Genomic DNA, 137,865 nt, shown 5'->3' on the forward strand with positions numbered 1-137,865 from the left:
GCATTTTCAAGTACTTTAGCCTAAATTCCAACACTTTTCAAACCTGAAACACAAAGCAACATTAAAATTTGTCAGGTAAATGTTCATTCCCCTGTTTTTGAGGGGTGTTTCTTTATACTACCACATATCGTTTCGGACAACTCTGCAAAGAATGTGATGCGAAAAGTATAAACAAGGCTTTATCGCATTCTGGAGATTCCAGAACTACCCGCAATAACCGAAAATCCGCGAAGTAGAAACAGTATATTTATTTAAGTATTTATACACTATATTAAAGCTTTATAAACCCTCCCCACACCTTTACATAAACCTTTCCCATTCCCTTAATAACCATTTTCACATTGTTCTGTGCATGTGTGCTTGTCCAGCGAGCAACCAGTCGTGTTGTTTACATTCTCATGTAGGAGAGTAGCGTCTCAGGCAAGCGATGCTGGTTCTCGTGTCCAAGAGTAAATATGCACTATTTATTGTAATTCGTACTATTTTATCATTTATAACATTCCTTTATTGTTAGAATGAATACTTTTATTTTTATACATTTTGGAGCGAAGATCCGCAAATTATTTTCTCAATTAATATCTTATAAAAAACCGTGAAAGAGTGAATTCGCAAAAGCTGAAGCACGAAGTGGTGCGGGATCTCTGTAACATAATACAAAAAATAAGTATGAACTAACCAACAACTGATTGCAAAATAAATATTTAATTAAGAGCAAAATTAAGATAAAAACTGTACATTCAGAAGAAAATATCAACTTAAATGTACAATCAAAAAGAAACGTGAATCACGTCCTTAGCAGCAGTTCTCTGGGTGGCAGCACGAATGAGAATGAGTGACAGTACATTCAGTGACAGTACATTCAGTGAACGAATCAGAGAGTGAACGAGAGCCCTCAGTTCAATGAACGAATCAGAGAATGAACGAGAGCCCTCAGTTCAGTGAACGAATCAGAGAGTGAACAAGAGCCCTCGGTTCAGTGAACAAATCACTGAGCAAGCACAGTTCAATGCTGCTGAGCTCAACTACTGAACTGAAAAAGGAACAAATCAGATGAGGAAGTGATTTGATTCAGTTAGTTCATTCAAATTATTCGTTCATTTGAAAACTATGGGACGTGATTCACGTTTGCGCTGCCACTCACTCACATTTTCTTTTTGATTGCACATTTAAGTTGATATTTTCTTCTGAATGTAGTTTTATTATAATTTTGCTCTTAATTTAATATTTATTTTGCACTAAAAGTTGTAGGTTAGTTCATACTTTTTTTTGTATTATGTTACAGTGCTCCCGCGCCACTTCGCGCTTCAGCAAATTCACTCTTTCCTTTGTTGTTTACAATCTCATATAGGCAAGTAGCGTTTCAGAAGTGATGCTGGTTCTCGTTTTTGTTAGATATTAATGTGGAAATGGTTATTAAGGGAATGGGAAAGGTTTATGTAACGTAAAGGTGTGGGAAGGGTTTATAAAGCCTTAATATACTGTATGAATATTTAAATAAATATACCGTTTTACTTCGCGAATTTTAGGTTATTGCGGGTGGTTCTGGAATCTCCAGAATGCGATAAACAAGGGAATGCTGTATTTGTAATGTAATTTATATTTCCTATAATAAACCCAACATTTAGTTGCATATTTTTTATTTATAATTTTTTTACAACACTCTCGCCTCCTGGTCCCTGAGACCGTGAACTAAGCTGACACACGAACCGTTCAGCCGTGTATCAGTTAGGTGGGTCGGAGTCCTGCCAAGCACTGAACGATTTGGTGAACAAATCTTTTGAACAAATTTTTTTAGCCAACTGATTCTAATGATTCAGTTCATCTAAACGAACAGCTGTGCCCATCACTACTAACTACCACAGAACAGCTGGGGAGACAACTATTAGGGGCGTGGCTACGAAACACATGAGGAAAACGTAGGCATGACGAAACAGGCAGGGATGGGGCCAAGTATAACAAACTTAATACTGGACACTGAATGCTTCAAATATAAACACAGTTTAGCTGACAGTTAACTGTGGAATATTTAGGAGCGAGGAAATTTTACCACTGGATTTGTTGCACAAATGGCATCCTATCACATTTCCACGCTGGAATTCACTGAGCTCCTAAGAGCCATTCTTTCACAAATGTTTGTAAAAACAGTCTGCATGAATAGGAGCTTAATTTCATACACCTGTGGCCATATAAGTGATTGGAACACCTGATTCCAATCATTTAGCTGGGTGAGTGAATACCTTTTACAATCTAGGCTGTGTTTGAAATAGCCTACTACATACTACTTGCATATTGCTTGGACCCCAAATCAGTATCCAGTATTCCATATGTGAATAAAACAAATTTTTCCAGTACGCAAAACATGACATACTACTTCCGCAAAATATTCCAGTATGCGATCAGAGCTTTCTGGAAACTGTACTGCATACTACTACAGGGACCAATATGCAGTATCCAGTATATACTGAGTGCAGTATGCAGTATCCAGTATGTAGTAGGCTATTTTGAACACAGCCCTTGTCATTTGTAACCCCGCTCCTCGTTTCTCATGTGTTCCTAGTTCAGTTCCTTGTCTATCTATGTGTATAAACCCTGTGTTTTGTTTCCCTAGTCATTGTTTATACTGCCTGTTGCTCTTGCCCAGTAAATGGTCCAAGTATTGAATTTTTAGCCATTTGTTTTGTCACTATTGCTGTCCTGTTTTATAATTCCTTGTTTCTTTTAGTTCTCTTGTTAATTTCAGGTGTTTGCTTTGCTAGTACAAAGATATATTAGCCAGCCACTTTGAATTTTAAATATATTTACTGTTCATCGTAAGTGTCTGAAAGTTGCCTGAAAAGTGGATTCAAATATAAACCAAGTTTAAACAAGCGAGAGTAAGATGTTGATGATGTCAGTAAATACTCCAGCAAACATATGTCCACATACTTTAAGCATGCATCCTGGAAGGTCACCTGGAACAGCTGCTTTCCAGGTGTTTATTCGCTTAAAGTATCTGTTAAACAGACACCATTCCACACATAGACGTTGAGATACTTTTCATCAGTGACAACATCTCACAGTTGTACTTGATCAAAATAGTAATGGAGTAGGGAGACAGAGTAGTCCAAGCTCACTGAGCAGGACTGACATGAGCTGAAGCATGTAGCCAGGGCCGGAGTGGGACACTTTTTCAGCCCGGGAGTTTCATGCCCAAATCCGGCCCAAAATTATTTTCCCCTCCCAATTGGCCCAAACTAGAGATTGACATGAGCCGGCCCATCGGGAATCCTCCCGAATCTACCGATTAGCCACTCCGGCTCTGCATGTAGCACACAAACTCACCTGTCCCCTGTTAGCACCACTCACCACGGAGTTTCAAAGTGTCCCTAGAAGTGATGTTACCACAGCAACTGTGGAGCAGGAGCTTCATGAAAGGGGTTTGCATGGCGAACAGCTGCATTTGATCACTCTGAGCAGTGCAAGGCATCCTGCATTGGATTGGTGTGAATCACGCCACGACCCGGACTCTGGAGAAATGCCAGCATTCTCTGGAATGATGATTCAGTAGGGTTCATAGTTCCCGGGGTTAGGTCAAGTGGATAAGGTTTCATAATTAGGGTTTAGATTAATTCCAGGGAAGGTTATTGTAGTTGTACAGTATACAAAGCTATTTTAGGCATTTGTTTGGAAGGTTAGGGAAGGCCCTTTCCTGTTACTGCATGACTGTGTTTCTGTCCACAAGGTGAGGTCACTAAAGACATGGTTTGACATGGTCGGTGTGGAGGACCTCCATAAGCCTCCTCAGATCAGTGACCTCATACCCACTGAATTTCTTTGAGATGAACTGTAATGTCAATTGCAAGCTAGGCGCTCTCACTTACCATCATGCTTGGCATCAAAAGGAATATATACTGTATGTTAATGAAAAAAACATACAGAGAAATGATACCTTATTTTGATCACAGAACACTTTACCAGCAGAATTTTTCAGACTACTCCAGAAAACACACATCTTTTTTTAATCAGTGCATCAAAGATCAGATTACATGTTCAGTGAGTACATGAATGAGTAAGCTGTCTTTCAGATGTTGCAGATACATTAGGAAATGATAAATATATCAGAAAAGATGCTTCAATATACTAAAATGCTGATGGTGTGAAACATGGTGAAACAGCCAAGACTAATGACTCCTCCAATGAAACTGACATCTTTACTGATATAATTAATGCAGATATCAAGATATTGCAGAATCATAATACTTTGAGACAGAAGCATCTCATCCATCTATTCACAAACAAGATTTCCTATTTATTGTGAGTGTAACAGTTATCTGAAGGGTGGATTACTGCAAGTTGAAACAATGTACTTTTGTTAGAGATTACTGAAGAAAATATGTATATAAGCATATTTAAGTGCATGGGGTCTCAAAATAGCAGTCAAGTACATTTACTTGTATTTAACCCTAATGTCTAGTGATCTACATCTTTATTAGCACTAACAATACATAATTTGCATATTTAATACATAATCAGTACATTGAAATGTGACACCAAGTACACTTTAACTGTGTATACTTTAGTGTTTATTCTTTCTGCCTGATCTTCTGTCAATGTGGAGAATTGAAGAGTTCTTTATATTCTTATTTTCTTATATTCTATTTTTTTTAGTTCTTCAAGCATGATTTTGGAAACAGGGATCATTTTGTCCAAACACTACACACAGTTTAAACAGACACACACAACACTAACAGGACACCTCATATCTTTAGCAAAATGTATCTGCTTCTCTAATGATGTATTCTGGGTAAACAAACAAATAACCCAACACCACACAAGACCAGTACTGTACACTGATACATTTTTATTCCTCTCTACACAACATTAAACATCTATGCATTTTTGCACACTGAATTTCAGAAAAGAACAAATTCTACATAAATTGAATATGGAGAATGTGTTCACATTTAAATCAAGTTCAAAGAAAGAAAGTATTTTACAGAGGGTGTCTCTGCTTTCACTAAAGAACAGAATCAGTATCATTTTTCCAGGATGGTAAGCATTCAACCCAAACATTCACAGGAACCATGGTTCATGGTTCATGGTTCTGTTTTCATATTTTTCATATGAAGCTTATTTCTTTGTCCTTGTCCCTATTGGCTAAGGATGATGATGGTTGTGTAAAATATTTATGGGGTTGAAAGGAATCTCAGAAAACAAGTGATTCAAGAGAGAGCTTACTGCTTAATGATTTGTGGATAGGAACATGATTTAGACCAATGAAATAAAAAGCTTTCTACAGAAATATTCATCACAGCAAAGGTAAACTTATATAGTACAGATAAACCTACATTTTCATCTTAAAATGAAAAGTTACATTTATGCTAAACTGTAAATGTCTATTCATCATCAGGTATAAGAATATTTTTATGGTAGATAAACATGTTTTGTCAGTAAATGTGCAAAAATTTAAATTCAGTAAATTGAAAAATAGTGCACAGCAATAGAAAGAGCAGTAAGACTGTATGTGTGTGTGTGCACATGAGTGTGTCTGTGTGGTGAACATTTTTCAGTGTAACATGACTTTTGATTCACCAGCATTTCTGGAAATTATACATTTGTGGCAGCAGATTTTGTGTTAATGATTAAGTGATCTCATAAAACATTTGGATTGTTGAAGTGTATGCTGGAATTTAGAATGTATTGTTTGATTTAAACACAATGTTATCTTTTCAAAAAGAAAAACTCCTGCCCTTAATTCAGATTTTTTTACATCATCATTTTCTTTAACATTTATTATTCAACTGAATTAACAACGTTTTCAATTATTTTGGTTGAAAATGATGGATATAGGTCGATAATTAAATTGTGGGTCCAAAATTTCTGTTCATTAGAAGTGGTTTAACCATTGCAGTTTTAAGAATACTTAGGAATTCCCTTAGGAATAATGACCTCAGAACCTGCTTCAAAAAGTATGTCGGTAAAGGGTCACCAAATCAATCACATGAAATCACATCAAGATGTGTTAATTAGGGTTGACAGTCCAGTACTTCTTGTTGCTATGTTCTGCCTTATAATTACCTTGTCTCTAAAAAATTTTACAAACTAATCACATTTTTCATCTGAAAGTAATTCAGATAAGACACAGGAAGTGGGGTTTTTAGCTGGTCTATACTCATTGCCAGTTTCTGTTAGCCAAGGGAAGGACTGTATCAAGTCTGTGAATGCCACGACAGCACCAGCACTGAGATAACAAGTGGTTATGGTGTTATTGGCAACAACCACAATCTGACAACTTGGTGAAAATAAATGGCACATTAAGACTGATTAATAACTAATAATTAAAATAAATAAAACTAACTACTAAGACACAAACAGCATCAACAACGAGGATTGGTATATTTACAGTGAAGACTAAACATCTAAACATTTAAATATCTAGCTAGAGTGTGAGAATGTGTAGAAAAGGGAGTGAAGAGAAAATGTGTAAGTGGATGTGCTCACGCATGTGTATGTGTATGCTTGAAGAGGTGGTATTTGTTATCTCGGTTCTCCTGTAGAGAGCAACACAACTAAATTGGCACAGACTTTTAAACAGTAGGGCAAGGTGGCTGTATGTTAATGAGCTAAGCTGGTTTGTTCTAACTTGATGGTAGAAGAAAGGGTAATGACACTGGTTTAATAACAAAAACTAAAGTAGTGTGTCTGAGCCTGGGGAAGATGAGATGACCACGATGCCTGTTGTGTTAATAAGGAAATGTGGAGATTGAATGCAAAGAGAAGAGAACTTGCAAAGAGAAGAGAACTTTGTATGAACAAATCTTGATGAAGATAAAACAAAACAGAACATGCACAAATACATTTAGAATGGTTTAACTAAATTCTTAGTTAACTCTACAGTTAAAATAACTATGCCCAGCAGTTAGACTCTCATGTGTTGAGGGTTTGGGATGGTTTTGTTGTCCCCTCTGAATTCTTCTGTAATTTGGAGGGAATTTCCACCATTGATAAAATACGTTTCCTTGTTGATAAAATACGTTGTCTTCCAGCTGTGCTGGAATTTTTTTTATCTCTCAAGAAAGAATGTTTCTCATTAACTCTCAATAAGAAAGACACAGAGCACATGCCAGTGCACATGGTAACATGGGGTAGTACGTTAAGAGGTGACCAAATATGAAACACATTTAATATTCAGAGTAGGATATGAAACAGTCTAGACATGAACGTGAAATCTGTTACTAGGCTAGCTGAATTAGAACAAGTGCCTTGCAACAGGTCTTATGTTCAGGAATTTCCTCATAGGAAATTCTAACAGAGCGTAAGGTACGACATTTTTACTGAAGTTCCGTGACTGTCTGGAATAGTTTGAAACACTCGGAGCAAGTGGACAATGTGGCAGTGGCAGCCGTAATCATAGCAATTCCAAAATGATGAAATCTAGTCAGGTGGAGATGGTAAAGGAGAAGGTCCTGAATCTTGCAAGCAAGTGATAGTGACCACTAAGCAAGGTGCATATGTATTAAATATATTTGTGTAGATCATCATTTCCAAATACTGCATTTATAAATCTACTTGATGTCAAATTGGTTATTACAGTTAAAGACCCATGTGTCTCTTCAGGGGACAGGAGCTTCCAGCCTGGAATGTTGAAGAGTGAAAAAAAGTCCCCTGGAAGGACAAACCTAGATTATTTTTGCATTATGATAGCAGGATTAGAATTAGCCTTAAACAACATGAGTGCATGGAGCCATCGTGTTTGATGTACATGCCAGAATTTGTTAACAAAGTATTATGTTCTTCATTATCACAAATATTCTTCCATTACTGCTCTGTTTCTGCACTGAGTGGATCCACAGTCAGGGTTCTGTATCCCGGAAACACTGGATGTTTTTGTTATTTTTATTTTTTTTGCCAAAGCAGGTGTTTGCTCTTCAGCTCTGGTTCTCTGTAGGCTGGATGCATGGGCATGGTAGTGGGGGGAAAAGTGGACCTGACTTCCCGGGGCCTGACTAGGGAGAGGGGCCCATTTTGCTCATGTGCCTTGTTTACTAGTATTTATAGGGGCCCACTGACATTGAGAGTGTACAGGGCCCAGAATTTGCTGCAACGATCCTGGCTGGATGTCAGTGCTGATAATCTTTGTTCAGCAGACACAAAGGCCTTACTTACAAGCCATGTGTTGTTTTTCTTCTGTAGCCTGCCACATCTTTTTATTGTTATGAACTCTTTCTGGAGTTCCACCATTTTGCTTACATCCATCCATGTTGTCTTTATCCTGTTTTGAAGCCTTTGTTTCCAAGGGGTGGTCTTTGTAGCCTAGGAACTCAGATGCAGATTGCAGATGTCTATACCAGTTTGTCGATTTCAGTTATACTTGTGGTCAGATGTTTCTTCATTCTAGTATGCTAGTGTATCTGCTAGTGTAGCCAGAGTCTTTCCCTTGTGTTTTAAGTGGGTCACACATACCGCTGAGGTGCATGTTGCTCGATACTAAAGTAAATGCAGAGTCGGTCCTGACGTTTCATTCATGTTTATTGTGGTGTTCTGCATTGTAAAAGACACATACGAGTTAAAGTCTAAGGGAAATCACCCCAGGGACAATAATGAATGAATGAAAAAAAAATTCTTAAAATATCTATAAATTCACTGGATTAGGTTTAGCATAAACTCCATTTTAGCACAAGCTAACTGCATCACAGTAATCAATTAACCATGTAGTCTAACTACTCGACAGAACTCATTTATACAACATTAAGGGCAAAAAAATCCAAAACACTAACCATGGGGTAATGTCACACAAGCGTTTTGTTTTCACAATGTCCATTGACTTGACCTGTTTGTACATTGAGTAATTTCAAGTTGAACCCCAGTGATGTGCTGAGCTGTCCACACCTCCCTCTGTAGGGCTGTCGGCTCCAAAGCAGTGAAGCCACACCAGGTGGTCATGCAGCTGGTCAGAACACTTTCCACAGTACATGTATATAATGTCCTGAGGATGCAGGTGCTCTGGCCGAACCTCTTCAGCCATCTGAGGTGAAAGAGGCACTGTTTCTTCACCACCTGTGCAGTGTGTTCTGTCCATGTTAGATCCTCTGTAATGTGGACTCTGAGGAACTTGGAGATGCTGACCCTCTCCACCATGGTCCCATTGATGATAATAAAGGTTTGCACACTCCTGCTTCCTGAAGTCTTCTACCAGCTCCTTGGTCTGGTTGACGTTTAAAGAGAGGTTGTTTTCCTGGCACAAGTGTGTCAAGTGGTTGATCTCCTCTATGTAGGAGATGTCTTTTTGTTGGGAATAAAGCCTATGACTCTTGTGCCATCTGCAAATGTAATGATGTAATCATTCAACTGTAATCTACAAACAGCATTCTCATATATATGTTCTTCCTGTCCAGGTGGGATAGGGCAGTGTGTAGTGTTGGGCTATTGCATCATCCGTGGATTATTATATGAGTATCCATGAGGATTATATTTTATATATTAAATTTAATGACAACACAGTAACATTGGTTATTCCACCTGTTGTAATGGTGATGCCAAGATGAGATCACACATTAAATGAGGCTTTATTTGTCACACAAATAACAGCGGTTCTGGTGTTAGCACAAACATTGAGTTAAAAAATGTACACACAGGAAGGACTCAAAACAAAGACGAGCAACAATCACAACATTTACACACATTAAATAGCTAGACGTAAACAAGACCTAAGTACAGCATATCACGATAGTGAAATGGGTGCAACGAATGAACACACACGAATGTAACCACACACAAAGGAAATACAAATATGAACCTAAAAAGACGCAGACTACACACACACGCCCGAAGGGAGGGGTCAGAGGCTGCATCGTGACAACTGCACACATATGTCATTAAGTGTTAATGAGAAGGCCTTGCCACTTACAGTTTCACATACGTGTCCACATACAACAGGTGTTACGGTCAATTCCGTTCACCCCCAATATTACGCATTACTCTGCTGCTGTGTTTTCACAAGTTATAACAGTTGGGTTTTGTTTCTCTAGCTAAATTTAACTTTCTGTATAAAATTGCTTGTGATTAACTGTACTGTAAAGCTTAGAAGGTATTTTAGCACAGGATTTAATGTAACACGAAAAATGTATATAATTTGAGCAGGTGGCATTTTTTTTACTGATATTATTTCGCAGGGCAAGTTTTATCCATGCACAGTGCTTTTACACTGAGAATACAGAGGGAACGGGTTTAAACAGCCCCCCCTCCGTCCCCCTTGAAAATGACAGCAAGTACAGTTAATCGCACGCAGTTTTACATGCAAAGTTAAATGTAGCTAGAGAAACAAAACCAAAATGTTATAACTTGCATATGTCGAGCAAAGGTGATAACACAGCAGCAGATTAATGCGTAATGATTTCGCGTGTGTGTAGTATTGGGGGAACAGGGGGGACTGAATTGACCGTAACACCGGAATACCGACAGATGTCATCGGCACTATAATTTCACCATCAAATCCTGAGTATTTGTAGGCTACTAGGCTTTGATTGGTGCTTTGTCCCGATGCAGAGATTTTTTGTCCCGAGAGAACATTTCTCCTAGCAACATTTCAATGTCCATGAACAACTGTCTCTTTCATTTGGATGCATTTTCCCTTAATTCCACAGCCATGTTATACAATGTTTAGCCATTTAGTTGACTGAATTGTTCTGACGTAAAAGTGATGTCAGTACATTCCCTCTACAGCCTACTTAGGTTTACTTTTTGGCATAAGTAATCCACATGTATAAAGCTATCATAGATGCCAAAAAATCTAAAATATAAATGTTAAAATCTAAAAACTAAATTTTTCCCTGTGTAATTCTGTTTCATATTCGATCGTTCAGATTTAGTTTGAATGTTATTGTTGTTTTTATTTATTTTTTAATAGATGTTGTATTCTTATATTTTATAGATGTTGCTTATACCTGATGTTTTTTCAGGAAGGTGGAGGTGGTGTATTGTCGAGTTTTAAAGTGTCAATAAAGCATCGTAATCAAATTGTGACATTAAAATCCTTTTTGGGGTACAATATAATATACGCAGTTACTTTTTTTTATTAAATTTTTAATGTGTGACCACCCCCCCACATCCACACATTTTTTAGATTAGTCAGTTCGTGTCTTCAAAGTCACAGCCGTTTCACAGTGCCACTCATTGCGGTTTGTCGCTTCACACTGCGAAAAGTAGCGTCGTGGGCGTAAAGGAAGTAATTCGGTACTCATTCAGAGTAACGTGGTGAGTCACTTAAAAACTGGCACTAGTGTCTCCGCTCTCGGAAGCCACTCATTCATCACGATTAAAGGAAACATTCACTTGCCCCTCTTCACCTTCTTCTGTGTTGAAAGGCGTTTTTATTTCTTCGTTTGAATCTGTCTATTCCCATCGCACTTCAGAGAAAATCCGACGTGGCAAAGATTTGTTTTTGCTGATGGTACACTTATATTTATGTCTGAACGTGTAGTCACCAGCACGCGCAGATGGCAGTACCTTAACGAAAGTAGAAATACTTAAACCTCTGCCATGAAGACTTAGTGGTAGCTTCCCCAAAAAGTACATTTATTCTTAGATAAACAGTGTTAAATTTAAACATGCTAATTTGTCAAATTGCATAATTTGCCTGCTTAACTGTCCCTCCTCAACTTCCTGTTAACATCCTACAGTTAAAGAAGTAATGTGTGCATGGGCATCTAAATGCATGGAAAACCAACCAGTGACACCAGTTCTATGACTGAGCTTGTATATTGAATCTTAGTTGATTTTATGACACTACTCAACATTTAATAAAATCATCATTATAACATTTAATAAAACTACAGAATTGTTCTGTAGTATTATTAGATTGGTGGGTAGCACATTTGCCTCTCAGCACTGGGGTCTTTGGTTCACTCAAAACAGTTGTTTGGATGTCTGTGCATGAATGTGTGTGTGTGTGTGTGTTTGTATGCCCAATGGTGGATGGTGCTCTGTCACTAGGGTCTGTCCTCTCTCCCCTTCCTGCACCCCATTCAGTCCTCCAGGGGCTGTTGATTCTGTTAGAGAGTACGCTGTGCGCAATTGGCTGCTGCTTCTTGCCGGTGTATGTGATTGACCATGTAAGACCAATTGTACCAATGTTAAAATTGTAAAGTGCCCTTTGGTATCTTGAAAGGTGCTATATAAATCAAACATTTATTCATTTAAAAATATCTGTCCTTTATGTTGTGGGAACTAATGACTAGTGGCTCAAGAAATATTATTCAAAATGACCTGGAATGAAATTTTGTAGGTGAAATGGAAGATGTGAGACAAATAATGTTTTTTCTACAACAAAGTTTAGATTGTGGAGATATGAGCCATTCTTACAACAGTGACCATGTGCTTTAGAACAACTGTGAAACAAAGTCATAGAATTTATATCCAGCTTTGTGTTGTTAGTCACATCGATTTACTTACTACTTCTAATTTTAAATGTAATTGAAAGGATGCTTAAGAATGACATGCTAAGGATGTAATTCTGAGGATGATTACGTTTTTCATAAGCTAAATGACTTACAACTTTGTGCATCAACAGTCTAGAAAAAAACAACACCTAATGACACATTGCACACAAGCTGTGGGGTTACACAGCAGCTGTTGATGTTGGATCAAGGGATCCGTGAACCGTTTATCAGAAGGCTACATCAGTCTAAGTCTTTGTTTATTTGTAATCACTGGTGAAGTGGATGTAAATGCTGTAGTACTTTTCAGACACTAACAGGCCAAGGAAAATACACCACAGGAAAATATACCCAGGTGAAAGTTTGAATGTATTACACCTAACATAAGACATGTCATTGAATTTTAGACAAATAAAACCTAAAAAATAGGACACAGGCCCTGACATTAGCCCTAAACTAAACTATTTAGAACTTTGAACCTGAGTTGGCTGTGGTCTGAAGTGCTGAATCGTTGTTACAGGAAGAAGAGTTCAGTCATACCCATCATTGTGCACATTCATCTTCTTGCACAGCACTCTTTCTGTTGCGCACGCTGTGTGCCGGAAGAGATACGTATAATCAAATGTTCTCTTTAAAAAAAAACGTACCATACCAGGCCATAGAAGACGTCCGCACGGTCGCTATGTAAATTTCCTGCCGTCAGAGGTGTCTGGTGGTGTTGTGCATTTACATAGCAGCCACACTGGGGCATCTGTGTTGCTAGTGGCTTATTTGAGTCATCGCCGTCTCAGTGGTTTCCTACTCAGCCAGGTTGATGATTTAGCAAGACCTCATCAAACTTGCAGTAGGATGGAGATGCCGTAGAATTGAACTGTAGCAGTCAATACCTGTAATGTCTGTAGTAGTGCACAATGCGTTGTAGACGATGTTAGAGACGAAAGCAAGAGCGAAAAAAACGCAGCATGCCTGTGTACTGTAAAAGTGGAGTCAGACGAGTAAATCGATACCCACTGATACACATTTGCATCAATATAATATAATAGTACTGATATGACACGTGAAAATGACACAACATCCCATACAGTTCTGGTCATTTGTGGTTTGACAGAGCTGCCAGAAATGTAATCCTGTGAACTTCCAGGACTGCAGCAGTTCTATTCCAGATGTGAACTGGATTGGTGTATGAACGCTCATATTCTGATCTTGATGAATTAGGGCTTGCTCACAGAGTAGTTATCCATAAACAGATTTGAAATTCAAACTCCATAATGTACAGTTTTGAGGGATTGCTATCAATTAGCTGAGCAGTTGAACTGGGTGTTCAAAAACCTATGAAAGGAAAACTGGAGGGTTCTGGACATTCACTTGTGATGTGAACACTGCTACCGTGCCCAGTGGCTGTGGGCTTTACCCCTACACCAGTGACTATGCTGAACTATACAACAGATAGTTGTGACCATCTTGTGGCCATCTGTGATCTGTTCTTATACTGACCCTAGACCTCAAACATTGAACAAATGGGCTTCGCTATTCTTAGATTTCCTCTTGGACAAAAAAACCTATATTTCAAATGTCAAATATTGACATTCAATATAGGGTACAGTCAGATGAGTGAGTGACTTGACCTGGCCTGACACACACAAGGGACTTTCACTTTTAGGTATGAACCTGTGCTGGATTTGACTTGTCTAGACTGACCTGACACTTCTGACTCAGTGTTTGTGCAGAAATGACCACAAGGCATGCTTTGACAATAGCAATTTGTGTGCATGGTGGTGACATTGTGTTCAGTGATTTAATCCAAATGTTTGTTGACTGGGCTTTGACTGGACTTTGGTTTGACTCAAATGGGAATTTTGTGGGATAGTTGTTGAATGTCACGGTGAGCGGGGGAGGGGAAGCCAAGAGAGTTGAACATTTATTAGCACGCAGGCATACACAGATGACAAAATAAATGACAATTCAAAGAATGACAACAGAAGGCAAATATACAAACTACTGAGGGGAAAATGAGAGAGACAGGTGAAACAGGAGGGAAACCAACAAGGAGACACAACAACGACAACAGCGACAACAACACGACACACAGACACAAACACAGGAATATGGCAGACGGTACCAAGGGAGCGTATATGGGGGTGTTGGTATGTGTTGGTATGCTGCCACACAATGGGCTTGGAACATTATTTGGAACATTGTGGAACATTATTTCCACAATAATTATTTGAGTGGAACATTATCTGACTTGGAGACGTTTTGTTCAATGTGTAAATATATGTTTGGTCTGAGTGTATGTTTGATCTGAGTGTATTTTTGGTCTGACTGTATTTTTGGTCTGACTGTATTTTTGGTCTGAGTATTTTTTTCTCCTTGATATGTCAGCTTGTTATTTATGATAAACTGCTTAAGTCATTAATCATAGGGTTGCTTATTCTGGGAAGCAAAACAATACAAGAACTATGCAAAAAAAAGTAAAGGGAATGCTAGGGAATGATTAATTCATTTGAATGTGACAGGGTGAATGTGGTCTATCATAATGCCAGGTTCCTTCCCGCATTCCCTTTTAAAGGTCCATCCACAGCTCCGCCTCCCACAGCCTTCGGCAGGGGGTCCTGTTTTTGCAAGCAAGTTGATGATAAAGAAGGTCAGACGATGACGTCAAGAACATGTTATCATGAATAATTGGTGCTCGGTTAAGCAAATTGCAGCTGAATATAACAGCAGTGCTCCAATGCACCAATGTCTGAATGCAAAACATCTTGTTCCATAGCCTGGACTGATAACACAAGAGAATTCCACAAGGCAGACAGATTTTACATTTTACTTATCTGGCAGATGCTCTTATCCAGAGTAGCTTATGGTTTTAAGCATGCTACACAGGTAGGCAAATATAATGTTTGCATTCTTACCTAAGGACTCCCTCATATAGAATATTCACTGAAACATTTCAATAGAAAATTTGCTCATCTATGGTCACAAGCTCTGGGTAGTGCGATCGGGAATACAAGCAGCTGATTTTTTTATTTTTTTGCAGGGAGTCCAGGCTCTCCTGTAGAGATGAGGGTGAGGAGTTCGGTCATCTGGGAGAGACTCAGAGTAGAGCCGCTGCTCCTCCATGTAGAGTGGAACCAGTTGAGGTGGGCTGAACATCTGGTTCAGATACCCCCAGGCGCCACTCTGGTGAGGTGTTCCAGGCATTCTGGTCTCTGGGAGGAGACCAGAAGTCAAAACATGACAGTTCTCATGCTGGAGAGATTATATCCTCCTTGCTATCCCCCTAGAAGAGGTGGAAAAGGTGGCCCCGCTTTGAAAGAGTCTGGAATATAGGATCATGAAAGGTTCAGTCAAATATCTTCATTAGAAAGTCTTAATTTACATGTTGTTACAGTTGGACTTCCTCATTGGTTGAAGGCAACAGTAACACACACAGGAACAACACTGACCCCTCAGCATGCATGCATGCATTGCATGCACTCTTTAAGATAATATATACAATAATCTACAGCCTATTTCATGCTAAATAAAATGTAATTCAGTGGTTTTGTCATGGTTTGTGAACAACAACGGGCCAGCAATCTTTGCTCTTTACTTTGTTCAACTTAATGCTGTAGATTGTAAAATAGTGGGGATTGTTTCTGTCCAATTTCAGTCAGTGCTGGAGAGGAAACAGGTGCGTCACACAGAGAGCTGCTCTAGTCTTGGAGATCTGCTGCCCTCCAGAGTTTAGTCCTGGCTCAGTCAGCCCTGACGCTCTCATCAGGAATGTTGGATTTAGTTTGATGCAAAAATATAGAGAGAGCTATAGAGAGTTACATAATGCCTCAGTTGGGGTACTAAGGAGGGGCACTTTAAGGAGGGGTACTTTGAGGGTTAAAATATTACAATATTTGATGGTTGCTGCATGGTTGCTACATTAGGGGGTTGATTGTATTACCTTATGATTGGCAGGAACGGTCCGACAAAGGAGTAAGATGAGAAAGAAACATATTTCCTCTCACAAGCCACTAGTGATGACCAGAGGTATGTACAATGGTACACATTATATTTATGTTTAGGTAGTTCATTCTCGTGTTTTGTATCCTGGTCCCCTCGTTATCATATTCAGGTGTTTCGTGTTTAGTCTGATTTATTTATATCCTATGTTTTGTCGTTGTGGTTCGTTGTGTGCACGTGTTATCTATATTCTGCTCCATTTGCTATTGTTACCTGGTCATATTCTGTGTTGTTATGGTTTTTGCTTTTGTGTTTCATTATGTCTATGCGTGGTGGTTATGTCAGGATTACCCTTTCAGGTTTGATATGTTTGTATGATCTTTATTGCCCTTTAATACATCTCAGTCATCTCAGTATTTGCGTCCGCCTCATCACTCCATGACGTCCCAGGCGTCCCAAACACACCAACGACAAAAGACTATTTAGAGTATTTATTCTGATAGATCCCTTAATGGGATTTTAAATGGAATAAGGGAGTATACAAAAAAATAATAAATAGCACAAATACAAAATAAATAGACTGATATCACAAATACATACAGCTCTAATCAAACTGTAGCTTTTACTAGGATAAATCAAAGAGGAAAAGAAAAGGAACAAAAAATGTCTTGACTACTTCACAAATGACTGTACTCTTAAATCTCCCTATAAGTCTGTGTCCAATCACGACACAGGAATCTCGCACATCGGTGACCAAGACAGTACTATGGTTAGGGTTAGGGTAAGGTTAGGGTTAGACTAATGCAATGAGAAAACAAAATATTATTCAAAACCTGTATATTGTCTGTACCTTACAAAGTTATGGAGGTCTTGTAAAACTCACCTCTACTTATGCTAGCAACAGCAATCATGTCTCAATTCACTGGGTGAGCAGACACCCCACTATAACCACCAACATCATCGTTAAGTACATGGAAATTTCACCTACAATGTCCTACATGGCGGGCTTTTCCATCCAGATTTTACATCACTAATTTAAGCTAAGAACTATACAAAGGGCAACAAACTCAGGAACAGAAAATGACCTATATAACCCGTGTGTCAAATTCCAGCACCCGGATCTGAACTCTGCCCCTCCGAGACATGACCCACAGAATCAAGCCCAAAGTTGAGCAGGAAGACCACAGTCCGCAGAGCCGACCGCACCCCCAACATTGAGCTGTGTCCAACCATTCCACCCAAATGAGCCCCTATATTCATGTCCACACACCCACAAGAGAAAGATCTAGAGAGGACCACCCAAACGCAGACGAGCAACCCAGCTATATGATCAATGAAAAGTTCCAGATGCCAGTGACTGACGTGCTCCAGAAAAAAACCCTTCTTGCTTCGAGCTGAAAACAAAGACGTACAATAATACTTACAGTATATGTAAACAATTGCTTAGTTGATTACAACTAAGATTTTGGGTGAAAAAAACTACACCATGGACAGGTTACCAGTCCACCACACACACCTACTGGCAGTTTTGAGTGACCAATCAAACTAACACGTATGTCTTTGGACTGTGGGAGGAAGCCAGAGAACCCGGAGAAAATTTTACCCATGTCTGTTTTCATTGTATAAAACATAAGAAATATCAACATTTTACACACGTTACACACAATTGTTTTCATTGTTTTGGATTATATTAAGATCACTATCACATGCAACACGAAGACCATAAATATGTGCTTTCGGACCCTGAACAATCACTGATAGTTCACACAACACACGGGAAGGAAAAACGTAATTCCCACAAGAACTTTGATATTTGCCACGCAAAGGGGTTTTTTTCCCGAGACGACAGTGAGACATAACGTTGGGGTGGCCAGTCTTCACGCTTGAACTTAGGTGGTGCTAACATCATTAAAATGGTTCCAGGCCCCGGTACATACACTGTTAGCCATGTTGTCCATGACATGAAATCAGCATTTGAACTTTTCATCACACCCTCAATCAAATAATATGCTTGAGATGACAAAACTAGAGTGGAGCTGTTCGTTGGAAAGACATCAATGTTACCCACCTGCAAGCCTATGTTAGGTTAGGCAGAAGTTCACAAATCAAAAGGTGACGTGACAGCAAGACTTTGGAATGCTGACACCGCAAAGGCGGTATTTCCACTCACTGTATCTCTAAAGAAGTTTCATGTTTTCTCCCGTGTTTTGATGACAAATAAACAAGGCGGGGCCTAGGAGATCGTGAGAAACGTGCACCGACACAGGCTGTGTGGGGGATGTGAGTGTAGCAATTATATTTTCTTCACAATCCAGTGACAGTGTATGAATGTCTGCCTATCATGGGCGCTGTGCCTTCAGATGGCACACCGACCGAAATGGTGTCACAATACGGGCAGCATGTGATGTGCAGTGTAGCTGTGCCTGGAGAATGCAGGTCAGCACTGGTAAATCCCCTGGGGAATCACCTGGCAAAAGGTGATAATTGTTTTCACATCTTATGCCCTGGGTAAGGTACTGTCAGGAAGGAAGGGTACCATGTTGGGAACTTTAAAAAAACAAAGCCAGAACTTCCTTATGAATTCCTTGTAATGAAGAAGAAGAAGGCAACATCTCTTATTGCTACAAGAAAAGTAAAACCATCCTAATGATGAGATGCTGCCCAGAGCACCAGAGAGCACAGAAACCCACAGGTGGTCCTGGACTACAATGGGACAAAATAACATATGCCATGCACCAAAATGATCTTTCTTTTCAATTTCACACAATATAATAGGTGTGTTGGAAGTAATGGTGGTGTGTATGTGTTGTGGCAGGGAAGGAGTTGTATTTATTCTCTTTACCTATCAATTATTGTATTATTTATTTATGAATTATAGTTTTTATTTAAGTAAATAGTTAACAGGAACAACATACATGACACACAAACCTACTTAATAAATTTAATTCTAATTATTTTGAGCAAAACATGAGGGTTAACACCCATGATAAAACTGCTGTAACGCATGGCTTCTTATGGCATTCTGCTTTTGTAAATACTGACTCCCTTTTCTTGCTCAACATTGACCTTTTCTTTAGCTAGAAGCCATAAAATTGCTCAACTCTGCAGGGTCATACAGGAAACAGCATATGCATGTTTTAGTTTTTCATAAGCTAAAAATATTTCTGCTGACACATTCCTTCTGCTTCAACCTTCAACTCGTTTACTTGAAATAATCCAGTCAATGAGGATCCAGAACCTGTATTCTATTTTCAACCAAAATAAAGTCTGACACTTTGTCAAGCATTAATTGATTAATTGAAAAAATATCTATCTATCTATCTATCTATCTATCTATCTATCTATCTATCTATCTATCTATCTATCTATCTATCTATCTATCTATCTATCTATCTATCTATCTATCTATCTATCTATCTATCTATCTATCTATCTATCTATCTATCTATCTATCTATCTATCTAAAAGCATAAAATACATACAAACATGATGGTTTGCCGCAAGAACCTCGCATAGCAATGGGATAAACCGACCATTTGTATTTTGGTTATATCAGTTTGTTTGTGTTTTGGTTATATCAGTGGGTTTGTATTTTCTTTATATCAGTATGTCAGTATTTGTGTTTCCATTGGGTATTGAGAAGTGAGTTCCTAAACTACAGCTGTAATGAGACGTAATGAATGAAAAATTTGATTAAAGTAGTTTTATGACACTATAATGAAAACAAGATAATGAGACTAGAACTGTAATGAAAAACTAGACTGAATTACAGCTGTAATGAGAGTATAGCTGTAATGAAAATAGGCATTGTACTACTGTGTAGTACTGCACAGTATGACAGCAGAATTTGTCAAGTGCACTACGTATTATAGCTAACAGTAGTATGACAGTAGCAATAAATTTATTAATGAGATAGAATGAGCGCATGTATATTGTGTAAAGTGCAGTGGTGTCTGTGTGGTCCAGGGATTAACCAGCCAGAGTGTAAAGTGCAGTGTTGTTCTGTGTGGTCCAGGGATCGACCAGCCACAGTGAAATGTGCAGTGGTGTCTGTGTGTGGTTCAGGGATCAGTCAGCCTCAGTGTAATGTGCAGTGTTGTCTATGTGAGGTCCAGGGATCAGCCAGCCAGAGTGTAAAGTGCAGTGTTGTCTATGTGAGGTCCAGGGATCAGTCAGCCACAGTGTAAAGTGCAGTGGTGTCTGTGTGTGTTTCAGGGATCAGTCAGCCACAGTGTAAAGTGCAGTGGTGTCTCTGTGGAGTCCAGGGATCAGCCAGCCAGAGTGTAAAGTGCAGTGGTGTTCTGTGTGTGGTCCAGGGATCAGTCAGCCACAGTGTAATGTGCAGTGGTGTCTGTGTGTAGTCCAGGGATCAGCCAGCCACAATATAAAGTGCAGTGGTGTCTGTGTGAGGTCCAGAGATCAGCCAGCCAGAGTATAAAGTGCAGTGGTGTCTGTGTGTGGTCCAGGGATGAGTCAGCCACAGTGTAAAGTGTAGTGGTGTCTGTGTGTGGTCCAGGGTTCAACCAGAGTGTTGGAAGAATTCTTGAGAGAAGTGGGAGAATGCAGTGTGGTGATTTAGTCATACACAATCCTGATGACTTGTGGGTAAAAGCTGTTTGTGAGCCTGGTCATCCTAGACTTCACACTCCTGTAACGTCTCCCTGATAGCTGGAGTGTGAATAGTTGGGGGTGTGTATTGTCCCTGATGATGGAGAGTGCCGTCCTGATGGTCCTGATGTGGTAAATGTCCTGTCGTGAGGGGAAGGCTGCTCCTGCAATGGATTGTCCCATTTTGATGATATGCTGGAGGGCCTTCTCAAGCTTTCTCAGTAGCTGTGGGGACTTCTTGATGACCAGGTGAGATCACCTATGTGTCACCTGTGTAGAGCAGTCTGAGCAGACCCTCCCTCATCATTGGGACAACAATCACTTCCTTGGTCTCGCCAGTGTTGAGAGACAGATTGTTGTCCTGACATCAGGCAACAAGACGAGCCACCTCCTTCCTGATCTCCCCCCAATCAAGCACATGTTGGATTTGTGGGGAAAACAAGTGCGGTCCAAGCCTTATAGTGGAGGCCTTATAAATAAAAGGACTTAAAGGATCTTCTGCTAATCTCTTGGTGCCAGACACCTTCAGAGGTTTGATGGAGTCTTTGCTTCGAGAAGTCAGAGATGATTTGGTAGCAGAGTGCCAACCTACACTACTGAGCAGGTTGTTTTAATGTAATGACTATGTCACAACTAATGGATTATTTCAATTTCCTGGAAAGATAATAAAATATTACACTACACAATTTTGTCTAATAATTCTGAGATGCAACAGCACACCCTAGTGGTTGATGCAAATTGGAAGCCTGTAAAAGACCAAATGCCACACATATTTTATGTCTGCTGTCCTAGCTTGTGACAGTGGTGTCCACTCTACAAATACAAAACCTCAGTAACAATAGAAAACCACCATTTCTCACAGACAATATGCTTAGCATATATGAGGATAGCTACTGAGGCTTTGTAACATTTGTTTTAACTGGAACATTTGAATGCACACATTCCTACATCCACAGCAAAACAACTGTGGCAGGTCTGAGAGGTAAAAAGCAGGATAGAACATGTCTTTTTATTTGATTGTCTGTTTGTAGTGGCTGGGCTTAGTTCTGAATGCTTTTGGTGCACTGGGCCTTGACATTTTTCCTACATCAATGTAAAAGAATCTTTTTTGTTCGTTTTTCAACAAAGGCACTGCAGGCAATGATGACCAAAGGCATGGCTATCAAACATACATAGAAAAATAAACATATTATGGTTACAAACATCACATGCTGGCAGTCAGTGGTGGAAAGCAGACACAAAACCAAACGTGGAAGTAGAAGGCTGTTGTGGACTGTCTCACTGGGACCCAGTCACTGTAGTTTATGCTCCTGTACCATCTTGAAGTGCCTGTTCCTCTCTCCCCATTACGAGATCCCTCTCACCTCATATCTTCAGTGAAAGTAATTTCTGTTGTACAACAAGCATTTTCAGCACTGATTATCTATAATAAAAAAGTTATAATTAGTCAATCATTTATTATGCACAACATGATTATGTCTATATTATTACTGAGGTTTCATTTTTAGGTTTCATTTCATTCATTTTTTTTCTTTCAAAAAATGTGTTCATTTAAAAATGTCTCATATAGTGTCCAGTACAGTATCTAAAGTGTCTTTAAAGATCAACCATCTTTAGTTTACAAATCGACCACAAACACCAGAGCAAAGTAATGAAACTGATGGTGGTGTGTAGATACACGTCTGTTTATTACCTTTAATTGTTTTTTAAATATCTCATTTAGAATGTACTGAAGTAAAAGTATTAGAAACAATCCAAAGAAACTATAAAATCAGAAAGTGCTACCTTTCTTCCAATGTCACAACATTAAAATATTATATATTCACAATGCAGGTCATAGTATCTCATGAAATGCAGTGCAAATGGGAACACCAGTGCCAGGTTCGCTAGTGCTGAAGACAACAAGCAAACACTCACACCAAGCAGCTACCGCCTCTGACTATCTAAACACAGGCTATCCAAAATAAAAGACCAAAGACAGCTGCTTTCCCAAATCCCTGACTGTACATATATACAAATACTCACTGCTGACACAAACAGCAACTGGCCCTACCAAACTGAGAATGTGATTGTGAAGCCAAAACCACCAGCACAACAGAAATCCAGAAAAACCAATAAATAGTGAATGGTGAATAGAGAGGTGAGCTCTAGGCTGACGTGAGCTATGCATACAAGATGACACGTCGGCAACAGCCCCTGGATCGGACTCAGTGAGGAACAGGAGTCAAATATGACCGTGATCATGTCAGTGAAGAGAGCTCCTTTCTGTACCTAATCTGTTGTAAGTTTTGCTTCAGGTGCGTCTAAGTGTATCCGTGTTGGAATGCACTGGTCTCCCCCCCCCCCCCCTTCCTTTTCACTCCTGCTTCAATTCTCCACCCACATGCTGAAGCAGGACAATCTGACCTCGCAGTATAACCACTTACATCATACTATGCAACAAACTGTATTTCTTACTCTGAGAAACAGACTGAGATGTGTAAGACGGTCCCAGAGATCAACAGGGTGGGTGTTCAGGATGTGATTACTGGTGGCCAGTACAGGATGCAGTGAGAACAGCAGACGTCTTCTGTTTCTTTCAAACACGCAACGGGACATGATGGTTTTGGTCTTTTAGTTCATGGTTGTTTTTTTCTACCTTGTGATATTTCTGCAATTATTTGATATTAACTGGCTAAAGAAAATTCATCTCTGAGAGTGAATATAGATCCAATGAATAAAGGGCAGGTGGTCACTCCAGTCCAAGAAGCACCATGGGGTTAAAGGAGAGCTGTAGCTTAGAAAAAAATCTGAGGTGGTTAACCAGGAGACACTAAACCAGAAACCACTCGGTATGCATTATGTAATAGAATGGAAATATGAATGAATGTCAGGGAGTGGAACTCCATAATGGGGAATTGATAATGAAGACATTGAAGAACAGTTGCGTCTGATTAGTACTTGAGTGACAAAGATCTGGTTCAGTGAGGAAACTCCTCAGAGGACGGATATGGGTGTGATCTTATCAGCAGGAAAGCCTAAATATGCAACGGGTTCCTAACCTTTCCTCCCTGTATGTTTAAGGTTTTCTTCAGACAGATGTCACCTCCATCTGACCTTTACTATACCCAAGAACTGGTGACTGAGCAGGGGAAAGGTATGCTGGGTAACACATACATATTATAGAGGTATACTGGCTTAAACATACCTATTTTACAGCTAAGCTTGGTCACACAGATGGCCATCAAACACTAGATCAATACTCAGACCTACAGCGAAAGATACAGTGGAAAGTCAACTTCAGTGACTTGTCATGTTGGGTGGTCGGTTGGTCAGGTTCATTGTTGATTTATTAGACTGGTCTAACCGTCTAAGGCATGGGTGTGATTTCACGTTGCTGCTACACACCTCTAGTGTTTGTCCTGTGTGCACATGACTTCAGAACAGAGCTCTATGTCCACTACTCCGACTGTGGAGTGTCATGGTGTTCTCGCCGGTTGTCGTTAGTACACCAATTTACTTACTGCAAATTGTTGGAATTCTGGATCACAAATATTTGTTCTTTAATTTTGTCTACTTGTTGTCATTGTATTATACTGTAATAAAAAGTTTCGGGTGAGACTTTCACTCTCCTGTCAAGCCAATTTAGATTCACACACAACCACATTAGTTTTTGCACTGTGTTAACTTTGCTTCAATAAACTCAATCTTGGGTAAATGCTATCTAAATGCCATCCTGGGTGTTGTCCTCCCTCTCACCCCTACATTTGATTCAGTCTACCTGAAGATCCGATTCTCACCATCACGTGACAGTAGAGGACGTTGGTGATTGGCTGGATCAGGAGCGGATAGGGCAATAGTACTAAAAAGGGTCGGCATGACTGGGACAGAGAATCACAGTGCTGAAGTCCACAGTACTGGGGTCTCTCCATCTCTCTCAAGACACCTTTACTCAGAGATATCACTTTATTCAGATATCATACAAATAATGCACATTTAGGATGATGTCTGAAAGCACATACACAAAGGAGAAAGCACAGAAACTGCATATACGGCTACATTAAGCGTGGTCCATGTTCTGGGGCCCTGTTACACCGTGTCTATTAAATAGAATTAAAGCTTTCTCTTGCGTCCCTATACATCAGGAGTCACACAGGAGCGTTTTCTGCTCCATGCAGTTACTCAAAGCTAACATCTGTAATTAAATTATGTTTACATGTTTGATTTTGCTGTTTATGTGTATTTGAAGTTGCAAGTTCTAAATCAGTTTTTCAAATCCTGTATTAAAATCTTATACATTAAAACATACTGCCCTCTTAAACAAAAAGCAACATTTCAAAAATAATGCACGGTGGGATACATTTAACACTGATTTTTCAAACACTGTGCAGAAATGACACGCACAAAAGTCCGGCTTCCAACTGTCTTACTGCTGAAGACAGCAGCACCCTCATCAGCCAATTGACAGCAGTTACAAGAGCATCACACTCTACTATGCATGTCAAGAACCTGAGTGAAAGTACTGATCTGGGATCAGCGCTTGCACTCTTGTTCTCATTCTCTCTCCATCGACTAGCCTCACACAGCCAAACAAAGACAAATTTTCCTGTATATGTATACAGATCATCATACATGGCTTTATTCAAATGACCCCCACGCCCCTACACCAAAGCATCCCAAATTTTTACAAATATCATCCTAAAGGGATGCGTTTTCTTTTTTGACTGAAAAATATGATCAATGTCATATTGCAGTCGTGTTACAGAAAGTTTAACTTCACTGAGTTTCTAATAGTTTGTAAAACACTAATAGTTTTACAATGCTGAGGTTTTTAGAAGAAACCTAGAACACTAAGGCCATTTTGTGTTTTCAAAAGTTGTCCAGTTGGACTGGTCAATCAGGTTTGAATCAGACCCCGACATCCAATACAGAAGCCGAGAATCATATAGCTGTTGAAAAGCTGGACTCTGGTGAGTGAGGTTAGTCTGCACTAGAACACGAATGGTAAACACTGATCCTGGATCAGCAAAAAGACATAGAAGTTTTAATAAGAACAGGCGTGTTAAGATCTTCCTCACGTGTACCTGCCTCCATCCTCCTCCTTCAGAACCTGCTCCATCAGAGCTCGGTCTCGCCCAGACACTCTCCCCATTAGCCCCTCCATGCAGCCTCCAACTGCCTGCCCCTCCCCCACTTCTACTTTCACCTGACCCCGCCCCTCGCCGAGGTACACGCTGTACTCAAACCCCGCCTCCTCCTGCCCCGCCTCCGCAGCCTTGCCGTCAGCGTGGGGTCCGGGGGTGGCCGCCCTAGAGGCGAGCCGCTGGCACCGCGCCTGGTGTTTGAGGTAGCTGTCCCTCCACACGATCTTCTTCCCGCAGAGGGCGCACTCGTACGGGCGGAGGCCGCCATGCGTCTTCACGTGCTTGGTCAGGTGGTGCTTCATCTTGAAGCTCTTGGCGCAGACGGGACAGGCGAAGGGTCGGAGGTTCAGGTGCTGCATTTTGACGTGGCGGTCGCGCATGCTCTTCATCGTGAAGGCCTTTCCGCAGTGGCAGAAGTGCACTTTGCCAGCGTAGGGCGTTCCCGCCAGGGAGGGCGGTGAGGACGAGGAAGGGATGGGAGAGGAGGAAAGAGGGAGAGAGGAGGCGTGTGACGGGGGAGAGAGGGCCCCCGACGTCCAGGTGAGTTCTGAGGGCCCGAGCACAAACTCCCCGCCACCGCCGCCGCCGGGCGACATGGGCAGCAAAGGCCTCTGGGAAACCTGCCCCGTGCCCTCCTCGATCTCGTCATACGTCTCTCCCTCGAAGCCTGCCTCGGTGAAACGGCTGAAGTCCATTTCATCCTCCGCATCGTCCTCGCCGTCCTTCATTCTGGAATGATCCTCCAGCAACCTGCCGCCTGGCTGGGCGTACGGCCCCGCCGACCAATCGGCTGCCGGCTGCCACTGAGCACGTGTGGAGGGGCCCGGGAGAGGGCAAGGTGCAGTGGCTGGCACTTCCTGCGCATCATCAGTGCGAGACTGAGCTGAGAGAAACCCTTCCTGCTGCTCCCTCTCTCTCTCTGCACTCTCTCCCCCTCCCTCTCTCTCTGACTCCTCTTTGAGAGGTGCACCTGAGCCACAGTCTCCTGAGTAAGAGAGAAGAGAAGATAGTCAAACACAGGCAAAAACACACAGGCACACACAGGGCGGAGAACATGACAATCTGGGATATTCCCTTTAAAGATCAGGAGGGCAGAGCCGCTTCTTTGGGAGAGCGCTCCCCCCGATGGTTGGGAGTTAAACAGCAGTGATGCAGACGCTCCACTCACCGGCCCCACGCTCGTCTAACTCCACCTTCACCCTCTCCTCCTCCAACTCCTCCCCCACTCCTTCATCTGCCTCCATCCACCTCTCCCCTCGCCGCCTCTCATCCTCCTCCTCCTGCTCCTCATCCCCCCTCATCCCTCGTTCCCTGCTCTCCTGTGCCCCTCTGAGGCGAGCCCGGACTCTGTGTCTCTCATTGGCTCTCTCATTGGTCGTCCAGAGCCCCTCGGGGCTGGAGGGTTGTTCTCCCTCCCCAGAGGGGCTGCGGTGAGCCAGGGGAGAATCAGATCTGTGCTGGGGTGGAGGGGCGAGCCTGGATCTGCCCCACCTCCCCTGTTGCTGCAGTTGTTGGGGTCTCCTCCAGGTGGCCAGGGGAGGCAGGGCGCTGTGATCCACAGCAGGAGGCTTCCTGTCTGGGGGAAGGCAGCGCTCGGCTTGACCCCGCTCCTCCGGGTCGGTCAGGCAGCAGTCCGAGCTGCTAGGAGACTGGTGCCTGGAGGAGCTGGGCTCTCCGGGGTTGACTTGAGCCAAAGGTCGTGACCTCTTCAGGATGTCTGTGCACTTGTCCACAATGTGCCACATCTGCAGGAAGCTGGCCACGGTGACGTAGTTGACGATGTCATCACGCACGATGCTTAGCTGACCTGTGTAGGCAGAGTTGAGGACACTCTCGAAAGCCAGAGGGTCCATGACCGAAGGCAGAGACACTGTGGTTACATTCTTCAGCAGAACCTGAGACACACAAAAAAAGGCCTTGAAGGCAACAGACCATTTGGGCCACATCAAAGATCAGGATCACATCCTTACCTTCTGCAGACAATGTAGTGATTTGAATGGCTTTGATTTGATTTTGACGTCTAGGGCATGGCATCACCGGTCTTCCCAAGACACGGGTGAAGGCAAACAGAATGACTAAAAAGATTACCAAGACAACACCAACAAACCGTGTGTTATATAACACACTTGCCTGGTCCCAAACGAGTATTTACATACTTAAGTAATAAACAGATGACTTAGACAAACATGCAGATCTACATTAGGGTGCTGGGCCAAATTCCTACTCCCCAGCAAATCTGGAGTCCCTTCCTAGGAAAGGGCATCACACACTCTCAGTTCCACATATTTTTATTATTATGTACATACACACACAAACAAAGCTGTATAAACAGAACACTGAATGTTAAGACACTTTCCCCACCCATCACAAAAGCAGGAATGTCTGAATCTATGCAATAATGTGGATATGGAGAAGTAAATGTTTCATATTTCATGTGTCTCTGGTGGAGTAACACATCAAGATTTTAAAACAGCACAGCTAGAATAACATTTAACTCCTCTCCTCTGAAATCCCTACTGTTGCTCATAGCCACAGAAAGATGGGGGCTTCTTCTTCCGGCTTTCAAGAGAGGCGGTCGCACTTTATCTCTGCTCCTGCACTCCCTCCCTCCTGCCCTGCAGCTTAGATTCTCTGTCTTGTTTTAGTAACCTGACGCTGCTCTTCGAATTTTAACAAGAAAATGGATTTAATCAGGTGGTCTCTCAACGCAATTGACACTATTTTTTCCCACGAGGAGTCATGGTGCGGGAGAACCCACATGCCCGGACGGTACGTTCTCATCTGGATATGTGCATGACTCGTGGGGGACCTGGCGTTGTTTGTGTCTTGCGCCTCTCTCCCTGGAAGATGTTGAGGACGTGTACTTATTTGTAACTTTGATCGCGATGGCTCTGCTGATCGGATTAGGCGTTGCCCTGGTGTATCGGAAAGTTGATAGAGTGGAGTCAGCTATTGAGCGTCCACGTCAAGTGCCCCATATGATTGATGCGGTGGGTAGAGCTGTTGGAACACAGACTGTGACTGTTGGAAAAAGCTTGGAGACGATCGTGGATGGAATCAATGCTCTACGTGCGAAGTTGGATCAGTTGGGAGACAGCCGACTTTAAGAGGAGTTTGTGTGCTCAAATTCCCAAGGACGAGCTCCTTGCTAAATTCTTCATTCTTCTTATCTGCATTGGCGCCCAAACAAATTCTCCCAGAAGGTCGTCGTCTTGGTTACCTGCTCCTACCCCCACACAGAGACTGTCAGAGATGGCTCTCGCCTTCCAACGCGAACTTTGACACAAAAACTCTGTGCCAGGCCTCTGCCCCCCCCCCCTCCTCCCTCTCTGAATGGATCACGCCTCTCACTGCTTACTGTCTGTGTTATCAATGCTGTATGTGCTATGGGGATTTTTTGCATGCACACAGACTGTTGTCCTGTTCGCGAGAATAATCTGTGGTCATATTTTTTTGTCTCCTCCCAATGTTATCTCTATGTTTTCTCATTCTGCGTAAAGGTGGCGCCCATCGAGGCGACGCTGCTCTGGGTTTTCGGTGCTTTAACACTGGGCCCTGGGCGAAGACGCATTTCACCCTGTGCTTGTACAATGTGCTTGTACAATGTGTGAAGAATAAAGCTTTTGAATCTTTTTGAATCTTTGAATGGGGGTGGTAATGCCCATCATTTGACTACTGAAGAGCTTTGAGGTTCACTGGAGAGGTGCTGGAGGACTCAATAATGACAGCGCCCCCATTTGTACTCGTTATATTAGGAGTACTGGTAGTATATGTTCTACATTTAGTATTCAACACCAAGAACACTATCAGGGTAAAGCCCTGCCTGAACAACCGGCCAAGATATTTTTGGATTATGTAGTCACTTAGGACCACTTTGCAGGCCAACTGTCACCAAGTAGAATTTGTGAGCCATCATGTACTCTTTCATTAATGCTAAGTATCCAACCTCAGGACATCAGGTTAATTGGCTGAATACCTCTGAGTGATAAAACACTGCAACAATGTAACAGTGGCAGACGAAAATGTGTGAAAACAGTGTCGGTACTGCAGTGCCTGACCAACTTCCGAGTCAGTCAGTATTGAACCACGGTGTTAATGTCGCACCGAGAGAAGTTGGCACATCAAACAACAGCAGGTCACCAATAGACCTGTAAGACAGGTCTACTTAATCAAGTTGCCAATTAATGTATGGTGTCTCACAGCCAATGCCCATGTGACTGCAAAATCTCTCTGTAGTGGTGACAATCTACATTGTCTTTACAGCTACTGGCCATTTACTTTTCTGCTAATGTACACGATGCAATTCAATATTTTAGGGCAACTATCTATATCTGAAAATTAGGTCAACCTAGAAATGACACATGTACCTGATCGTGAAAATAAGGCGACGAAGCAGCTAGGACGCAGCGGTGGGCCCTGAACACCTGGCCCTGAACCTGGATGGACAAATCGCATAGCCGGCCTTCCTCTCGCTGCCGATTCAGGTTGTCCAACACCGATGCTCGCAGGTTGGGAAAACACACTTGGACAACCGGGCCGAGGGGCGCACTGCCGCTGCTCAACCCCTTATCCATTCTGCCTGGAGAATAAACGTATAACATTAACGTTAGCTAGCTGACACTTTCAACATCCGACACTTAAAGAACTTAATAAGCTGCTAGAAATTGAATAGTCTTATATATATATATATATATATATATATATATATATATATATATATATATATATATATATATATAGCTGTAGACGTGCTGTGTATTTTGCTATTCTGTAGCTGTACTGCCTAGCTAGCCTGCTATCTTAGCCAGTTAGCATAGCTACCTAGCTTACCACTGCTGACGAGGTGGGTTTTGTGCGCCTGTTAGCTCGTTCGCTAAACAGCGAGCTTGGCTCTGAGAACCTTACACTCGTCTCTCCAACGCCATGGTAACCTGGCTAGTTAGCTAGCTAACTGTTGTCTATAGAGCACTACGGATACAGCTAGCGTATTTAGCTACTTAGCCAGCTCACGGATACTACATTTTCCAAACAATTCACGTAGCTAGACAACTAGCTAATTGTCTAACAACAAATGTAGTCGAGGACCATTAGCTAACTACATGTAATGGCTAACTAGCTAATACCCGACTCGGTTACATCTTACCCGCAAAGACCAAACGGATAAGCGTCTAATAGTGGACGAGGAGCTCGTCAAATATTCGCCTGGCTAATGAATACGGTTACTGCTGGAAATCCACGCAAATTTCGCAAGCGAATGCGCGTTCGGTGATTTTTAACTTGGCTTCAGTGAACAGACTTCGTTTTCCCATCTTTTGCACTAAAAATCTTCTTCTGACTTATCTTGTCGACTCGGAACTATCGGTAAAGTGCAACACCGCCATCTAGCATTGCTTTACGAGGAGTCGGATGACGGCGGTGAAAACAGGCAAATCGAGAAGCAAACCAAGCGTACGTGACTTCGTGTAGGAAAAAGAACAAGGTAATCCTAATAAGAATGCGGAAGAGGAAGAATGAGGAAGGATTAAGAGAGGAAATGTGTAGTTTCTCTCTCTCTCTCTCTCTCTCTCCCGTTAAAAAATTGTCGTTCTCACATCCTTGTGTGAAGTGTTGTACCAAATGAAGGTACATAAAATGAAGCTTACAACTGTTTTTGGGTCTCTTACCAAAATACAATTCGCTAACAATTTTTTATTTGTGTAAGACTTCCCAGTAAAACAGGTGTTGGGTAAAACTCCTGTAACAAAAAAAGTCCTGAAACGACATGTCCAAAATCACGTACTAGGGTAACATCACTAATTTAGTGTACAGGCCAGCCATTCACTTGATTTATGTGAAGGAAAACTCTTGCAAGCTGAGATATATTTTAAACATGCTTTTAAAATGTTGACAGAAAAATCAGACAGATGGTCATTTTAACCATTGTTAGTATGTGTAGGTAGGTATGTGTATGCATTCATCTGTGTCTGTATGTGTAAGTTTGTCTCATCTCCTTGGCGTTATGCGTTGCACATATATTTTGTTTTTAAGTGCATGCTTGCGTCATGTTTCTTGCCTGTTTTGACCAAGGCATGTCACCATGTTCTATGACTTCTGTTCATTTAAATAAACACAAGAAATGAAACATGCTCACCTTGGCATCTTGCCTTCAGCCTTGCTAGCTGTTACATAACAAATGACCCAACAGGACCGGCAGAGCGATGGCCCCAAGAAGGTAACCACCTTGGCAGGAGGTTACAGTCCTAGTGGCCACAGGCAGGGTCGAGGAGATAGACCGGCTAGTAAGTCTACCTCTCTGTCTGCCAGCTCTTCCTGGAGTACCAACAACTCCTGCTTGCTTCCACCCGCAAGAAAAGCAGGGGAGGAAAGGTGAAAGCGTCACCCCGGTCCTGCCAGGGGACCCAGCTCTAGTCCTGGTCCTGTTCACCTACACTCACATATATCCTGTTATGAGTGTTATGAAAGTTATAAACTTTCATAATGCCTTTATTTGCATAAAGTGATGATTGCAAACTTTTTAGTTGACATTGCCATGTACATTTATTTAGGAAAGAAACTGAGCATGTTAGTGACTGCTGTGACCATCACGGAGTACACTGAATATATTGCATCAGCAACGATGCGTGACATGCTTGGCGATATGATGAAGGAGCCATATAATCTGTGGAGAAGGTGGTTGGAGGAGCTGTCCATAGCAGAGGTGTAAAGTGGTGCAAAAGATAAGAACCCAGGAGAATAAACAGGATGTTCTCCCACAAGCCATTCCAAGGTATATTCTTGTTGGGTTGTTGAACTCAAACAAGATCCACTAACCATCATGCTAGCATATGTCTGAAATATAAAGAGCTGGACAGCTCCAGGTCCTGACATGGTCCTACTGACGAAGGCAACACCCTGGAGTGCAAAAGAACCAGCTGCAACTGGATCAACTACAAGAACCTTGGAATCCTACAGACAAATGGGAATAATGAAGAGGCCACAAGACAAATAGTATTCTGCACACAATGTAGTGATTTGATTGGCTTTGATTTGATTTTGACATCTAGGGCATGACATTCCCATTAGTGTGCAGAAGTATTTAAAAAAGTAATATATAGTATTAAAAAAATGAAAAAAAAAATCTGATATAGAGCCTAAAACTAAAGAGGACTCTTCTTGTGGAACTGGAGTTAATTGCACAGTTAGACACTGAGCACTAGATGGTGGCATTGGACTAGGTTCCCGGGCTTTTTCTGTTATAGCAGAACTGTTGTGTACGTGCTTCCATGGATGTTACAGTCAGCCCCCAAAATAATTCTAATATCGAGAATTTCACGCCTGTGGTTTGGAAATGTCGCTGATGTAATGTACGACAAAACTGAAGCTCCCTCTCGCCGGGGTCGGTGTGCACGTTCTTGTCTTTCACAAGGCGACAGCTGCTGCACCGACAGGCTGGAAGGCAGGAACAGACTCCGTCCACTTAACAGGTTTTTCTATTAAAGCACGTGGTTAATACACTGTAAATAAACTCTTAAATATAATAAAGTTTGAAAACAAATATTATCAAACTTGTAAGACAATTTCAAATGTTTTAAATTAAATTAAGAAAGGGGGTTTGGGGGCTAATCTCGAAACCTCCGATGAGTTTTCAAACCTGGCTGGCGAGTTGGTGGAATACGAGACGTACTTGGTTACATCCTTCACAATAAACCGATGTAAAACTAAATGCCAGAATTTGCATTGAACATACGTTACATAACAATACAATTGATGGAATTAAATTTTAACATTATAGCATATTAGTCAATTCGACGCGATATAAACAGCTGTGTTAGTAAAAAAGATTATGTGAATTTTCATTTCACACAGTTAAGCAGGTAGGATATAGCAAACAAAAATATAATCATTATTAATCAAATCATAGTCACTCCAATGACATCACCCTCATATTCCAGAAAGGTCTCACTGAAAAAAGGGTCACTGAAAAAATATTGCACGTCTGTATTTATGGAACAGTCTGAAGCGTCGAGCCGTCTGGTTTACTTGAGCCATGTCGGTAGGACTGTTGGTGCGGGAGGACGTGCGCGTCTGCACGGGACAATACGGCAGGGTTTGGCGTGCGGGGCCCTCCTGAACCAGGGAAAACACTGCACATGTGCTGGGGATCACGAACTCAAACCGACGTTTGACGATCCCTCACAAAAAAAAACAAGAAGAAGCAGAAGCGGACAGTGGTTTTTAACTCAGACCATCGTTGTGTGGAAACCAGGACGGTGGCTGTGTGTACACTGCTGGACACCGAAGGGGGTTTTTATATCAGACAGGAGTGGATGACGGTCCAGGCTCACTGCGAATTAAACGCGTTTGTTTACACATTTATGAATTCGATTTCAACATCTCGAGGTGAGCTACAAATAGCTTACAATTATGATTTTAGAGAAGTTATCAAGAGCAAACATCGTTCTTCGCAGGAGGGTAAGTATCTAGCCTACCAAAACAACTTAACCTAATCTTAGCTAGCATATCCAAGTTAGCTAGCCAGCCAACGTCTTTTGGGAGGGGGAGTGGGTGGATGTTTTAAATATGTATGCTAGCTAACGCTACTGCTAAGTTACATGTGCAACGTTAACTTGTTGACTAACGTCTGCAGTTGCAAATATTGTTAATCCACTTGTTAGTGAGCTTGTTCGGCTATTGATAACCGCCCCATATAAAGTTATATGACTAGCTAGCTTAAATGACACTACCATGGCTGCTGAATCAACTTTAAACGTCCTATATTTCACGAGTTTGTTTTTTAATAAAACTGATGCGCTGGACGAAACCGGGTCGTGATTCTATGCGTAAGATTACTGCGGTCGATTTACTTTTGAAGGTGACCATAAAAAATCACTTTCTTTCCCGGGTAAGGCCTTTGTAAGACAGGCGCACTCCCCCGCCGTGCCACCTCAGCCCGTGCCGCCGCTCGCACAGACTCTACAGCGCTACCTGCGGGCCCTGGAGCCGCTACTGCCGCCCGATGAGCTGGAACACACCCACAAGATGGTCCAGCGCTTCAGCAGCTCCGGCGGGCTGGGAGAACGACTGCAGAACGGCCTGGAGAAGCGGGCCAGAAGCACCCACAACTGGGTAAACATTTAAACCCACGTGTTTAAATGTTGGTTGGTGTTCGTGTTGGTGCTTATTTGTTTAAATCCAGATCAGATACACGTACTCGTAAACTAGAAAGCAAGCTTTTTTGGCACGTTTTAAAACATTCTTAAGGCGTATTCTTAAAATATGTTTTTTAATAGTCTTCCAGTGGGCTAGTGACCCATTTGGGACCGCCGGTGATGTGTAGATTTGCCACATGTCATAATGATGGGCTTTTTGAAATTATGTACTTACTCCATTCTCCCCAATTGTGCAGTAGACAGGGCGCTCCTGCTAATGTGAAAATGTGTAGGAAATCAGTGTAACTTACTATTAAGTATCTCTGTATGAATGTATATTTTTGTTTAATTACTGGGGTGTTTTATGAGGTTAAAATGGCTTCCATTATGAATTTCCCTAAGTTTGGACGTTGGCCTTCTACTGGATTGTGTACTATGACATTAACACCCCCTTCAACCTTCTTGACCCCTGTGGTAGATCACTGACTGGTGGATACAGTGGGCTTACCTTGAGAGCCGGCAGCCTCTCGCGGTTCACTCCAGCCCAGCCATCTCCCTGCCCAGACGGGACTTCTCCGACTGGAGGGGCCAGCTAGTGTGGGTGACAACCTCAGTCCACACAGACGCACGCACATACATTTCTAGACCCTTACACAATCTCCATACATAGTGGTATGGAAATCTTGCGACATGGAATGGCTGATGTGTAATACTGATGCATAATGGGGTCGCTTGGTTAAGATATTATAGTCTGTGTATTACTCCGTCTCTCGAGCTCGCTGTCAGAATTGTCCATCTCGAATGTGCAGCATAAGCCACAGGTCAAGGTCTGCTTCCTTAACAATGCTCTACTGACTGTTCCTGTGGGTCCATTATATCAGACAATACCTTTACTGACACAGTAGTGGGCACATGGTGAACTCGTTAAGCGTCACTGGTGCACTAAGTGAGAAAGGGTTCCTTTACATTCACGGACTGAGGTCAGGATGTTGAGACTAGTCACTGATTGCCTGATTAAGCATGTGCTTTGTTTTGATTGTGCTGGTGTTGCACAGTTTGAATAGGTAAAAACAAATGTTGTTCAAGTTGGCCTATTGTGACTGTTGGCTAATTTGACTGTGATTGTTTACAGTTTGTTGTATCGGTACCACTATTCATCGAAACACTCATACAGCTCAAAACAGGAACATCTGTGATTCGCAGCACCTAATATTTATATTTATAGTGTGTCTATTTTTGAATACTGGATCCATCTGTGATATCACTATATCACTGGCTTGCAAAGGCCAGTATTGTGCTAATGAATGAATGCAGGCTATATTGTGCAGGCCTGGTTTATTACATGAAATATGTAGTGTACTGTTGAATGAAGGCAGAGTTCTCCCTGCACACACTTGTGTCCTGCCTGTCTCCATGTATGTAGTTGAAGCATGTAGTTGTAACTGAGCTTGAAGCGTGCGGTTGGGGATGCGACTGTAAGACGTGATTGTGTCTCCTTCCTTCAGGTTTGCAGCCAAGCTCATTTCTGCTGTGCTGGACTTCAAGGCCAGAGTCGACAGGTTTGTCCCCATTCGTCCTCCACTTTGTCCCGCCACTTTATTTTTAACAGTGTGAACGCAGTGGCTGGTTTGTTCTGTCTGAACTCTGAGAGAGATAAACGGCTACGTTTCCCCGCTAACCTTTTCGTTACAGCCATCTGCTTGTTTGTGTGTGCCAGCACCAAATACTGGGCTCCATGCTGCTTCTAAATATACCAGCGTGTTCCTGTCGGCTAGCGGTGCCTGCTGCCTCTCATTCCTTCTGTCACGCAGCCTGTCCCATACTGCCCACCTCGTTTCCCCTCTTAGCTCGCTCTTATTCTCCCACCTTCTCACCCCTTGACCCCAGTGGCCGTTTGCCGGTGGAGTACATGCGTGGAAGACCCTTGTGCATGGAGCTCTTCCCCCAGCTCTTCTCGTCCTGCCGCGTCCCAGGTCCGAACCACGACCACGTGGTGCACTACGGCCGGCCCCGCCGAGGCCCCACCCACATCACTGTGGTGCGCAACTACCAGGTGAGTCCTGCCGTCCTGCGTGCCAGGGACAGCCATGCTGTATTTAGTGTGGCTGGACTCAAACTCAGAGTCTTCCATTATCTTTCCTTGATGGTTCAGTACAACTGGCAGTTAGGTTTGAACATGGCTGTGACAAAAGGCTGCTGACTGAAACCAGCCTGGCAGGTTTATAGCTTGTTTGTAGTAGTGATGCTTTTCACCCATATCTGATGAAACAGCCCAATGTCAGCAGATGGCTGTTGATGGGTACAAAAATACCTTCAATACAGTCACTCCTGCTCAGAGGTATGTTTTTGGGGGCCACTCCCTCTCAGAGGTGTTGTTCTGGGGGCCACTCCCTCTCAGAGGTGTTGTTCTGGGGGCCACTCCCTCTCAGAGGTGTTGTTCTGGGGGAGCCACTCCCTCTCAGAGGTCTGGCTATGTATCCCAGTCTGATGGGGGGGTAGATACCATTGCGGTGCATGCTGGAATAACCTGGAAGCACACTGTGTTTCTTTGTTGTGGAAGGGTTAGGGTTATGTTACAGAATGTGGTAGCAAAAGAGGATAGATGTAAGTACACTAATTTGGCCTGTGTGTGTGCGCAGTTTTTCCAGCTAGATGTTTACAATAGTGACGGCACTCCGCTCACGCAGAGTCAGATTCATGCTCAGCTCTGCCGAATTCGCTCCCAGTCATGGAAGACAGATAAGGAGCCCATTGGAATCCTGACCAGTGAGCACCGCCACACCTGGGGCCAGGCGTACAACCGGCTGCTGCAAGGTGCCCCGTGATGCACAATACAGCCCCTCTGTATTCAGCATTAATATACACACCACCACAACGGTGCACTAAACCCTTAAACATCTCAAACCCTCAACACTGAAACCAAACATGCATGCACAACACAAGTGTGCTCCATACACCACTATAGCAACATGCTATTAAATACTACCAGCCCCACCCCTTCACTGCTGCCCCTCAATAACGGCATCCCACAAAGCCGCTCCGCTTTCTCTCTCTCTGTCTCTGTCTGTCTCTCTCTGTCTCTCTCTGTGTCTGTGTCTGTCTGTTGTCCTGACCATCATCTGGCTTGTTTGATAAGGTCTTCTTCTCCTGTCCTCTGCTCTCTGTAGATAGGGTTAATAAGGACTCGGTGAGGCTGATTGAGAAAGGGCTCTTCACTCTGTGCCTCGACTCTCCCGTCATGAAGATCTCGGACGAGAAGTACGCATCACTCTCCTCCCTCTCTGCTTTGTTTGTATTTTTTGCTCTGTGGGTGAAAGGGAACAAATATTACTGAAACGGTGATCTTAAGTTTGTAATAAACACTCTTGAGTGTACTCGATTCATTTTCTTTGGAAAATGATTGGCAGGTACGCGAGCCGAATGGCAGCTCAGATCCTGCATGGAGGAGGGACTTATTCAAACAGTGGGAACCGCTGGTTTGATAAAACCTTACAGGTGTGTGGAGCTGCAGTACTTGGTTAAATTTTGTTAATTGTCTCATCTCCCCCCCCAATCCCCTATTAATTAAATCTACCTCCACCTCTCTAGTTTGTAATAGGTGAAGATGGCTCATGGGGACTCTTGTATGAACAGGCCACAGCAGAAGGGCCTCCAGTAGCAACACTGCTACACCACATTCTGCAATACTGGTACACACACACACACACACACACAGCTACACCACATTCTTCAGTACTGGTACACACACAGCTACACAACATTGTGCAGTACTAGTACACACACTACTACACCACATGCTGCCATACTGACAAACATGCATATAGCATAGCATAGTGACATTTTGTTTATTTTTAAATGTTATAATCAGAGCTAGTTTTCTCAGTAAGTGCCTGAACTGAGGCTAATCCTGAACTATAAACCATGCAGTTTAAAGATTGCAAACAGATGAGTGCTTTTGGTATAGATGATTGACCTCAGAGTGCTCTTTCTCCTGCTGTTCTCCCTCTGCCCCCCCCCCCCTTCGCTGTTCTTCTCCCCGTTCTCCAGTAAAAAGCCAGAGATGGTGCGAGCACCTCTCATCCCTCTGCCCATGCCAAGGAAGCTCTACTTCTACATTGACCCCGCCATCAAATGGGACATTGAGATGGCCAAGCAGAATCTTGACATGTGAGTTTGCATTGTGGCTTCACATGTCCCAACCTCCCCCACCTGGTTAATGACCAAAAGACTCTGCTTAATGGTCTGGTCCATGTTTGCACATGGGGGGAGGGGATGTAAAAATGCACTGACTCTTCTAGTAGTTTGACAACCTTTAGTTACTGTTAGGCTGGCAATGAAACACCTGACCAATCAACTTTGTGCGTTTAGCCTCATCAACGACCTGGATGTCACCTGCTTCAACTTCCAGCGCTTTGGCAAGGAGTTTCCCAAGAAGCTCAACATCAGCCCCAACTCCTTCATACAGCTGGCCATCCAGCTGGCCTACTACAGGTCAGCCGGCTCCCATCTTTTGATGTTTTTGTCTTGTTCCTAATAATTACATTAGTATTATTATATTATTTCTGCCATTAAAACCACCCCTCCCTCTACTTCCTGTTTTGGTACTAAAGGTGAGGGTGGTCTGGGCCAGATCTGTGGAAGTTTGTGTTTCCTGTTGGATGTGTGTGTAGCTGGTGTGTTTTGGTTTGTGTCACCAGAGTACACAATGAGGTGTGTGCCACATGTGACATCGCCTCGCTCCGAATGTTTCGTGGAGGACGCACCGACTACATCCGTTCTCCAACCAATCAGATGCTTAGCTTCAGCCAAGCATTCGATGACCCTGCTGTCTCCGTGAGTGATATGAGACATATCCAGTTAGAAAAATGGAAATGCAAATTGGCACCCTGTCACAGTGTGTGTGTGTGTGTGTATGTGTATACACGTGTTTCAGAGAGAGGCCAAGGTGGAACTGCTCCGAGAGGCAGCGGAGACGTACAGTCAGCTCACAGACCAGGTGCTCACCACTCCATTGTAAACAGTACCTCACACCATTTTTGGCAGATTCTCTGGGTCCAGAAATGTGTGATTGCTTGACAAATTTAAGTTAAGAGACTATCTATAGGGCATATGGGCTGATGATGATGTGTGTGAATGTGGTCATTACTGATACTACTTTTCTGGGTGGGTCTTTTTGATCAGGCACTTCAGGGCCAGGGTATAGATCTCCACCTCCTGGGTCTAAAGCTGCAGGCCATCGAGGAGGGACTGAGCATTCCCAGGATGTTCATGGACACAGCCTATGGACTGGCCACACACTTTAAGCTGCGGACGGGACAGGTACCAGTTTGCACTAACAGAATAAAGAAGTGCAACTTGCAGAAAACAAAGTGTGTAGAGACACAATATTACACTACAACCACACTCTGGCACAAACCAGGTAGGTTGGTTTAGCATTTCTGTAATCACATGAGCTGCAGGGCTGGACTGACCTTCAAAATAACTTATAGAATGACTCGGCAGAGTGCAATAGAATTACAGACTAAGACACTTTCATATTCATCAATGTATCATAAACATATGATGCGTGAAGATCAAACCCTTTATGCTAAACATTGTAAAATTCATGATCTTAGCAAAGGTCGGGTGTACTTTTGGAGTGTTCATCTCTGAAACAGAAACCAAAGCAGAAAGGAGCGGAGCCGAGTCCTGTGTCAGCGTTCCTGCGTGGGACGCTGCTGCAGTCACACATGCCAGTCAACAGACGATAACGATCTAAAAGTCTGAAAGCGAATGAGCCATTTGATCCAGCGCAATGCTGAGTCTGAACCCACTCCAGCACTGCGGAGATGCTTACAAACACAGATGCGTCAGAGGCTCTGTTGACCCAGTGCCGCATGTTGAAGAGTGTACCCCGGTTCTGTTTTGCTTTAGCATCAGTGACAATTGTGGGAGGCGGATCCCCAGCTTTGCCCAACTGGTAGAACCAGCATGTGTAGTGAAGTGCTGGCTATGCCAAGCTTCCGGGGTCTCTGGAGTTTACTGTAAACCTAAAATGGTATTACTACAAGATGGTGGAGTAACACATTGAACATTCTCGCTAGCAGTTATGGGAATCTTGAAAGCATCACTTTGGCGTTGGGGGTTTGAGCTTCAACCTTTTCCACTGTCTTTGTGGATGGCGTGTTCTGATCCTTTGTCCGTTTTCACACCCAGGTTCCCACTAATACGGACAGCGTCATGTGCTTTGGGCCTCTGGTTCCAGACGGGTACGCCGTGTGCTACAACCCACAGTCGGACCATGTTCATTTCTCTGTCACCGCCTTCAACTGCTGCGAGGAGACCAATGCAGAGCACCTGGCTCTTACGCTGGAGAGTGCCCTCTGTGACATCCAGGAGTTACTGCAGCCTGCTCCATAGAGCGGTGGTAAAATCTTAGAATAGGAGCAAGGACTGAACCTTTTTACACCTGAACCTTTTATCCTCCGTTCTGTCTGGTCTTCAGGAGGACTTCTCAAGAGTCCAGGCAGGAGGAGTATAAAAACACAGCATTATCCAGCGTTGTTTAAGGCACATTAACTTTAAACAACCCAAAGGCTCAAACATTAAACGTTTTGCCATTGAAACTTGAAGTGTATTTGTATTAGTAATTGTAATAGATGCAAATGCTGGGCTTCTGTGGGTTAGGGAGGCCGTTCTTTTCAGGAGTGGTCGGAGTTGCTTCCTCGTGTACTGTTCGAGCAACAGTAATGACTGTTAATTTGCAAGACACTTTTAAATCTATCTTTATATCTGCAGTCAGGCCTAATTGAATTGTTTGTGCTTTTGAAATGTACCAGTTTTGCTGACTTCTCAGTGGAGAAGCTGCACCATATCTGACTTTTCCATGACATTTGTTCATGGTCATTTATTTACCCTGCCAGTGCTACTGGTCAGACTTCCCTTGATGACACTTGTTTTATAAAACGAGGGAGTGAAATGGAGGTAGAGGTTGCTGTATTAGTGAAATTCCCATAAAGGTAAAATGGATCCCATAACGTAGGTCAAATGGATCCTGCCCATTAGACAGGATGTAGGATTTGTGTCTTCTGTTAGCAGATGACTTGTTTGGGTGAAACAGCTGTGCCTCACTGTAGGTTTGTCATCTACACATGAGCACTAGAGGGCGCTGAAGAGACCGAGCCCAGCTTAAAGCTGAGTTGAGTGACCGCTTCGCATCACAAAGACTGAACAGTGTAGTTGTACTGTCGCGCTTGAGAAATGCTGGACATGCAACCATCCATGGCTTGCTTCATTCATACGACGGTGAGGAAGACGTGTAATTCATCCCACCCTATTAGCTGCTATGATGGCAGACGTCCTGACCGGAGTGCGTCCGTGGAGTGTCCCACATGGAACGCTATTGCAGTTGCAGTGCATTTTGGGAGCTCTGCCTACATCTACAAATATCTACATAAAAATGTGTCCTTGGAATTGTACTTTTTGAGTTTGAAAAGCAGCAGCTTGCCTGTGTTCACTGTGTACATTTGTGTGCTAACCTACATTTAATTGTTCACCTGTTTTCTAATCACTTATGGAAAGGCTTAATAAATAGTATGTCGACCTGAGCTTCTGTTCACATCCTTGTGTAGAATCACCTGGTTTGACACTGGCCAAATCCAGAGACTGTTCAAACTAGATAAAAAATACTACCCCCTCATGACTTTACTCTATACCCAACATGAGCATGCTGCATTACTGTTGTCCATTGGCCTATGGTCAGATTAGTAGGGATATCCTGGATGTGTTTTGGTTGTGTCTGTGAATTGACTAAAATGTAGGCCATTGATTCAGATAAGGTACTGAATCAGTTCCTTAGATACCGAGGTCAGTATCTGTTTTCTACAGGTCACACTTCCTTTTTTTATTTGCACAACACGCCCCAAAATTTCCTAAGCAGCCATGAAAGATTTAATCATCTTATTTTAGTTGCAGATGCATATGTTAAATGTGTCATGTTCAAAGGGCAAAACTGGACTTTTTAATGCTGGGTTATTCTGGTTGCCATATATGTCTGCTTGCGATTCTAATCAGTTAAATTAAATGATTTTAAATTATCTGCTTTGTTGTCTTTCTCCCCCCTTTGTACTTTGTTTACGAACTGAGTGAATCAAATATTGCTCAGGAGGCCAAATACTGTTACATTTATAGGCCACATTAGCTATGACTTAGTTTTGGGTTAGACTGTATGATAAACGCAGTTTACTGGGTATGTTTAATTTAAGACCACGGGATCTATAATTCATTACAGCATATATAATCAACTGTGTCTGGTAGCTATTTGATAAACAAGAAAGGTTTGTGGCGTTGGTTGTACACCGGAAATGACGTATATTGTGCCTGCATATTCGATCTGGAGATTGAGACCGGAACAAACAAAGCTGTAGATATAAAATGTGCATGGAAAGAAAGTGAATTACGTTTGTTAGTGTTGAGTAAAAGGTCTTCAGAATATGACATAACGGGAAAACATGTTAGTGAGATGAAGGTCTCTCTACGACATTAAAGAAACAGAAAGAAGACCGCGGAAGATCATTACCCATAGCTCCCCTAGACGTTTGACAAGCAGGCATAGGAAACAACACTTCAGAATTTGGAACCTGTCTCAGTTACATTTAATGATTCGTTTGATATTTGGTTTTAAGTCCGTTTGTTTATGTTTTTTTCTATTACGTGATTTGGAAATATGAGAAGGCGCTGTTGCGCAAGTAGCCCTTTCCAAAGAACCTGCGGGCAGACCAGACTCTTGTGGACGTTGCTTGGTTCTTGTCTCCTCTCCGCAGTGTTTGCATATAAACCAGTGATTGTTGTCCACGGGCTCTTCGATAGTTCTGCTGATTTCGCAGACTTAAACCGCTTCATCAACCAGGTACCTAGAGAATTGTTCTTTTTTTACTTTGTGACTGCGATCAGCAGTAATTGTTTTTTGTTTGATCAACGATGCATTTAGCATATTGTAGCCATGTCTGTTTTAATATCTTGCTATTCTCATAGTTTGCACTGCGCTGTCGAGAGTTGTTCTGAAGAAGGCAAACCTCGATAAGGAAATGTGTTTGCTCGAATCGTGGCGCAACCCGGAACATTTGCACACGATTGTAGGATGTTTCAACTAATTCAGATTAGATGGGGCTTATCACAAAAACTACATTTCGAGCGGCTATTTCAGAATGTAGTGGACGATAAAAGCGCTGAAGAAGAACTGAACTACTGCATGTTGTTCAGTGCCCTTGACACGTTATTTGGTCTCTCTCGGCCGCAAGTCCACAATAGACTACTCGGACTAGATCGTTAAAAAGAGCTTTCTGTTAAGTCGGATAAGTTGGTATTGAGTGATGTGGTGTAAATTAGCTCCCGTGTGAATTACTCGGTCACGTGGAATGCAATAGTCCTAATACTATGCTTCAAAATTATAAGATGGAGATGATAAACGTAAGTGGGCTTCCAGAATTGTTTGCATGGTCCCGTGACTATAGAGTAGGTCTAAAATGACCTTTTATCAATACAAAATCGTATGAAATATGTTTATGATTCTACTTCGTCATCCAGATGCTGGTGTGCGTAAGTTACTTATTAGCTCCTTCATTATCTGGTAAACATGAACATCTCACCTCAGAAAAGAGCCCCATTCATAATTTATTGACACTGACCTCTACATCCCCCCCCCCCTCCCCTTTTCAGACTCATCCTGGCACAAATGTGTCAGTCATTGACCTGTTTGATCACTCCGCCAGCCTGGAGCCGTTATGGAAACAGGTGGAGGGCTTCAAGGAGGCTATCTATCCCATCATACAAAATGCAGCCGATGGGGTTAACCTGATCTGCTACTCCCAAGGTCTGTGTTCAAGTGCTCACCACACACACATTAACATTCATTCTGTATGTTCACATTGTTCAAGTATTTTATTATTCCAGAAATTAAATTAAGCAAGATTTTGTTCCACTCTTGTGCTTCCACTGTTTTTGACACTAGTGATCTCAACACACACACTCATTCTCGTTCTCTTTACCTCTCTCCTCGTGTCTTCATGTCTCTTCCTCTCACCCGCTGCAGGAGGGCTGATATGTCGAGGCATCCTGTCTATCCTTCCAGATCACAACGTTCACTCCTTCATCTCTCTCTCCTCACCTCAGGCTGGACAGTATGGTGGTCAGTCTCTTTTCCTGTTGAGCATACTTTAGTGGAGACCTGCTCTAGCACGTCTGATTGTTAAACCCGTAATGTGGCTTAAAACACTGTGCCATGGTGTTGAAGGAAGGCTCTCTGCTCCAACACACCACTGTGGACACTGTGGTTTAGTTTGTAACTTTTGGTGCGAGTTTTCAACTCATTTGTGTGCTTACTATCTTTGCCCAACAGACACCGACTACCTGAAGTACCTCTTTCCCACGTTTGTCAAGTCAAATATTTTCCGTGTCTGCTACACGTATCTGGGCCAGAGAATCTCCATCTGCAACTACTGGAATGGTGAGTGGACAAGAGAGGAGTGGTGCCAGACATGCATATATAGAGCGCTTGCGTTGTGTTGGAGAGAGAGACAGGCATCAGACAGACATGTAGAGGATCGGACGTTTCACTCCTGCACCGTGCAGGTCATAGTGTGACAGCGTTTACTGTTTTGCATTGTTTTACTAGCATAATTCATAATTAAGAGCTAATAATGACCTCCTTCATAAATCAGCTGGGAAACCCCTGTCTTGTGAGCTCGTTCCCACACCTTAAGCTTAGCACACACTCTTCTTCCTCAAACCAGTAAAGTGTGATATGACAAGAGTGTTCCCCAAAGCCTGTCACAAGACACTCATGTGGTGGCGTACATGGTTCTACTCCAAAAGTATCCTTAGCTAGGAGAAATAGCTTGAAGTCTAAAAATACATTTAAACTTCACATACGGCCAGAAACAAGAGTCAGTGAAACCTAGATTCAGAGTTGCAGTGCAATATAATACAATGCTATAAAATACAGGACCATTTGAGTGCAGTTACGAGGCTTTTAAGAGAAGCTGTGTGTCAGGAATGTTCTGGAACTGGATTTTGTAAGTGTCCGTGCCCGTGTTCCTAACTGATGCACGTGTTTGTCTGTTGCTAGACCCACACCACAAAGAAATGTATGTGAACAGCAGTGACTACCTGGCACTGTTGAACAATGAGAGGTCACATCCCAACTCTACCGGTAAACATGCACTAATACATCAGCTGTTCCAAAAGTCTCAGCAGGGGGATGTTGTCTCCTCTTGATGAAGGGTTGGCCTTATAAGCCACAATTACACTTTAGTACTCGGTTTTGTTGTTTATTTTAATATAATCTAGCAGATTGTCACTATTGCAGAAGAATAGTGTAATGGGTAACCATGTGGTCTCTCTTGTGGGGAATTGTGGGCAAGTGCTTTGTTATACCAAAATGTCTTTGTGGAAGACATGCTTGAAATTGTATGTTGCTCTGTATAAGAGCATCTGCCGAATGGGGTAAATGTATTTGCAGTTGAATGAAGTCCTAAGTCACATGGTAGTAGGGCTTTTTACACATACATAAATAAGAATTATTTATACAGACAGGAAGTGAATTTCAGGAAATGAGTAAACATAGCCACCTAGCTGTGATGCTGGTGGAATCTGAGCTTGGGTCAGTAATGTAAATGTAAATGTGCCATATTTTGTCAATTGTGATTTTTACACCGCAATCGAAATTTGTCCTCCGCTTTTAACCCATCTATGCAGTTAGAACACACACACACACACACACACACACTAGTGATTACTAGGGGGCTGTGGATCACACGTGCCCAGAGCGGTGGGCAGCCCTAGCCTGGCACCCAGGGAGCAGTTGGGGTTAGGTGCCTTGCTCAAGGGCACCTCAGTCATGGCCTCAGGTCTGGGAATCAAACCCACGGCCCTCCAGTCACAAGACCAGTTCCCTACCAGCAGGCCATTACTGCCCCATTGCAGTAGCACGGTTGCTATGATAGACTCTTTCTCCACTGCCAAGTGTGTAATTTGATCAGACTTTAGTATAATTGATCAAAGAACTTAGAAGCTCCTGAATGTGGAGGTATGAAGTGATTTTAAGGGCCCCATTGTTTTATGAAATCATTAAGGCATTTAACATGGACAGTTTTTCTATAGTAAAGCTGTTTCGTGCACGTTTTAAAGTGTTGGTCAAGCCAGCTCCTTTACACAGCTCTTGAGATAAAGACTTAACGGTCTAAATGTTTACTACTGGGCGAAATCCTGTGTTTAATACTCAGAAATGTGAAGTTTAATATCCTGTTCACATCCACAGTGTGGAAAGAGAATTTCCTGCGCATTAAAAAGCTTGTCCTGATTGGTGGACCAGATGATGGCGTCATCATGCCATGGCAGTCAAGGTTGGTCAACTCTCACTTAACATTTTGATCAGTAGGTCAGCACACAACTGCAGTTAAAGTCAACATCTTACCAGTAAATAACAAGGCCCATTATGAATGGATTGTGCTGTTTTTTTTTTCTTGCAGTCATTTTGGCTTCTATGATGTCAATGAGACAGTTGTGGAAATGAAGTATCAGGATGTAAGTAATTAATTTTTTAAGTGGTAATTAGTCATTTCCACCAGAGGCTACTAATAGTTACTAATGGCATTTCTAAAGCGCATATAATACACACCAAAACATCCAACTCCACTGGTTATTGTTTACATGTTTTTTGTATTGGTGCGTGTTTGTGTTTATCCTGCAGGCATTCCTGAGAGATTCGTTTGGACTAAAAACTCTGTATGCTCGAGGGGATCTGGAGATGTGTACAGTGCCTGGCGTACCACACATCTACTGGCACTCCAACGAAATGGTTTATAAAACCTGTATAGAGAAGTGGCTCAAATGAAAACAAACACACAGTCGCACGCATGCACACACGTGCACGTGTGCACATTCAGAGAGGACTATTTTATTGGTTAAAACTTTTCTATGATTAATACAGTATGGTGAAGTGATAGTAGTGATTCATACAGCCTGTTAGTGAGGCATATTAATAACAACGCTAAAATGCATTTTTGCTCCTTAGTGAGCATCATACAACTTTTGCATCACCTTTAGATAGCTGACATGTCTTTGTTCTTGTTTTAGGTTTTTAACAGATTTTTACGTGTGTGTGTGTGTGTGTGTGTGTGTGTGTGTGTGTGTGTGTGTGCGCGTGTGTATTCACTCACAAGCACACTATAACTAAGCAATGCAAAGCAAATCAGTGCCTGAAGAACGTTTCTGTCCATACATAACCACGCTACCCAAGAATGGATGTGGTTTTATCACGGATTTTTAAAATCACCCCCTATCCCATTTGGTTTTTTTTAAGGAGCAATACATAGCCTTTTATCATTTAAACCCGAAAAACTCAAAATACAACTAATTGAACTTTGTGGTTGTAGATGTGGATTGGTATCAGCAAGCAAAGTGTGTCCTAGTAGTCTGTGTTTGGATTGGTATTTCTTCTAGTGGTCAAGCAGAACCAGTGAGAATCATTGGTTTGTTCTCAAAGTTATGATGAACCATCCAGCCCCCATCTGCAAACAAATCACAAATATTAAATATTGCTCCTGGACGTCCCCACAGCAAGACCGAATAGTTGATATTGTAGATCTTACAATAGTCAAAATTCTTGTGCTGCAATTTTCTTTTTACCTTTGAGATATTTTACTCTCCAACTGTCTGAGAAAATATTGTGAGACTACAGAGAGAGAGAGACACAGAGAGAGCGAGAGAGAAAGAACTAGGGCGTGACAGAAAGCCATAAAGAAGGAAGGAGATAAAATGATATTTGAAGGAAGTGTTGAAGAGCAAGGAGTGGGTGAGGAGAGGACTCTAGCAACGTATTAAAGCTGACTTCACATGAGGTATGCTAGGCACATTTAATCACAACATACTGAAGCCTCAGGTGTATGATGGATAGTAGTATTATAATTTGCTTTTTAAAGAGGGAAGAGGTTTTTTTTTAAGGGAAGTTTATATTATTCTCATAGTCCTCATGTCACAATGGGGTAAATTCACAGCAAATATGAGAACAGGTGGGGTTTTTTATTTGTTTGTTTTTTTTTTAATACTATTTTTGAAATAAACTTTTCCACAGTTAATGAGAAAGATAGAGAGGAATATTGCACAATACATATTGAACTAGATGTAGCGCATCAGGTTTCTCTGCCACACTTTATGGATGAGAGTCCTAATTATGGGGGATGTATAAACACTGACATTGTGGCAGTACTCCCCAGGGTCATTTAAAGAGATTCAGTGAGGAGGAAGAAGTATCAATGTTTTGTGACCTTTTGCAAAAGTTGCAAATGCTATTTTTCGTAAAATATTTAGCTTGTCTACTTGATGGATGAGACCTGTTACCTTGGAATGTAATGCATTGTTATTACAGTTTACTTTGAGTTTACAAAAAAGTGTTGCTACTCAAAAAACAACAGTGACCCCTATTGGCACTTAAGCGCTATATTTGGTGAACAGCAAAAAAAAAAAAAAAGTTTGACATCTGCTTTAAATATTTCCCTTGACTTTTTGTAGCTCGTTTGGCTCACCTGATTATCATGAAAACATAGCTGTAATTATTGTAACTTTAGGAATATTGCAACTACAACTGCTATGTTGCAGTTTGTTCACAGACAAGGGAGCAGGTTTGCAAGGTAATGCAATATCATTGCAACCTAGTGTGTGTTTTGAAGTTTGTTACATTTTTCTGTGTTTAACCTGACGTGAAAGGGAAAGTTTTGACTCATTATGGAATATGTCTTATTTTAAAGACTCTGTGAGGAATGTGCTATTTTAAATATAGTTTTATTGTTCTGTCTGTTTAACCTGTTTAAGCAGGAGTGATTAATAATATTGATCAGTATAATGGGGAATGTTTCAAGGGATCTGTTTAATCAATGTTTAACCAAGCTACTAATTATTAATTCTACTTCATTGCAGCATTCAGTTAAATCTGACTTGGTTGTTTAGTACTCTGCTATTTTGGGCAGGCACAAAAAATAAAGGACATTTGTCATTTTCTCCACTTTTCAAACCAATGTGCTTTTACAGTTTTTCACAAGAAATTGAATTTTTTCATCAGAAAGTCCGTGGATATATTTTGAATACTAAAACATGGCTTATGGAACATTGTCAATGCAATTTTGGTCAAATAAAACCCCAGTTTCAAAAAGATTGCTTTGTTGATTTTGAGCACCATGTGTTTATTGGGATTAATAAGTGCTCTGTGGTATAAAGGTCTCATGAACATGTTTTAATGTGATCTTGATGTTTGTTTTCCCTTTGGTCATCTGCATTTTAGAAAATGTGTTCAAATGTGCATTTAATCCCCCTGTGCCCAGTCCACGCAATGTCAAGATCATGTTGAATGAGGGAAAGAGACATACTGTCATTATCATTATAAAGTGCCTTTGAGACATTGTAATTTCGATAAGAAAAAGGTAGGATTTCCCCTTTCACTTTATAATCTTGTTATTAAGCTGCCCCTTAGGTGTTCAAAATACATATTGGTCAGGCTTAAACACTTTTTATGAATTAAATACAGAATGTCAAAATATGGGCATATTGCAAAATACGTCCACCCTGTCGGGGATAAATGTAAGCTTCAGCTATATGTTTTTTATTAAATATAATAAAACCAGGGTTCCCACACCTTCGTTAACATCAAATTCAAGGACTGCACCTGGCACCATTTACCTACTGTTACCCCTGAATATGTTGTCAAAAAACCATGTTAATTCAATGCAAATTCAAAAGACCGAAAGCCATTTCAAGCCATGCATCCTGAAATGTTCTGTGCATGACATTAAGCGCTGATTAAACAAAAACTTAATTCACACTCAACATGACTGGCAATTTAGCAGTGGAGAAGGTGACATTCATGTAGAGCGGCTACACATACGTTAACTACATACAGGAAACACTAGCTTTCAGTGCTGAACAAACAAAAATTTCTCTACAGTAGAATGTAAAGACCAAACTTTTGCAAAGTAAAAGTCAGCATAGGCCCTGTAGAATCAATATAATTTTAAATGAACTTGTGCTGGCAAAAAAATGATACGTTGACAAATAATAACAATAATACACATATGCATATACACATACAGTGCATACATAAAACAGAGAGCAAAGCCATATAATGAGATTAGAATAGATTTCTAGAGAAATTTGGTGTGAGATGTTTCTAGCATTTTCCAAGTTTTTTAATCTACTTAATGAAGAGTAATGTGAATTTAATTCATTCATAAAGAGAAAAGAAGGCTTTTAACCACTCCACTTACTGTAGTGAATGTGGTATTTTGCTAAAAGTACGACTACATTTATGGCATCAGAGAAATCCGAACTTAAGTTTTCCGCATAAAGTAAAATGGTATCAAAAGAAAGAATGTTAAGTTTGAGATTAATCGAGTTTCTAGTGTCCATGCTAAAACTTTGTGAATGTTGACATGAAAAAACAAATGCTCCTGGAATTCATTTTCTGACTTACAAAAGGTACATGAATCCACATAATGTTTAAATCTTCTTTCAAGAAACATGGCTACAGGATATATCTTATTTATTACCTTATTTATTATTTTGAAATGAGTCTCTTTTACTTTAGAAGATATAGGCCATTTGACAAGCCATTGTGGTTTTATAATTTGTATTAGGATGTTTCTTGAAAGAATCTCTATTACATCTTTTGTCTCATACCATCAGTGATAATCTTGTTATTACACTTGAAGTCAACTAAGTTAGTCATTCACTTTTAACACGGGCATCGAAACAGTCAACTCTGAATATAAAATGACATTTTTGATTAATTGAATTAATGCTAAAGGAATCACTTTGCAGACTCTTAAAATCTTTATAACAACTATCATATCAGATCATATTTTTCAACTGTGACGGGCAGGGTGAGCGAAATAAAATGGAAGCGATCACGCCAAGTCTCAGGGAAAAAGAATGGTTTAATATAGAAAGTGCACAAACCAAAAACCCGTGACATGATCCGAAATAAGGATATAATGACCAGCAGTCAACTGGTACAAAGACAAGACATATATAGACCAACAAACGACCCTCAGGTGAGACGGATCATGGGCTCCGCCCACCTGAGGGACGCACACTACGCAACGATTACAGGACAGCTGCCGCTGTAGACGGGACAACCAGTAGGGAGTGTCCTCTTCTAGTTAATACATTTCAGATAATGGGAAAAGTCTTTGGGAAATACTAAAATTAGAATAAAATTACAGCTCATCTACAGCGATGGCCATAGGTCTTTGTTGTTTTTAAAATAAAATGACAAAAACAAATATAACTAGCAAAACTTTTTAATGGTTTTGTTTGGTCATCATTTGGACATCAGGAAATCACACACAGGGTTACTTTATATTCAATACATATTTAGTTTTTTTCATTAAACTTAAATTTGACAGAGTGGACATCAGCACGATAGGGTGGAAAATTACATGACAGGGTGGACAAATGCAATTCATTAAGTACAGAAAAACATTAAAAAGGATGAGTTAGGTACAAACTACTCAGTTAATTCATACACCAACATCAGAACACATATGCTTCTCAACATAACATCAAAACAGAACATCAAAAAACATCTAGCGTAGGCCTACTCAACAGAACATTAGGACACGTATCTAGGTCTACTGTAATTGGTCCTCCATGTACTTCCAAACAGATGGCTCAACTGAGAAAGCACGCCTGTTAACAAGTTGTGGTTCCGGCATGAGGCAAAGAATCTGCCAATCCCCATACCAGTTGATGTCATCACGAGGACTTGGCCAACAGAATTTGTTGATTCCTTTGTTGTGCATGCATTTAACTTTCACGCTGTGCTCCTCTACATCAAGAATGATACCAGGGTACCCATCATTGTCGTAGTTGACTACACACCATTCACCAATGTGCTTCTCTTCGATGACTTCTGGCCTCCAACTTTTAATTGGTTCATTCACATGTACTTTTGACTGATCAGATGCCAGCAGGGACACTTTTTGAAGGTTGAAACATGAACAATCCAGGGTGCCTTCCTCCCATTTACAGAGACATGAAATGACCAATGGTCAAATTTTCTTGACCTTTTAGTTTCTCATACAATGTCTGTGCATTCGGAATGTCTTCCCCATGGGCAACAATTTTGTCGGCTGTTCTCTTGAGGGCCCCCCCTACCCCATCTGGAGCCCCCTTCCCATGGCTGGCTTCAAAAAAGTGCCAGGAAATTTGCTTGAATCCATACTTGAAGGGTTCAGTAGAGAGGAGGAAAAAAATTCCCCTTTTGATGGTACTGTGTCGTTGGAGCATCACTAAAAAAATGGAGTGTGCAGACATCAGGATGCTGCTCTCTCACTTGTTTCAGAATGGGGTCGAGGTGGGCCCAGATGGCCACTGGGTCATGTCTCCTGGAGGGTGAGATTGTACAAAAGCTCTGTGGTGCTTGATCACCTTCTAACCTGGAGGTCCCTGGCTCGGGCTGAGTTTCAGGAGTGCTGGGTGGTGTCTCTGACAAAACTATGGCCCTGGACTTTGCTCTGGCTGCTTTTTTTGCCTCTCTCCACTTCTTTCTTTTTGCCCTCTTCTCTCGCTCACTCAGCTCATTAATCCCCTTTTTCTTTCTAGTGTCTCTGTCCTTCTTCCACCTGGCCCTCTCTTTTTCAAGATACTGTCTTCTTCTGTCAGGGTCAGCATCACGGCGCTCCCGGTAGCGTTTTGCTATTTCAGCTCCTCTTTGACTCATAACTAAAACAGATGCAGGACACCTTTAAACCAGCAGTCTGACTTCAATTGTTATTGTTAACAAGAGGTGTGTATAATGTTATTTTATTACGTTATTATTGTCATTATTGTCAAAAAAATATCCACCTGTCCCCCCTGTCATGCATCATGTCCACCCTATCAGGGAAGTATTAATGACAGGGTGGACAACGATAGGGTGGACATTTTCAGCTAAAATTAGCAATTGCTAAACACATGGGGGCCCCTCAGCTAGCAGAGTTAAGAGTAGTGAAGGTGACCTCAAAATAAATATGACAATATTAAAAAATTTTGAAAAATAATATTTTTTAATATTTCCCCATGATAGGGTGGACATGTTAAGCTCGACACCATGCAACAAGAAAGACAATATGAAGACAATTGTGAAATTAAGGTGTAAATACTTACTGATAAGGGGTCATATGTGTCAGTCATCACTGAAGATCATCAAAATGGTGGTCGTGATGTCACAGATGACATCAGCTACCGCATTAAAGTACCAGTTACAACATAATGACAGGATGGACACTGATTTGAGAGACATGTATTAAATACTTAATATTTATATTAAATATCTGTTGGACACTACTAGAATTACCCATTTATGAAAGTTCTTGTCAATAATAATAAGACCACAAAAATAATTTTAATTTTGTTTAATTTAATGACTTATTATACTCATAGTTGCTCCCACTATTGTGAGAGAGACATGGTAAAATCACCTACACACACTTAAAGAAAATAGTACAAATTAATAAAAAATAACTCCAAGATGGTAAATATAGTATAGATATATGTGTTAATGATTATACATTTGTAATAAAAACTCAAAACATCATTATTTTACATTAAATTGAAAATAAATGTGTGATTCTGACTGGGACCTTGAAAGGCACTTTATAATGATAATGACCCTTCAGTGTATCTGTTGCTCTCATTTAAACCGTACCCACTAATTATTACACTCTAACAGTATTAAAATTAAACATCTACAGGTCTGTTAAAATAATGTTCAATGCCTTTGTTGAAACTATTAAAAGAGCTAAGGACTATTGAGTCAACACTGATTAATGAGGATCATTTTTATGTCGCGGATTACAGGTTCTGCCAAGCCATTTCATGTGAGCTTGTGCACAGCGGATCACGTAAGTTAATTAGCTATTTCCTACTCTAAGATCCTTGTACCTGATTTGACTCACGGTGGGTCTGATAACTATGTGAATTTAATGCACGGGATCCCTTAAGAAGCCCTGGTTTGGAATATCAGCGGACAAACTACAATCCCATAAAGCATATGTGCACCGGAAGTAAAAGATGGCGTTTCCGCCGAAGGGTATGTAGGCGCGATACACCGTCGACAGTCCCTTTTCTGTCTCTGCGAAGTGCGGTGTGGGTCAGCGCACAAGTGAGTGGGGGAAATAATGCTTGAAATTAGCATGTAAACAGCCTAGAACGAACAATTGTCGTGTGGTACATTTTCTCTAACTCTCTGGCAAGATAAACGGATCCGCAGACCTGACGAATGGAGCTCTGTTTAATAAAATACTATTTCTCTCGAGCCCATGTGTGGTCCGGCCACGCTCGCTAGAGACCTGGCTAACCTAACCAGCAGGGTTACAAACGTCTGGGTGTATTTATGTTTTGTCGAGAGCTGTTCGAGTCTGTGTCCGAATATAATTAATATAATCGTTTCGTCTTTAAAAGTTCGTCTTTTGAGATTTCTAGCAAACAGAGGTTTCCGATCGGGTGTCTGGCGAGGCTGCGTTGTGGCCCGGTGTGTCGTGTTTGGTGGACGCTTAGACACGTTTACAAGGACGTGGATGTGAATGGTTTGCTTTGGTTGGTTCAGCAGGCTGTTGGTTAACTGGCCCACAAAGTGTGGGGTTTTGGCGCACACGGAGTCCCTCGCTTGCGTCCATTACTTCCAGTTTTACTCGAAACGTCTAGTCAGTATTTCATGGTGCACAAAACGAAGCAGTCGAGCTTAACTAGTCCGTTTTCGGCTGATAAATTGGACTTATGGCTGGTTGCCGAATTCGCAGGTTTTTTTCGTGAGGGAGTTAATTCGCTCCCGGTTTGGTTCTGATAATTCAACGAAAATTAACATGCGAAACCAAATGCGTTTTCAGCAACTAATTTTACCCGTGTTCGTAACTGGTACGTTTTTCAACAATATTTCGTCTCCTAGATTTATCAATAGAAGAACAAGGCGGATTTCTTTTTCATTCCATAATGAGGCATGATGAGGGAAAGGTTTGTTTAATTGCTTTAAAAAACTTTTACTCAATCCTTCAATCTGATTTTTAAAACAATTTTAAGTTTGGGTGTTTTCTGTACCAGCTGTGCTCAAGCGAGACTAGAGTCACATCCTCACACACACTGTTGTCCTGGTGTGCTAATGTTCTCGCAGAACAAACCTTCTCTGCTTATTCATTGGCTGCTGCTTCTGTTGCCCAGCCAATCACCAGCTCAGAAACACTTAATACTGTGGTATAAATCGACATTTAAAATACCTTCTGGTACCGGGGGAACTCTAATTCTGAGGGTGCTCTGTCCTCAGGATGGCGGAGTGGGAGACCGCACCAGCGGTGGCTGAGACCCCCGAGATCAAATTGTTTGGGAAGTGGAGCACGGATGATGTCCAGATCAATGACATCTCCCTACAGGTGAGTGAGGCCTCTGAAACGCATTGCAAGTTAAATTGTCTTGCTGTTTTTTCCCTTTGACGCGAGACTAGAGTCACATCCTCACACACTCCATTGTCCTGGTGTGCTAATGTTCTCGCAGATCAAACCATCTCTGCTTATTCTTTGGCTGCTGCTTTCTGTTGCCCAGCCAATCACCAGCTCTGAAACATTCCTAATAACTTTGAAGCAGCTAAGCGCGTTTCAGCAATTGTGACCTTAGAGATTAGCAGAGGTGTCAATTCCAGGTTCAGAGATTAAAAGTCCTCACCAGGATTTTGCTCAGGCTTCCTAGATTGCGTTGATTCCACTAATTTTACCTGGATTGCACTAATTAGAAAATCTAGCAAGCTTGAGCAAAATCCTGGTGAGGACTTACTTTCTGAACCTGGAATTGACACCTCTGGAGATTATGCTCGTCTGTCCAGATAAAGCTTGGGGTTGTAAGAGAGGTGTTCACTCTATAAATATGAAAAGGTAAAAGTGGGTGAGAAGAAAATAGAGCTTAATACATTTTTGAAAAAATGTCCAGACTACATGACTTGACTGTGTGTAATAATCCATTATCATGCCCATAAAGCTGGATTTTTGCCTCCTTTGCTCAGGACTACATTGCCGCTAAGGAGAAGTACGCCAAGTACCTCCCGCACTCTGGGGGGCGCTATGCTGCTAAGCGCTTTCGCAAAGCACAGTGCCCCATTGTGGAGCGCCTGGCCAACTCCATGATGATGCATGGCCGTAACAACGGCAAGAAGCTCCTGACCGTGCGCATCGTCAAACACGCCTTCGAGATCATCCACCTGCTGACTGGCGAGGTCGGAACCCTTCGTGGAGCACATTCCAGACCAAACATGCGTGGTGATGCTAAATGCAGTATATATTTTTATATATTTTTTTAATGATGTTAATTGGGTATTTACACAGGCTTTTGGCTAGAGGACATTCTAAGAGAACCATATTGTTCAAACTGAAGAACACAGGTTTCGTGTGTTATATTTGGCAAATTATTCCTTACTGGACATTTTTTGGAAAGATGTAACACAACCATAAATCTGTTCTCAGTTTAATTACCTCAGATGGGGCCTGTTGCTGTTTCACAAGTTGATGCAAATTATTAACTCACTTTGTTAAAGGACGCTCCCTCATTTGATGCGAGACTAGAGTCACATCCTCACATGCAATCCATTGTCCTGGTGTGCTAATGTTCTCGCAGAACAAACCTTCTCTGCTTATTCATTGGCTGCTGCTTTCCATTGCTTAGCCAATCACCAGCTCCGAAAACAACCTTTTCTCTCTGTGACATAGCAAGTTAAGAATGCTTTATGGTTCGTTACTCCATATATAATATATATTAGTAGAACTTAGTAGTAAGTGACTTTACAAATGCAGCTGTGGCTGTAATTGTGAATTCATCCAATTTTGATGTTTTTCTTTGCTGTGTTGCAGAACCCCTTGCAGGTGCTGGTGAATGCCATCATCAACAGTGGCCCCCGTGAGGACTCCACCCGTATCGGACGTGCTGGTACAGTAAGGAGACAGGCTGTGGATGTGTCCCCACTCCGCAGGGTCAACCAGGTACACACACGCACACTCTTCACTGCCTTTTATTAAATACAGCATCACCAGTGCATGCACACTTAATTAGGCCATATTCAATAGGCTACTCTTTAGCATTCAAACAAATATAAAACTAAGTGTGTAGCTTTATTTAAATAAAATGTGGCTTTTTTTCTTAAGTCAAGTGAAAGTATTATTGTAGAGATTGAATATGCCCCAATTTACTTACTCCATTCAAACAAATATACCCACACCTCTCATTAAAATAGTTGCAAGCCAGTTAGTAAGTGAGGTTAAGTGTAGGAATGCGCAGGGTGGTGAAAGGTTAATGGGTGTTCTCTCTCTCTCTGTGTCTCTCTCTCTCTCTCTCTCAGGCCATCTGGCTGCTGTGTACGGGGGCAAGAGAGGCTGCCTTCAGGAACATTAAAACCATTGCTGAATGTTTGGCTGACGAGCTCATCAACGCTGCAAAGGTAACAGAACACACAGAGCTAACCTGACCATGTGCCAGAGATCCTGAAGAGTTCAGAAGAAAAACACAGCATGGTGAAGTTCAGGGGTGCCCACAAGATTTCAGCTTGCGAGCTACTTATAAGATGACGAAGTCAAAAAGATCTACCTCGCCTCAAGTGTAAATTGTTGATGGGTGTGGCGAACGTAATTTGTAGGGATGCACCGATTCCGATATTAATATCTGTATCGGTCCCGATATTGGAAAAGATCGGATATCGGTGACAATGTGACCGATCCATAAAAACAGATCTATTCAGTCTAATTCTATGCTTGTAACGCTTTTCGGAGTTAGTTCAACCTTAAATATCCACTCTGTCCCGGATAGAAGTGAACTTGGACAGTGAACAGGCGAATGAAACACGAAGCACACAGAGGAGAGGTGAATCACTGACCCATACTCGCGCTGGTGGTATTACACTTAGTCCGTTTATTTGCTGGTTGACCAAAATAAACCTGGGCTCCAGCACTACTTGACTGTTCATACATGAACTGGTGAGTTGTCCAAAGCTCATTGAATGCGTTACTTACAGAAATAAAATAAAAAGCAGTGGTCTGAGTCGGTCTATGGCAGAAAGCTAAAAAAACAACAAAACTGTATTCCATACGCGCACTCAACTCGCTCCCTTAAAGAGACAGTACACATATTTCTGGCTGTTACAGGGGTGGCGAACGTAAATTGTTACCGGGGCGGTGTATATATACAACCGTTAGTGCAGATGGACGATGGCCTGTCATTCATCCACTACTTTGTCATGCGATCTACATGTATGCCCATCGATGTAATGGGCACCCCTGGTGACGTTGATGTCTAATGATCCTGAGGCAAAATACATTTATAGTGCGATGTAGAATTCAGTTTTCTGGTTCAAAACCTCGGACACTGGGATTTTCTTTACAACACCCACATCCATCTTGTTTAGTATTTTGTTGTCTGGATAGAGTAGGTTGAATTCCTAGCAGTCTTAACTGGGATGTGTCCAGAGAGTCGAGCTGCATCTCTCATCATATTGGTGTGCTGCATTCATTGGCTGCTGCTTTATTGCTTAACCAATCAGCAGCTCTGAAAGAGATTCACTCCAGATTTATAATACCCGGAGAATCACTGAGTTGTCTTATCTTCCGAAATGTCTGTGTCCTCAGGGTTCGTCAAACTCTTACGCCATCAAGAAGAAGGATGAACTGGAGAGAGTAGCCAAGTCCAACCGTTAAAATGTCTGTTGCTTTCTACAAAAGAATGAAATAAATTTTAAACAAACTGTATTTGGTTGTTTTGGTCACTTATCTTGGGCCGGATCTGCTCATGTGGACAGTGTGGTTTGAATTGAGGTTCATGATAGAGCCACCATTGCATTGCAAATATCTGGACGTTGGAAAATACTACTGGTGTGCACACAGATTTTAGCGCTATGCCTTACGCCTTCTAGGTGTTCTGAAGTACTTGTATGTTATTCTCTTGAGAGTTAATTCCCAGTAACTTGGTCTGGTATATAATGTTGGCTCACATTTCCAGTGGCCTCTAAAAATGACCTAGCGTAATTCTGAGATATTTATTTATTTATAAATGTGCCGTATTTGTCATTTGTGTTTTTTCTTTTCACTGCAATTGAAATTTGTCCTCTGCTTTTTACCCATCTCTGCAGTGAGAACACACTCACACACTAGTGATTACTAGGGGGCTGTAGGGCACACGTGCCCAGAGTGGTGGGCAGCCCTAGCCCGGGGAGCAGTTGGGGTTAGGTGCCTTGCTCAAGGACACCTCAGTCATGGCCTCAGGCCTGGGAATAGAACCCACTGTGCCTTTTGAAGCCCTCAACATTTGAACTCCCCAGAAGGTGGAAAAACGGGTTACCAGTTTACAGCTTTGGCGAAGGTCATGATTGTGATCAGATTGGCTATGTTGTAAATTTTGGAGCTGTTCATTTAGTGGCTATGTATAATCCTGTGGAATTTAACTTTGAGCACGTTCATACATTGTCTTGGATTCCACTCATCTGGCTATACAACCCAGTAAGAATCTTCTAGACTGGATTGATTACGTTTGTTCCACTTCATTGAAGCATCACCCTGCGTGTGTGCACACCCCTGACCATGCGGTGTCCTGTTTCTGCTGATCTATCGGTGGGTTGACTCATCGGTTGACTCACGGTGGGTCTGATAATTTAATGCACGGGATCCCTTAAGAATCCCTGGTTTGGAATATCAGCGGACAAACTACAATCCCATAAAGCATATGTGCAACGGAAGTAAAAGATGGCGTTTCCGCCGAAGGGCATGTAGGCGCGATACACCGTCGACAATTCCTTTTCTGTCTCTGCGAAGTGCGGTGTGGGTCAGCGCACAAGTGAGTGGGGGAAATAATGCTTGAAATTAGCATGTAAACAGCCTAGAACGAACAATTGTCGTGTGGTACATTTTCTCTAACTCTCTGGCAAGATAAACGGATCCGCAGACCTGACGAATTGAGCTCTGTTTAATAAAATACTATTTCTCTCCCGAGCCCATGTGTGGTCCGGCCACGCTCGCTAGACATATGGCTAACCTAACCAGCAGGGTTACAAACGTCTGGGTGTATTTATGTTTTGTCGAGAGCTGTTCGAGTCTGTGTCCGAATATAATTTAAAGACGAAACGATTATATTAAAGTTCGTCTTTTGAGATTTCTAGCAAACGTAGAGGTTTCCGATCGGGTGTCTGGCGAGGCTGCGTTGTGGCCCGGTGTGTCGTGTTTGGTGGACGCTTAGACACGTTTATAAGGACGTGGATGTGAATGGTTTGCTTTGGTTGGTTCAGCAGGCTGTTGGTTAACTGGCCCACAAAGTGTGGGGTTTTGGCGCACACGGAGTCCCTCGCTTGCGTCCATTACTTCCAGTTTTACTCGAAACGTCTAGTCAGTATTTCATGGTGCACAAAACGAAGCAGTCGAGCTTAACTAGTCCGTTTTCGGCTGATAAATTGGACTTATGACTGGTTGCCGAATTCGCAGATTTTTTTCGTGAGGGAGTTAATTCGCTCCCGGTTTGGTTCTGATAATTCAACGAAAATTAACATGCGAAACCAAATGCGTTTTCAGCAACTAATTTTACCCGTGTTCGTAACTGGTACGTTTTTCAACAATATTTCGTCTCCTAGATTTATCAATAGAAGAACAAGGCGGATTTCTTTTTCATTCCATAATGAGGCATGATGAGGGAAAGGTTTGTTTAATTGCTTTAAAAAAACTTACTCAATCCTTCAATCTGATTTTTAAAACATTTTTAAGTTTGGGTGTTTTCTGTACCAGCTGTGCTCAAGCGAGACTAGAGTCACATCCTCACACACTCTGTTGTCCTGGTGTGCTAATGTTCTCGCAGAACAAACCTTCTCTGCTTATTCATTGGCTGCTGCTTCTGTTGCCCAGCCAATCACCAGCTCAGAAACACTTAATACTGTGGTATAAATCGACATTTAAAATACCTTCTGGTACCGGGGGAACTCTAATTCTGAGGGTGCTCTGTCCTCAGGATGGCGGAGTGGGAGACCGCACCAGCGGTGGCTGAGACCCCCGAGATCAAATTGTTTGGGAAGTGGAGCACGGATGATGTCCAGATCAATGACATCTCCCTACAGGTGAGTGAGGCCTCTGAAACGCATTGCAAGTTAAATTGTCTTGCTGTTTTTTGCCTTTGACGCGAGACTAGAGTCACATCCTCACACACTCTGTTGTCCTGGTGTGCTAATGTTCTCACAGAACAAACCTTCTCTGCTTATTCATTGGCTGCTGCTTCTGTTGCCCAGCCAATCACCAGCTCAGAAACACTTAATACTGTGGTATAAATCGACATTTAAAATACCTTCTGGTACCGGGGGAACTCTAATTCTGAGGGTGCTCTGTCCTCAGGATGGCGGAGTGGGAGACCGCACCAGCGGTGGCTGAGACCCCCGAGATCAAATTGTTTGGGAAGTGGAGCACGGATGATGTCCAGATCAATGACATCTCCCTACAGGTGAGTGAGGCCTCTGAAACGCATTGCAAGTTAAATTGTCTTGCTGTTTTTTGCCTTTGACGCGAGACTAGAGTCACATCCTCACACACTCTGTTGTCCTGGTGTGCTAATGTTCTCACAGAACAAACCTTCTCTGCTTATTCATTGGCTGCTGCTTCTGTTGCCCAGCCAATCACCAGCTCAGAAACACTTAATACTGTGGTATAAATCGACATTTAAAATACCTTCTGGTACCGGGGGAACTCTAATTCTGAGGGTGCTCTGTCCTCAGGATGGCGGAGTGGGAGACCGCACCAGCGGTGGCTGAGACCCCCGAGATCAAATTGTTTGGGAAGTGGAGCACGGATGATGTCCAGATCAATGACATCTCCCTACAGGTGAGTGAGGCCTCTGAAACGCATTGCAAGTTAAATTGTCTTGCTGTTTTTTGCCTTTGACGCGAGACTAGAGTCACATCCTCACACACTCCATTGTCCTGGTGTGCTAATGTTCTCGCAGATCAAACCATCTCTGCTTATTCTTTGGCTGCTGCTTTCTGTTGCCCAGCCAATCACCAGCTCTGAAACATTCCTAATAACTTTGAAGCAGCTAAGCGTGTTTCAGCAATTGTGACCTTAGAGATTAGCAGAGGTGTCAATTCCAGGTTCAGAGATTAAAAGTCCTCACCAGGATTTTGCTCAGGCTTCCTAGATTGCGTTGATTCCACTAATTTTACCTGGATTGCACTAATTAGAAAATCTAGCAAGCTTGAGCAAAATCCTGGTGAGGACTTACTTTCTGAACCTGGAATTGACACCTCTGGAGATTATGCTCGTCTGTCCAGATAAAGCTTGGGGTTGTAAGAGAGGTGTTCACTCTATAAATATGAAAAGGTAAAAGTGGGTGAGAAGAAAATAGAGCTTAATACATTTTTGAAAAAATGTCCAGACTACATGACTTGACTGTGTGTAATAATCCATTATCATGCCCATAAAGCTGGATTTTTGCCTCCTTTGCTCAGGACTACATTGCCGCTAAGGAGAAGTACGCCAAGTACCTCCCGCACTCTGGGGGGCGCTATGCTGCTAAGCGCTTTCGCAAAGCACAGTGCCCCATTGTGGAGCGCCTGGCCAACTCCATGATGATGCATGGCCGTAACAACGGCAAGAAGCTCCTGACCGTGCGCATCGTCAAACACGCCTTCGAGATCATCCACCTGCTGACTGGCGAGGTCGGAACCCTTCGTGGAGCACATTCCAGACCAAAAATGCGTGGTGATGCTAAATGCAGTATATATTTTTATATATTTTTTTAATGATGTTAATTGGGTATTTACACAGGCTTTTGGCTAGAGGACATTCTAAGAGAACCATATTGTTCAAACTGAAGAACACAGGTTTCGTGTGTTATATTTGGCAAATTATTCCTTACTGGACATTTTTTGGAAAGATGTAACACAACCATAAATCTGTTCTCAGTTTAATTACCTCAGATGGGGCCTGTTGCTGTTTCACAAGTTGATGCAAATTATTAACTCACTTTGTTAAAGGACGCTCCCTCATTTGATGCGAGACTAGAGTCACATCCTCACATGCAATCCATTGTCCTGGTGTGCTAATGTTCTCGCAGAACAAACCTTCTCTGCTTATTCATTGGCTGCTGCTTTCCATTGCTTAGCCAATCACCAGCTCCGAAAACAACCTTTTCTCTCTGTGACATAGCAAGTTAAGAATGCTTTATGGTTCGTTACTCCATATATAATATATATTAGTAGAACTTAGTAGTAAGTGACTTTACAAATGCAGCTGTGGCTGTAATTGTGAATTCATCCAATTTTGATGTTTTTCTTTGCTGTGTTGCAGAACCCCTTGCAGGTGCTGGTGAATGCCATCATCAACAGTGGCCCCCGTGAGGACTCCACCCGTATCGGACGTGCTGGTACAGTAAGGAGACAGGCTGTGGATGTGTCCCCACTCCGCAGGGTCAACCAGGTACACACACGCACACTCTTCACTGCCTTTTATTAAATACAGCATCACCAGTGCATGCACACTTAATTAGGCCATATTCAATAGGCTACTCTTTAGCATTCAAACAAATATAAAACTAAGTGTGTAGCTTTATTTAAATAAAATGTGGCTTTTTTTCTTAAGTCAAGTGAAAGTATTATTGTAGAGATTGAATATGCCCCAATTTACTTACTCCATTCAAACAAATATACCCACACCTCTCATTAAAATAGTTGCAAGCCAGTTAGTAAGTGAGGTTAAGTGTAGGAATGCGCAGGGTGGTGAAAGGTTAATGGGTGTTCTCTCTCTCTCTGTGTCTCTCTCTCTCTCTCTCTCTCAGGCCATCTGGCTGCTGTGTACGGGGGCAAGAGAGGCTGCCTTCAGGAACATTAAAACCATTGCTGAATGTTTGGCTGACGAGCTCATCAACGCTGCAAAGGTAACAGAACACACAGAGCTAACCTGACCATGTGCCAGAGATCCTGAAGAGTTCAGAAGAAAAACACAGCATGGTGAAGTTCAGGGGTGCCCACAAGATTTCAGCTTGCGAGCTACTTATAAGATGACGAAGTCAAAAAGATCTACCTCGCCTCAAGTGTAAATTGTTGATGGGTGTGGCGAACGTAATTTGTAGGGATGCACCGATTCCGATATTAATATCTGTATCGGTCCCGATATTGGAAAAGATCGGATATCGGTGACAATGTGACCGATCCATAAAAACAGATCTATTCAGTCTAATTCTATGCTTGTAACGCTTTTCGGAGTTAGTTCAACCTTAAATATCCACTCTGTCCCGGATAGAAGTGAACTTGGACAGTGAACAGGCGAATGAAACACGAAGCACACAGAGGAGAGGTGAATCACTGACCCATACTCGCGCTGGTGGTATTACACTTAGTCCGTTTATTTGCTGGTTGACCAAAATAAACCTGGGCTCCAGCACTACTTGACTGTTCATACATAAACTGGTGAGTTGTCCAAAGCTCATTGAATGCGTTACTTACAGAAATAAAATAAAAAGCAGTGGTCTGAGTCGGTCTATGGCAGAAAGCTAAAAAAACAACAAAACTGTATTCCATACGCGCACTCAACTCGCTCCCTTAAAGAGACAGTACACATATTTCTGGCTGTTACAGGGGTGGCGAACGTAAATTGTTACCGGGGCGGTGTATATATACAACCGTTAGTGCAGATGGACGATGGCCTGTCATTCATCCACTACTTTGTCATGCGATCTACATGTATGCCCATCGATGTAATGGGCACCCCTGGTGACGTTGATGTCTAATGATCCTGAGGCAAAATACATTTATAGTGCGATGTAGAATTCAGTTTTCTGGTTCAAAACCTCGGACACTGGGATTTTCTTTACAACACCCACATCCATCTTGTTTAGTATTTTGTTGTCTGGATAGAGTAGGTTGAATTCCTAGCAGTCTTAACTGGGATGTGTCCAGAGAGTCGAGCTGCATCTCTCATCATATTGGTGTGCTGCATTCATTGGCTGCTGCTTTATTGCTTAACCAATCAGCAGCTCTGAAAGAGATTCACTCCAGATTTATAATACCCGGAGAATCACTGAGTTGTCTTATCTTCCGAAATGTCTGTGTCCTCAGGGTTCGTCAAACTCTTACGCCATCAAGAAGAAGGATGAACTGGAGAGAGTAGCCAAGTCCAACCGTTAAAATGTCTGTTGCTTTCTACAAAAGAATGAAATAAATTTTAAACAAACTGTATTTGGTTGTTTTGGTCACTTATCTTGGGCCGGATCTGCTCATGTGGACAGTGTGGTTTGAATTGAGGTTCATGATAGAGCCACCATTGCATTGCAAATATCTGGACGTTGGAAAATACTACTGGTGTGCACACAGATTTTAGCGCTATGCCTTACGCCTTCTAGGTGTTCTGAAGTACTTGTATGTTATTCTCTTGAGAGTTAATTCCCAGTAACTTGGTCTGGTATATAATGTTGGCTCACATTTCCAGTGGCCTCTAAAAATGACCTAGCGTAATTCTGAGATATTTATTTATTTATAAATGTGCCGTATTTGTCATTTGTGTTTTTTCTTTTCACTGCAATTGAAATTTGTCCTCTGCTTTTTACCCATCTCTGCAGTGAGAACACACTCACACACTAGTGATTACTAGGGGGCTGTAGGGCACACGTGCCCAGAGTGGTGGGCAGCCCTAGCCCGGGGAGCAGTTGGGGTTAGGTGCCTTGCTCAAGGACACCTCAGTCATGGCCTCAGGCCTGGGAATAGAACCCACTGTGCCTTTTGAAGCCCTCAACATTTGAACTCCCCAGAAGGTGGAAAAACGGGTTACCAGTTTACAGCTTTGGCGAAGGTCATGATTGTGATCAGATTGGCTATGTTGTAAATTTTGGAGCTGTTCATTTAGTGGCTATGTATAATCCTGTGGAATTTAACTTTGAGCACGTTCATACATTGTCTTGGATTCCACTCATCTGGCTATACAACCCAGTAAGAATCTTCTAGACTGGATTGATTACGTTTGTTCCACTTCATTGAAGCATCACCCTGCGTGTGTGCACACCCCTGACCATGCGGTGTCCTGTTTCTGCTGATCTATCGGTGGGTTGACTCATCGGTTGACTCACGGTGGGTCTGATAATTTAATGCACGGGATCCCTTAAGAATCCCTGGTTTGGAATATCAGCGGACAAACTACAATCCCATAAAGCATATGTGCAACGGAAGTAAAAGATGGCGTTTCCGCCGAAGGGCATGTAGGCGCGATACACCGTCGACAATTCCTTTTCTGTCTCTGCGAAGTGCGGTGTGGGTCAGCGCACAAGTGAGTGGGGGAAATAATGCTTGAAATTAGCATGTAAACAGCCTAGAACGAACAATTGTCGTGTGGTACATTTTCTCTAACTCTCTGGCAAGATAAACGGATCCGCAGACCTGACGAATTGAGCTCTGTTTAATAAAATACTATTTCTCTCCCGAGCCCATGTGTGGTCCGGCCACGCTCGCTAGACATATGGCTAACCTAACCAGCAGGGTTACAAACGTCTGGGTGTATTTATGTTTTGTCGAGAGCTGTTCGAGTCTGTGTCCGAATATAATTTAAAGACGAAACGATTATATTAAAGTTCGTCTTTTGAGATTTCTAGCAAACGTAGAGGTTTCCGATCGGGTGTCTGGCGAGGCTGCGTTGTGGCCCGGTGTGTCGTGTTTGGTGGACGCTTAGACACGTTTATAAGGACGTGGATGTGAATGGTTTGCTTTGGTTGGTTCAGCAGGCTGTTGGTTAACTGGCCCACAAAGTGTGGGGTTTTGGCGCACACGGAGTCCCTCGCTTGCGTCCATTACTTCCAGTTTTACTCGAAACGTCTAGTCAGTATTTCATGGTGCACAAAACGAAGCAGTCGAGCTTAACTAGTCCGTTTTCGGCTGATAAATTGGACTTATGACTGGTTGCCGAATTCGCAGATTTTTTTCGTGAGGGAGTTAATTCGCTCCCGGTTTGGTTCTGATAATTCAACGAAAATTAACATGCGAAACCAAATGCGTTTTCAGCAACTAATTTTACCCGTGTTCGTAACTGGTACGTTTTTCAACAATATTTCGTCTCCTAGATTTATCAATAGAAGAACAAGGCGGATTTCTTTTTCATTCCATAATGAGGCATGATGAGGGAAAGGTTTGTTTAATTGCTTTAAAAAAACTTACTCAATCCTTCAATCTGATTTTTAAAACATTTTTAAGTTTGGGTGTTTTCTGTACCAGCTGTGCTCAAGCGAGACTAGAGTCACATCCTCACACACTCTGTTGTCCTGGTGTGCTAATGTTCTCGCAGAACAAACCTTCTCTGCTTATTCATTGGCTGCTGCTTCTGTTGCCCAGCCAATCACCAGCTCAGAAACACTTAATACTGTGGTATAAATCGACATTTAAAATACCTTCTGGTACCGGGGGAACTCTAATTCTGAGGGTGCTCTGTCCTCAGGATGGCGGAGTGGGAGACCGCACCAGCGGTGGCTGAGACCCCCGAGATCAAATTGTTTGGGAAGTGGAGCACGGATGATGTCCAGATCAATGACATCTCCCTACAGGTGAGTGAGGCCTCTGAAACGCATTGCAAGTTAAATTGTCTTGCTGTTTTTTGCCTTTGACGCGAGACTAGAGTCACATCCTCACACACTCTGTTGTCCTGGTGTGCTAATGTTCTCACAGAACAAACCTTCTCTGCTTATTCATTGGCTGCTGCTTCTGTTGCCCAGCCAATCACCAGCTCAGAAACACTTAATACTGTGGTATAAATCGACATTTAAAATACCTTCTGGTACCGGGGGAACTCTAATTCTGAGGGTGCTCTGTCCTCAGGATGGCGGAGTGGGAGACCGCACCAGCGGTGGCTGAGACCCCCGAGATCAAATTGTTTGGGAAGTGGAGCACGGATGATGTCCAGATCAATGACATCTCCCTACAGGTGAGTGAGGCCTCTGAAACGCATTGCAAGTTAAATTGTCTTGCTGTTTTTTGCCTTTGACGCGAGACTAGAGTCACATCCTCACACACTCTGTTGTCCTGGTGTGCTAATGTTCTCACAGAACAAACCTTCTCTGCTTATTCATTGGCTGCTGCTTCTGTTGCCCAGCCAATCACCAGCTCAGAAACACTTAATACTGTGGTATAAATCGACATTTAAAATACCTTCTGGTACCGGGGGAACTCTAATTCTGAGGGTGCTCTGTCCTCAGGATGGCGGAGTGGGAGACCGCACCAGCGGTGGCTGAGACCCCCGAGATCAAATTGTTTGGGAAGTGGAGCACGGATGATGTCCAGATCAATGACATCTCCCTACAGGTGAGTGAGGCCTCTGAAACGCATTGCAAGTTAAATTGTCTTGCTGTTTTTTGCCTTTGACGCGAGACTAGAGTCACATCCTCACACACTCCATTGTCCTGGTGTGCTAATGTTCTCGCAGATCAAACCATCTCTGCTTATTCTTTGGCTGCTGCTTTCTGTTGCCCAGCCAATCACCAGCTCTGAAACATTCCTAATAACTTTGAAGCAGCTAAGCGTGTTTCAGCAATTGTGACCTTAGAGATTAGCAGAGGTGTCAATTCCAGGTTCAGAGATTAAAAGTCCTCACCAGGATTTTGCTCAGGCTTCCTAGATTGCGTTGATTCCACTAATTTTACCTGGATTGCACTAATTAGAAAATCTAGCAAGCTTGAGCAAAATCCTGGTGAGGACTTACTTTCTGAACCTGGAATTGACACCTCTGGAGATTATGCTCGTCTGTCCAGATAAAGCTTGGGGTTGTAAGAGAGGTGTTCACTCTATAAATATGAAAAGGTAAAAGTGGGTGAGAAGAAAATAGAGCTTAATACATTTTTGAAAAAATGTCCAGACTACATGACTTGACTGTGTGTAATAATCCATTATCATGCCCATAAAGCTGGATTTTTGCCTCCTTTGCTCAGGACTACATTGCCGCTAAGGAGAAGTACGCCAAGTACCTCCCGCACTCTGGGGGGCGCTATGCTGCTAAGCGCTTTCGCAAAGCACAGTGCCCCATTGTGGAGCGCCTGGCCAACTCCATGATGATGCATGGCCGTAACAACGGCAAGAAGCTCCTGACCGTGCGCATCGTCAAACACGCCTTCGAGATCATCCACCTGCTGACTGGCGAGGTCGGAACCCTTCGTGGAGCACATTCCAGACCAAACATGCGTGGTGATGCTAAATGCAGTATATATTTTTATATATTTTTTTAATGATGTTAATTGGGTATTTACACAGGCTTTTGGCTAGAGGACATTCTAAGAGAACCATATTGTTCAAACTGAAGAACACAGGTTTCGTGTGTTATATTTGGCAAATTATTCCTTACTGGACATTTTTTGGAAAGATGTAACACAACCATAAATCTGTTCTCAGTTTAATTACCTCAGATGGGGCCTGTTGCTGTTTCACAAGTTGATGCAAATTATTAACTCACTTTGTTAAAGGACGCTCCCTCATTTGATGCGAGACTAGAGTCACATCCTCACATGCAATCCATTGTCCTGGTGTGCTAATGTTCTCGCAGAACAAACCTTCTCTGCTTATTCATTGGCTGCTGCTTTCCATTGCTTAGCCAATCACCAGCTCCGAAAACAACCTTTTCTCTCTGTGACATAGCAAGTTAAGAATGCTTTATGGTTCGTTACTCCATATATAATATATATTAGTAGAACTTAGTAGTAAGTGACTTTACAAATGCAGCTGTGGCTGTAATTGTGAATTCATCCAATTTTGATGTTTTTCTTTGCTGTGTTGCAGAACCCCTTGCAGGTGCTGGTGAATGCCATCATCAACAGTGGCCCCCGTGAGGACTCCACCCGTATCGGACGTGCTGGTACAGTAAGGAGACAGGCTGTGGATGTGTCCCCACTCCGCAGGGTCAACCAGGTACACACACGCACACTCTTCACTGCCTTTTATTAAATACAGCATCACCAGTGCATGCACACTTAATTAGGCCATATTCAATAGGCTACTCTTTAGCATTCAAACAAATATAAAACTAAGTGTGTAGCTTTATTTAAATAAAATGTGGCTTTTTTTCTTAAGTCAAGTGAAAGTATTATTGTAGAGATTGAATATGCCCCAATTTACTTACTCCATTCAAACAAATATACCCACACCTCTCATTAAAATAGTTGCAAGCCAGTTAGTAAGTGAGGTTAAGTGTAGGAATGCGCAGGGTGGTGAAAGGTTAATGGGTGTTCTCTCTCTCTCTGTGTCTCTCTCTCTCTCTCTCTCTCAGGCCATCTGGCTGCTGTGTACGGGGGCAAGAGAGGCTGCCTTCAGGAACATTAAAACCATTGCTGAATGTTTGGCTGACGAGCTCATCAACGCTGCAAAGGTAACAGAACACACAGAGCTAACCTGACCATGTGCCAGAGATCCTGAAGAGTTCAGAAGAAAAACACAGCATGGTGAAGTTCAGGGGTGCCCACAAGATTTCAGCTTGCGAGCTACTTATAAGATGACGAAGTCAAAAAGATCTACCTCGCCTCAAGTGTAAATTGTTGATGGGTGTGGCGAACGTAATTTGTAGGGATGCACCGATTCCGATATTAATATCTGTATCGGTCCCGATATTGGAAAAGATCGGATATCGGTGACAATGTGACCGATCCATAAAAACAGATCTATTCAGTCTAATTCTATGCTTGTAACGCTTTTCGGAGTTAGTTCAACCTTAAATATCCACTCTGTCCCGGATAGAAGTGAACTTGGACAGTGAACAGGCGAATGAAACACGAAGCACACAGAGGAGAGGTGAATCACTGACCCATACTCGCGCTGGTGGTATTACACTTAGTCCGTTTATTTGCTGGTTGACCAAAATAAACCTGGGCTCCAGCACTACTTGACTGTTCATACATAAACTGGTGAGTTGTCCAAAGCTCATTGAATGCGTTACTTACAGAAATAAAATAAAAAGCAGTGGTCTGAGTCGGTCTATGGCAGAAAGCTAAAAAAACAACAAAACTGTATTCCATACGCGCACTCAACTCGCTCCCTTAAAGAGACAGTACACATATTTCTGGCTGTTACAGGGGTGGCGAACGTAAATTGTTACCGGGGCGGTGTATATATACAACCGTTAGTGCAGATGGACGATGGCCTGTCATTCATCCACTACTTTGTCATGCGATCTACATGTATGCCCATCGATGTAATGGGCACCCCTGGTGACGTTGATGTCTAATGATCCTGAGGCAAAATACATTTATAGTGCGATGTAGAATTCAGTTTTCTGGTTCAAAACCTCGGACACTGGGATTTTCTTTACAACACCCACATCCATCTTGTTTAGTATTTTGTTGTCTGGATAGAGTAGGTTGAATTCCTAGCAGTCTTAACTGGGATGTGTCCAGAGAGTCGAGCTGCATCTCTCATCATATTGGTGTGCTGCATTCATTGGCTGCTGCTTTATTGCTTAACCAATCAGCAGCTCTGAAAGAGATTCACTCCAGATTTATAATACCCGGAGAATCACTGAGTTGTCTTATCTTCCGAAATGTCTGTGTCCTCAGGGTTCGTCAAACTCTTACGCCATCAAGAAGAAGGATGAACTGGAGAGAGTAGCCAAGTCCAACCGTTAAAATGTCTGTTGCTTTCTACAAAAGAATGAAATAAATTTTAAACAAACTGTATTTGGTTGTTTTGGTCACTTATCTTGGGCCGGATCTGCTCATGTGGACAGTGTGGTTTGAATTGAGGTTCATGATAGAGCCACCATTGCATTGCAAATATCTGGACGTTGGAAAATACTACTGGTGTGCACACAGATTTTAGCGCTATGCCTTACGCCTTCTAGGTGTTCTGAAGTACTTGTATGTTATTCTCTTGAGAGTTAATTCCCAGTAACTTGGTCTGGTATATAATGTTGGCTCACATTTCCAGTGGCCTCTAAAAATGACCTAGCGTAATTCTGAGATATTTATTTATTTATAAATGTGCCGTATTTGTCATTTGTGTTTTTTCTTTTCACTGCAATTGAAATTTGTCCTCTGCTTTTTACCCATCTCTGCAGTGAGAACACACTCACACACTAGTGATTACTAGGGGGCTGTAGGGCACACGTGCCCAGAGTGGTGGGCAGCCCTAGCCCGGGGAGCAGTTGGGGTTAGGTGCCTTGCTCAAGGACACCTCAGTCATGGCCTCAGGCCTGGGAATAGAACCCACTGTGCCTTTTGAAGCCCTCAACATTTGAACTCCCCAGAAGGTGGAAAAACGGGTTACCAGTTTACAGCTTTGGCGAAGGTCATGATTGTGATCAGATTGGCTATGTTGTAAATTTTGGAGCTGTTCATTTAGTGGCTATGTATAATCCTGTGGAATTTAACTTTGAGCACGTTCATACATTGTCTTGGATTCCACTCATCTGGCTATACAACCCAGTAAGAATCTTCTAGACTGGATTGATTACGTTTGTTCCACTTCATTGAAGCATCACCCTGCGTGTGTGCACACCCCTGACCATGCGGTGTCCTGTTTCTGCTGATCTATCGGTGGGTTGACTCATCGGTTGACTCACGGTGGGTCTGATAACTGAATTTAATGCACGGGATCCCTTAAGAATCCCTGGTTTGGAATATCAGCGGACAAACTACAATCCCATAAAGCATATGTGCAACGGAAGTAAAAGATGGCGTTTCCGCCGAAGGGCATGTAGGCGCGATACACCGTCGACAATTCCTTTTCTGTCTCTGCGAAGTGCGGTGTGGGTCAGCGCACAAGTGAGTGGGGGAAATAATGCTTGAAATTAGCATGTAAACAGCCTAGAACGAACAATTGTCGTGTGGTACATTTTCTCTAACTCTCTGGCAAGATAAACGGATCCGCAGACCTGACGAATTGAGCTCTGTTTAATAAAACACTATTTCTCTCCCGAGCCCATGTGTGGTCCGGCCACGCTCGCTAGACATATGGCTAACCTAACCAGCAGGGTTACAAACGTCTGGGTGTATTTATGTTTTGTCGAGAGCTGTTCGAGTCTGTGTCCGAATATAATTAATATAATCGTTTCGTCTTTAAAAGTTCGTCTTTTGAGATTTCTAGCAAACGTAGAGGTTTCCGATCGGGTGTCTGGCGAGGCTGCGTTGTGGCCCGGTGTGTCGTGTTTGGTGGACGCTTAGACACGTTTATAAGGACGTGGATGTGAATGGTTTGCTTTGGTTGGTTCAGCAGGCTGTTGGTTAACTGGCCCACAAAGTGTGGGGTTTTGGCGCACACGGAGTCCCTCGCTTGCGTCCATTACTTCCAGTTTTACTCGAAACGTCTAGTCAGTATTTCATGGTGCACAAAACGAAGCAGTCGAGCTTAACTAGTCCGTTTTCGGCTGATAAATTGGACTTATGACTGGTTGCCGAATTCGCAGATTTTTTTCGTGAGGGAGTTAATTCGCTCCCGGTTTGGTTCTGATAATTCAACGAAAATTAACATGCGAAACCAAATGCGTTTTCAGCAACTAATTTTACCCGTGTTCGTAACTGGTACGTTTTTCAACAATATTTCGTCTCCTAGATTTATCAATAGAAGAACAAGGCGGATTTCTTTTTCATTCCATAATGAGGCATGATGAGGGAAAGGTTTGTTTAATTGCTTTAAAAAAACTTACTCAATCCTTCAATCTGATTTTTAAAACATTTTTAAGTTTGGGTGTTTTCTGTACCAGCTGTGCTCAAGCGAGACTAGAGTCACATCCTCACACACTCTGTTGTCCTGGTGTGCTAATGTTCTCGCAGAACAAACCTTCTCTGCTTATTCATTGGCTGCTGCTTCTGTTGCCCAGCCAATCACCAGCTCAGAAACACTTAATACTGTGGTATAAATCGACATTTAAAATACCTTCTGGTACCGGGGGAACTCTAATTCTGAGGGTGCTCTGTCCTCAGGATGGCGGAGTGGGAGACCGCACCAGCGGTGGCTGAGACCCCCGAGATCAAATTGTTTGGGAAGTGGAGCACGGATGATGTCCAGATCAATGACATCTCCCTACAGGTGAGTGAGGCCTCTGAAACGCATTGCAAGTTAAATTGTCTTGCTGTTTTTTGCCTTTGACGCGAGACTAGAGTCACATCCTCACACACTCTGTTGTCCTGGTGTGCTAATGTTCTCACAGAACAAACCTTCTCTGCTTATTCATTGGCTGCTGCTTCTGTTGCCCAGCCAATCACCAGCTCAGAAACACTTAATACTGTGGTATAAATCGACATTTAAAATACCTTCTGGTACCGGGGGAACTCTAATTCTGAGGGTGCTCTGTCCTCAGGATGGCGGAGTGGGAGACCGCACCAGCGGTGGCTGAGACCCCCGAGATCAAATTGTTTGGGAAGTGGAGCACGGATGATGTCCAGATCAATGACATCTCCCTACAGGTGAGTGAGGCCTCTGAAACGCATTGCAAGTTAAATTGTCTTGCTGTTTTTTGCCTTTGACGCGAGACTAGAGTCACATCCTCACACACTCTGTTGTCCTGGTGTGCTAATGTTCTCACAGAACAAACCTTCTCTGCTTATTCATTGGCTGCTGCTTCTGTTGCCCAGCCAATCACCAGCTCAGAAACACTTAATACTGTGGTATAAATCGACATTTAAAATACCTTCTGGTACCGGGGGAACTCTAATTCTGAGGGTGCTCTGTCCTCAGGATGGCGGAGTGGGAGACCGCACCAGCGGTGGCTGAGACCCCCGAGATCAAATTGTTTGGGAAGTGGAGCACGGATGATGTCCAGATCAATGACATCTCCCTACAGGTGAGTGAGGCCTCTGAAACGCATTGCAAGTTAAATTGTCTTGCTGTTTTTTGCCTTTGACGCGAGACTAGAGTCACATCCTCACACACTCTGTTGTCCTGGTGTGCTAATGTTCTCACAGAACAAACCTTCTCTGCTTATTCATTGGCTGCTGCTTCTGTTGCCCAGCCAATCACCAGCTCAGAAACACTTAATACTGTGGTATAAATCGACATTTAAAATACCTTCTGGTACCGGGGGAACTCTAATTCTGAGGGTGCTCTGTCCTCAGGATGGCGGAGTGGGAGACCGCACCAGCGGTGGCTGAGACCCCCGAGATCAAATTGTTTGGGAAGTGGAGCACGGATGATGTCCAGATCAATGACATCTCCCTACAGGTGAGTGAGGCCTCTGAAACGCATTGCAAGTTAAATTGTCTTGCTGTTTTTTGCCTTTGACGCGAGACTAGAGTCACATCCTCACACACTCCATTGTCCTGGTGTGCTAATGTTCTCGCAGATCAAACCATCTCTGCTTATTCTTTGGCTGCTGCTTTCTGTTGCCCAGCCAATCACCAGCTCTGAAACATTCCTAATAACTTTGAAGCAGCTAAGCGCGTTTCAGCAATTGTGACCTTAGAGATTAGCAGAGGTGTCAATTCCAGGTTCAGAGATTAAAAGTCCTCACCAGGATTTTGCTCAGGCTTCCTAGATTGCGTTGATTCCACTAATTTTACCTGGATTGCACTAATTAGAAAATCTAGCAAGCTTGAGCAAAATCCTGGTGAGGACTTACTTTCTGAACCTGGAATTAACACCTCTGGAGATTATGCTCGTCTGTCCAGATAAAGCTTGGGGTTGTAAGAGAGGTGTTCACTCTATAAATATGAAAAGGTAAAAGTGGGTGAGAAGAAAATAGAGCTTAATACATTTTTGAAAAAATGTCCAGACTACATGACTTGACTGTGTGTAATAATCCATTATCATGCCCATAAAGCTGGATTTTTGCCTCCTTTGCTCAGGACTACATTGCCGCTAAGGAGAAGTACGCCAAGTACCTCCCGCACTCTGGGGGGCGCTAAGCGCTTTCGCAAAGCACAGTGCCCCATTGTGGAGCGCCTGGCCAACTCCATGATGATGCATGGCCGTAACAACGGCAAGAAGCTCCTGACCGTGCGCATCGTCAAACACGCCTTCGAGATCATCCACCTGCTGACTGGCGAGGTCGGAACCCTTCGTGGAGCACATTCCAGACCAAACATGCGTGGTGATGCTAAATGCAGTATATATTTTTATATATTTTTTTAATGATGTTAATTGGGTATTTACACAGGCTTTTGGCTAGAGGACATTCTAAGAGAACCATATTGTTCAAACTGAAGAACACAGGTTTCGTGTGTTATATTTGGCAAATTATTCCTTACTGGACATTTTTTGGAAAGATGTAACACAACCATAAATCTGTTCTCAGTTTAATTACCTCAGATGGGGCCTGTTGCTGTTTCACAAGTTGATGCAAATTATTAACTCACTTTGTTAAAGGACGCTCCCTCATTTGATGCGAGACTCGAGTCACATCCTCACATGCAATCCATTGTCCTGGTGTGCTAATGTTCTCGCAGAACAAACCTTCTCTGCTTATTCATTGGCTGCTGCTTTCCATTGCTTAGCCAATCACCAGCTCCGAAAACAACCTTTTCTCTCTGTGACATAGCAAGTTAAGAATGCTTTATGGTTCGTTACTCCATATATAATATATATTAGTAGAACTTAGTAGTAAGTGACTTTACAAATGCAGCTGTGGCTGTAATTGTGAATTCATCCAATTTTGATGTTTTTCTTTGCTGTGTTGCAGAACCCCTTGCAGGTGCTGGTGAATGCCATCATCAACAGTGGCCCCCGTGAGGACTCCACCCGTATCGGACGTGCTGGTACAGTAAGGAGACAGGCTGTGGATGTGTCCCCACTCCGCAGGGTCAACCAGGTACACACACGCACACTCTTCACTGCCTTTTATTAAATACAGCATCACCAGTGCATGCACACTTAATTAGGCCATATTCAATAGGCTACTCTTTAGCATTCAAACAAATATAAAACTAAGTGTGTAGCTTTATTTAAATAAAATGTGGCTTTTTTTCTTAAGTCAAGTGAAAGTATTATTGTAGAGATTGAATATGCCCCAATTTACTTACTCCATTCAAACAAATATACCCACACCTCTCATTAAAATAGTTGCAAGCCAGTTAGTAAGTGAGGTTAAGTGTAGGAATGCGCAGGGTGGTGAAAGGTTAATGGGTGTTCTCTCTCTCTCTGTGTCTCTCTCTCTCTCTCTCTCAGGCCATCTGGCTGCTGTGTACGGGGGCAAGAGAGGCTGCCTTCAGGAACATTAAAACCATTGCTGAATGTTTGGCTGACGAGCTCATCAACGCTGCAAAGGTAACAGAACACACAGAGCTAACCTGACCATGTGCCAGAGATCCTGAAGAGTTCAGAAGAAAAACACAGCATGGTGAAGTTCAGGGGTGCCCACAAGATTTCAGCTTGCGAGCTACTTATAAGATGACGAAGTCAAAAAGATCTACCTCGCCTCAAGTGTAAATTGTTGATGGGTGTGGCGAACGTAATTTGTAGGGATGCACCGATTCCGATATTAATATCTGTATCGGTCCCGATATTGGAAAAGATCGGATATCGGTGACAATGTGACCGATCCATAAAAACAGATCTATTCAGTCTAATTCTATGCTTGTAACGCTTTTCGGAGTTAGTTCAACCTTAAATATCCACTCTGTCCCGGATAGAAGTGAACTTGGACAGTGAACAGGCGAATGAAACACGAAGCACACAGAGGAGAGGTGATTCACTGACCCATACTCGCGCTGGTGGTATTACACTTAGTCCGTTTATTTGCTGGTTGACCAAAATAAACCTGGGCTCCAGCACTACTTGACTGTTCATACATGAACTGGTGAGTTGTCCAAAGCTCATTGAATGCGTTACTTACAGAAATAAAATAAAAAGCAGTGGTCTGAGTCGGTCTATGGCAGAAAGCTAAAAAAACAACAAAACTGTATTCCATACGCGCACTCAACTCGCTCCCTTAAAGAGACAGTACACATATTTCTGGCTGTTACAGGGGTGGCGAACGTAAATTGTTACCGGGGCGGTGTATATATACAACCGTTAGTGCAGATGGACGATGGCCTGTCATTCATCCACTACTTTGTCATGCGATCTACATGTATGCCCATCGATGTAATGGGCACCCCTGGTGACGTTGATGTCTAATGATCCTGAGGCAAAATACATTTATAGTGCGATGTAGAATTCAGTTTTCTGGTTCAAAACCTCGGACACTGGGATTTTCTTTACAACACCCACATCCATCTTGTTTAGTATTTTGTTGTCTGGATAGAGTAGGTTGAATTCCTAGCAGTCTTAACTGGGATGTGTCCAGAGAGTCGAGCTGCATCTCTCATCATATTGGTGTGCTGCATTCATTGGCTGCTGCTTTATTGCTTAACCAATCAGCAGCTCTGAAAGAGATTCACTCCAGATTTATAATACCCGGAGAATCACTGAGTTGTCTTATCTTCCGAAATGTCTGTGTCCTCAGGGTTCGTCAAACTCTTACGCCATCAAGAAGAAGGATGAACTGGAGAGAGTAGCCAAGTCCAACCGTTAAAATGTCTGTTGCTTTCTACAAAAGAATGAAATAAATTTTAAACAAACTGTATTTGGTTGTTTTGGTCACTTATCTTGGGCCGGATCTGCTCATGTGGACAGTGTGGTTTGAATTGAGGTTCATGATAGAGCCACCATTGCATTGCAAATATCTGGACGTTGGAAAATACTACTGGTGTGCACACAGATTTTAGCGCTATGCCTTACGCCTTCTAGGTGTTCTGAAGTACTTGTATGTTATTCTCTTGAGAGTTAATTCCCAGTAACTTGGTCTGGTATATAATGTTGGCTCACATTTCCAGTGGCCTCTAAAAATGACCTAGCGTAATTCTGAGATATTTATTTATTTATAAATGTGCCGTATTTGTCATTTGTGTTTTTTCTTTTCACTGCAATTGAAATTTGTCCTCTGCTTTTTACCCATCTCTGCAGTGAGAACACACTCACACACTAGTGATTACTAGGGGGCTGTAGGGCACACGTGCCCAGAGTGGTGGGCAGCCCTAGCCCGGGGAGCAGTTGGGGTTAGGTGCCTTGCTCAAGGACACCTCAGTCATGGCCTCAGGCCTGGGAATAGAACCCACTGTGCCTTTTGAAGCCCTCAACATTTGAACTCCCCAGAAGGTGGAAAAACGGGTTACCAGTTTACAGCTTTGGCGAAGGTCATGATTGTGATCAGATTGGCTATGTTGTAAATTTTGGAGCTGTTCATTTAGTGGCTATGTATAATCCTGTGGAATTTAACTTTGAGCACGTTCATACATTGTCTTGGATTCCACTCATCTGGCTATACAACCCAGTAAGAATCTTCTAGACTGGATTGATTACGTTTGTTCCACTTCATTGAAGCATCACCCTGCGTGTGTGCACACCCCTGACCATGCGGTGTCCTGTTTCTGCTGATCTATCGGTGGGTTGACTCATCGGTTGACTCACGGTGGGTCTGATAACTGAATTTAATGCACGGGATCCCTTAAGAATCCCTGGTTTGGAATATCAGCGGACAAACTACAATCCCATAAAGCATATGTGCAACGGAAGTAAAAGATGGCGTTTCCGCCGAAGGGCATGTAGGCGCGATACACCGTCGACAATTCCTTTTCTGTCTCTGCGAAGTGCGGTGTGGGTCAGCGCACAAGTGAGTGGGGGAAATAATGCTTGAAATTAGCATGTAAACAGCCTAGAACGAACAATTGTCGTGTGGTACATTTTCTCTAACTCTCTGGCAAGATAAACGGATCCGCAGACCTGACGAATTGAGCTCTGTTTAATAAAATACTATTTCTCTCCCGAGCCCATGTGTGGTCCGGCCACGCTCGCTAGACATATGGCTAACCTAACCAGCAGGGTTACAAACGTCTGGGTGTATTTATGTTTTGTCGAGAGCTGTTCGAGTCTGTGTCCGAATATAATTTAAAGACGAAACGATTATATTAAAGTTCGTCTTTTGAGATTTCTAGCAAACGTAGAGGTTTCCGATCGGGTGTCTGGCGAGGCTGCGTTGTGGCCCGGTGTGTCGTGTTTGGTGGACGCTTAGACACGTTTATAAGGACGTGGATGTGAATGGTTTGCTTTGGTTGGTTCAGCAGGCTGTTGGTTAACTGGCCCACAAAGTGTGGGGTTTTGGCGCACACGGAGTCCCTCGCTTGCGTCCATTACTTCCAGTTTTACTCGAAACGTCTAGTCAGTATTTCATGGTGCACAAAACGAAGCAGTCGAGCTTAACTAGTCCGTTTTCGGCTGATAAATTGGACTTATGACTGGTTGCCGAATTCGCAGATTTTTTTCGTGAGGGAGTTAATTCGCTCCCGGTTTGGTTCTGATAATTCAACGAAAATTAACATGCGAAACCAAATGCGTTTTCAGCAACTAATTTTACCCGTGTTCGTAACTGGTACGTTTTTCAACAATATTTCGTCTCCTAGATTTATCAATAGAAGAACAAGGCGGATTTCTTTTTCATTCCATAATGAGGCATGATGAGGGAAAGGTTTGTTTAATTGCTTTAAAAAAACTTACTCAATCCTTCAATCTGATTTTTAAAACATTTTTAAGTTTGGGTGTTTTCTGTACCAGCTGTGCTCAAGCGAGACTAGAGTCACATCCTCACACACTCTGTTGTCCTGGTGTGCTAATGTTCTCGCAGAACAAACCTTCTCTGCTTATTCATTGGCTGCTGCTTCTGTTGCCCAGCCAATCACCAGCTCAGAAACACTTAATACTGTGGTATAAATCGACATTTAAAATACCTTCTGGTACCGGGGGAACTCTAATTCTGAGGGTGCTCTGTCCTCAGGATGGCGGAGTGGGAGACCGCACCAGCGGTGGCTGAGACCCCCGAGATCAAATTGTTTGGGAAGTGGAGCACGGATGATGTCCAGATCAATGACATCTCCCTACAGGTGAGTGAGGCCTCTGAAACGCATTGCAAGTTAAATTGTCTTGCTGTTTTTTGCCTTTGACGCGAGACTAGAGTCACATCCTCACACACTCTGTTGTCCTGGTGTGCTAATGTTCTCACAGAACAAACCTTCTCTGCTTATTCATTGGCTGCTGCTTCTGTTGCCCAGCCAATCACCAGCTCAGAAACACTTAATACTGTGGTATAAATCGACATTTAAAATACCTTCTGGTACCGGGGGAACTCTAATTCTGAGGGTGCTCTGTCCTCAGGATGGCGGAGTGGGAGACCGCACCAGCGGTGGCTGAGACCCCCGAGATCAAATTGTTTGGGAAGTGGAGCACGGATGATGTCCAGATCAATGACATCTCCCTACAGGTGAGTGAGGCCTCTGAAACGCATTGCAAGTTAAATTGTCTTGCTGTTTTTTGCCTTTGACGCGAGACTAGAGTCACATCCTCACACACTCTGTTGTCCTGGTGTGCTAATGTTCTCACAGAACAAACCTTCTCTGCTTATTCATTGGCTGCTGCTTCTGTTGCCCAGCCAATCACCAGCTCAGAAACACTTAATACTGTGGTATAAATCGACATTTAAAATACCTTCTGGTACCGGGGGAACTCTAATTCTGAGGGTGCTCTGTCCTCAGGATGGCGGAGTGGGAGACCGCACCAGCGGTGGCTGAGACCCCCGAGATCAAATTGTTTGGGAAGTGGAGCACGGATGATGTCCAGATCAATGACATCTCCCTACAGGTGAGTGAGGCCTCTGAAACGCATTGCAAGTTAAATTGTCTTGCTGTTTTTTGCCTTTGACGCGAGACTAGAGTCACATCCTCACACACTCCATTGTCCTGGTGTGCTAATGTTCTCGCAGATCAAACCATCTCTGCTTATTCTTTGGCTGCTGCTTTCTGTTGCCCAGCCAATCACCAGCTCTGAAACATTCCTAATAACTTTGAAGCAGCTAAGCGCGTTTCAGCAATTGTGACCTTAGAGATTAGCAGAGGTGTCAATTCCAGGTTCAGAGATTAAAAGTCCTCACCAGGATTTTGCTCAGGCTTCCTAGATTGCGTTGATTCCACTAATTTTACCTGGATTGCACTAATTAGAAAATCTAGCAAGCTTGAGCAAAATCCTGGTGAGGACTTACTTTCTGAACCTGGAATTAACACCTCTGGAGATTATGCTCGTCTGTCCAGATAAAGCTTGGGGTTGTAAGAGAGGTGTTCACTCTATAAATATGAAAAGGTAAAAGTGGGTGAGAAGAAAATAGAGCTTAATACATTTTTGAAAAAATGTCCAGACTACATGACTTGACTGTGTGTAATAATCCATTATCATGCCCATAAAGCTGGATTTTTGCCTCCTTTGCTCAGGACTACATTGCCGCTAAGGAGAAGTACGCCAAGTACCTCCCGCACTCTGGGGGGCGCTAAGCGCTTTCGCAAAGCACAGTGCCCCATTGTGGAGCGCCTGGCCAACTCCATGATGATGCATGGCCGTAACAACGGCAAGAAGCTCCTGACCGTGCGCATCGTCAAACACGCCTTCGAGATCATCCACCTGCTGACTGGCGAGGTCGGAACCCTTCGTGGAGCACATTCCAGACCAAACATGCGTGGTGATGCTAAATGCAGTATATATTTTTATATATTTTTTTAATGATGTTAATTGGGTATTTACACAGGCTTTTGGCTAGAGGACATTCTAAGAGAACCATATTGTTCAAACTGAAGAACACAGGTTTCGTGTGTTATATTTGGCAAATTATTCCTTACTGGACATTTTTTGGAAAGATGTAACACAACCATAAATCTGTTCTCAGTTTAATTACCTCAGATGGGGCCTGTTGCTGTTTCACAAGTTGATGCAAATTATTAACTCACTTTGTTAAAGGACGCTCCCTCATTTGATGCGAGACTCGAGTCACATCCTCACATGCAATCCATTGTCCTGGTGTGCTAATGTTCTCGCAGAACAAACCTTCTCTGCTTATTCATTGGCTGCTGCTTTCCATTGCTTAGCCAATCACCAGCTCCGAAAACAACCTTTTCTCTCTGTGACATAGCAAGTTAAGAATGCTTTATGGTTCGTTACTCCATATATAATATATATTAGTAGAACTTAGTAGTAAGTGACTTTACAAATGCAGCTGTGGCTGTAATTGTGAATTCATCCAATTTTGATGTTTTTCTTTGCTGTGTTGCAGAACCCCTTGCAGGTGCTGGTGAATGCCATCATCAACAGTGGCCCCCGTGAGGACTCCACCCGTATCGGACGTGCTGGTACAGTAAGGAGACAGGCTGTGGATGTGTCCCCACTCCGCAGGGTCAACCAGGTACACACACGCACACTCTTCACTGCCTTTTATTAAATACAGCATCACCAGTGCATGCACACTTAATTAGGCCATATTCAATAGGCTACTCTTTAGCATTCAAACAAATATAAAACTAAGTGTGTAGCTTTATTTAAATAAAATGTGGCTTTTTTTCTTAAGTCAAGTGAAAGTATTATTGTAGAGATTGAATATGCCCCAATTTACTTACTCCATTCAAACAAATATACCCACACCTCTCATTAAAATAGTTGCAAGCCAGTTAGTAAGTGAGGTTAAGTGTAGGAATGCGCAGGGTGGTGAAAGGTTAATGGGTGTTCTCTCTCTCTCTGTGTCTCTCTCTCTCTCTCTCTCAGGCCATCTGGCTGCTGTGTACGGGGGCAAGAGAGGCTGCCTTCAGGAACATTAAAACCATTGCTGAATGTTTGGCTGACGAGCTCATCAACGCTGCAAAGGTAACAGAACACACAGAGCTAACCTGACCATGTGCCAGAGATCCTGAAGAGTTCAGAAGAAAAACACAGCATGGTGAAGTTCAGGGGTGCCCACAAGATTTCAGCTTGCGAGCTACTTATAAGATGACGAAGTCAAAAAGATCTACCTCGCCTCAAGTGTAAATTGTTGATGGGTGTGGCGAACGTAATTTGTAGGGATGCACCGATTCCGATATTAATATCTGTATCGGTCCCGATATTGGAAAAGATCGGATATCGGTGACAATGTGACCGATCCATAAAAACAGATCTATTCAGTCTAATTCTATGCTTGTAACGCTTTTCGGAGTTAGTTCAACCTTAAATATCCACTCTGTCCCGGATAGAAGTGAACTTGGACAGTGAACAGGCGAATGAAACACGAAGCACACAGAGGAGAGGTGATTCACTGACCCATACTCGCGCTGGTGGTATTACACTTAGTCCGTTTATTTGCTGGTTGACCAAAATAAACCTGGGCTCCAGCACTACTTGACTGTTCATACATGAACTGGTGAGTTGTCCAAAGCTCATTGAATGCGTTACTTACAGAAATAAAATAAAAAGCAGTGGTCTGAGTCGGTCTATGGCAGAAAGCTAAAAAAACAACAAAACTGTATTCCATACGCGCACTCAACTCGCTCCCTTAAAGAGACAGTACACATATTTCTGGCTGTTACAGGGGTGGCGAACGTAAATTGTTACCGGGGCGGTGTATATATACAACCGTTAGTGCAGATGGACGATGGCCTGTCATTCATCCACTACTTTGTCATGCGATCTACATGTATGCCCATCGATGTAATGGGCACCCCTGGTGACGTTGATGTCTAATGATCCTGAGGCAAAATACATTTATAGTGCGATGTAGAATTCAGTTTTCTGGTTCAAAACCTCGGACACTGGGATTTTCTTTACAACACCCACATCCATCTTGTTTAGTATTTTGTTGTCTGGATAGAGTAGGTTGAATTCCTAGCAGTCTTAACTGGGATGTGTCCAGAGAGTCGAGCTGCATCTCTCATCATATTGGTGTGCTGCATTCATTGGCTGCTGCTTTATTGCTTAACCAATCAGCAGCTCTGAAAGAGATTCACTCCAGATTTATAATACCCGGAGAATCACTGAGTTGTCTTATCTTCCGAAATGTCTGTGTCCTCAGGGTTCGTCAAACTCTTACGCCATCAAGAAGAAGGATGAACTGGAGAGAGTAGCCAAGTCCAACCGTTAAAATGTCTGTTGCTTTCTACAAAAGAATGAAATAAATTTTAAACAAACTGTATTTGGTTGTTTTGGTCACTTATCTTGGGCCGGATCTGCTCATGTGGACAGTGTGGTTTGAATTGAGGTTCATGATAGAGCCACCATTGCATTGCAAATATCTGGACGTTGGAAAATACTACTGGTGTGCACACAGATTTTAGCGCTATGCCTTACGCCTTCTAGGTGTTCTGAAGTACTTGTATGTTATTCTCTTGAGAGTTAATTCCCAGTAACTTGGTCTGGTATATAATGTTGGCTCACATTTCCAGTGGCCTCTAAAAATGACCTAGCGTAATTCTGAGATATTTATTTATTTATAAATGTGCCGTATTTGTCATTTGTGTTTTTTCTTTTCACTGCAATTGAAATTTGTCCTCTGCTTTTTACCCATCTCTGCAGTGAGAACACACTCACACACTAGTGATTACTAGGGGGCTGTAGGGCACACGTGCCCAGAGTGGTGGGCAGCCCTAGCCCGGGGAGCAGTTGGGGTTAGGTGCCTTGCTCAAGGACACCTCCGTAACTTGGTCTGGTATATAATGTTGGCTCACATTTCCAGTGGCCTCTAAAAATGACCTAGCGTAATTCTGAGATATTTATTTATTTATAAATGTGCCGTATTTGTCATTTGTGTTTTTTCTTTTCACTGCAATTGAAATTTGTCCTCTGCTTTTTACCCATCTCTGCAGTGAGAACACACTCACACACTAGTGATTACTAGGGGGCTGTAGGGCACACGTGCCCAGAGTGGTGGGCAGCCCTAGCCCGGGGAGCAGTTGGGGTTAGGTGCCTTGCTCAAGGACACCTCAGTCATGGCCTCAGGCCTGGGAATAGAACCCACTGTGCCTTTTGAAGCCCTCAACATTTGAACTCCCCAGAAGGTGGAAAAACGGGTTACCAGTTTACAGCTTTGGCGAAGGTCATGATTGTGATCAGATTGGCTATGTTGTAAATTTTGGAGCTGTTCATTTAGTGGCTATGTATAATCCTGTGGAATTTAACTTTGAGCACGTTCATACATTGTCTTGGATTCCACTCATCTGGCTATACAACCCAGTAAGAATCTTCTAGACTGGATTGATTACGTTTGTTCCACTTCATTGAAGCATCACCCTGCGTGTGTGCACACCCCTGACCATGCGGTGTCCTGTTTCTGCTGATCTATCGGTGGGTTGACTCATCGGTTGACTCACGGTGGGTCTGATAACTGAATTTAATGCACGGGATCCCTTAAGAATCCCTGGTTTGGAATATCAGCGGACAAACTACAATCCCATAAAGCATATGTGCAACGGAAGTAAAAGATGGCGTTTCCGCCGAAGGGCATGTAGGCGCGATACACCGTCGACAATTCCTTTTCTGTCTCTGCGAAGTGCGGTGTGGGTCAGCGCACAAGTGAGTGGGGGAAATAATGCTTGAAATTAGCATGTAAACAGCCTAGAACGAACAATTGTCGTGTGGTACATTTTCTCTAACTCTCTGGCAAGATAAACGGATCCGCAGACCTGACGAATTGAGCTCTGTTTAATAAAATACTATTTCTCTCCCGAGCCCATGTGTGGTCCGGCCACGCTCGCTAGACATATGGCTAACCTAACCAGCAGGGTTACAAACGTCTGGGTGTATTTATGTTTTGTCGAGAGCTGTTCGAGTCTGTGTCCGAATATAATTTAAAGACGAAACGATTATATTAAAGTTCGTCTTTTGAGATTTCTAGCAAACGTAGAGGTTTCCGATCGGGTGTCTGGCGAGGCTGCGTTGTGGCCCGGTGTGTCGTGTTTGGTGGACGCTTAGACACGTTTATAAGGACGTGGATGTGAATGGTTTGCTTTGGTTGGTTCAGCAGGCTGTTGGTTAACTGGCCCACAAAGTGTGGGGTTTTGGCGCACACGGAGTCCCTCGCTTGCGTCCATTACTTCCAGTTTTACTCGAAACGTCTAGTCAGTATTTCATGGTGCACAAAACGAAGCAGTCGAGCTTAACTAGTCCGTTTTCGGCTGATAAATTGGACTTATGACTGGTTGCCGAATTCGCAGATTTTTTTCGTGAGGGAGTTAATTCGCTCCCGGTTTGGTTCTGATAATTCAACGAAAATTAACATGCGAAACCAAATGCGTTTTCAGCAACTAATTTTACCCGTGTTCGTAACTGGTACGTTTTTCAACAATATTTCGTCTCCTAGATTTATCAATAGAAGAACAAGGCGGATTTCTTTTTCATTCCATAATGAGGCATGATGAGGGAAAGGTTTGTTTAATTGCTTTAAAAAAACTTACTCAATCCTTCAATCTGATTTTTAAAACATTTTTAAGTTTGGGTGTTTTCTGTACCAGCTGTGCTCAAGCGAGACTAGAGTCACATCCTCACACACTCTGTTGTCCTGGTGTGCTAATGTTCTCGCAGAACAAACCTTCTCTGCTTATTCATTGGCTGCTGCTTCTGTTGCCCAGCCAATCACCAGCTCAGAAACACTTAATACTGTGGTATAAATCGACATTTAAAATACCTTCTGGTACCGGGGGAACTCTAATTCTGAGGGTGCTCTGTCCTCAGGATGGCGGAGTGGGAGACCGCACCAGCGGTGGCTGAGACCCCCGAGATCAAATTGTTTGGGAAGTGGAGCACGGATGATGTCCAGATCAATGACATCTCCCTACAGGTGAGTGAGGCCTCTGAAACGCATTGCAAGTTAAATTGTCTTGCTGTTTTTTGCCTTTGACGCGAGACTAGAGTCACATCCTCACACACTCTGTTGTCCTGGTGTGCTAATGTTCTCACAGAACAAACCTTCTCTGCTTATTCATTGGCTGCTGCTTCTGTTGCCCAGCCAATCACCAGCTCAGAAACACTTAATACTGTGGTATAAATCGACATTTAAAATACCTTCTGGTACCGGGGGAACTCTAATTCTGAGGGTGCTCTGTCCTCAGGATGGCGGAGTGGGAGACCGCACCAGCGGTGGCTGAGACCCCCGAGATCAAATTGTTTGGGAAGTGGAGCACGGATGATGTCCAGATCAATGACATCTCCCTACAGGTGAGTGAGGCCTCTGAAACGCATTGCAAGTTAAATTGTCTTGCTGTTTTTTGCCTTTGACGCGAGACTAGAGTCACATCCTCACACACTCTGTTGTCCTGGTGTGCTAATGTTCTCACAGAACAAACCTTCTCTGCTTATTCATTGGCTGCTGCTTCTGTTGCCCAGCCAATCACCAGCTCAGAAACACTTAATACTGTGGTATAAATCGACATTTAAAATACCTTCTGGTACCGGGGGAACTCTAATTCTGAGGGTGCTCTGTCCTCAGGATGGCGGAGTGGGAGACCGCACCAGCGGTGGCTGAGACCCCCGAGATCAAATTGTTTGGGAAGTGGAGCACGGATGATGTCCAGATCAATGACATCTCCCTACAGGTGAGTGAGGCCTCTGAAACGCATTGCAAGTTAAATTGTCTTGCTGTTTTTTGCCTTTGACGCGAGACTAGAGTCACATCCTCACACACTCCATTGTCCTGGTGTGCTAATGTTCTCGCAGATCAAACCATCTCTGCTTATTCTTTGGCTGCTGCTTTCTGTTGCCCAGCCAATCACCAGCTCTGAAACATTCCTAATAACTTTGAAGCAGCTAAGCGCGTTTCAGCAATTGTGACCTTAGAGATTAGCAGAGGTGTCAATTCCAGGTTCAGAGATTAAAAGTCCTCACCAGGATTTTGCTCAGGCTTCCTAGATTGCGTTGATTCCACTAATTTTACCTGGATTGCACTAATTAGAAAATCTAGCAAGCTTGAGCAAAATCCTGGTGAGGACTTACTTTCTGAACCTGGAATTAACACCTCTGGAGATTATGCTCGTCTGTCCAGATAAAGCTTGGGGTTGTAAGAGAGGTGTTCACTCTATAAATATGAAAAGGTAAAAGTGGGTGAGAAGAAAATAGAGCTTAATACATTTTTGAAAAAATGTCCAGACTACATGACTTGACTGTGTGTAATAATCCATTATCATGCCCATAAAGCTGGATTTTTGCCTCCTTTGCTCAGGACTACATTGCCGCTAAGGAGAAGTACGCCAAGTACCTCCCGCACTCTGGGGGGCGCTAAGCGCTTTCGCAAAGCACAGTGCCCCATTGTGGAGCGCCTGGCCAACTCCATGATGATGCATGGCCGTAACAACGGCAAGAAGCTCCTGACCGTGCGCATCGTCAAACACGCCTTCGAGATCATCCACCTGCTGACTGGCGAGGTCGGAACCCTTCGTGGAGCACATTCCAGACCAAACATGCGTGGTGATGCTAAATGCAGTATATATTTTTATATATTTTTTTAATGATGTTAATTGGGTATTTACACAGGCTTTTGGCTAGAGGACATTCTAAGAGAACCATATTGTTCAAACTGAAGAACACAGGTTTCGTGTGTTATATTTGGCAAATTATTCCTTACTGGACATTTTTTGGAAAGATGTAACACAACCATAAATCTGTTCTCAGTTTAATTACCTCAGATGGGGCCTGTTGCTGTTTCACAAGTTGATGCAAATTATTAACTCACTTTGTTAAAGGACGCTCCCTCATTTGATGCGAGACTCGAGTCACATCCTCACATGCAATCCATTGTCCTGGTGTGCTAATGTTCTCGCAGAACAAACCTTCTCTGCTTATTCATTGGCTGCTGCTTTCCATTGCTTAGCCAATCACCAGCTCCGAAAACAACCTTTTCTCTCTGTGACATAGCAAGTTAAGAATGCTTTATGGTTCGTTACTCCATATATAATATATATTAGTAGAACTTAGTAGTAAGTGACTTTACAAATGCAGCTGTGGCTGTAATTGTGAATTCATCCAATTTTGATGTTTTTCTTTGCTGTGTTGCAGAACCCCTTGCAGGTGCTGGTGAATGCCATCATCAACAGTGGCCCCCGTGAGGACTCCACCCGTATCGGACGTGCTGGTACAGTAAGGAGACAGGCTGTGGATGTGTCCCCACTCCGCAGGGTCAACCAGGTACACACACGCACACTCTTCACTGCCTTTTATTAAATACAGCATCACCAGTGCATGCACACTTAATTAGGCCATATTCAATAGGCTACTCTTTAGCATTCAAACAAATATAAAACTAAGTGTGTAGCTTTATTTAAATAAAATGTGGCTTTTTTTCTTAAGTCAAGTGAAAGTATTATTGTAGAGATTGAATATGCCCCAATTTACTTACTCCATTCAAACAAATATACCCACACCTCTCATTAAAATAGTTGCAAGCCAGTTAGTAAGTGAGGTTAAGTGTAGGAATGCGCAGGGTGGTGAAAGGTTAATGGGTGTTCTCTCTCTCTCTGTGTCTCTCTCTCTCTCTCTCTCAGGCCATCTGGCTGCTGTGTACGGGGGCAAGAGAGGCTGCCTTCAGGAACATTAAAACCATTGCTGAATGTTTGGCTGACGAGCTCATCAACGCTGCAAAGGTAACAGAACACACAGAGCTAACCTGACCATGTGCCAGAGATCCTGAAGAGTTCAGAAGAAAAACACAGCATGGTGAAGTTCAGGGGTGCCCACAAGATTTCAGCTTGCGAGCTACTTATAAGATGACGAAGTCAAAAAGATCTACCTCGCCTCAAGTGTAAATTGTTGATGGGTGTGGCGAACGTAATTTGTAGGGATGCACCGATTCCGATATTAATATCTGTATCGGTCCCGATATTGGAAAAGATCGGATATCGGTGACAATGTGACCGATCCATAAAAACAGATCTATTCAGTCTAATTCTATGCTTGTAACGCTTTTCGGAGTTAGTTCAACCTTAAATATCCACTCTGTCCCGGATAGAAGTGAACTTGGACAGTGAACAGGCGAATGAAACACGAAGCACACAGAGGAGAGGTGAATCACTGACTCATACTCGCGCTGGTGGTATTACACTTAGTCCGTTTATTTGCTGGTTGACCAAAATAAACCTGGGCTCCAGCACTACTTGACTGTTCATACATGAACTGGTGAGTTGTCCAAAGCTCATTGAATGCGTTACTTACAGAAATAAAATAAAAAGCAGTGGTCTGAGTCGGTCTATGGCAGAAAGCTAAAAAAACAACAAAACTGTATTCCATACGCGCACTCAACTCGCTCCCTTAAAGAGACAGTACACATATTTCTGGCTGTTACGGGGGTGGCGAACGTAAATTGTTACCGGGGCGGTGTATATATACAACCGTTAGTGCAGATGGACGATGGCCTGTCATTCATCCACTACTTTGTCATGCGATCTACATGTATGCCCATCGACGTAATGGGCACCCCTGGTGACGTTGATGTCTAATGATCCTGAGGCAAAATACATTTATAGTGCGATGTAGAATTCAGTTTTCTGGTTCAAAACCTCGGACACTGGGATTTTCTTTACAACACCCACATCCATCTTGTTTAGTATTTTGTTGTCTGGATAGAGTAGGTTGAATTCCTAGCAGTCTTAACTGGGATGTGTCCAGAGAGTCGAGCTGCATCTCTCATCATATTGGTGTGCTGCATTCATTGGCTGCTGCTTTATTGCTTAACCAATCAGCAGCTCTGAAAGAGATTCACTCCAGATTTATAATACCCGGAGAATCACTGAGTTGTCTTATCTTCCGAAATGTCTGTGTCCTCAGGGTTCGTCAAACTCTTACGCCATCAAGAAGAAGGATGAACTGGAGAGAGTAGCCAAGTCCAACCGTTAAAATGTCTGTTGCTTTCTACAAAAGAATGAAATAAATTTTAAACAAACTGTATTTGGTTGTTTTGGTCACTTATCTTGGGCCGGATCTGCTCATGTGGACAGTGTGGTTTGAATTGAGGTTCATGATAGAGCCACCATTGCATTGCAAATATCTGGACGTTGGAAAATACTACTGGTGTGCACACAGATTTTAGCGCTATGCCTTACGCCTTCTAGGTGTTCTGAAGTACTTGTATGTTATTCTCTTGAGAGTTAATTCCCAGTAACTTGGTCTGGTATATAATGTTGGCTCACATTTCCAGTGGCCTCTAAAAATGACCTAGCGTAATTCTGAGATATTTATTTATTTATAAATGTGCCGTATTTGTCATTTGTGTTTTTTCTTTTCACTGCAATTGAAATTTGTCCTCTGCTTTTTACCCATCTCTGCAGTGAGAACACACTCACACACTAGTGATTACTAGGGGGCTGTAGGGCACACGTGCCCAGAGTGGTGGGCAGCCCTAGCCCGGGGAGCAGTTGGGGTTAGGTGCCTTGCTCAAGGACACCTCAGTCATGGCCTCAGGCCTGGGAATAGAACCCACTGTGCCTTTTGAAGCCCTCAACATTTGAACTCCCCAGAAGGTGGAAAAACGGGTTACCAGTTTACAGCTTTGGCGAAGGTCATGATTGTGATCAGATTGGCTATGTTGTAAATTTTGGAGCTGTTCATTTAGTGGCTATGTATAATCCTGTGGAATTTAACTGAGCACGTTCATACATTGTCTTGGATTCCACTCATCTGGCTATACAACCCAGTAAGAATCTTCTAGACTGGATTGATTACGTTTGTTCCACTTCATTGAAGCATCACCCTGCGTGTGTGCACACCCCTGACCATGCGGTGTCCTGTTTCTGCTGATCTATCCATGCCTCTGCAGACGCAGCACCACCAACTGCTCAGGCAATGTTAGTTCAGTCCTCCACAGACATGAACTCCACCTTCCTGCCCTTGAGAAAAGAAACCTTCCAAAGGCCTTGGCCTTGTCCCTGGTTAAGGAATTGTCCATTGAAAATTGACATAAATCTCATCTAATTTCTGGATGTGTGCACACTTCACTTTATAAACACCTTGAGAGAAAATCAGGGATTTCTCAACTGCATTTGACATAATAGAGCTGTTTTTGTTATCTGTTGGCTTAGGGTTAAGGGTTAGATTGGTTCTTTGGATTATGGCACTCCTTAATCTTGAGATTACAATATAATTCAGGGACAACCCTTTTGATCGTCTCAACTACAGTATGCTATCTGGGTCATCTGTTCAAACTTCTACTGGATATTACAGAATGATAACGTTTCTTATCATTCTTATCATACTCTTTAACGAATATTAAGAGAGAGATGAGAAGTTGAACAGTGGTCTGTTTATTGAAGTAATGCCTTGTGGCATCAGCAAGGTTGGTTCTGAATCTTTCTGGTATCAGTGAAGGTGTCTTACTCCAACATTGTGCCATCACCATTTTAGTGTGATTATAAATCAAACCAAAACCCTAACATAATATTCTGTACAGATATGATGGTAAGTCTGTGTTGCATACACACCAGGTACAAAACAGCTTACCACTATCCAAGTGAGTGAGTAAATGTAATAACTGCTCATTAACTGAGATCTCATGCACACAATTTCATAATTGTCTGAAATCTGTATAAAATTTCTTATTTACTCTACATTCAGTGCATGTTTTCTACATGAATAAACTAATGATTAGTATTAAATACATGGAAGTAATATGACTGAGGCCACAGGTCCCACACAGCTGTAGGAAAATTAACTACACCAATACAATCATAAATCATACAAATATGATCAATTGCAGATTTAAAAATAGTTGAATTTCCTGTTGATAAGTAGGCAAAAGGAGGACAGCGCCCCTCCCAGTTTGGAAGCCTCACTGCAGGCGGTGGGGAGGAGAGTGTAGTCGGGCAGTTTCTGGAAGACCTGGGGGAGGGAGATGGAGAAACGGGCATAGAGCAAAACCCCATGAGCAGAACACGGACCATCCTGACATAGTTTAGGAAGTAAAGAGAATTCAGACTTTTCTTTGTTTGCAATATGGTTCATATGAAACATAAATGAAAACGCATGGGGGAAAAACCCTGGAAAGCCAATCCATTATTACCGTTTTAACTTTGATATTACACATGGTTCCTTACAAATTTTATATGTGCATTTTGTTTCACGTGGAAGCTCTAATTTGTTTTGAGAAGGCATAGTGAAGTCAGTGTTGTTAAATGACAGTGGAAATGATAGCTAATCCTTTGAGATACTGTGTCCTGGCTGTGCTGGGGGGTTTTGCTGCGTGCAGCATTGTTCTTGCAGTACTTTGCAGGCTCACACTGGAACCTTTCCAGATTGCCTCTTTAATATCACACACAGCACTTTTTACATCAGATATGTTCAATATGGCAAGCTGGCCCTAAACCTAAAGCTTTGAAAGAAGCGTCTTTACGTGCAGTTTTCCTTCTAAAGCTTTTTTTACACCACGGACCGGTTACATGTCAGGCAATATTTTCACGGACGGGTATGTGGTGGGTAAATACGACAAAATAAAAGGACTGGCATAAAACAAATATATTAATGTTTTCTTGGCCCGGTACCAAATTACCAGTGGTTGTGACCGCTGCTCTAAAGGATCCTGTTAATTGGATCTGGACCTTGAATCCAAACCTGGTCCTGGATTTTGTAATCACTTGTAGCAGATTAAATTATTTGTATGACTGACTGGGCACTGTGTAATCACATCTGTCTCTAAGATAAAGGGAGGGTGGAAAACCTGAAGGACTTGGACCATGAGGATTGGGATTTGAACACTGCTGCTGTATAGCAACTGGTATTTGTACACTACTGCTGTCTAGGAACTGGGATTTGAACACTACTGCTGAATAGGAACTGTCCCATTTATTGCTTCACTTCTGTTATTTGATACAGTGAATCTGTTTCACTTCTGTCTGCCTGTTGTCTGAGCTGCAATCAATTCTATAGAGAATATTCCTGTGTCTCTAATAGAGAGTTGAGACAACCCAGTACTGCTGTAAGAATATGAATAATTTAGTGATTGGAATGAATTAGGACTGACATTTCAGCTTCATTATTAAACCATTAATGAACCACAGTTATGATTACAGAACAGATTATATGCGGAGACTGGACAATAAGGCCTGTGTGCAAATCCAAAAAATGTGTACTAATCCTACACAGAGAAAGTTGACATTTTAGTGCATATTTATATTTCCAAACTTGGGCCCAAAAGCAACTCTGAAAATGTACGGCTGTCAGGGGTGTGGACACATATCTGATCTGAAACATGCACAAATTACTTAGCAGTAAACAGTGGACACTTGCACCACTGGGGGGCGATAAGGAGATAGACTACTGAGCCGCACAAGTACTCCCCTGAGTCCCTCCCAGATGTGCAGAGAGGCTGAGGGATGGGGTTAGGAGTGTGTGAGGCAGGAGGTGAAAACAAAAATGCTAAAGGGTCCACTCTTCCACTCCAGCATGGTGGCAGCACTTGATAGTGGCATGTAGCTATAAATAAACACGCCTATCGGTATCCCTTACTGATCTTGAGACAGATACAGCATTGCATGTGGTACACTTGAGAAAGCTACACTGGTAGACATGCTGTCATTTTTACTATACGCTGTGCAGGTTCCCGCTTCGTGGGGCAAACTTGTTTTCACTGCATGCTCAGTGCAATCCTCTGTTTTTAAATACAGACTTAAACAAGCTGATTGCACTGAATCCCTCTGACTGGCTGTGATGTTGTGCTTTTCCCCAGGTCTAGCTGTACTAGCACAGTGATTCATGCAGACATGGAGTGTAGGAGACAACACAGCCCCTCTGTCAGTCACTCTGGACAAGTGCACATACTAAATGAAATGTGAAATGTGCCATATTTTGTCAGTTGTGATTTTTACACCCCAATCGAAATTTGTCCTCCGCTTTTAACCCATCTGTGCGGTCAGAACACACACACACACTAGTGATTACTAGGGGGCTGTGGATCACACATGCCCAGAGCGGTGGCCGGCGCCCGGGGAGCAGTTGGGGTTAGGTGCCTTGCTCAAGGGCACCTCAGTCATGGCCTGTCTGGGAATCGAACCCACGACCCTCCGGTCACAAGACCAGTTCCCTAACCGCCAGGCCATGATAAATGCAAATATATTTTAAAATATAACATAATTATTTAGTCATCTTTGTTAGTCCTGCACGATATATTGTTAATAGCACAATATTAGCCTTTGAAGTGGCAGTGGTTCAGAAGTGTGTTATACAGAACATGCTGTAATATGAATAACAATACAATATTCCTACGGCACCAATGGTTCAGGCCCATACTGTTTACGCAGGCTGCAAATACATGCGGTTTGAGAAGGAAACTCACGGCTATGCTGTCGGGACACTCGTCCACAGTAGGATGCAGCAGGAAGTCCACTTTAGCTGGGCTACGCACGTACACGCAGTTAGCCGCCACGGTCTCCGGCACAGAGAGCACGTCATAGTGATTATCCGTCAGCTGCTCCATCATCTGCAGAGACAGCAAGGCAAGAGGCAGAACAAGAACAAACAGAAGAACAAACTGATAATGACCTTGGTGATCTTTGGAGGTCTTTTTGGAAGGTAGAGATCATTGTCTTCATAAAATAATGGCCCTGTATTGGTGGGTGTTGATTGACAAGCAATGAGAAGTCTTTATATAAAATTAATTATTAATATAAACAAATGTCCACCAAATACATTGTTTGTCCAAGAGCTTTAAGATTATGGCATCATGCACCCACTTTATTCAACTTTTGAGACAGCAGAAAGAAAACTAGAATATGCAAATGAACTCAATCCTATACAATCACATTTAATATTTTTTTCTCCATTTATTCATAATATGCTAATTCATGTAGATTGATATGGACAGGGCGCCGCACTGCCTCCTGGATTCCTCATCACCTGAGGTCCACGCAGGCTTCTAACAAGCATGCCCACCAGGTGCACGGATGACAGGCCTGACAGGGTAGTAGCTTGGTGGCACAACCCAAAGCAGGGGCTTCTGCAGAGACCCGCACTGCCGCACAGACGGGACACAGCTGTGGTTCATGCTGCACAGATGAACACGATAGTGTTTCTCTTGACGTTACGCAAGGATTTCTCTCTGTACATTTGTACACGCTCTCTGCTAGAAAGGACTTGATTCAGTCCATTGGGGTAATCAGTAAATCCTTTAAGGGTCTTGGCTGAGACCAGAAGCACTGGTTTAAGAACAAAGAGAGACTGCATTCCAGGTTGTTCCCTCTTGAGAGTAATGAGGTTATAACTGGACCACAACACCTTGGAGGCAGAGGAAGGATCGTGTTACTTCAGTAATGGCCTTCTCTAGGTGAGAAGTACTATGGAGTACATGGGCACCAGGGTCAGTGCTCAAGAAGGTCCTCAGCTGTAAGGATGTGCCATGAGGATAACTAGATCCTGCTCTGATGGGTGTTTACTTGTGCTTAAGGCACATGTTATATCACAACCCAAAAAACAAGCAGAGAGAAACAGTTTTAAATGTATAAAACAGTTTTAAGTAAAACTGTTTTAAAAGTAGAACAGTTAAACATTAAAAACAGTTTAAAGTTTTAAAAAGTTGAAAAAATGTAAACATTAACAAATGTAGTGATGTTGAATTTTTTTTACAGATGAAATATACTAAGATTACTAATATATGTATTACTAATATATATAATACATCATTCTCTGTGTATACTATATTTTATTTAATTATAAATTATATTAATTTATATGTACATTTATGATATTTAGTAGATGCTCTTATCCTGAGCAACTTACAAATGGGGTTTAGTTATCTACTTAAAGTATCCTTAGTTAGCACAAATAGGTTAGATTCCAAAAATACCCATAACCCACTACCAGAACCAAACGTCAATGCAGAAACCTAGAATGAGAGCTACAATAGTATAGAATACAATTCAAGAGCAGTTTCAAAACAGGAGAGATCATGGACCCATACAAAATTATGCTGTTTTTGTAACACTGCAACATGTACAGCAGGAGAAGGATCCCAACACGCTTTCTATGTTTGTCTTACACAATAAAGTTAACTAATCTTCGGTATCATTTAGATGAGTTTATCATCACACTTGTGCATATTCAATTGTGTGCCTAAAACAGAAATAAGTAAAGATAAGATAAAGCATAAAGTGTAAAGCAGTTGAAAGCCACACTGCTTCCTACGCCGCTTACCTATGGAATGATACCACCCAACACATCTAATCTATGGAATTATACCACCCAACACATCTAATTTATGGAATTATACCACCCAACACATCTAATTTATGGAATGTTACCACCCAACACATCTAATCTATGGAATTATACCACCCAACACATCTAATTTATGGAATGATACCACCCAACACATCTAATCTATGGAATTATACCACCCAACACATCTAATTTATGGAATTATACCACCCAACACATCTAATCTATGGAATTATACCACCCAACACATCTAATCTATGGAATTATACCACCCAACACATCTAATTTATGGAATTATACCACCCAACACATCTAATCTATGAAATTATACCACCCAACACATCTAATTTATGGAATTATACCACCTGACATATCTAATCTATGGAATTATACCACCTGGCAGCAGGACAACAACCTCAATCCAGACATCAGTTGAAATGCTCTGGCCAGACCTTAAAAGAGCCACGCATAAACAAATGTTTACCATCTCCAATGAACCGAAGCAACTTTGTAAGAAGAATAAGTCAAAAATCCTTTAGAATGATGAGACAGACTGAAAAGTCATACATAAAATGATTACGTTTTTCACACATGGCTTCTCCATTTTGGTGAAATTTTTGTTAAATAAATAATTTTCTGATATGTAAAAACAGAGTTCAAGGAGAGTTCTTTGTTTTTCACATGACTGTGTATAAAGGATTCCTCTGACTATCTAGTGTCAGATGTCAATAGTACTCAACCTACGGAATTGAATGGGCCCATGGTAAAGATTGTGGCTTCCGTTAGATAGCATCATTTACTTATGGTTCTTTTTATGGTTGTCTTTCTTATTATTTTAATTAGAGCATTTCAAACCTGGCATCTCTTTCCTAATACATGAGCCGTGTATTTCTTGGGGTCTCGTCATATTCTCTGACCTAAAGCTTCCAAAAAAAAGCACTTTTTCCCTCTAATTTTCATCATTTCCATCTACTTCTCAAGTATAAATTACCTTTTTTGAAGAGACCATGTGGCATGAGTGGTTGTTTTTTACTTAGAAATAAATTGTTAGATGTTAGATGTCCAAGGTAATTCGATACAGAGACCAAATGACCATCATTCACAATGGATTCTGCTTCACACATTATTGTGTCTAAACCGTCATTATTCAGTGTCGGTGATCACAGAAACTTTTTGACTGATTGTCAAAAAACTTTTTGACTCACATGAACCACCTTACTGAACACTGTTTTCGGAGACAAAATCCTATTTCACTCCAATTTTTAACAGTGTCTTCTGGATTTTACTATGGTTTAATGCTCTAAGAAATTATTTTGTTTTGATGGTTACTACTGGACGACTTCTACAGATGAATTTCCTTATGGCACTGATACAGGAGTCCAAAGTAACTGCAACTTTGAGATGAATGGTACATGTTATCATGCAAGTCGATAGTCCATATTGGTTTTTTTTTTTTTGGGGGGGGGGGAGATGCTTACTATTGGGCCAAAGTAATCAATACCCACATGAGTAAATGGCAGCACACAGTGAAATGTGATATTAGGGTAGGTATTAGCTATTTTCTGTTCTTGTATTTGGATTGATATCCTCTACAAGTTACACAATACTTCATTAGTTCTCATGGTAATGAATTAGCACAAGTGATCCAGTATTGTTGGAAAGCATGTGATACCTTACAGAATGTCTGGTTTGTTCAGGGTAGAGTCTCGTCCATGTCAGAGGATGTATCACAGCATGTATTTGCTCCAGTGGTATGAATCGTCCTCTGGCACATTTTCTTTTGAGTGCACATACCCTCATTGGGTTGGATTCCTCATATCATGTATGAGAGCAATCTTGTTGGTTACATAACTGTGGAAACCTTGTGTCTCACTGAGCCTATTCCACACCTGTCTGTCTCTGTCCAAATCCAGGTTTGAATATTTGTCTTCTTCCAGAAGCGTCACTAGGACTGTTCCACTGTTACTGATCCATTTGTTGAGCTTAAATCTGCCTTCAGCACATGCACTTATCTGAAGGGACAGGTGTGTTCTTCAAGACACACCTGTGACCCTAATAATTCCCACCCTGTTCCGTAGGCGTTTCAATACAGCAAGTGATTCTGGTGATCGGTGAGCCAGAGGAAGTCCATTCATCCACTAGGTGCTCAGTTGGAGCAGAGTCTTGATATTTGTCCTCCATGAATCTTAAAGAATGGTGGGTCAAACGAGGCCATAACTGAAGCTCAACGGACTCGAGGAACAGATCAGGTTTTGACCACTATCCTCAAGGAACAGGTCCATTTTTGGACCTGTATGCAGGAGTTTAAAATCTGATACGAGCTGCTACAGGAATTCAATTATATGAATGGAGCAGTAGAGTAACATAGGAGAATTTAGGAGCACGGAAGACCAGCTATGCTCAAGTGTTCTGGATCAGTTTCAAGGGCCTGATGACACATGCAGGAAGATCTGCCAGGAATTAGTTGCAATAGACAATAGTCATGGAGTCAACAAAAAACAGAACAAGCACCTGAGCTGCCTCCGTTGAAAGAAAAAACTGAATCTCCTGAATCTCAAAGACATTGACCTGCATGACATTGACCTGCATGACCAGGTCAAATTTGTGACATGAGACCAAAAGCTAAACATCCACAGTTGCACCAAGGTCTATCACTTCTGGGTCAGAGTGATAAATGGGTTCTCAAAAGAGATGGAAAGATCCCTGTGAGGAACAGCTGCTCCACAGATGCTCAAGCCATTCAGATGCCCCTGTATTTGATTATTATTGTTTTTTACACTATATTATTTTCTTCTATAAGTTTCTGGGGTGTCTCTGTAACTCATCTGTGCTATACTGACTGCCTGTGAGGCCAGGATCATGGCCAGGAGGTGATGATGTGCTCTGAGATGGGGCTTCCCAGACCTCCCCTTTTCACCCTCTCCATATCTATCCCTCTCTCTTCTCCTCATCTCTCTCCAACTTTTTATGCTGGATCACTCTGATGATGTTGAGGTAATTACCTGACATTATCAACATCAGGATCAAAGCAGCCACCCGACTCTTTTCTCCCAACTCATTTCTAATAATGTGTAGCAGTTCGGTCAAGCTGAGATTCAGCATGACACGCTGGGGTGCTGTCTGTCTCAGCTCCTACAGTGCACTTTTACATCACACCCATGATGCATCAGACTTTAATTACTAGAAATAGCATGTTATTGATTGTTATGCAGCTGAACTCAACAGAACATTTACTGCAGTTTTGGTTCGTAAGAGCAGCAAGTCCATCTCTCACCTGGTAGCTAAGGTCATTTTGGGCAAACAGTTGCGTCTCTCTCGCCTAAAGCAGGGGTGTCAGGGTTGTTGTTTTTCTAGACCTTTGTCTTACCCGTAAGGTCTTTTTGGCCCCCTCACTGTTGCTGAAGATAATGGTTTCAGGACCTCCCATGGAGCAAATGTTCTTCAAGCGGGAGCCTCCGCACACAGGTACCGTGGAAACAGCAAAATCCTGAACACACATTGGAACATTTCAAACTAAAGTCAAACTAATCATAAAACGAAACAAACATTTAGTGTTATTGTAGCCCAAGTCTCAGTCCAAAGTGAGGCCCACTTTAACAAGAACACACACTCATAGGACTTACATAATCCAGCTGTGGAAATTATGGTTCTATTAAACATTCAATCATGAAAGTATTGTGGAAAAAAATAGATATGTATATTGAAAAGAGAGAGGTGATTAATGTTCTGAGACATCAAGGAGGTGTGGCTTATCCACCAGAGAGGAAGTTCAGGGAGTTTCCCAAAATTGTCAGATGTGTTGAGGGGCCAGAACACTGTGGAGAACTGCTGTGGAGACCACACCCCGATGTGAATAATCCAGTTCACAGCTGCTACAACTGCAGCTGTGCAGACAGCAGGAGCAGATCGGGCCTTCTCAGACTCTTGGTTACACACTTTCATCAGGCAAAGTGTTATTTACACTTCACGCTTTACAAAATATTCCATCTAAAGGTGTTTGCATATTTTTGGACAGGCAACAAGCTGTGAAAGCACGTCTGTGATAATGCACTGCACATCACAATAGCGTTCTGAATATACATATACACTCAAGACATTCACTAATCAATATGAATCACTGGGAGTTACATTATCTAAGCCAGCTCGATAGACTAATCGATCATCCTCACTGCTCCACTCAGCCAGCCTCAAAGTGGCTCCACGTACTTACTCTGAAGGTGTCCGCCAGCACTTCGGCTCCACGATGGTTGGTGTGCTTGGAGATCCCCACAAAGAACTCCTTCCCTGTGAAGAGCACGTCACTGCCCTCCAGGGTCGCACCTCCAGAGCCGCCCTCCTCCACCCCCATTTCCACCACGTTCATGTTCAGCTCGCTAAGGACCTGCCTTAGTGCCTCTGCCTGGAACACATGTGAAGAAATATGAACATAAACACAAACACATGCAAGTGTACCTGTATGAATACTGTGTGTGGGTGTGTACATGCTTGTGTATTTATGTATTAATATACACGTGTGTCCATGCAAATGCTATTCACCTCTGCACGTCTCTGCTCTTTGAATGGGCGTGTGATGAGAGCCGTGTCTCCCTGGATCACTGCAACGTCCTCTATCCTCCAACTCTCTGGGAACTCTGCGTCCGCAGGGATCTCCATCAGCTGAAGCCCCACCTTCTGCCGCAGTGCCCCCATCAGCACCCCAAACTGACGCTGAGCCCTGGCCATATCTGTCTCTATGGCCTCACCCCCCTCTGCAGGCTTCCCAAAGGATTCTGGGATGCCTCTGACAATAGCATGGGTAAAAGCACCATATGGACAGACACTTGCCATGTCTTTGTGTGTTTGTTTGTATAAACGTCTGTATTTGTTTGTATAAACGTCTGTATGAGTGTGAGTGTTGGGGTGTGGGTGTTGTGTTTGTAGGCTAATCTGATTATATTTCCTGGTGTTCTGCCACTGACTGATAAGAGGAACAGTGGATGTTCCTTTCGGCAAGTGTGTGTGCGGGACAGTATGCAACGGTGAAAATGTTTAAGCTCTGTATCTCAACTGCCACAGGAGTTCTGATGGATCAGCTGGAGGAAGTGAGAAGATCTGTGAGGTCTCTGTGAGTAGATCATTCCACAAGAGCATAAAACAGCTTGAAGAGCGATCAGTCACTTTTCCCCAGGTCTCACTGGACGTTCCACACCTGCCTCTGATCAAACAGAGTGAAGAGAGAAAGAGAGAGGGAGATAATGCGTTACATTTGTTATTATTAAAAATATAGTACATCCTGTTGAGATGGGTAAGTACAGGGCCGTATTAACAGTTTAAAAAACTCACAAGGCCAGACTGATTCGTCCAGTACTCAATTTAAAAAAGGACAGGTAGCCTACACTGACTTGTTTATAGTTTTTTGTTTGTTTGTTTTGGTGGGTTTGTTTGCATTTTGGTGTTTGCTTGTTTTGTTTATGATCATGATAAACGGACGGACTCTGATCCGACCTCACAAGGCTTACACTGACATTGTTTCTGAAAGCAAGACTTAGACGCAGAGACATTATGCCTGATCCACGCCAGCGCTATCCCACTGTGCGAGCCCCTAGCCAGTACCTCCGGTGTGAATCTGGCAGTGGGAAGGAAGTGGATACAAAGTTACCCGGACAAGAGGGTGATTGTTCCGTCATTGTTTGGAACGTCAAAACATTCGATTCCAAGCGTAGGAACTGCAAAGATTTTAGACCCACCCTCTCTCTAACACTAACCTGTAAAATTATAGCAACAAGTAAGACACCAGACGTTTTTGCGAAATAATAATAAAAAAAATGTGTTTCTCATTTTACCTTTAAGCTTTGTGTGACAAGTGACAGCATTTGTACAATTGAAACACTGAACTGGGGAGTCTCACAGAGTCCGCAGCGCCCCACCCCCTACAAATATCCTATTCCCTCGTCTCACGATAAACTAACATTTCAATAGTCGTTACAGCGACCTTTATTAAAATCAAACTGTGCACCATGTATGTGTTTAGACTACACACGAATGCGGAGGTTGTATTTTTGGTAAAGAAAATTCTAAACAGTCCTACTTCGAAGTTATCACTTTTTGTAGGGTTTTTCTCTTTTTGAGAATATAACCACAATAGGTGTATTAACTAGCCCGTGCAGATAAGAAGACAATGAACGAGCTAGGCCACTACAAACATCTAAACTATCGCTTACCTTCTGGGTTTGGGAAAAGAAGCCTTATGATTTGACTGAGAATATTCCGAGTGTTTCTGAGTCTGTTTCATGCCCTCTCCTCCCACACCCACATAGCCCGTTATTCTCTCATTCTCTCTCGCTCTCTCTCTCTCCTGAACTTCCCTTCCCCATCCCCCTTTCCATCCCTCCTCTTGGCTGAGACGGGAATGGACTTTAAGGTTTAAGGCTGTTGGCCAGGAGTTTACACATACAAATCCAAGCCAACTTTTTTATTTGGGGAAAGTCAGATCTTACAATAGGGACCAAAGAAACTGGGTAAATTTGATTTGGTCTACTCTGTCGACAGACGCCATAGGTCACACGCTATGCAGCTGTAGCGCTGAAAACGCAGCTTCAACTGCAATAATATTAGCCTCAGAAACGCTTCCGTTGTTTCTCACCCACGTTTGTTGTATCCAGCCTAACTGCCACACCTCACAGTCCCCTCTTTCCCCTGTGGTAGGCTATCCGTCCATTACGCCAACAAAGTTGGACCATTACACGTGGAAGCGACGGGCAGCTGAAAAGAGCTAAACACGAGTGAGTGAATGAGTGAGAGATCATGAGAATGCAGATTGACATTTAAATTGCTACAACAACTGTGAGAATACACAAATAATTGTATTCTGTATTGGGCTTGGGTACTACTTCTTCTGGGACATATATCTGTTTTCCGACAGAGCGTGTGTGTGTGTGTGGATGTACGTTTGAAAACAGAAACAGAGTGGTAGAGCTTCACGTTAAAGTATTGTTCGTTGTCGCTCGGAGTTCTCCTTTAATACAACTTTTAAAAAGTCAACATTTAAATATAATCACTACCGGCATCACTGTGTATGGGTAACGGTTTCATGGTTAATAACAAGTGTACAAGACTGAACAGCACATTTACTTTGGCGCAGCAAACAAGAACAGATGGTGCATATTTCATATACTAGAACGATATTGTTTGATACTACCACCTAGCGGTTAAAACCCTTATTGAGGACACGAAAGTAAACGTAATATGATTAGATGGCGCAAAAAAGTGAGATTAGACAGAGCAGTGTGTGTGTGTGTGTGTGCAGAGGCGGTCTTTGCATAGAGGCGTGGCTAGGCAACTGCCTTGGGCCCCTCCCACTGCAGCCCACTGTATGGGCCCCCTGATTACCTGACTTATTTCTCGCATATTAATGTTGATGGGCCCCATAGCAAAATTCGCCTTGAGCCCCCAGATTTCTAAGTCCGCCACTGTGTGTGTGTGTGAGAGAGAGAGAGATGGATAAAGAACAAGATTTGCGTGTGTATTTGATTATGAAAATGGGGGATAAAAGAGTAAAGCCTGTCGTTAATATGCTAAAACATTTCAGAAAGGCTGGATGTCGATGTGAAAAAGGATGCCAGTCCCATGATTAGAGTCAGTAGAATTATAACATGAATTGATGAACATATAATCTATTAATAATGATAAATTGAGTGACCTGAACAAATGTTTGAACTCATCTGTTTGATCTTCTGAATCAGTTTTCATATCCCTCTTTCTGGTGAAGCAAGTTCAAATATAGCCAATTAGCTTGTTCTGTTAAACCACCATGGGTGCATAAACCAAACTGCACTGAAGAATTGGTTTAGAAGAATTCTGCATCTTCCCACCATGCATTTGTAACATTTTAAATGTAATTAAAATTTGGGTCTCTGAATCATAATAAAGTCACTTTGTTTATGTAGTTGCATCAGTGACAAAATTTTTTTCCCCTTTTTCCCACTACTCCATGATCCAGATCATGATCTCAAATGATCTGTGATTACTGAGGTTCACTCCCTTTGGTGCAAAGGGTTATACTGTCTCCTTGTGTCAGTTTTCAGTCCTTGTATGGTCTATTTGGATTCAGGAGATCACCTTTGATGAAAAGCAGAGTTCTAGTTCTCCTGCCGAAAAGTTTCTGAGTTGGGCTTGCACCTTGGCCTTGACTTGGTGTGTTCTGATAATCCAGTATAGCAAGACATAGATACTTTCTTGATGCTCTTGCTTTTCTCATTAATCTCTTGGCTGTGTTCACAGCAGATTCCACTTTTATGTTACATCCTGGCTGAACTCAATCTCCCACCTCTGGCTGAATTGTTGGAAGTCTTGAGAGGAACATTCAAGGCCATTGTCCAAATGCACAACATCTGGAATTCAAAGCATCCAGATGTTCAATAAATAAAGCTTACACTTATGTAGCACTTTTCAACATACCCAAGGTCACTTTACAATTAACACCCAGGACAGGGCACTTTCCATCATTCATACAATTATTTACCAGAGCAAAAAAACACACAGTCATTCACACACAGAGAATTTTGTAGGGATAGCCAATCTACCTACCCTCCATGTTTTTCGACTGTGCGAGGAAACTGGAGACCCCAGAGAAAACGTAAACTCCACTGAGATTAGGACTTGAACCCAGTCCCCAGTGCTGAGTTGCAAATGTGCTAACCAGCAAGTTACCACCATGTTGCACATTGTGTATTCAGTAATGTGCTTTCAATGTTGTGATTACTATACTTGACTTTGTATCAGTTACATAGTCTACAGCCATAAAATTTAAGTAGTAGTCTGCTCTACTCAGATATTCACCAATCTCAAAGGAAAATAGTTCTGTGCCTTCCAGGACGCAGTGATTTGATCTCTATGTCAACTTTTCGTTGTCAAGTATGTATCCATTGATGTACATAATGTCTTATTTTGCAAAATATCTTTTTGTGTGTTCGTTCCCAGCCAATTTTCTTCTTATGTTTTTCTTCTCTGAGACACACATTCCTAAGTGTAAGGTACACTATACTTTCTGAGCTCATTTGAATTGATTAATCTCTCTCCTCTGAACACAATTCCATCTTGGTTTGTTGGTTCTTCCTGTGCAGTAGTGTGCAGTTTCTATACATGTATTATCTGTTGTTAGTCTGAAGCTATTCTAGAACTAATTGCGTTTCGTGTTCCTGTTCTCGAGATAGCTACAGAGCATATTTACAGATTTAATATCCTCCTCCCTTGGCCCAGCTGTGCTCTCTGGTGTGCATGTGCTGCTAAAGGTATCTGAGAGTAGCATATCCTGTTCTAACACATAGACCACATTGATATAAAACTTCTGCAGTATGAATAACATTATCTAGTCCTTTTGGAGTGCTCAATAAAAGCTGGATTATAGTTTAAAATCTTTCTACTGTTATTGGGAAGCAGTAGGTGTATTTGGTGAAATTTCTCCATTCCAAAAATTACATTTCTTTTCACATTTGTCATGACCGTTTTCAGCCGGTCTGCTGGCTCTATTTTGAGGAAGCCCCAGCTTTCCGAAACGTGTTTCTGATGCATCAGATTGCAGACTCAGTTCATCCTTAGGTTTATGATACAATTGCTTTGTCAGTGTCATCATAAGGTTATATGAATGTTTCCTCGTTGTAGCGTCAGCTCTTTCTCCCTCTGTCTGCCTCCAATGGAGCGGGTGTGTAGCAATTAGCTTGACGCGATATAATCCCTCAAACTCGGTTTCTTCATTTAAACATCCTTTACTTATGTATTAGATCAGATACAATAAAATGTTAACAGTCCAATATGATAATTTCGATAATTTCACTTAACTAATCAGTTGGTCAGAAAACTGTCTCACCTCCACCCGACCGTCTAATAGAGAAGAAAAACAAAAACTGCACGTTCTATCTCAAAAAAATTAATAAAAATCCACATAGTGGACAAACACATGAATGTTCCAACAAAATAATCCAAAGCAAATACACTTCAGTATGTTTCGAAACATGGCTCTTACATTTCCGGCCCCTAATTGTTTATGCTGTGGGCATAACAATTACCAAATTCTCTCCATGAAAATTCCTTTTTCCCTTGCATGGTTGCATTTTGCTGACTAGGGTTCATGGTTGGTTGTGGTTCTTCATCTAATTTATCTGATTCACTGTGTGGATCATCAGACCTACTTGAATCATCACCCTCCATTTCTTTGCTGCTAGGAGTGTAATCAGGGTCTTCAGGTTCTTCATCTGAGCTCTCTTCACATCCCTCAAACTCACTGTCATCTCCAGTGATGATATTGAGTAAATCCTGAACACTATCGCTTCTTGGAATTCATACTACAAATAATTAAAATTGTGTTGAAATACGGTCAACATACAGTATAAGTCTTATTTGTGTTAAATGTCACATAAAACCATGGAGCGATATACTGTTATGCAACAATTGTTTAATAACAATTATAACAAAATAATACATTTTGTTATATACACAATAACAAAATAATATATTTTTATATATAATAAAATTTTGTTATATACACAATAACAAAATAATACATTTTAATACTAAATTTATCTGAAATTTATTTATTATTTTAGGTTATTTATTTTAGGTTTATATTTGTTTAAATATGCCTTGAATTGAACATCAGAAAATATTGATTGAAAACAATTGAATTAATTGATTAGCTTATTAGCATTTTTCTTATTGTGACAATGAGGTCACATGGCATCTTACGTAACTATCTGAAGGTTAAAATCCTGATGTGACATATATGTGACAAGAACAATTTCCTAACTTCTTTTTCATAATTTTGTTCAAGAAATTGGGTCAAAACAGAATATATGTAATATAGAACATGTTATTGAAAGTTGAGAGTTGTTAAATGGGCTGGAACATACCTTTATAAACAAAATCAGGCTTTTTTTAAATTAGCAGATTTTGTGTCTTGTGCCAATCAAGCACACCACCATTTTGGAAATGAGGTCACATGTACAAACAAATTCACAAACTGTCACATGACTGGCATCCAGGAAGTGTCCTGTGTGTCACTTAGGGATAGTATGAGTTAAAATGAAGGATTAACTTATATAAGGAACACACCGACCATTTAAAGTGTTTGTAACACATTTGTCACCATGGTATCTTATGCTGGTCCCCGCCTATGCGGCAGACGTAGGGCGTAGGACTGACCAATCACAGCGAACTGTGCATCTTCCACGCCTCCATGTTGTGTTTGTAAAAACTAAAAGTGGACAACAATGGCTGAAAGCCAAACTGAGCAGCTGGGGACTTCCGGTGGCACTATGGAGGAGACGGCAGCTTAGTTTTTTGCTCCAGAGGAGAACTTAAACAGCCAAACTCTTGTTTTTAAGAAATATCAGTTTTACTGCTCACAGGAAATGAATAGGATGTCTAGCACTCAAAAGGACACGGAAAAACAACCGAAAAAGACGAAGATTGTCAAGCAAATCCAGAACGACATAAACGTTGATGAAGACAACATGGCGGTCGTGGTGGAAGAGTTACGTGCACTGTGAAGAGAGCATGCCGAGGCCTCTAAAGAAACTAAAGCTGCCTTAGCAAGAGTTGAATCCGCATTGAAAGAAGTGACAGAAAGAACAACAGAACTGGAGGGCCGTGTGACAGAAGCCGAGCAGAGACTTTGCGATACAGAAGATACAACACAAAGGCACCAACGAGCCCTCTGCTACTTACTACACCGAGAGACTAATCTTGTAGCTGAATGCCAGGACTTAGAGTCGAGGGCAAGATGAAATAATCTTCGAATCTACGGAATACAGGAGGGCAAGTGTCGTGGAAATTTCCTAATAAATGGATGAGGACTCAGACGTGGTTAAATGATTAATTTATTACAAAAATATAAATATATATAAATAGGACAAAGACAGGTACAAGACAGACACAGACATGAGAGTCTCATTCAAGCATGACAACTCTGAAGGCAGGGGGGCGCTCCCCCTGCTTATATACGATCTTAAACACATTTCAGCAGTTCTAACAGCAGGTTATCTTTAGCACAGCATGTTCCAAAACATAAGCGTCCAGCAGGCTACTTTGTCTCACATGTGTGTATCTCCTAATATGGACTTCCCTAGAGTTAGCGGAAGCAACTGATGTATCAGTTGAACACAGAGAAAGCTAAATGACCCAAGACTAGTAGTCTAGTGACTACCAGTTAACAGAGTGTTCTTACCCTCAGCACTCTCCCTGACCTGGGTCACATATAGCACACATGCATAATATGAACGAAACATGGTTACACTGAATCACACTACTTCATTATTGTAGTCCTTCTGTTTAGCCAGAATGGACATGTACTAAATCATAAAGTTCATAATGATCTCTTATAATAACTAAACATGATCTAATCAATGATAATTAGTCAATAATCAATAATTTCTCTCACACTTCCCCCCTTTGATTCTGTGTAATCATTAAAAAGGAGAGAATAAATCATTAATTTCATCATAGAATATCAACTTAAAACAGGCCCTGGAGTCAGTTAAGCTGCTCAGGGCCATCGGGCACAACCCAGCCAGTCGCCAGGTCATCCCAGACGTCTTCCTTAAACAGATGTCCCAAGGAGTCTGCTATCTCAAGCTCCTTTAAGTCGTCATGCAAGGCCATCTGAAAATGCTGACGCATAAGGCCAGTAAGCCACGACGAACAGCAAGACAAAATACAAGGCACTAAACACAACAACAGCTAAATGATTATTACAATTGGTAAAATCATAGTCAGCATCCAATGTCCCCATGGGCCTAGACATGAAGTGATCCACCCAAACCAGGTTCTTGAACCCCGGCCTTCATGTGATCAATTAAATCAGTAATATTATCATAGTAATCTGGAATGCTGAAACAACATGAAACATTGATTTTCTTACACACATCTCCTTCTTTTATGAGGAGGAGGTCTAAAGCTAGTCTATTCTGGATCTATACTTGTCTAATTTCTTTCACTTCTTGTTTAATAGGTCAAGGGCAGTCTCAGTACGAGAAGCCAAAGTCAGAACTTGCCATGCAAGTCCGTTGATCTAATCTATCGTCGCTGTAGTTCCCCCTCCGAGGAACAGTGACCATCCCACAGCAACCGCTGGGGTAGTCCAGGGGTCTGCCAGCGTGTAACCTTTAAACTTACCAGGGATCCCCTCCAGTGAGGCCTCCCGTGGGACACGATCTGGTATGGTATAAATTGACACTGGGGGGGTAAGGAAAACTGGAGTACAACACCCTCCCCAGGCGAACTGAAAACTGACCCCTGTTGTATGATCTCTCAGGTAGAGCAGAGTAGGTTTTCTCTCTGCATGCCCACATCGTCGCCCAATCTGTTACTGGGTTCACAATGCCATGACAGGAGGTGAAACTCCATTTTGCAGAGGAGTTATTTAGTCTAATGGTGCATGTTGATCCGTCTCTGGCTGTTGCTACCAGATCAACCTGGCACTTGGTGTGCTCTATCCAAAGATGGCCTTTCAAGGCCCCCTCTGAGCATAGACACCACTCTTCCTCAACAGGGGTGGTGTCAAATGTCATGTTGTGAATGCCGGCTCGTGACACCTCGTCATTTGAGTCGCAGTCGTTTATTTCCTATGATCCATACTTGCAACATCATCACCTACCCAATCAGGAACCTTACCACTGTGAATGATGGTGTGAGACATGTTGTAGAATTGACCTGTTAACCTATCAATCTCGCATATGGGTCTGTTAATTAACATTGTAGCCATTTCGTAAGTGATTGGTGTTGGTGTTCACGGCATGTGGAAAGGATGGCAAACCAGACAGGGCTGGTTTGGTTTCACTGCAGTAGCAGTGACATTGGACATTACACATGCTTTCTTTCCCTCACACCTCTCCTCCGGTGTGGGGGAGATGGCAGTTGCCCCTCCTGTTGAGAAAAGCATCATGTAAAAAACAACAGCATAACATTCATTCTGGCGGCTGCTCTGGAGCTCTTTTGCAGTGGGTGTGGTGTGTCCACGTGGCTCGGCCGCTGGTCTCCACAGCTGTGTTGGTTGTTAGCAGCACGTGGATCTCTGATCAGCAGTGGATTCTCCGACACCTCTGACAGCTTTGACCTGCTCAGACAAAATAGAGACAAACTTGTGCAGGATAACATATTAATGGCTCAACAAGTGTGTGTGTGTGTGTGTGTGTGTCCCATTCCGGCGGCACTACTCCCATGTTTGGAGGCCTTCCAAACACAATCTCAAAGGCTGATAAGCCTGTGCGAGCTTGGGGCAGAGTGCGGCTCTGCCACAAAACCAGAGGCAGACATTTCAATCCTGTTTCCTGAGTTAGTTTCCTCTAAAATTTAGTTAATTTAACTCCTTTACCCCTTCGTGTACGAAGGGAGTGCCGTTGTCACTCGACACCCTCCTGGGTAACCCCCATCGTGGAAATATTTCCCTTAGTAGCATCTTTGCCACCGTATCTGAATTCTGCTTTGTGGTGGGGAAGGCCTCCGTCCATTTGCTAGACATACATACACACAAGACTGTATTTCAGCAGGTGTTAGTTCAACAAGATCAATTTGCCAGTGTTGAAAGAGTTCGGTCGGCGGCAGGTGTCCGGCGGGTGCATGTTTAGGTCTGTTATCCCCCTGTGGTGGGATACCAGACAATGTGAACAAAAATTTTGGGTGAGTGTGGTTATTCTTAGTGCATGCTAGTGCATGCCACTATCCCCCCTTTGCTCATTGTGACTCCTACCATGAGCAATTTCAATCAGTCCTCTCATGTAGGCTGTAGGGACACACGTCTTACCTGTCTCCGTGTGTGTGTCCAGACTCCCCCCATTGTTTTGCACCCCCCCCCTTTTGCCCATCTCTGTTTGTCTTACATTGTGGCTTGTGTTTGTATTGCTCTGGTTGTCAAGGGTGTGTCTTCTCTGTTACTGTGATCTGTTAGCATCATTTGTGTGTTTGGAGCCTGCAAAACTGTGTGTTGGGCTGTGGAGTCTGTGAAGGCATTGCCTTTTGCTACTGTGTCGCCTGCTCTGGTGTGTGCGGCACATTTGATGATTGCAGTTGTGAGATCAGTTGGTGCTTTATCTTTGACCTTGAACTGGTAAGGAATGGTGAGCTCAGCTGCTTGGGCAGAATAATGTGGCAGGAGTGATATTGTTTCCAAAACCTCTTGTGTGGATAAATGTGCTTTTTTTTTTTCTGGTCCTGTAAAATTAGAAAAACAGCATGTTTGACCCGAAGTGCGAGTTGAGCGTACCCCACTATATCTCTGAATGCTACCAGTGCCCGCACCCCGGCTGCCCCGGGGTCTAGTTTTCCTGAAAAGTAGGCTACTGGCCTCTGTCTGTCACTGTGGGCTTGAGTCAAAACACTGGTCCTTTAACGCCAACACTCCCCACACACATACGAACACTGAACACGCACATCAATTCTGAACTTCTATTTCAGAATTTAAAACTCAGAAACTCAGAACTTTTATTTCAGACTCATTTGTTCAAACGGGCTTATTCTCTTTAACAAATGTTATTTTTATCTCTGTTTGTTGTGTCAGAATTTCAATACATACTACGTCATGACCCAGGAAGTGCACTTTTTTCAGCAATATTGCAATTTTGCTTAGGAACCTTGTGGCCTTCCCTTGCTAGGTGATGTAGCAATGCCACTATGGCCCTCTTTGCATACTTCTCATGTGTTTACACAGAGTATCAGAACATCTACGTAGTGCAACAGTGCAATGCCCTCTGGAAGTTTCAGAGAGGCCAGACTGTCTCGCAGCGCTGCATTGTAAATGGTGGGTGATGTGTGTGTTTTTTTACTTCAAAGGAAAATGCCAACCAGTACTGGCTATCTGGATGCACTGAAAATGCATTTGCTAGGACCACTACACTGAACCACTGGCTATCTGGGGGAATCTGGGAAAGAATATTGTGAGGATTTGGCACTTTTGGGGCTCTAACGTGTACTGCTGCATTGACAGCCAGCAAATCCTGCACAAATCGCCATTCTTCCCACTCTGGTTTCTTAACTGGAAAAATTGGAGTGCGCACGGGTGAGTTAGGGCACAGTACGATCACTCCAGCTTGCCTAAGTGATTGGAAAAACTGGCCTAATTTCCTTTGAGCGCCTCAGGCTTCAAAGGGTATTGATGTTGTTTTGGCCTATAGTCAGATTTTGGGGTGATGTGTATGGGCTCACACCCCCTGTATGAGCCCCAACATCGCTCTTACCTGGTGCCCATAATGTTGCAGGAACAGTTCTGAGTTCCTCTTCCTCTCATTTTTTTTTCTTTCCTGAGAGGGTAAGGGAGGCGGCTAAAAAAATACCAAGGGGGTTATTCAGTTCCACTCCCTGCCTGCAGGGGAGCCAGCACGGCGCCGGCTGCATCCACGCCCTCCTGCTAGGGCTAAACATGGTGTTCCTGCCAGGAACTCTCTCCCAATTGGTAATGTCAGACATCTCTGTCATCCATTCACCGATGTCCTGCCATTGAGGCTCCTCGCACACGTTTGCTAGTGACACGTGTGGTTTAGTTCGAGGAAATGAGAACAGGTCTTCCTGTTCTAATGGGGTTTGCACCATTGCCACAGCCCACACGCAATCCCACACAATAGCAGTGACAACCAAACAATCATGTTTTCCAACCTTAAATTTATCCTCAAAACCTCTATCGGGGCCCTCACTCACATGCAGCGTGCAGTGCAGTGACCCCTACGGTCTCAACATCAAATCACCTGGCAACAAACTACACACTTCACACATGAAGTGTTCCCAACACTCTCCTCCTGCACTCTGCAGCTCATAAGCATACAGTGGAACTCCTGCTGATAACTGAACCGCAACACAGCTAACTCCCACTCCATAAACAACCCCTCAGGCCTGCTACTCAGGCCCAATTTACACATTAAGTCACAACCCATAGCAGTTAAATTAAATTAAATTAAAAATTCATGTTCAAATGTATTATTTCATTTACATCGGAGAGGCTCTTTTTTTTTTCTTTGAATGGGTGGCACCACTATAAACCTAAATCTTTTATTTTAGTGCCGTTTACAGTCAGTGTTATTTTAGGCAGGCCCTGCGGCCCTACACTAATCTTCTGCAAGCATTGATAAATTAAATGATAATTTAAACCAGTTACTTTCCTTTTTGTCGTCTTCCAGTGGTCCTGTACCGTCCAGCCTCTCCGCTGCCCGTCAATCTCTGAAAGTTCTGTTTCTCTGCTCAGCATTTTCTTCATTTTCAGGACAATCTCTTGCAAAGTGTCCTAGTTTTCCACAGTTGTAATATTCACCACCTCTCCTCTGGGGTAACTCTCTCGTCTCCATCCACCTCGTCTTCTTCCTCTGCCTCTGACATGGCCCCTCCCGTGTTCTCTGGGAGTTCTCTGCACCATGGTCTCAGCTTGCTTCTGGATTTTCTTGTTCACTCTCCATGCCAGCTGTGCCTCGTGATGCTTGGCATGATCTTCTATGGTTTTCAGGGTGGCGTTGTTGTACCCAATGCACTGGGCTCTGATGAGGTCACTGATGTCTTTTCTCATGCTTACCAGGAAGCTGTTTCTCAGGTGGGCTTCCCATGGGCTGGCCTCCGCCGGCCTCCGCTCGTGTGCTGGTGCTACAAGACCGCTGTGGTCGGTGTGAACTCTGGTCAGTCTCATGAGGAAGTCGCTGACAGGTTCTCCATCTTCTTGTTTACATGCAGCTATTTTGGACGTGTTGATAGTGGCTGGGTGTGCAGCTTCCAGCCTTGCGACCAGGCGTCCTACAATCTCTCTGTAGGGCCTGTTTGGATCCTCCTGTCCAGCTGCTGTTCCCACTCAGTGTTGTGGAGTCGGACGTCATCGGACGTCTCCCGGTGTCCGGTCTCGGTCTATCTTGTTTGACTGGATGACAAGACTGAACAAAATCTGTTAGTTCTTCGCCGGAGCGCTTACCTCCCATCTCTGTCGGTTTACCCAGGCCCACCGCCGCCTTCATGATGTCATCTCCTGTCCAGTGACGGTGGACCATGATGTCTCCTTCAGGGCCTGTGACCTCGACCATTGGGAAGGTCGTTGCGCACCCTGGGGTGGTCAGTTCAAGCATCACCTGACCCTTTCTTTCTGTGGCACGGCTTCTTGTGTGTGCTGCCACGGGTGAAGCTGGCGGCGGGGGTGGTGGTGGCTGCGGTGGCGGTGGTGGCGTTGGGGAGGTGGCGCTTCCCATCGTCCGGCTGGCGCATTCCATCGCCTGGCGGGCACACTCAATCGCCTGGCGGACGTCATCATACGGGACTAGTGGCCCTGGGTGCAGCGGCAGCTGTTGGGCTGGTGGGAGTGCGGGAGGCAGAGGTTGTGGTTGTGATACCGGAACTGATGGCACTGGAGCTCGCAGTGCAGGTGTGGCAGACAGAGTTTGCTGTTGTGGTGGCGCCAGAGCTGGTGGCGCTGGAACTGGAGGTGGAGGTGCGGGAGGCAGGGGTAGCGGCTGTGGGTGCATCTGAGCGTGGCGCAATTGCTGAGCCGGGTTGGCTGGCGCAGATCTCGGTGGGGCAGCGTCGAGGTCTGGTCGGCTACAACAACACACTGAGAGACTTTGTTAGTACACTTTTTAATCCCTACCTGTCGTGCTTGCCTTTTCTCGGCTTCTTCAAGCCAACATTTAGCTTTTTCTTCCATATCTGCTTTATGTTTAACAAAATACTTGCGAGTTTTTCTCTATCTGCGACCTTGGGCTCTGTTTTTATTCTCTCAACTAGTCGGCGCAGATAGTCTACACTCAATGTTCCCTTTGAACCAAGCCCATAATGCTAAAAAAACCCACATGTCGAGTTACATCTTCTAAATAATCTCTGGTCATTTGGTAATTTATACTTATAATAATTATTATTATTATTATGCTATGAGCCTCCGATGCTTTACTCTTATTATGTATTCTACCCAAATGATGTTTACCCATAATTCTAGATAATCCCAGAGATGACCCTTCACACTTTTTTTTTTTTTTTTTTTTTTGTGAGGGGTCCAAAAAAAAAAAATCCCAAATCAATTAAACACGTCAGAAAAAGTCCTCAAAATTTAGATCCGCTACTGCATACCAACGTAACAAACAGTTCCACCCGCCCCTATCGGATATCTCTGCCGCTCCGGAGCTAGCCAACACCGTATTACGTCTAATCAGTGCGCTTCTGCCCAGCTGGATCTCTGGCCAGACTGACGGGCGCTAGGCTAAGTCCTATCTCGCGTGGGCGATATCGCAGTATCCCCACCTTATAGACTTTATATTCTCAGGCGATACCTCTCTGTATCCCTGTAGGCGATACCTCTCTGTATCCCTGTAGGCGATATCTCACTATATCCCTATCGTATAACAGAGATCATCCGGCGGGCAGACACTGGCGGATATTTAACACTTAAAAACAAAAAAATTCCTAGAATTTTATAAACTGAAAATTCCCACTCACTGCGGTTTGTTTGATCGGGCGGAGAACACCACCGGAGACTGGCGGTGACATCACTCCCTGGATAGGTACTTTCCCTTTGCTCGTGGGGTTCCCACTTTGCCCAGCCCAGCCAGGGATCTCATCCCCCGGGGAGCGTCCTCGAAGATCAGTCACCGCCTTTCCGGGGTGTCTCTCGCCGATCCTGTTCGTGAAGCCAAATTGTCGTGGAAATTTCCTAATAAATGGATGAGGACTCAGACGTGGTTAAATGATTAATTTATTACAAAAATATAATTATATATAAATAGGACAAAGACAGGTACAAGACAGACACAGACATGAGAGTCTCATTCAAGCATGACAACTCTGAAGGCAGGGGGGCGCTCCCCCTGCTTATATACGATCTTAAACACATTTCAGCAGTTCTAACAGCAGGTTATCTTTAGCACAGCATGTTCCAAAACATAAGCGTCCAGCAGGCTACTTTGTCTCACATGTGTGTATCTCCTAATATGGACTTCCCTAGAGTTAGCGGAAGCAACTGATGTATCAGTTGAACACAGAGAAAGCTAAATGACCCAAGACTAGTAGTCTAGTGACTACCAGTTAACAGAGTGTTCTTACCCTCAGCACTCTCCCTGACCTGGGTCACATATAGCACACATGCATAATATGAACGAAACATGGTTACACTGAATCACACTACTTCATTATTGTAGTCCTTCTGTTTAGCCAGAATGGACATGTACTAAATCATAAAGTTCATAATGATCTCTTATAATAACTAAACATGATCTAATCAATGATAATTAGTCAATAATCAATAATTTCTCTCACAAAGAACGACATGATCGGTTTCATATCAAATGTCATTAGCACCTCGCTGTCTTTACCGGATGAATTGGACTTGAATATAGAGAGGGCTCACCGATCTTTGACCCAGAAACCTATAGACCTAGACAGCCCCCCAAGATCCATCATTGTCAGGTTCCTGGACTATCGTATCAAAGAAATGATCATCCAAGAAGCATGGAAGCACAAAGGTGGGGTGACACATGACGGATATTTTTCGACCAGGATTATACAGCCGAGGTGCAGAAAAGGCACAAGGATGTCAGAGACATAATTAAACAGCTGAGGGAGAAGAATATAAAAGCACAGTCACCCTACCCTGCGAAATTGAAAATTCACCTGGATTAAAGACCTTTCTGACTCTTGCGGACGCCTCAGTAATGCTGGCGGAACTGGGTATCCACGTTCGTATTGAGGAACGGGAAAAGCTTCAGGCAGAACTTTTAAGAAACAGCTGGGCGCAAGCATCCGTGAAGAATAAGGTGAGAAAACAGGCGAACTCGCCCATGACGGTCGCGGACCTGAAGAGTTTTCTGCGTGTGACCAATGAGACTGTGAGTGACCGGCAGACAAGGCACAGGGTCTGGTTCAGGTAGGGTGCAAAGAAGTAGTGGTGTTTATTTAATCCCCATATAGAGGCAAGAAAACTTAAATCATATGTGTCTTCATTTGGTTATCAACTTATCAACAAGAATATCATGCAACCAATGTTCATACTTGTGTTGTGTACATCGTGGTGGAGGGCAGCTCCATCACATCCTGTCCCCCATCTCCAGCTGATGGACAGGGCTGGAAGGCAAGCCATCAGCAGCTCTGGACAATGTGTCTGCCACCACATTTGAAACACCTGTCCTGTATTTAACAGTATAGTTAAAAGGTTGCAAAGAAAGATACCACCTAGTGACTCTGGCATTAGAGTCTCTCATTTTGTCCAACCATACAAGAGCTCGGCGGTCTGTCTCCAGTACAAAGTGTCTACCCAATAGGTCAGGGGTGGCCAACCTGCGGCTCGCGAGCCGCATGCGGCTCTTTGCCTGGTTTCATGCGGCTCCCCAGCCGGTCCGCGGGCTCACCTGCACAAACGGGGCGACACACTGCTACATTTTCGTGGTGCGCGGTTAGTTTACAAGCCTAGTGAGCCGCTAATACTTTTAAAACCGGCGTAGTGGAAAACACGCATCTGACTGTCTTCACAGCTAATAATTTACACTCGCCACCCCCCCACCCGCTCAACAGATTACACTCGCCCATGTACAATGTGGCTCTTTGATGTAACACAGTAAGAAAAGTGGCTCTTGGTCTATGACAGGTTGGCCACCCCTGCAATAGGTAGTACCTAAAAGAGTCCACTGCCCATTTCACTGCCAGACACTCCTTCTCAATCGTGGAGTACCGCGTCTCTCGTGGACAGAGTTTCCTGCTGATGTGTCCCTGTGTCCCTCAGTTCCGGGTGAGAGTATCGCTGGCGTCGGTGTGTGATTGCCGCTTCTCCCTGTGTCTATTTTGTGATTATCGTCGTGTCTATGTTGAACTGTAATAAGTTACCACACTACTATTCCTGCTCTTCCATGCCTGCTGTTTGCTGGATGCTTCACTCCAACTATACTTTGCTCTGTATGCTGGCTGGACTTGGCTACACTATTGTGTGTGGCGACCGTGTTTATATTACATCTGAGCATGGCTGCTGTAATTCTGCAATGCTTGCCAAACAGACTGAGTGATTGTGACTCGTCATATCGCTGGCATCTGCACTCTTCTATGTTACGATGTTGTCATTTATCACCTCAATGTCGCTAGCATGTTCCCCACTCCTGTTTGGCTACGTGCACCCACCGTACTGCTTACCGCTTCCTTATTGTCCCCAGTTTTTAACCTATACAGCTAATGAATTGTACAATTGGAACAATTTCTATCATCTCCCTAAAACCGCTGCTAGCGCTGCTGCTAGACCTGGAATATTACGCCGTCGTCGTTATGTTCACCGTGGCTCAGGTCATCACCGCAACAGAACTGTACACCACTCTGCTGGCACGAACATAATCTCTTTATGGACTACATCTCACCCAATGATACCCTGCGTGCGTCAAAGAGCTAATTATCCAATTTGCGCTGTCTCCCTCCTGCTTCTCCTGATATCACTTTAGGATTACTGAATGTTCGCTCCTTATCCAGTAAATCATCTGTGCTACAGAAACTCACTCTGGACAATGGTATTGACATTCTCTTCCTTACTGAGACCTGGCAACAAGCTGACGACTACCTTGCTATAAATCAGGCGACGCCACCGAACTTCAGATATATCCTCATTCTTCTGGACCTCATTCTTCTAAACCTCATTCTTCTGGACGAGGAGGTGGACTAGCTGTGATTTTTAATAGTAAAGTCAACATCACAGAAGTTAGTCTTGTACCTGTAACATCTTTTGAATATATTGCTTTTAAATTACCTGATTCTGTAATTGCACTGTTACTCTATCGTCCTCCTAAACCTACTGTTTCATTCCTATCTGAACTATCTGAGTTACTCACACTAGCCTGTTCAATTTCTCCCCGCCTTTTGCTGGTTGGTGATTTTAACATTCATGTGAACTCTCAGGACTGTAAACTTGCAAAGAACCTTACTGCTATTCTTGACTGTTTTCATGTTGTACAGCATGTTAATTTTTCCACCCATGCTGTACAAGAGTGTGTTCAGCTGTACAACCCATGCTGAACACACTCTTGATTTAGTCTGTTCTTCCTCCTTGTCTGTTCTTAATCTACACCCTCTCCTGTTCCCACTCTCTGATCATAAGATGATCGTGTTTTCTGCTCATGTCGCTGTGTCCCGTCACTCCATTCAAAAGACTATTTCCTTCCGTAAAACTCAAGCTGTTGATCCTCCCCTTCTCATCCAGTCCATTTCTTCTGTTTTTCCTGTTGCCTCTGCACCTTCTTCTACTGAAGCTCATGCACTGAGGTTAAATGAAGCTCTCTCTGTGTCTCTAAATGCTCTAGCTCCCCTGAAAACCAAAACTGTTTCCTTTTCCACCTCTGCTCCATGGTTTACTAGTGAGCTCCTTACTATGAAACAGGTTGGTCGTCATCTGGAGCGACTCTACAGTAAGTCGAAGCTAACCGTTCATGCTGAGGCTTATAAACAACACATATCCTCTTATAAAGATGCCTTACGCACCGCTAAATCAACCTATTTTTCTAGCCTTATTAACAATCATCACAGCACAAACTCCCATCATCTCTTTTCTATGGTCACCAAGCATTTTTAAATGCCCTGACAGCACTTTTGCTGCTTCTTCTGAGCTCTGCAATATATTTCTACATTTCTTTAATTCTAAAATTACAAACATTACCAGTTCCCTGGGGGCCTGTCCTGCTGTCATCCCTTTCCTACCTTCTCCTTCTCACCCTCCTGACCTCAGTCCACCATCTTCTTTGTTTTCTGCTTTTAACACTGTTGAATCTTCCTTCATCTCTAACCTGATTACCTCATCCAAGAACACAACTTGCTCTCTTGATCCTCTCCCCACTACCTTAACAAAATCCTGTCTGCCTGTCTTGGTTCCTCATCTCACCATCCTTATTAATCAATCACTGCTCCTTGGCCAGGTTCCTTCTATCTATAAGATTGCTGCTGTTACGCCTATTCTTAAAAAACCTGGCCCTGACCCATCCGACCTAAACAATTACCGTCCAATATCTAACCTTTCCTTTCTGTCTAAAATTCTCGAACAAACTGCTGCCAGTCAGTTACAAGATTACCTTACATTAAGTAATCTATTTGAACCGTTCCAGTCTGGTTTTCGATCATTCCACAGTACTGAAACAGCTCTAGCCATAGTCACTAATGATCTCCTTGTGTCTGCTGATGCTGGTGCTTTGAACATTCTTTTATTGCTTGATCTGAGTGCAGCCTTTGACATGGTGTGTCATTCTATTCTTCTGTAACGGCTGCATGAACTTGGCATTGTTGGTACTGCTCTGGATCGGTTCTCATCCTATCTGACTGACAGGCAGCAGTTCGTCACCCTCTCTGGCCATACTTCCTCAATCTCTCCTGTTTCTCAAGGAGTCCCACAAGGGTCTGTTCTTGGACCTCTCCTCTTTATTCTGTACGTCCTTCCCCTTGGACACATACTGCATCGCTATAATCTGGACTTTCATTTTTATGCAGATGACACCCAGATTTACCTCAGCACCAAGTTACTTCAGAATCCACCCCTTCCTGTCTTAGAGTCCTGTCTCTCTGAAATCAAGAACTGGATGAAACATAACTTTCTTATTCTCAATGGTGATAAAACTGAACTCATTCTTATTGGATCCAAATCAACCCTCAATAAAACTCCTCCTTTCACCCTCCACATTGATGATGTTTCTATCTCCCAGTCCCCTCTGATCCGAAATCTGGGTGTCATCTTTGATTCCACCCTATCTTTCACTGCTCACATTAACTCTGTCGATAGAATTTCATTTTTTCACCTCTGTAATATTGCTAAAATCATATCATCTCTTTCTCAGTCTGCTACTGAGACTCTTATTCACGCTTTCATTTCCAGTCGTCTTGACTACTGTAATTCACTCCTATCGGGTATCAGTTCTTCCTCCATTCATAAACTCCAGATAGTTCAGAACTCTGCTGCCCGTCTCCTCACCCACACTCGCGCATGTCACCACATCATCCCCGTCCTTCAAAGTCTCCACTGATTCCCTGTCAAATACCGTATTCAGTTCAAACTCCTTCTTCTGACCTACAAAGCCCTTAACCATCTTGCACCTTCATACGTATTTACATTTACATTTATGGCATTTGGCAGACGCCCTTATCCAGAGTGACTTACATTTTTATCTCATTTTTATACAAGTGAGCAATTAAGGGTGCTCAGGGGCACCTCAGTCATGGCCTCAGGTCTGGGTATCGAACCCATGACCCTCCGGTCACAAGACCAGTTCCCTAACCACCACGCCATGACTGCCCCTGTCGTATCTGATCTTCTTCTTCCCTATGAACCATCTCGCTCTCTCAGGTCTTCCTCTGCTGGACTACTAACAACCCCTACATTCCACCTCCAAGGTTTTGGTCACCGAGCTTTCTCTCGAATGGCACCTCGACTCTGGACCTCCCTCCCTTCTTCAGTTAAACATTCTGCTTCTTTTTCCACCTTCAAAACAAACTTAAAAACATATCTCTTTGCACTGGCCTATAACACTCCCCTTACCTTCAATACCTGACTCTAAACCCCTATACTACCGTCGACTCCACATATACTGGTCTACTTTACTTTACTCCATCATCAGCTTCCAATATGTTACCATACTTCATGACCTCTTCCCATTTTCAGCTTTATTCTCATTGTCTGTTGCCTGTGCTTTTTTGTTTCCCTCTGTCTGTTCTGCTACTCGTAAATGTAAGCGTCTTTGGGTTCTTGAAAAGCGCTATACAAAAATAAAGAATTATTATTATTATTATTATGAAAGCCACTGGTCGTCGATCCTCACCATCACCTTGCAACAAAACTGCCCCCAGTCCTATACCTGAGGCATATTATTGACTCTGCAAAACTGCATTCTCCCATAGAGCCCCCTTCAGGTCCCTGAACGCCTGTTCACATTCCTCTGTCCATTTCACACTCCCTGGTGTTAATTTCTTTGTGAGGTTGGTAAGGGCTGCTGCTCTGGTGGAGAATTGAGGTATAAACTTTCTATACCACCCCACCAGCCCTAGGAACGGCCGCACTCTCCTCTTAGTGGTGGGTAATGACTGTATTGCCTCCACCTTCTCCACTTGTAGTCAAATCGGCCCATCACCCAACACAAATCCCAGGTACTTGATCTGGTGCTGGCGTGTTCTCCTTGAGATGGATGTTGTGTTGGACCATCGTGGTATGTCCAGGCTTCTCTGTGAAGAGTGCTGGGTCTAGAAGATCCACCACCTGCTCTTGTTGCTCTGTTGACAAGTGAGACACATCCACAGGTTGTCCTGTCTGGTGTGTGGGGAAATACTGTTCTGGCAGCTCTTCTCTCACTGCCCTTACCATGAGTTGCTGAACCGTTTCAGTCCCTCTGTGATGTTCTTTCAGAAGGTTGACGTGAAACTTCTGATACTTTTTGCTTCGTTCCGGCATACACAGTTTTTAGTGATTTTGTACGGTCCATGCCATCTTGCCAGCAGCTTGCTTTCGCTAGTAGGTAGAAGCAGTAACACCTCTTGTCCTGGCTTGAACTCTCGTGCTTTCCGGTAATACCAGGTTCTTTGGCTGCACTGTGCCTTCCGCAGATGTTCCTGGGTCAGTGCTGTCATCTCCTCCAGCTTCTCTCTCATCATTATCACATATGCCACCACATTTTCTCTGGTGGACTTAGGTTCCTCCCACTGTTCTTTCAAGAGGTCTAATGGGCCCCTTATATGACGTCCATACAGCAACTCCAAGGGGGAAAATCCTGTTGATGCTTGTGGCACCTCCCTATATGCAAAGAGAAGGTAGGGAAGCCACTGGTCCCAGTCAGTGCCAGTCTGTGAAATGAATTTACAGAGCATTGCTTTGAGAGTCTTATTGAATCGTCCACCAAGCCATCTGTTTGCGGGTGAAGACCTCCGTCTTAATGCCATGTATGCCTAGTAGCTTATAGACATCTCTCAATAATCTAGACAGGAAATTTGCACCCTGATCTGTCAAGATCTCCCGAGGGAGACCTACCCTTGAGAACAGATGTAAAAGAACATTAGCTATTTGCCTAGCCTTAACATTCCGTTGGGGAAAAGCTTCAGGGTATCGTGTGGCATAGTCACATATGACTAAAATATACCTATTTCCTGACTTACTCCTTTCCAATGGGCCCACTATGTCCATTCCTATCCGCTCAAATGGAGTTTCAATAATAAGAAGTGGATGTAAACGTGCTGTAGGGACTGATCTGCCTGATATTAATTGGCACTCCTGACATGTCCTACAGTATTCGGTCACATCTGTGTACAAATTTGACCATGTAAAATGTGCACCAATACGAGCTAGTGTTTTATATTTACTTAGATGTCCTGCCCAAGGTATAGAATGCCCCAGTTTCATTATTGTTAGTCTCATGGCTGCTGGAACAACTAGGAGCTCAAGTTCACCTTTACGCTGGTATAAAATGCCTTTTCTCACCATATACACTTCTTCATCTAGACCTGTGCTCTTCTGTTTCACACCATCACACAAGTGGCGAGGGTCCGCGTGGCGAAAATGACGTAATCGATGTGGCTCTGTCCGTGCGCGAGGGCGTCGATTCGTGAGGTTGTGCACGCACCAGCACGTTAAATTTAATTAAGATAAATATTTATACATATATTTGAAATCATTCGAAATAATTTGCTTTTAATTCACATTATTTATTGTTTGTTTATTTTCAAAACGCCCGATCTTAATGTCTTCACGTTCTCTCATGTTTCGTTCTGGAATTACAAGAGGCTCGTATTTGTTAACATAATATAAGAGAACTGTTCACTCAGACAACTATTTGTTGTGAAACGAAGTAATTACAGTTTCAAGCATTTTCAAGTACTTTAGCCTAAATTCCAGCACTTTTCAAATCTTTATTATCTGACATGTTTTCTTTGAAGGAAGTTTGTTTTTATCTGTTTGCTTGTTGAAAAATGTTTTCACTTGAAATTACTGACAGATCCATAAGAAAATATTGCTTTATTCATTTAAGCATTAAATAATATACACTGTGTTAGGTCTTGGTTCAATAGGCTATGTGCAATCAATATTTATTTTGATTTATAAATAATTTCAATATGTTTTAATAAACATTGAACCAGTCCGGCCCTCGGCTTGTAGCAAATTTGGTTTTTTGGCCCTCGGTGTATTTTACTTTGACTTCCTTGATTTACAGGAACAAACTAAGACATACAAAAAAACCCAAAATGTGATAGTTCACAAAAGACTCAAATCAATTGTCAGTTCAATCATCCAGATACTTTCTACTTTTAGCATTATCTGCTCTGCCACCAAAGAAAAACCTAACCTCCCAAACAATTCACATCAGACCTTTTATAGTTCTACCCCAGAGTGATATGATGTCACTTCCTGGATTTTTGGCGGGAAACCCCAACCAAATAAAAGCTCCCTACAGAACCCATTCTGTTTCTCAAGACAACATGGCTGCCTTCCTCTGCATACAATCACTGGTAAGTGTTTTCTTTAGTTTAATTACTCAAATAAAATCCCCACATTTCATTACAGACATTATATAACTTTTGCATTTACTGTGCAGGTTCTCCCTTGGTAAGCTGATAAATATTACTCAATAAAAAGTTAATTAAATCATGTGTCTTCATTTGGTTATCAACTTAGAATATCATGCAACCAATGTCCATACTTGTGTTCATTGTGGTGGAGGGCAGCTCCATCACAGAGACCACTGAATAAGAACTAGCGTCATTTGTCTGTGAACTGTGAGTAGTGAAACGCTATGACATGTTTAAGTTCCCCTTGAAAAAGAGTGCTGTCTAGATGTTGAATATTGATGTGAGTTAAATGTTCTCCTTGAGTGAATAGCTACACTGTAAAAAGATTACTGTGAAATTTACAGTAACTTACTGGCAGCAATTAGCTGGTAAGTTGCTGTAATCAATTTCACAGTATGCATACTGTACATTTAATCACAGTACTTACAGTTCTTACTGTAATTTTTATCACAGTAAAATTACTGTATTTTCTATTACAGTAATTATTAAACTACTGTAAGTGCTTTACAGCTTAAAATTACTGTATTCATTTTAATATAGTAAATGAATTAAAAAAGGATTGTAAAAAGGATTATATACTGTAAAATGAAGACGACATTGTTGTCCCGCAAAATTCAATTTATTGTAGGCCTATTGCTTTGAATATTTTAACACTTTTTAGAACATTTGAACATTTAAATACAAGCTACAATATTAAATGTGGAGCTGTATAAAAACACAAAAAGCTTTAGAAATAAAAACAATTAAATTCCTCCTTTCTGGGTTGGGGAATCCTGGGTCTGAAAAGTCGCTAAATATAGCGACAAAGTCGCTAAGTTGGCAACACTGGTCTACCGTACTTGGTACTCACGGCTACCAAAAAAACGAGTGATGAGCTTCACTAAATGCAGCTAGCTGGCACACCAACACATACATGCTAGCAAACACTAACGTTTATGGAGTAACGTTACTCCTACAGCAAACTGATGATGTTATCCACAAAATGTCACAAAATAACAAATTCTATCAAAATGTCATATACAGTGAGTAAGTTTTGGTAATTTAACGCACATTAGCAGCTAAGGAAGGTGCCTCTCTACCGTTTCCCTCTCCCAGTGCAGTGTAGGATTATGTAGCAGAGCAGCACCATAGAATGGTGGAAGAGAGAGCTGATAAACACCGGGTTCATTTACACTATACTGGAATAAACTGATGAAACCAAAGCTTTCAATGCTATTTATTTCAATGCTTCGGCACTCTGCTCTCCAGACGTGCCATTCTCTTAAATTGGAAGCTTTCCTTTCCTCCTACTCACAACCATTGGCTCCAGGAGATCTTGAGCAACATTAGATTAGAAAAGCTGCGCTCTTATAGGTTAGGTTCTCTGCAGAAATTTTAAGAAACCTGGTTACCCATTCTCAAATATATTGATGGGTGCATCATTGTGCCAGAGTAAAGGCAGGAGAGGCTAATTTTATTTACCTATTGGGTTTTATTTATTGGTATTTGTTTTTTTCTCTTTTCTTTGAAATTATTTATTTGCGAGTGCGTGTATAATTGTATTCCTTCTATTCCTTTCATTTCTTTTATTTATATGTATCTGTTTTTTTGGTATTTAACGTAAATTGTTACCGGGGCAGAGTAAAATGGACACAAATTAAGTATTATATCACGATCGATCGCCAGTGGTTGACGCCAGAGCGAACTAGTAACTCATTGAATCATAGATATGGATCAGAGGTAAATAAACTAGATTTTTTTTCTGCGTGATAAATTGGAAGTGTGGCATGAGAGCGTGTGAAGACGGTCAAATGCGTGTGTCTCACGCTAAATGTGTGAGAGTTGGCAACCCTGATATCAATGTAGTTTTTGAGAGGCTTATCGGCCGTCTTTTTAATGCTTTCCCTTCAGTATAAATTGTGAATTTCCTCACTGTGGGACTAATAAAGGTGAAGTGTTATTTGTTATATTAATAATGATATACCGAGAGATAACTGAACAACTTGTTTATTACTGACATCAATGCGGACTGATACAGACATACCGCAGCCACTGTGCTGCTCAACCAGTGCACATCAATCCGCCTAATGGAGCTTGATCAGGTTTCTTGATCAGGTAGCTTGATCAGGTTTCTGTCATGTTCTTCGTTTCTTCCATATATGACTATGTCATCAGCTATACTGACCACACCATCAAGCCCCTCTAGGATCTGGTCCATCTTGGCCTGAAAAATATCTTGAGATACGCTCAGTCCAAATGGCAGACGTTTCCAGCAGTACCTACCAAATGGAGTGCGGAATGTTGTTAGTATTTGTGATTCTTCATCAAGATGTATAGACCAGTATCCTGCCTTTGCGTCGAGTTTGCTGAAAATCGTTGCATTTGCAAATTTGGGGTTCAGTTCCTCAACTGTAGGTATCTTGTGTGGGCATCTTTTGAGGCTGGCATTCAGTTTTTGTGGATCTAGACATATCCGTAAGGATCCATCCTTCTTTGTACTATATGCCAGGCTGGAGCACCAATCAGTATGGTGTTCTACTTTCCTCAGAACATCTTGCTCCACAAGTTTGTTGAGTTCATCTTTGAGCTTGTCTTTTATGTGAATGCTACATTTCCATGGTGGGTCTATGAATGGTTCAGCGTCAGCCTTCAGGAATAGTTTTGCAGTTCCCTCGAAGTTGTCTATTTTGTCAAACTGATTTGGATATGCTCTTTTGAGATTGTTGCATGTTGTTATTTTCAGTTGTTGTGCTTGTTTGTTTTCCTTACTGTCATTCAGTTTTCCTTTAACTGTGTCCACATGCACTGTCACAAGATTTAGTAGTTCACTTGTGGGTAGTCCAACCACAGCTGGTCCTGGTACATCCACAACATAGAACTTGACACTTGTCCATTTGGACTCCTTATACTGGCACGGAATGCTGATGGTTCCAAAGCATGGAATCTCATGACCACTGTACGCAGATAATTTGGAGTTGCTTTTCTTTAGTCTTTTGTGTGCACTTGTATCACTTCCATACATCTGTCTGAATGTGCGCAGGGGAAGTGTATTTCCGGATGCTCCTGTGTCAATTTTTTGAAGAAGTGTGTGTCCATGGCCTGGTACATCAGGTGGTCTTACATTTAGTGTTGTGTAAGCCTCTTCTCTAGGTGGTTTTCTGCTGATGCTGTACATGCACTTGTCACTGATTGTGATAGAATGAAACTGTTGCTGGTATACTTCCTCTAGCTCTTGATTGTCAACCACATCCATCCTGTGTTCGTGCTTTGACCTTGGCTCTCTTTTATTTGTCTGTTTGTAATATTTATTTTGTGTTGGACGAGATTTACTTCTTTTCCATGGTTTTTGGCCTTGCTTTAGCTGTCTGTTTTTCCTGCAGCACCTTGCCCAGTGTCCTTTCTTACCACACACAGAGCACTCGTCATTGTATGCTGGGCATTGTCGTGGCTCATGACTTGTGTTACATCTCTGGCATGCCCGTCCTCTGTGTATTGCATGAACTTTTTCTGAACTGCATAGCCCAAGCTGATTTAGCTGTTCATTACCTGCCGATAAAGCTTCATATTTCCTCCCTTCTGCTAACACCTCAGTCAAGGAGTAGCCTTGAGGTTTGCTATACAAGTCATTTCTCAGCGCATCATGTGGTGTACTAGCAATGATGAGCTCTATCAGACGTTCATTCAGTTCTCCATCACTGAATTGGCACTTCAGTGCTAAGGTTCTAGCTCTGGTCACAAAATCATCAATACTTTCTTCGTGTTTCTGTCTGAGTTGCATGAGGTGGAGTCTGTGTATCCTGAAGTTCACATTCAGCTTTAACTGACCTTCAAAGAAATTCCACAGTACATCTGGCTTTTTCTTATCATCTTCACTGAGTCCACTGGCATTTAGCCTTTTTAACCCTTCGTCTCCAATGCCTCTGCAAATTTTCCTAGCCTGTTTAGCTTCATCCACTATTTCTTCATCATCTAGATAAAGATTCATTTTCTGTTTAAATAGTGAGATAGCTTCACTCAAGTCCAGGTCAGACCAGTTCATCATTGGTAAATGTGATGCCATTTGGTCTTTACGTACTTTTTATCAATTAGTTAACCGCTTATTAATCTGTTGTTTTATTCGTTATCGTCTTCACGTGCAGTTTCCGTTGCTGCCGGTATCCAGCTCACGTGCGCTATACGTTGATAATTCCCCTCAGACGTTTAGCTTCACTCACCGTTCTGGCGAATAACTTGTTTTATCCTCGGACAATTTCGCTTGAAAATTAGCCGGCACAGAGCGGGAATTTTATGGCGTTATCGCGTGTAATCCGTCACCGCTGCCACCATGAAGTGTTATTTGTTATATTAATAATAATATACCGAGAGATAACTGAACAACTTGTTTATTACTGACATCAATGCGGACTGATACCGACATACCGCAGCCACCGTGCTGCTCAACCAGTGCACATCAATCCGCCTAGGTTGATAACCTAGTTCCAAATAGTATATTACAACAAAAGGATTATCTTATTGTTTTGCTGTAGGCTACTTTTGTTGTCAATTGTTTACTTGGTAGCGCCCATGCCAAAAGGAATGAATATTTTCGACTTGCTTTTCCTCCATTTTGGATGAGTAGAGAAGATATCCTCGATCTAGATTGGACAGGGTTTCAAAAGTTGATGGTATTTCAACTTTTTAATTTTCTGTTACATTTAAATGCTCAAGTGAACTGTTCGTTATAACGAAGTTATATCAATGCCAATACTTTGTACTTATCGTAATTTAAAATTGGCAAAACAGGCGCGTAGACACTCGTTGCTCGACTCTGCGTTACACTAATAAACCTTTTGAAACAGCTTCGGTTGTTATAGTTGCCACGCATTCATTCTGTTGTTGATCTAGTTATAATTGCCTAGGTAATACAGGGTTGCCAACTCTCATGCATTGAGCGTGAGACACATGCAATTGACTGTCTTCACACGCTCCCACGCCACACATGCGATTTCTCGTGCCGAAAAAAAATCTAGTTTATTTACCTCTGATCCATATCTATGATTCAATGAGTTACTAGTTCGCTCTGGTGCCAACCACTGGTGAATGATCGATCGCGATATAATACTTTATTTGTGTCCATTTTACGGTCACCCACCGTCAACAATTTACGTTCGCCACCCCCTCCAGGTTCAAATCTCACTCCAAGTGATCTTGAAAAGTTGGCAACCATGCAGTAGCAAACCATGACCATTAAACCTGCCCCCCTTGTTGTTTCCTCTCCTAATTATCGGCAATAAAGAAAAAAATTGAGACAACGGTACAATAAAATCTGTACTAGATAACTTCTTAAGCAAAACAAGGTTCCAAACAAAATAAGGTTCAAAGCTTCGTGTTCCTCGGAAGCGGAATATGTAAACAACGCGCACGAGATCATCAAAGGAATGAATCGAAACTAGCTAGCAGTGATACGCTAATGACAGCTAGCGTCGCCACAGCGGGTGGAAATTATCATACAGTTAAGCCCACCCACTAAGAGCGAAGATATGATTGGTTAATTTTGCTGTCATTTGAAACTGATATTGCACTGAATTTAAACTGCCAGGCCCTCTGTAAATGAACAGCGGGACCACCAATCGCCAATATTCTGCGGAGGCATCACAGTGCTGATAGAGGGAGACACAGGCTCACAGGCTTCCACTTAACCCTTCACCTTCCAACACAGATTGAACAGACACGGTTGAATAATTTATTTGCTTATATTTTTGTAATTGTTTAGATGTCGATTGTCAAACTGTAAGTAGATAAAATAAAATTGTATAAATTGTATTATATATATTTATGTTTTAAGAATATTTTTAGGCCCTCTGAGAGGGCGTAGAGGGCCCTGACGGTTCCCCACTGCAACCATGTAATATCAATATTTCCCTGATATTCTATTAATACATGTACTCCTGTAACGTCCCCAGTTTAAATAGATTAGATTAGACGCATTAGATCCAAATGCTAACTAACAATAGTGAATGGAGGAGACGTCCCAGTCTAAGCAGCATGAAAGCTCTACATTCATTTACATCTTCCCACACATCTTCGAATCAGCTTTGGAGCAGCAGAGTGTTCTAAGAGTGTTAAGACAGTGAGTTAGCAGCAGAAGACCGTCAACTTGGAGAGTGATATAAATTTGAACAATTTTCAGGAAAAAGAAATACTAGAAACAAATTAAAACTGAGCTGCAAATGAAATCTGTGGGGAAAGCAGAGCTGAACTCTCATCATGGTCATGTCCAGAGGACTGCACTCCCTCCTGCTCTGCTCTCTGCCTTTAGCAGGTAGGACGATTGGGGAACTGGGCAAAGCAGATATCTTCAGCCAGCATTGCCTTGCCTGACATACACATATCCAGGGCTGTGTTTTCTCGGCTCCAGAGAAGACCAGCCAAGAACTAAATGTAAACGAATACAGTGCTTTAGTTTATATTCATTACTGTCTCATCTACTGAAAGCTTAATGTAGTGGTTACTATGGATAAGAATGTGTATTGAGTGAAGAGTGCTTGTGAATTGTACATGAAGTTGTTATTAGAGGTTAATTTTTGCTCAGAGGTGACTCAAATAATCCTAGATTAATCCTAGATATTTTTGAGGTATAGAGATAGCTACATGCAAACAAATTGAGACCAAGAGTCTCAATTTTCTGAGGAAAAATACAAGTTTTTATTTTAAAGACAACTCACAGATATACAATAGTTTGAGTAAAAAAATCAGATGTCTGCCTATTGGTCATTTGAGTTTACCATTTGCAAAGTCATATGGACACAGACCAGTCTAAGTCTTGAGGGGAGGAGACTGCTCCTTTACAATGGTCCTTTGTTATGTTGCAAATGAATAGGACAAACTGTGCACCCATAAATCAATTTTTTTCAGACATGTCTCTCTGGAAATTTCACTAACCAGTTTAGTGTGCATTTCTATCACCTCTTGTTTGTCATAACATCATAATATCAAGTTTGGCTCATATTTACATCGGATATTTTATAGTAAGCTTCTTGATAAATTGCAATTATTATCATTTAAATAAGCTGTCCAGTTACACTTCCACTGATGAGGGAATGTATTTGCACTACATTAACAGAATATAATATATGATTTGTTTTACATGACAAATAACATGGGACAGTGTTGCCCTTTCTCTTTTGACTCCAGTTGATGTCTAGGTCACATAATTTAGATATCATTTGGAACTCATGACTGTTGTAAACTCATGACTGTTGTATATTCTGTTCTACCTGATTTAGATGTTATGTGGAACTCGTGGTTGCTGGGAGCAAGGCTTGTTTGACCCAACTCCACAAACCTCATGACTGCTGGAATGGAGACTCTTTAAACAGTGGCTAAAGAAACAAGATGTGTTCATCGATGACTTTTCCCATGAAATGCTTTTATTTAAGGACTGTGTCTCTCCTCTCTTTCAGTGATGTCTCTGACATGTTATAAGTGTGAGTTCCCGGCCATGTCCCCACTTGACTGTGTAATGCTTCCTCAAGACTGTTCACCAGGACAGCGATGTCTCTACATCACTGCCACAGTGTTGAGAGGTGAGAACATACACACACATACACACATTCTCTGTCACACACACACACACATAGTGCAGTGCAGGGATTGAGACACAGTGTTCTATAAACGTGCATCTGTGATTGTGGACAACCAGATACCAAATAGAGATGTCCACACTGGCTGTGGTTGAGGAGGTGTGGACACTGGCTGTGGTGTGAGGAGGTGTAGACACTGGCTGTGGTGTGAGGAGGTGTAGACACTGGCTGTGGTGTGAGGGGGCGTGGACACTGGCTGTGGTGTGAGGAGGTGTAGACACTGGCTGTGGTGTGAGGAGGCGTGGGCCCTGTGGCTGTGGTGGTGAGGAGGTGTGGACACTGGCTGTGGTGAGAGAGAGTGGGTTTGTGTGTGTGTATGTATAAGAGAGAGAAAAATAGGTAATTCTATTATAATAAGAATATATATAAAAATAGGTAATTCTATAATAATTCTTAAAGTTGTTATTGCCACAATTGTTATTGTTGTACAGCTAAACTGTCTTAACATTATGACAGCTATCACTAAAATATAGTAACCAACTGCAACATTTCATTCCAGTTCAGTGGTTCAGCTAGGCTGACAGATGTTATACCTGATGCTTTCAAAAATGTCAAGTGTATCCACAAAACTCAGCTAGTTCCATCAGTTCCCTGTTGTCTGTGTCGTCAGTCTAAGCCCTTATCTGACTGTTATTCAGTTTGTCCCCTCTCTGTAAGCAGTGTTTCCCAGCCCTGAAAATCTTAGTTGGTCATGTGTGGGGAAAATGCAAACATGTGCAGCTGATATGCTCTCTAGAACAACAGTCAATGTGTGCAGTTCACTCCCTGGCCACCAGAGGTCCTTCTCACTAAAATTCTAGGGTTACCATGGTTTCTCACACAGCTGGTCCCACTCAGCAACTAATTACTACGTATACCCTTCCTTGTTCAGAGTCACGTTGCAAGGTATTGCCATTCTTTAGTGCGTACATACCGAATCTTGATTTTTCTGAGCTTTGTGTAGTGATGAGCAAGTGAAGCTTCATGAAGTCAGGCTGCCATTGCAAATAAGTTGTTCTTAATGATTTGGCTCGTTAAATAAAGGTAAAAAAATGAAGTACCGAGGCTTTCCTAACAATTGTGCCGAAAAAGACTCGAAGCTTCGAGGCTTCAGTAACAGTGACATCTGGTGGACAACTGAAGCCATTATAACCTCTAAAAATTATCACTGAAGCAATGGCACAGTTTCAATCCTATGACAGCAAAAGTTCAGAAAAGTCTGAGTGGTCATTCAAGTGTTTTGTTCATTCATACCAAATAATGATTATAATGTCATCACAATAAATTATAAATTGTAATAACTTGTGGCGTCCCCCAAGGATCAATTCTTGGGCTGTTACTGTTCAACCTATATATGCTTCTGTTACCACATATCATTAACAAACATGGTATTAGTTATCATCAATATGCAGATGACACTCAACTTTACATTTCTCTAGAACCTAAAGCCCTAAAATCACTCCTCACTGTTTGACTGCATAGATGATATACAGACATGGATGTCTGACAATTTTCTGCAATTAAATAAAGAGAAGACAGAGGTTCTTGTTCTTGGTAGTGATTCACAAAGGAATTAATCCAGACTTATTTAAATCAAATGAATCTGAATGCCACACAATGTTTTAATGTGTTATTGAACCTGGGCGTCACCTTTGATAATGAGCTCAGCTTCAAATCACACATCATGACTACATGTAAGACAGCTTATTTTCACCGTCGATCATCGCTAAAGGTCCGAGATATGTTCTCTCCTGCTGACAGTGAAAAACTTGTCGATGCATTTATCACATCAAGGCTAGATTATTGTAACGCTGTTCTATATGCTCTTCCAAATAGCTCTAGTTCTCACCTACAGCGAGTTCACTATGCTGCTGCAAGGGTTCTGACCTGCAGGAGAAAGAGAGATCATATTACACCTGCACTCCACTCACTGCACTGGTTACCTGTCAGCTTTAGAATAGATTTTAAGGTTCTAGTGATGGTTTTTAAATGTCTTCATGGTCCTGCTCCTCTTTACCTCAGTGAAATGATGTTTAGATATGTTCCAGTCAGGTCTCTCAGGTCTTCAAAACAGTAATCTACTGGTGATTCCTAAAAGCTGATTAAAGATTGGTGAGGGTGCTTTAGCCACTATGGCCCAAAGCTCTGGAACTCTCTTCCTGAAGAGCTCAGAGGCATTTCATCCCTGCATAGCTTCAAGAAGAGTCTCAAAATCTTCCTGTTTAGATCTGCTTTTAGTTAAGAAATTCTAACTGTTACATCTTATTTACTTTATTACATTATGTTGTCTATTATTTTACAATTTGTCACTTTATTACATTATTTTATTGTTTTTGTTTCCTTTTTGTCTTTAATTTATTTTAATATTTTCTTTGTCTTCTTATCTTTGCTTAATGTTTCTTTTTTATTTATTCTGTAAAGCACTTTGAGTTGCATGCATGTATGAAAGGTGCTATACAAATAAAGATTATTTTTATGCAGATGCTCTCCCCCATACTCTAACACATTCCAGATTAACCCATCAAATAAATGCAAATTATATTAAGGGATAAGTGTGGGTTAATGGTGATGTGTAATGATGCATCTTATACAGCTGGTGTGGCACCAAACCACTCAAATCTCTCAAACCTGTCAAGCTGTCATTGGCTCAGAATGCATTGAAACGCAGTGAACCAATGAAAA

General features: G+C 42.5%; 8 protein-coding genes, 1 long non-coding RNA gene, 29 other non-coding genes and 3 pseudogenes across 42 annotated transcripts in view; 39 read left to right on the top strand and 2 right to left on the bottom strand.

Moving 5' to 3' along the window:
• Nucleotides 1-15,460: 15,460 nt before the first annotated feature.
• On the top strand, nucleotides 15,461-17,886 carry LOC143513855 (uncharacterized). Its single transcript, XR_013130687.1, has 3 exons — nucleotides 15,461-15,550; nucleotides 16,362-16,433; nucleotides 17,459-17,886. It is a non-coding gene; the product is annotated as an uncharacterized LOC143513855 (long non-coding RNA).
• A 6,983-nt stretch (nucleotides 17,887-24,869) lies between these two features.
• On the bottom strand, nucleotides 24,870-31,580 carry zbtb22a (zinc finger and BTB domain containing 22a). Of its 3 annotated transcripts, none has more exons than XM_077006037.1 (4): nucleotides 31,221-31,580; nucleotides 30,445-30,656; nucleotides 27,246-27,972; nucleotides 24,870-27,062 (listed from the first exon to the last, which is right to left on the bottom strand). In XM_077006037.1, exons 2-4 carry the CDS (start codon nucleotides 30,649-30,651, stop codon nucleotides 26,008-26,010), a joined length of 1,989 nt encoding a protein of 662 aa, XP_076862152.1. In that variant the 5' UTR covers nucleotides 30,652-30,656; nucleotides 31,221-31,580; the 3' UTR covers nucleotides 24,870-26,007. The 3 variants fall into 3 exon arrangements, with proteins under 3 accessions (XP_076862152.1, XP_076862153.1, XP_076862154.1); XM_077006038.1 differs by lacking the exon at nucleotides 31,221-31,580 and adding an exon at nucleotides 30,908-31,146; XM_077006039.1 differs by lacking the exon at nucleotides 31,221-31,580 and adding an exon at nucleotides 28,048-28,152 and having other exon boundaries at nucleotides 30,445-30,580.
• A 2,506-nt stretch (nucleotides 31,581-34,086) lies between these two features.
• Nucleotides 34,087-42,791, top strand: cratb (carnitine O-acetyltransferase b). Its single transcript, XM_077006040.1, has 15 exons — nucleotides 34,087-34,528; nucleotides 34,964-35,182; nucleotides 35,684-35,802; nucleotides 36,711-36,764; nucleotides 37,093-37,258; nucleotides 37,845-38,019; nucleotides 38,373-38,463; nucleotides 38,613-38,700; nucleotides 38,794-38,894; nucleotides 39,253-39,372; nucleotides 39,574-39,696; nucleotides 39,903-40,038; nucleotides 40,139-40,201; nucleotides 40,387-40,524; nucleotides 41,401-42,791. Exons 1-15 carry the CDS (start codon nucleotides 34,481-34,483, stop codon nucleotides 41,602-41,604), a joined length of 1,845 nt encoding a protein of 614 aa, XP_076862155.1. The 5' UTR covers nucleotides 34,087-34,480; the 3' UTR covers nucleotides 41,605-42,791.
• Nucleotides 42,792-43,557: 766 nt separating this feature from the next.
• Nucleotides 43,558-49,776, top strand: ppt2b (palmitoyl-protein thioesterase 2b). Its single transcript, XM_077006041.1, has 8 exons — nucleotides 43,558-44,092; nucleotides 44,902-45,055; nucleotides 45,275-45,370; nucleotides 45,581-45,688; nucleotides 46,310-46,393; nucleotides 47,501-47,585; nucleotides 47,712-47,766; nucleotides 47,933-49,776. The coding sequence occupies exons 1-8, from the start codon at nucleotides 43,910-43,912 to the stop codon at nucleotides 48,074-48,076; spliced, it is 909 nt and encodes a 302-aa protein (XP_076862156.1). The 5' UTR covers nucleotides 43,558-43,909; the 3' UTR covers nucleotides 48,077-49,776.
• Nucleotides 49,777-55,274: 5,498 nt separating this feature from the next.
• Nucleotides 55,275-59,984, top strand: LOC143514637 (small ribosomal subunit protein uS7). The gene is made up of 6 exons (XM_077006067.1): nucleotides 55,275-55,375; nucleotides 56,531-56,636; nucleotides 57,260-57,469; nucleotides 58,101-58,229; nucleotides 58,586-58,684; nucleotides 59,865-59,984. Exons 2-6 carry the CDS (start codon nucleotides 56,532-56,534, stop codon nucleotides 59,931-59,933), a joined length of 612 nt encoding a protein of 203 aa, XP_076862182.1. The 5' UTR covers nucleotides 55,275-55,375; nucleotide 56,531; the 3' UTR covers nucleotides 59,934-59,984.
• Nucleotides 56,320-56,451, top strand: LOC143515578 (small nucleolar RNA SNORA3/SNORA45 family). Its single transcript, XR_013131145.1, has one exon. It is a non-coding gene; the product is annotated as a small nucleolar RNA SNORA3/SNORA45 family (small nucleolar RNA).
• Nucleotides 56,697-56,829, top strand: LOC143515597 (small nucleolar RNA SNORA3/SNORA45 family). The gene has a single exon (XR_013131163.1). It is a non-coding gene; the product is annotated as a small nucleolar RNA SNORA3/SNORA45 family (small nucleolar RNA).
• Nucleotides 57,805-57,939, top strand: LOC143515604 (small nucleolar RNA SNORA3/SNORA45 family). The gene has a single exon (XR_013131170.1). It is a non-coding gene; the product is annotated as a small nucleolar RNA SNORA3/SNORA45 family (small nucleolar RNA).
• A 2,028-nt stretch (nucleotides 59,985-62,012) lies between the features above and the next one.
• LOC143515579 (small nucleolar RNA SNORA3/SNORA45 family) lies at nucleotides 62,013-62,144 on the top strand. The gene has a single exon (XR_013131146.1). It is a non-coding gene; the product is annotated as a small nucleolar RNA SNORA3/SNORA45 family (small nucleolar RNA).
• A 245-nt stretch (nucleotides 62,145-62,389) lies between these two features.
• LOC143515585 (small nucleolar RNA SNORA3/SNORA45 family) lies at nucleotides 62,390-62,521 on the top strand. The gene has a single exon (XR_013131151.1). It is a non-coding gene; the product is annotated as a small nucleolar RNA SNORA3/SNORA45 family (small nucleolar RNA).
• Nucleotides 62,522-62,766: 245 nt separating this feature from the next.
• LOC143515586 (small nucleolar RNA SNORA3/SNORA45 family) lies at nucleotides 62,767-62,898 on the top strand. Its single transcript, XR_013131152.1, has one exon. It is a non-coding gene; the product is annotated as a small nucleolar RNA SNORA3/SNORA45 family (small nucleolar RNA).
• Nucleotides 62,899-62,924: 26 nt separating this feature from the next.
• Nucleotides 62,925-66,433, top strand: LOC143514639 (small ribosomal subunit protein uS7). Its single transcript, XM_077006069.1, has 5 exons — nucleotides 62,925-63,083; nucleotides 63,707-63,916; nucleotides 64,548-64,676; nucleotides 65,035-65,133; nucleotides 66,314-66,433. The coding sequence occupies exons 1-5, from the start codon at nucleotides 62,979-62,981 to the stop codon at nucleotides 66,380-66,382; spliced, it is 612 nt and encodes a 203-aa protein (XP_076862184.1). The 5' UTR covers nucleotides 62,925-62,978; the 3' UTR covers nucleotides 66,383-66,433.
• Nucleotides 63,144-63,276, top strand: LOC143515598 (small nucleolar RNA SNORA3/SNORA45 family). Its single transcript, XR_013131164.1, has one exon. It is a non-coding gene; the product is annotated as a small nucleolar RNA SNORA3/SNORA45 family (small nucleolar RNA).
• Nucleotides 64,252-64,386, top strand: LOC143515605 (small nucleolar RNA SNORA3/SNORA45 family). Its single transcript, XR_013131171.1, has one exon. It is a non-coding gene; the product is annotated as a small nucleolar RNA SNORA3/SNORA45 family (small nucleolar RNA).
• A 2,028-nt stretch (nucleotides 66,434-68,461) lies between the features above and the next one.
• LOC143515581 (small nucleolar RNA SNORA3/SNORA45 family) lies at nucleotides 68,462-68,593 on the top strand. Its single transcript, XR_013131147.1, has one exon. It is a non-coding gene; the product is annotated as a small nucleolar RNA SNORA3/SNORA45 family (small nucleolar RNA).
• Nucleotides 68,594-68,838: 245 nt separating this feature from the next.
• Nucleotides 68,839-68,970, top strand: LOC143515587 (small nucleolar RNA SNORA3/SNORA45 family). The gene has a single exon (XR_013131153.1). It is a non-coding gene; the product is annotated as a small nucleolar RNA SNORA3/SNORA45 family (small nucleolar RNA).
• A 245-nt stretch (nucleotides 68,971-69,215) lies between these two features.
• Nucleotides 69,216-69,347, top strand: LOC143515589 (small nucleolar RNA SNORA3/SNORA45 family). Its single transcript, XR_013131155.1, has one exon. It is a non-coding gene; the product is annotated as a small nucleolar RNA SNORA3/SNORA45 family (small nucleolar RNA).
• A 26-nt stretch (nucleotides 69,348-69,373) lies between these two features.
• LOC143514638 (small ribosomal subunit protein uS7) lies at nucleotides 69,374-72,882 on the top strand. Its single transcript, XM_077006068.1, has 5 exons — nucleotides 69,374-69,532; nucleotides 70,156-70,365; nucleotides 70,997-71,125; nucleotides 71,484-71,582; nucleotides 72,763-72,882. The coding sequence occupies exons 1-5, from the start codon at nucleotides 69,428-69,430 to the stop codon at nucleotides 72,829-72,831; spliced, it is 612 nt and encodes a 203-aa protein (XP_076862183.1). The 5' UTR covers nucleotides 69,374-69,427; the 3' UTR covers nucleotides 72,832-72,882.
• LOC143515600 (small nucleolar RNA SNORA3/SNORA45 family) lies at nucleotides 69,593-69,725 on the top strand. The gene has a single exon (XR_013131166.1). It is a non-coding gene; the product is annotated as a small nucleolar RNA SNORA3/SNORA45 family (small nucleolar RNA).
• Nucleotides 70,701-70,835, top strand: LOC143515607 (small nucleolar RNA SNORA3/SNORA45 family). Its single transcript, XR_013131172.1, has one exon. It is a non-coding gene; the product is annotated as a small nucleolar RNA SNORA3/SNORA45 family (small nucleolar RNA).
• Nucleotides 72,883-74,915: 2,033 nt separating the features above from the next.
• Nucleotides 74,916-75,047, top strand: LOC143515582 (small nucleolar RNA SNORA3/SNORA45 family). The gene has a single exon (XR_013131148.1). It is a non-coding gene; the product is annotated as a small nucleolar RNA SNORA3/SNORA45 family (small nucleolar RNA).
• A 245-nt stretch (nucleotides 75,048-75,292) lies between these two features.
• On the top strand, nucleotides 75,293-75,424 carry LOC143515590 (small nucleolar RNA SNORA3/SNORA45 family). The gene has a single exon (XR_013131156.1). It is a non-coding gene; the product is annotated as a small nucleolar RNA SNORA3/SNORA45 family (small nucleolar RNA).
• Nucleotides 75,425-75,669: 245 nt separating this feature from the next.
• Nucleotides 75,670-75,801, top strand: LOC143515591 (small nucleolar RNA SNORA3/SNORA45 family). The gene has a single exon (XR_013131157.1). It is a non-coding gene; the product is annotated as a small nucleolar RNA SNORA3/SNORA45 family (small nucleolar RNA).
• A 245-nt stretch (nucleotides 75,802-76,046) lies between these two features.
• Nucleotides 76,047-76,178, top strand: LOC143515592 (small nucleolar RNA SNORA3/SNORA45 family). Its single transcript, XR_013131158.1, has one exon. It is a non-coding gene; the product is annotated as a small nucleolar RNA SNORA3/SNORA45 family (small nucleolar RNA).
• A 45-nt stretch (nucleotides 76,179-76,223) lies between these two features.
• On the top strand, nucleotides 76,224-79,703 carry LOC143514640 (small ribosomal subunit protein uS7-like; annotated as a pseudogene).
• Nucleotides 76,424-76,556, top strand: LOC143515601 (small nucleolar RNA SNORA3/SNORA45 family). The gene has a single exon (XR_013131167.1). It is a non-coding gene; the product is annotated as a small nucleolar RNA SNORA3/SNORA45 family (small nucleolar RNA).
• LOC143515608 (small nucleolar RNA SNORA3/SNORA45 family) lies at nucleotides 77,524-77,658 on the top strand. Its single transcript, XR_013131173.1, has one exon. It is a non-coding gene; the product is annotated as a small nucleolar RNA SNORA3/SNORA45 family (small nucleolar RNA).
• Nucleotides 79,704-81,736: 2,033 nt separating the features above from the next.
• LOC143515583 (small nucleolar RNA SNORA3/SNORA45 family) lies at nucleotides 81,737-81,868 on the top strand. Its single transcript, XR_013131149.1, has one exon. It is a non-coding gene; the product is annotated as a small nucleolar RNA SNORA3/SNORA45 family (small nucleolar RNA).
• Nucleotides 81,869-82,113: 245 nt separating this feature from the next.
• LOC143515593 (small nucleolar RNA SNORA3/SNORA45 family) lies at nucleotides 82,114-82,245 on the top strand. The gene has a single exon (XR_013131159.1). It is a non-coding gene; the product is annotated as a small nucleolar RNA SNORA3/SNORA45 family (small nucleolar RNA).
• A 245-nt stretch (nucleotides 82,246-82,490) lies between these two features.
• On the top strand, nucleotides 82,491-82,622 carry LOC143515594 (small nucleolar RNA SNORA3/SNORA45 family). The gene has a single exon (XR_013131160.1). It is a non-coding gene; the product is annotated as a small nucleolar RNA SNORA3/SNORA45 family (small nucleolar RNA).
• A 45-nt stretch (nucleotides 82,623-82,667) lies between these two features.
• LOC143514641 (small ribosomal subunit protein uS7-like) lies at nucleotides 82,668-86,147 on the top strand (annotated as a pseudogene). Its single transcript, XR_013130931.1, has 5 exons — nucleotides 82,668-82,807; nucleotides 83,431-83,632; nucleotides 84,264-84,392; nucleotides 84,749-84,847; nucleotides 86,028-86,147. The product of XR_013130931.1 is annotated as a small ribosomal subunit protein uS7-like (transcript).
• On the top strand, nucleotides 82,868-83,000 carry LOC143515602 (small nucleolar RNA SNORA3/SNORA45 family). The gene has a single exon (XR_013131168.1). It is a non-coding gene; the product is annotated as a small nucleolar RNA SNORA3/SNORA45 family (small nucleolar RNA).
• Nucleotides 83,968-84,102, top strand: LOC143515609 (small nucleolar RNA SNORA3/SNORA45 family). The gene has a single exon (XR_013131174.1). It is a non-coding gene; the product is annotated as a small nucleolar RNA SNORA3/SNORA45 family (small nucleolar RNA).
• A 2,323-nt stretch (nucleotides 86,148-88,470) lies between the features above and the next one.
• LOC143515584 (small nucleolar RNA SNORA3/SNORA45 family) lies at nucleotides 88,471-88,602 on the top strand. Its single transcript, XR_013131150.1, has one exon. It is a non-coding gene; the product is annotated as a small nucleolar RNA SNORA3/SNORA45 family (small nucleolar RNA).
• A 245-nt stretch (nucleotides 88,603-88,847) lies between these two features.
• On the top strand, nucleotides 88,848-88,979 carry LOC143515595 (small nucleolar RNA SNORA3/SNORA45 family). Its single transcript, XR_013131161.1, has one exon. It is a non-coding gene; the product is annotated as a small nucleolar RNA SNORA3/SNORA45 family (small nucleolar RNA).
• Nucleotides 88,980-89,224: 245 nt separating this feature from the next.
• LOC143515596 (small nucleolar RNA SNORA3/SNORA45 family) lies at nucleotides 89,225-89,356 on the top strand. The gene has a single exon (XR_013131162.1). It is a non-coding gene; the product is annotated as a small nucleolar RNA SNORA3/SNORA45 family (small nucleolar RNA).
• Nucleotides 89,357-89,401: 45 nt separating this feature from the next.
• Nucleotides 89,402-92,881, top strand: LOC143514642 (small ribosomal subunit protein uS7-like; annotated as a pseudogene). The gene is made up of 5 exons (XR_013130932.1): nucleotides 89,402-89,541; nucleotides 90,165-90,366; nucleotides 90,998-91,126; nucleotides 91,483-91,581; nucleotides 92,762-92,881. The product of XR_013130932.1 is annotated as a small ribosomal subunit protein uS7-like (transcript).
• Nucleotides 89,602-89,734, top strand: LOC143515603 (small nucleolar RNA SNORA3/SNORA45 family). The gene has a single exon (XR_013131169.1). It is a non-coding gene; the product is annotated as a small nucleolar RNA SNORA3/SNORA45 family (small nucleolar RNA).
• LOC143515610 (small nucleolar RNA SNORA3/SNORA45 family) lies at nucleotides 90,702-90,836 on the top strand. Its single transcript, XR_013131175.1, has one exon. It is a non-coding gene; the product is annotated as a small nucleolar RNA SNORA3/SNORA45 family (small nucleolar RNA).
• A 1,332-nt stretch (nucleotides 92,882-94,213) lies between the features above and the next one.
• ddah2 (DDAH family member 2, ADMA-independent) lies at nucleotides 94,214-105,533 on the bottom strand. The gene is made up of 6 exons (XM_077006063.1): nucleotides 105,334-105,533; nucleotides 103,670-104,325; nucleotides 103,344-103,532; nucleotides 102,501-102,620; nucleotides 97,257-97,400; nucleotides 94,214-94,807 (listed from the first exon to the last, which is right to left on the bottom strand). The coding sequence occupies exons 2-6, from the start codon at nucleotides 103,958-103,960 to the stop codon at nucleotides 94,688-94,690; spliced, it is 864 nt and encodes a 287-aa protein (XP_076862178.1). The 5' UTR covers nucleotides 103,961-104,325; nucleotides 105,334-105,533; the 3' UTR covers nucleotides 94,214-94,687.
• Nucleotides 105,534-133,589: 28,056 nt separating this feature from the next.
• Nucleotides 133,590-137,865, top strand: part of lypc (ly6 domain containing, pigment cell) — a 7,180-nt gene continuing 2,904 nt past the window's right edge. Inside the window, exons 1-2 of the mRNA XM_077006071.1 lie at nucleotides 133,590-133,883; nucleotides 135,025-135,147. Of these exons, the coding sequence (XP_076862186.1) occupies nucleotides 133,829-133,883; nucleotides 135,025-135,147 (178 nt within the window). The 5' untranslated portion in view covers nucleotides 133,590-133,828. The remainder of the gene's footprint in view (nucleotides 133,884-135,024; nucleotides 135,148-137,865) is intronic.

Source organism: Brachyhypopomus gauderio, chromosome 5 (genome assembly GCF_052324685.1).
Source record: "Brachyhypopomus gauderio isolate BG-103 chromosome 5, BGAUD_0.2, whole genome shotgun sequence".
Lineage (NCBI taxonomy): Eukaryota > Metazoa > Chordata > Actinopteri > Gymnotiformes > Hypopomidae > Brachyhypopomus > Brachyhypopomus gauderio.

What these genes read in the sequence shown, in the direction of transcription:
- LOC143514639 (XM_077006069.1), top strand. Translation starts at nt 62,979, where the DNA reads ATGGCGGAGTGGGAGACCGCACCAGCGGTGGCTGAGACCCCCGAGATC. An exon ending in TCCACCTGCTGACTGGCGAG is followed by an intron (nt 63,917 to 64,547) that starts GTCGGAACCCTT and finishes GCTGTGTTGCAG; the next exon opens with AACCCCTTGCAGGTGCTGGT. An exon ending in CACTCCGCAGGGTCAACCAG is followed by an intron (nt 64,677 to 65,034) that starts GTACACACACGC and finishes TCTCTCTCTCAG; the next exon opens with GCCATCTGGCTGCTGTGTAC.
- LOC143514638 (XM_077006068.1), top strand. Translation starts at nt 69,428, where the DNA reads ATGGCGGAGTGGGAGACCGCACCAGCGGTGGCTGAGACCCCCGAGATC. An exon ending in TCCACCTGCTGACTGGCGAG is followed by an intron (nt 70,366 to 70,996) that starts GTCGGAACCCTT and finishes GCTGTGTTGCAG; the next exon opens with AACCCCTTGCAGGTGCTGGT. An exon ending in AGCTCATCAACGCTGCAAAG is followed by an intron (nt 71,583 to 72,762) that starts GTAACAGAACAC and finishes CTGTGTCCTCAG; the next exon opens with GGTTCGTCAAACTCTTACGC.
- ppt2b (XM_077006041.1), top strand. Translation starts at nt 43,910, where the DNA reads ATGAGAAGGCGCTGTTGCGCAAGTAGCCCTTTCCAAAGAACCTGCGGG. An exon ending in CCTGATCTGCTACTCCCAAG is followed by an intron (nt 45,056 to 45,274) that starts GTCTGTGTTCAA and finishes CACCCGCTGCAG; the next exon opens with GAGGGCTGATATGTCGAGGC. An exon ending in GTCACATCCCAACTCTACCG is followed by an intron (nt 46,394 to 47,500) that starts GTAAACATGCAC and finishes TCACATCCACAG; the next exon opens with TGTGGAAAGAGAATTTCCTG.
- zbtb22a (XM_077006037.1), bottom strand. Translation starts at nt 30,651, where the DNA reads ATGGATAAGGGGTTGAGCAGCGGCAGTGCGCCCCTCGGCCCGGTTGTC. An exon ending in CGCCTTATTTTCACGATCAG is followed by an intron (nt 27,973 to 30,444) that starts GTACATGTGTCA and finishes TGTGTGTCTCAG; the next exon opens with GTTCTGCTGAAGAATGTAAC. An exon ending in GTTAGACGAGCGTGGGGCCG is followed by an intron (nt 27,063 to 27,245) that starts GTGAGTGGAGCG and finishes TCTCTTACTCAG; the next exon opens with GAGACTGTGGCTCAGGTGCA.
- LOC143514637 (XM_077006067.1), top strand. Translation starts at nt 56,532, where the DNA reads ATGGCGGAGTGGGAGACCGCACCAGCGGTGGCTGAGACCCCCGAGATC. An exon ending in TCAATGACATCTCCCTACAG is followed by an intron (nt 56,637 to 57,259) that starts GTGAGTGAGGCC and finishes TCCTTTGCTCAG; the next exon opens with GACTACATTGCCGCTAAGGA. An exon ending in CACTCCGCAGGGTCAACCAG is followed by an intron (nt 58,230 to 58,585) that starts GTACACACACGC and finishes TCTCTCTCTCAG; the next exon opens with GCCATCTGGCTGCTGTGTAC.
- cratb (XM_077006040.1), top strand. Translation starts at nt 34,481, where the DNA reads ATGATTTTAGAGAAGTTATCAAGAGCAAACATCGTTCTTCGCAGGAGG. An exon ending in GTACAACCGGCTGCTGCAAG is followed by an intron (nt 38,020 to 38,372) that starts GTGCCCCGTGAT and finishes TGCTCTCTGTAG; the next exon opens with ATAGGGTTAATAAGGACTCG. An exon ending in CACCACATTCTGCAATACTG is followed by an intron (nt 38,895 to 39,252) that starts GTACACACACAC and finishes CCCGTTCTCCAG; the next exon opens with TAAAAAGCCAGAGATGGTGC.
- ddah2 (XM_077006063.1), bottom strand. Translation starts at nt 103,960, where the DNA reads ATGGCAAGTGTCTGTCCATATGGTGCTTTTACCCATGCTATTGTCAGA. An exon ending in TGCTGGCGGACACCTTCAGA is followed by an intron (nt 102,621 to 103,343) that starts GTAAGTACGTGG and finishes ATGTGTGTTCAG; the next exon opens with GATTTTGCTGTTTCCACGGT. An exon ending in GGGCCAAAAAGACCTTACGG is followed by an intron (nt 97,401 to 102,500) that starts GTAAGACAAAGG and finishes CTGTCTCTGCAG; the next exon opens with ATGATGGAGCAGCTGACGGA.